The sequence below is a fragment of the Chionomys nivalis genome, chromosome 11, assembly GCF_950005125.1.
Source record: "Chionomys nivalis chromosome 11, mChiNiv1.1, whole genome shotgun sequence".
In the NCBI taxonomy this organism is placed as follows: Eukaryota; Metazoa; Chordata; class Mammalia; order Rodentia; family Cricetidae; genus Chionomys; species Chionomys nivalis.
This window is the reverse complement of record NC_080096.1, coordinates 25,363,178-25,505,527: the sequence shown is the minus strand read 5'-3', so window position 1 is coordinate 25,505,527 and position 142,350 is coordinate 25,363,178. Positions and strand designations below refer to the sequence as shown.

Below are 142,350 nucleotides of genomic sequence, written 5' to 3'. Positions count from 1 at the left end.
ACTCCTGCCATCACGTTCAGAAGAACCTACTGTCGTCTAACTACCTCTCTTCACTTACTCAGAGCCCTTCGTGAGCAAACACCCTCCATCACTGCCCAGGTGGACACATTGGGACATGAGCAGAAGTCAGTAAAATGAACCTCCAACTCATTAGGATAAATAACTCATGCTGGACAATTTCAAATTTTCAAATTTAATTACATTGTACATAAATAAATAGGACAGACAGCAGGTCTGTGGTGTGCAGCCTGGGTTCAAGTTCTGTGATTTGTGCTGTACCATCTTTGTTCCTCGGGGCCTCTCCTGCCCACTCCTCCCTAAGAGCAGGAAGGATCCAAAGAGCCCACTGGGACCTGCTATTCCCCGTTCTCTGGGGCTAGGGGATTCTGAAGTGGGGGTCACTAACTCCTCATTAGCACCTCAAATTTGTTAATGGCGTTCCCCTTAGGGCACCCACTGCTGCCCAAGCATCGCAGTGGGAAGGGTTCTGCCCCCTGAACCAGACTTCCATGACAGTTTCCTGTCAGAGCCTTTCTAGAAACCTTCCCTGACCCAACCAGGCTTCTGGATAAAAGTTCTCTCTGTGGCCTGCATGGAATTCCGCCTGTTAGTCTTTTCAGGGCCCCTGCAGCAGCCAAGGCCTCATCTCAGGCATCGGGAGTCACTTCACTACGGAACAAGAGGTGGTTACTTCCGATGCTTGGCATCCTTCTCTGAAGCCTTGGTTTCTCCGTGCCCGCTGCCCGGGCTGCTTAGAAACATCTTGTCCAGTCCTTTGAGCGACTCCAGCAGGTAGTTCTGGAAGGCCGTGAGGGCAGCACAGATGGCGGGCCCCCCGAAGCCGTGAGTGATGAGACTGAAGTGTGTCAGACAGCTCTGTACCCCAGGGTCCAGGATGAGCGCTGGGCGGCTGTTGCCCAGCGGGGAGCGGTCCTGAGCCATCAAGTCTGCAAACTCCTTGCAGATCTGCCTGTGGGAAGAGCAGTCAGAGGTTAAAGAACAAGGTTCCAAACCCAGTGGAGAGCCTACTTGCTGATCTTTTTGAGGCAGGGATTATCTATGTAGCCCTAGCTGTCCCAGAACACTCTATGTAGATCAGGCTGGCCTCAAACTCACAAAGATCTACCTGTCTCTGCCTTCCAAATGCTGGATTTAGAGACATGGACCACTTCACCCAGCAATTTTACTGCATTTTTTATTTACACTATCCATACAATTTGACCTTCCTGACAAGTAACAATACCATTTTGCAAAAACTGAAACTGACTTTCACAGATGTTAGCTCAGCAGCTCAGTACTGCACACTTGTGAACAACTCATGCTAATACCTGAATTTCTCTCCCTTAGACGTCCTGTCTACCTAATGCATGCAACTCAGCTGCCTATTCTCTTAAACTTTCTGTGGTCCCTTCCACCCAAACAGTGCTTCACAGAAGCTTGTCTGTGAAATTAAGAGAACAACCCAGAATCTGGGTTGCATAATTAAAATAGCAGCAAATATCGATGTACCATATCCACTGTATACGTCATCTTATGTCAGCCAACAAATCTATACCGTCATTCTCATCATATGGTTCCAGACAGATTAGGTGACCTAATCTGTATATGTCATCTTACATCATCCAGCAGCTCTATGCCGTCATTCTCATCATATGGTTCCAGGCAGATGAGTGGCTAAGATTTCTGAAGCCTATGTGTGACTCAGGTCGGAGAATCCATAATCACTCATCCCTGTGTCTGGCCAAGCATCTTAGACAAACCAAGGTCCCCGGAGCACTCAATGCAAAAGCTGACTCATATTCATGAATGAAGCGGGCTCCTTTTGGACAGGCTCCTCTAGCCGCAGGAAGACGCCTTCCAGGACTCTGTAATAAGCAGTCCTATGAGACTGAGTCCTTTGCTGCTGAAAGGGAGAAAGCCCCACATGGAGGGCAGAGTTGTGATTTGAAGACCAAACCCACAAAATCAGCTGGACTAGAAGTTTGAGTGGTCCAGACTGGGGGGTCCTCCAAGGCATCTGGATTTAGCCTGCAGAAGAGGATTCTGAGCTCTGCATCTCTTCTAGCCCTTCCCATCTCTCAATAAGACTGTTGCCTTCCAAATGAATGCCTGTAGCCTTCTGGATTTTATATATTGAAATCTTTCCTGAGATATGGATGAAGATAGAGATTTAGGAGGTGATGAAGTCATGGGGCTAGAACCCTAGAGACCAATGGTTCTCAACCTCCTAACGCTGTGACCCTTTTAATACAGTTCTCATGTTGTGGTACCCCACACACATCATAAAATTATTTCATGATTTTCAGTAATTTGCTACTGTTATGTATCATGTAAATTTCTGATATGCAGGCTCTCTGATATGTGACCCCCAATGGGCTCACAACCCACAGGGTTGAGAACCACTGCCATAGGCGCCATTAATACCTTTGTGCTCCTTTACCATGTGGAGAACACAGCAAGATCAAGTGCTGTTTGTATGTTAGAAAACAGGCCCTCACCATATACAGAAGCCGTGCCCTGGTCCTGAACAGCCTCCAGAACCATGAGAAGTGAGCTGCTACCCAGCTGAGGGTATTTTATTAGAGTAACCCCTGGGGAAGATGAGAAGACCTGAAATAGCAGCATGCGGTCGGTGGTGAGGGAGGTGGCAGTGGGACCTGCAGAAGGCTCAGATATGGCCTGAGGACTTAAGGAGAAAGTCACAGAAGCAGAATAACCCCCGTGGACCCGTGCCAGGGCCTGGGCTGGTCATGCCATGAAATACATGGGCTGCAAGCCTGCATATGACACTGGTTTTAATGTGTGCATATAATAGATGTTCACTTGTGGTGTCTGTGTGTGCCATTGGGAGCTCGTGGGAGTGTTCATCAAAGTCTAAATGCGGCGGGGCGGTGGTGGCGCGCGCCTTTAATCCCAGCACTTGGGAGGCAGAGGCAGGCGGATCTCTGTGAGTTCGAGACCAGCCTGGTCTACAAGAGCTAGTTCCAGGACAGGCTCCAAAACCACAGAGAAACCCTGTCTCGAAAAACCAAAAAAAAAAAAACCAAAAAAAACAAAGTCTTGCCGGGCGGTGGTGGCGCACGCCTTTAATCCCAGCACTCGGGAGGCAGAGGCAGGCGGATCTCTGTGAGTTCGAGACCAGCCTGGTCTACAAAAGCTAGTTCCAGGACAGGCTCCAAAGCCACAGAGAAACCCTGTCTCGAAAAACCAAAAAAAAAAAAAAAAAAAAAAAGTCTAAATGCGATGAACACTGTACGTAAAGATATCTACAAATACTCATGTGTGCCTGTATGGCATGTACAAGTGTTCCCATGTGAACTTCAACAAGGAATCCAGCTGCCATGTATGGTGCTGTATATGCTGTATGAACATGTGTGTAGTCATAAGTCTGACACATGTATCTGCGTTGCATCCACGTTTGCCATGTGCAGTGCCTCCTCACTCACTTGGCAGCCAGCAGCATGCTCTTGCGGCTGTGCAGTTCCCCAGGGTCAGCGTGCTGTCGGCATAGGTACTCAGCAGCTGCCTTGGCTGGAAACTCCGTCTCACAGACATAACCAAAGTCCCGGGCCAGGTGTACAGCTTCTCCTGGGGAAAGAAGGGATGTTACTAGGTGTGCCTCTGAAAACCAGAGACTAGCCTTGAATGTCTTAACCCCTGGCTAAGGAGTGTCCTGCCTCTGGAGATGCCCTCTCTGTTTTTTTTTCTTCTCAGTTCCAGCTTCATGTCTATCACCGTTGGCTCAGAGATGGAGCTGGGACCAATGTATATCCTAGAACCAGAGTCTAGGGTCAGCAACCTCTAGGGAAGAGGGATGCACCCCTCACCTACTTACCATATCCAAATACTGACCACTTGCCCTCCCCTACCACACCCCAAGTAACTCCACTGCATATGCACATATATGCACAGACACATTAACAAAAAGGGTTAGCTCCAGAATTTCCCACAGATACCAAAATAAGTGGGCACTGAAATCCCTACATAAAATGGCATGGTGTTTGCATATAAACCTACTTGCATCCCCCTGTATGTTACAAATTGTCCCTTGGTGGCTTAAAATCCCTAATACTATATAGATACTATGTATATAAAGAGCTACGTGCCTCCTTGGTAATAATGACCAAGAATGTTTGCATGTGTGCAGCACAGGTGCAACTTTTCGAAATATTTCGAACCATGGATTAAGCCTTCAGATGAGTTAACTGCCCATGCGTATCACACATATACTTCTTTATACATGACACACTGAGTACATGTGCCGGTACAGCAATGTTCACGGGCATAGCTAAAGGATACCCTCCTACACTAGATGACATGTCCCCTCCCGTTCATATGCATGGTCTTCGGGCCTTACTCACCTTCCACCAGAGAGGTCAGCAGAGTCACATTAGCTGCCTTCCGACGGCCAGCTGGCAGGTTGAGCCCGATCTTCTCCAGTCGCTCCCGCAGACACCGGCCCCCATTCTTGGACTTGGCCCTTAACATACACAGACAGAGACAGACACACAGCTATGAGATGAGAGAGCCGCCTACAGGCTAAGTGACTCCCAAGGACCTTCCTTGTTCCTATACCAGCCCCTGTTAAGGCTTGGGTGTAGCCATGACCTTGGGGTCTCTGAGCAAATCCCAACCTGTCCTGACTTCCATTGCGCAGTCAGGATTGGATAAGAAGCAGCACCCCACTGTAAGAGCCTTCGCCCCAGGCCTCTCAATAGTAGGGGCAGCCCAGGGTGGGAAGGACAGGGTAGCATCTGAGGCTCCTTCCCCACCTTAGCACATTTGCTGGGGACACACAAAACTGTACAGAGACACACAGGGACAACAAACACAAGGAGGCACAACTATATACAAAGTCAGCCACATATACACAGATGAACCCACCCTCAGTGTCTCCAAGAATGGAGACACATAAGTAACATTAGAGACATACAGACATGAACACCAAGGAACATGCAGAAACACATGTGCACATCAGGATCTCAGAAATGTGCACACAATCCCAGGGACTTAACACAGGTCCATACGGGACATTCGGAGATCAAGAGTAAGAGGACAGCCCTAGCAGCACTAATGTAGCCACACACACAGATAAACACATGTAAACAACTAGTTGCATAGAAAAAAGGAAAGAAAAAATTTGAGAAGAATAAAGAAAGAAAAAAGAAGCAGGGCAGTGGTGGCATGCACCTTTAATCCCAGCACTCTGGAGGCAGAGGCGGGAGGAGCTCTGTGAGTTTATGGCCAGCCTGGTCTACAGAGCTAGTTCTAGGACAGCCAAAGCTACACAGAGAAACCCTGTCTGGAGGGGGGGGGGCAGCAAGCCAATAAACCTGCAGGTGCACATGCAATTGCACATGTATGTGCAGGGAACCCACTGTAGGCCACACATTCCCAACTAATGCAGAACCTCACCCTGGTATAACCCACTCTTGGCCATCATACCACACATACACATGCAGTCCTTAGATCATTACAGCTTATCCCTGAAGCAGATCCCCTGCCGAGACACAAGAACATGCAGAGAGAAAATCTTGGCCCATCATGCGGCTCACTCCAGACTCACACCAATGAGGCCTGTGCTGCCCTGGGGAAGAGCTAAGGGAAGAGCCACTCTTCCCAGAACCAGCCCTGCCCCACCTACTTAGTGCAGGTGTCTTTTTCTTTGTCTTCATTCTCTGGCCCTGCTCAATCTCAGACCCAACAACTCATGGGAGGTGCCAGGACCTCGGCCAGCCACCCCAGACCATGTACCATCCTGAGTCCCTAGGCACTGCTCTATCAGAGAAACTGAGGCGGGGATGATGTTGGGGCCTGGAGTGAGGCTCTGATGCCGTGAGGTCTGGAGAGACTAAAGATTTTGGCTGGGTGCTGTGTAGGGTTGTGGGCTGGCCTTCCTACCTTCGGAGGACACCCCCCAGGAGGGAGGCGTTGAGGCACTCTGGAGGTGAGAGTCGCCGCTGCACCTCCCCCACGGTCACCTTGTACTTGGATGTTGAGCTGAGCAACGACAGCCGGCCAGGCACGGAGCAGAAGACCTCACTGGGATTGCTGATGCCGCCAACCAGGCTGTCTTTGGCCAGGGAGAGGGCGGAGAGGCTGCCGACTTTGGAGGGAATGGGGACTGTGGAGCAGAAGAAGCAAGGGGAGAGAGAGAGGGGACACCGAGTCAGCGACCGACCGCAGGACAGGCGTCGTCAGCTGTGATGCAGGCAGGCTGACGTACCACCAACTGTGGATGTTGAGGGATTCCAACACTTTGCAGAAGGAGGGTTCTAATACCCTTGCTTTACAAAGGGAGAAACTGAGGCACAGTGAGATGGAAGTAACAGACCCAAGTAAGTTGATGGGTGCAAATCTGAACCCTGAGCTGTCTGGCTCTTGCCCTGGCACCCCCTTCCTGAGTCCGCTGGTTCCCTCTTAAAGCTTGGCGTCAGCCAGGTGGTGCTGTCATCAGAGTTTTTCTCTGGACGCGAGGAAAAGGACTCTTAAGATGAGGCGGGATTCCTGAATCCCTGTGACAGGGTTAGGAAATCTCCCAGATTCCCAAGTCCCCTTCTCTACTATGAATCTCACCCTCTCATCCCGGGGGTTTTGGAGTCCCACGTGCTGGAAACAGGAGGTTAGAGCCCCAGGAGCCCTCCAGCTTTCCCCCTCCCTTCCAGGTCCAGAAGACAGGGAATAAGGGTCTGTGTGCCCCACAACACCCTCTCCTAAATGTTCTCTGTGTAGGGCAAGGAGGGGAACCACAGAGAATGTACTAACTCTTGACTCAGAAAGGAAGTTCCCCTGCCAGACAGGGGTGGTGCACGCCTTCAATCCCATCACTAGGGAGGCAGAGGCAGACAGATCTCTGTGAGTTCGAGACCAGCCTGGTCTACAGAGCGAGATTCAGGCCAGCCAGAGCTGTTCCACAGAGAAACCCTGGGTTGAAAAACCAATAAATAAACAAACAAACAAACAAATAAATAAAATAAAGAAAGGAAGTTCTCCATGCATGGACCCCATCTCCCTTAATTGCAGAGGAAGGAAGGGGCCAGGCACGCACTTCTTTGGAGGCCTCTTGGTTTCCTCTTTCAAGGACGTGAGGCCTTGGTGGAGAAGGCCTGAGTGTGGTGGGAGCAGAAATCCATGGGGAGTCTGGGCTGGAATGCTGAGCGCCCCCTGCTGCATGCATTCAGGTTATACCTCACCCCTCGAACCTTTGGGACAGTCCATGATGGGGCTGTTGTTCCCATTGTACGGATGGGGAGACAGAAGCCCAGAAGGTGAGATCATCTAGCTGGCAGACTGAGCTAGCAGCAAACCCAGGACCAGCGTCTCAAAGGCAGGGCTCTAAGCCTTGCTACTACTGAGAAAATACTTGGCCTGCTCCCTCAAGTCAAGAAGTCCTAGACCTCAAGATTACAGAGATTAAAGAGAACCTGATCCCAAGAAGGCACAACCCCAACATTTTCCCTCCAGGGAGAACCAATCCTACCTGGCTTTAGCCAGAAACCTCTGTAATTCTAGTCTTCTCTGCTACACTCCTCACAGGGCCATGTCCTGTGGCTTCCATTCTTACCTGCCTGAGAGGCAGGCTCTCCTCCCATGCACACAGACACTTATCTGCACAGCCCTTGCTCTGCTCCCCCTGCCGTAGTCTAGAGGGTCACTCCATAGCCTGCAACCTGCCTGGCTAGCTCCCTGAGAATCAGATCCTAGCTCATAACCAGATAGGAGGATGCTCTTTGGTTTTGCTTTTTGTTTTTTGACTCTTTATTCTTTTGGCACTTTGCTCTTTGGGGGGCCTGCCATCAGCTCCCAACAATCACACAGAGTCTTATTCTTTCTTATAAATTCCTGGCCCTAGTTAGGCTTGTTTCTAACCCTCTCTCTCTCTCTCTCTCTCTCTCTCTCTCTCTCTCTCTCTCTCTCTTTTTTTTTTTTTTTTTTTTGTAGACTCAGGCTGGCCTTGAACTAGCTCACAGAAGATTCACCTGCCTCTGCCTCCTGAGTGCTGGGATTAAAGGTGTGCGCCACTTTTCTTAATTTAATCATCCCATCTACCTTTTGCCGCTGGGTTTTTGTCTTTCTCTGTTCTATATACCTTCTTTATTTCTTACTCTGGGATTTGCTGTGTGTCTGGGTGGCTGGCCCCTGGCGTCCTCCTCTCCTCCTTTTTCCGCTCCCTCTCTTCTCTTCTATTCATTCTCTCTGCCTGGCAGCCCTGCCCATCCCTCAGCTCTTTTTTAGGCCAATTGGGTGTTTTAGGCAGGCAAAGTAGCACAGCTTCACAGAGTTAAACAAATATGACATAAAAGGATGCAACACAGCAGGTGGTGGTGGCGCACGCCTTTAATCCCAGCACTCGGGAGGCAAAGGCAGGTGGATCTCTGTGAGTTCGAGACCAGCCTGGTCTACGGAGCAAGTTCCAGAATCCAAAAAAAAGCAACACTCTTTGCATCATTAAACAAATGTTCCAGAGCATAAACAAATGTAACACATCTTTAACTGACAGTCCACAACGGTCCTCATTTGTCCTTTAGGCTCTATACTAAAAACTGACCCATAGGAACATAATTTGGGGCACAGCATTAAAAAGTAATGGGCAGAGCAGTGGTGGCACACGATTTTAATCCCAGAATTTGGGAGGCAGAGGCAGGCAAATGGGTTCCTGTGAGTCCTGGGCCAACCAGTAATACAGACTGAGACCCTGTCTCAAAATAAACAAATAAATAGAACAGAGAAATATGAGATTTGTGATAATATATTCAATAGTATATAAGGGCTTATCTATTTTATTTATCCTAATCAGAACTATAGTAATTTCAACATGCAGTCAATATTTAAAAAAATCATTAATGAAGGGGCTGGAGAGATGACTCAGTGGTTAAGAGCACTGGCTGCTCTTCTAGAGGACCTGGGTTCAATTCTTAGCACCCCCATGCTAGCTCACAACTGTCTATAACTCCAGTTCCAGGGTGTCTGACATCTTCACACCAATGCACATAAAATTAAATAGATTGTTTTAAAGTAATAATAGATAAAAATGAGATATATTTCATTTTTTCTTTGTATTTAGTCTTCAAAATCCAATACAGTTTATACATACAGCCTGCCTCCATTCAGGCCGGCCACTTTTCAAATACCCAGTTTTATGCGTTTTGTGGCAAGTGGGCCACCACAGTGGGTGGCACAGGCCTAGACTTCAAAAGTTGAGTTCATACGCTATACCCACGAATAAGGAGAAGTGGGATCAGGACAGTCCCTCGCCTGGAGCAGGCCCCTGCCTGGCCCCTGTGTGGCTCCTGCCATCAGCAGAACTTGCTCCCCGGGACACAGACACAATATTCTTCTTTCAAGCCCCACCTTACTCAGCCTCAGCTTCAGCACCATTTTGTGGGCAGTTTGCTGCCCCACTTCCACCTCAGCCCCTTGTATACCCGACCCCATCCTCACAGCTCTCAATGTCCTTGTCCGTTTCCACAGCTGCCTTCCCACCAGCTAGGAGTCTGTGGGGGGCGGGGCCTCGGCACAGGGAGTCATCAGTGAATGTGGATGAGTGCAGGAGGTTTTGGAACTGAGGGCCACCATGCAAATGTCTTTTCTTCCCCCAGTCCAGAAGATCTAGCCCAGGCCCTCGCAATGCTAAGCAAACCCTTTGCCACTGACCTATATTCCTACTTGCCCATGTATGTGTTTACTTAGAAAACGGTCTTACTAAGTTACTCAGTCTCCTGTGCCACGAAGGCCTGGTGGGTATTTTACATCTTTGTTTATTGTGTGTCTCCACAGCTTGTGTGTGGAGAGCAGAAACCAACTTTCAGGAGATTCTGTCTTTCTTAGGGATCAAACTCAAATCAGCAGGTTTAGAGGCCACCTTTACCTGCTGAGCCCTCTCACTGACTCCTGCTTGTTTGTTTGTTTACTGTAGAGATAGGGTCTCATTATACTGCTCTGGGTGGCCCGGAACTTGATGTGTAGACCAGGCTGGTCTTGAAATTATAGAGACCCACCTGCCTGTGAGTACAGGGACTCAAGGCATGTGCCACTACACCTGCAATCCTCATGTTTGTTTGTTTGTTTTTTAAATATAAAGTCGTATGTAAAAGATGAAAAAGAGAAGCAAAATCCATGATGAACAAGATCTCAGAATTCCAAATAAAGGCAGAGCTGCTTTGTTCCTGCTCTCCCTGATCCCAACCTTGCCCCAGAGTGAGGAACAAGGGTTTTCCAGGGACAGCAAAACTGGACAAGCAAGTAGGTACTGCCTCTCCCCACCTATGTCTCTAGCCCTGTGTGTGTCTCTATGTGTGTGTGTCTGTGTGTGTGTCTGTGTGTGTGTGTGTGTGTGTGTGTGTGTGTGAGAGAGAGAGAGAGAGAGAGAGAGAGAGAGAGAGAGAGAGAGAGTGCAACTGTGCCCATGTCACTCTACCTGTATCTCTGTTCTATCCTGACAGGACCTAGGGTAACAGAGCTTTTCTTTCTTCTTTTTTTTTTTTAATATTTATTTATTTATTATGTGTACAGCATTCCTTCCATGTGTGCCCGCAAGCCAGAAGGAGGCGCTAGGTCTCATTATAGACGGCTGTGAGCCACCATGTGGTTGCTGGGAATTGAACTCAGGTCCTCTGGAAGAGCAGTCAGTGCTCTTAACCACTGAGCCATCTCTCCAGCCCCAACAGAGCTTTTCTGTAGCTTGATTTTTGTGGTCCCATAGCTCCAAACACATTTGTCATAGAAATGGGCATTATATATTCTATACATCAAACTTGACTTTAAAAGATGAAGACTGGCCAGGTGGTGATGGCGCACACCTTTAATCCCATCACTTGAGAAGCAGGGGCAGGTGGATTACTGTGAGTTCAAGGCCAGACTGGTCTACAGAGATAATTCCAGGATAGCCAGAGCTACACAGAGAAACCCTATCTCAAAACAAACAAGCAAACGAACAAAAAAGAAAAGAAAAGAAAAGATAAGAAAGAAAGAAAGAAAGAAAGAAAGAAAGAAAGAAAGAAAGAAAGAAAGAAAACTGTGGACAGGTGAAATGGCTCCGTGGATAAAACTGTTTGCAGCACAAACCTGATATCCTGACTTTGATTCCCAAACTCACATACAGAACTGGATGTAGTGGCATGCATCTGTCACTCAGCGCTCCTATGAATAACTAGAAAGTGAGACAAGGAGAATCACCTGGGAGCTCGCGTACCAGCTAACTTGGAGTTTGAAGAGGCAAAAAACATACCTTTAATCCAAGCACTCAGGAAAGCAGAGGCAAGTGGATCTCCATGAGTTTGTGGCCAGCCTGGTCTACCTAGTGAGTTCCAGAAGCGCAAGAGATAAAAATAGTGAGACCCTGTCATGATAAAAACAAAACAAAAAACAAACAAAGAAAGAAGAAAAGAAACCAGAGAGTCTTGACAAGGTAGAATGTAAGAACTGGCTCCCAAAATTTGTCACGTGACTTCTACACATGTCCCCATGGCATAGATGTGCCAGCATGCGTGTGCACATACACACACAAGTACACACATGTGACTTTCCTCTCTCCATGACGCCTAGCCAGAGGGTGGTGTCAGGAGAACGGGAAGGCCAGAAGTTTTTCTCTTTCACAGAGTTCTTACTAAAGCCTGGTGTCCCCTAAGGCCTGGCCCTGTGAGATGGGAGAAAGACCAAGGCTTTGTGGACCGCTTAGCATATGTTACAAAGCTGTGTGTACAAGAACAGCATTTCCTGCTGGGCATAGGGACACATGCCTTTAATTCCAACCACCATGAGGCAGAATTGTGAGTTCAAGGCCAATGTGAGACCCTACCTCAAATAAAAATAAATAAAACAAAATGAAAAAAAAAAAACAACCAACAATGTTTCCTTACGGTAGGTACAGCAATAAGGGTGAGACACCATGTAACACGCTGTTTGCCCTCATACGCACAGGGCAGACCCCAGCACAGTGACTCCTGAAGCCAAAGTGGTCTGACCCTGGTGTTGCCCATATTTCATGCAGAAGTCATTCACATCTTCTTAAGACACAACAACAACAACACAAGGACTCCTAGTTCCTCTCCAAATCTCAACTCTTTGCCAAGTAGTAGACTCTGTCTACAATGGACAGTTCTAGAAAGTGTGCTAAAGCTGGGCGGTGGTGGCACATGCCATTAATCCCAGCACTTGAGAGGCAGAGGCAAGAGGATCTCTGTGAGTTTGAGGCCAGCCTGGTCTACAGAGCTAGTTCCAGGATGGCTAGGGCTGTTATACAGAGAAACCCTGTCTCGAAAAACCAAAAAAAAAAAAAAAAAAGGAAAAGAAAGAAAATAGACAGAAAGAAAATGTGCTAATGTTCCTTTTAGAAGAAAATATAGGATAAAACTTTCAAGACCTTGAGTTGGACAAAGACAAAGAATTCTCAGTCACGATACCCAAAATACAACAGATAAGAAAAAGCAATTATATGTTGGACATCATTGAAATTCAAAAACTTTTGTATTTCAGAAAATAAAAACACAGCCAGGCCTGGTGGGTGCACACACTGTCATCTCAGCACGTGGAAGAGGTGATAGGATAGAAAGTTTACGGCCAGTCTGGGCAACATAGCAGAAATTCTGCCAAAAAAACTCAGGCTTGGATTGGGAGAGATGACTTAGCAATTAAGAGCACTGGCTGGTCTTCCAGAGGACCAGGGTTCAATTCCCAGCACCCACGTCGCAGGAACAGCCGTCTATAACTCTAATCCAAGAGATTCAATCCCCCCTTGTGGCTGTTATGGACACTGCATGAATGTGGTGCGCAGACCTAATGCAGGCAAAATATCCATATACATTAAAAAATTAAAAACAAAAGAAACCTAGGGCTCCAGGGCTGGAGAGATGGCTCAACAGTTCAACAGTTAAGAGGACACAATGCAAAAATGCACCTGCATTTGTGTGTAGATACACACATATTCACATAACATAATCTTTAAAGAAACAAAGGCTCGGGGCTGGAGATGCAGTTTAGTGGCAGAGCTTTGGCTGAGCACACTAGGCTGTGAACTCCATCTCCAGAATAAAAAAGAGGAGGAAGAAGGGGGAGGAGAAGAATCATAGACAGACAGGAGGAAAATGTCTAAAGACACTTCATTAAAAAGAATAAGATAACTGGCTGGGCGGTGGTGGCGCACGCCTTTAATCCCAGCATTCAGGAGTGGAGGCAGGCGGATCTCTGTGAGTTCGAGGCCAGCCTGATCTACAAGAGCTAGTTCCAGGACAGGCTCCAGAGCTACAAAGAAACCCTGTCTTGGAAAACCAAAAAATAAAAATAAAAAAAATAATAAAGAATAAAATAACTGACCGTTAAACACATGGAAAATACTTAACACCAGTAGTCATTAGGAAAATGCAAATTAAAACAACATGGAGACTGTAGATGGTTTAATAAAAGGATATAGCCGGGCGGTGGTGGTGCACGCCTTTAATCCCAGCACTTGGGAGGCAGAGGCAGGTGGATCTCTGTGAGTTCGAGACCAGCCTGGTCTACAAGAGCTAGTTTCAGGACAGGCTCCAAAAGCACAGAGAAACCCTGTCTCGAAAAACCAAAATAATAATAATAATAATAAATAAAAGGATGATATGAAGTGTGAGGGTGTGGAGAAACTGGAGCACACACACAGTACCGGTAGGGATGTGAAACAATCCAACCACTTTAGGAAGCAGCCAAGCCTTCCTTCCCATCTTTCCTTTTCTCCATCCCCTCCTCTCTCCCTTCTACCCCTCCTCGGATGGATTCCACTTATTAGAAGTTTCTTGACAATTAAACATAAATGGAGCAGGGTCTGGAGAGACGGCTCGGTGGGTAAAAGGCCCTGGTCATGGAAAATAATAGTGACCAGAGTTCAGTGCGCAGTGCCAACACAGCAAAAGGAGAGAACCAGTTTCTGCAAGCTGTCCTCTAACTGTGCATCCATGGCACACATACACCCATGCACACTCCTCTGACTGATAAATAAATAAATAAAATGACCACAGAGAGCAGCAATTCCATCTCTCCATCTCCCAAGAAGGTTAAAATGAAAGTCACTCAGAGAAATAGTACATTACTCAGCAATACAAATCCAAACAACAAAAACAAAATACAAACCCAGTATCTGACATATCTGTAATATGTTACAGTGGAGACAAACCCTGAAAACATTTGCTAAAAGAACCAAGATGCAAACAAACCTAGATGCAAATCCACATATCCATAGGGCATTCCAGAATATGCAAATTTGTGGAGCAAAAGCAGATCAGGCATTGCCCAAGGTTTGAGGCAAGAACATGGAGTAACTATAGACAGGAATAAAGGTGCTTTGAGGGGTGACCGATGTGTCTCAAATGGGTTGTGGTAGTGATTATACAACTCTATACACTTATTCTTTTTTTTTTTTTTTTTTTTTTTTGGTTTTTCGGGACAGGGTTTCTCTGTGATTTTGGTTCCTGTCCTGGAACTAGCTCTGTAGACCAGGCTGGTCTCGAACTCACAGAGATCCGCCTGCCTCTGCCTCCCAAGTGCTGGGATTAAAGGTGTGTGCCACCACCGCCCGGCGTACACTTATTCTTTTTTTGAAAAAAAAAAAAAAACATTAAATTGGATGGTGAGTCGCTTGGTGAGGAAGGGAACTGGCACCAAACCTGATGACCTGGATTTGATCCCTGGCACTCGCAGGATGAAAGGAGAGAACCAATCCCCACAAAACACAAAATAAATGAATAAATATAAAACAATGAAACCACTAAATTGAGCTTGGCGATGTTGGCACACACCTTAAATTCTTATGTACTCTACGGTCCCTACTATCCTCAGGAAAATTTAAAATTATTTCTGTATGTGCAATAATTCTTTCTTGCCTTACAGGGTGAAAGTCTTAGCAGGCAAATGAAGAAGAGCTATGGAAATGCTGGGCTAGATTCTGATTTCATGTAAAAATTGAATAGCTCATCATGCATTTGTTTACATTAGTCTCAATTTTTAAACAATACATTAATGTATTTTTTACGGGGCCAGGGAACTGGCTGTCCAGGCTGAGAACGTGAGTTTGATCCTTGGAACCGGCATAAAGGTGGAAAGAGAGAACCTCCTGTAAACTGATTTTTGACCTACCCACCTGCCTACACACATACACACATAAATGAATAAAAAGGCATACTGGCCAGTCTGTGGTAGCACATTCCTTTAATCCCAGCATTTGTGACACAGAGGCAGACAGATCTTTGTGAGTTCGAGGTCAGTCTGATCTACAGAGTGAGTTCCAGGACAGTCAGGGCTACACAGAGAAATCCTGTCTCGAAAAAACCAAAAGCCAAAATTCAAAACCCAAAGGGGGGGGGAGTGGTTTTAAAAAGAAGCTTCTTGTGGAGGAGGGGCTTATGAGGCACCGATTCAGCCTGAAGAATTTTGGGTTGCTGGGGCAGGGAGTAGCTAACAGGGCGCGCGTGTGCGCGCGCACACACCCCCCCACACCCCCCACACCCCTCCCACACACACGTGCAGGCAGTCATCACTGAAAGAATTGGACAGATTTTTCTGTGCTTTTCTTAGTTATCTTGAAACTCACAGAGATCTGCCTGCCTCTTCCTCTGCCTCCTGGGTGTTTGGGATTAAAGGCGTACGCCACCACACTAGGCTTCCAGGGCGTTTCTGACCTCTCTACACCACTCCATTTTTATTTCCACAACGCCTCCGCTTTTCCGTTTTTTCACAGGAAAAGCGCTTGTGCGGCTGTGCTGTAGCGCCAGGAAGTAACGGTGCCCTTTCTATATCCTCTGTCCCAGCGTGCTCAGACTTCAAAACCAAGCACTCTTACTGAGTAGCCCCACGCCAAGCGCCTTATAAATGCCTGTCCTTTAGGAAGCTTCCCAACTTCTCTCTCCTGTGAGCTCGCAGGACGTCCTGCATAGACACCCCACCCTCTTGGCTGGAAAATACTACGGAGCATCGCCTTCTCCCCTTCAGTCGTCCCTGCAGTGTCTGCGATAGATTGTAAACTGGAGGTGACAGCTGTGCGCAGAAAATGGAGCGCTACTCTTTGCCCTGCGGTTTCTTCAGAGTAATCGACCACCACCAACCCACAAGGTGGCTGCAATGGGCGGACCTAGAAGTCGGGGTTGAGCAGACACCCCTGGCCCCTCCTCTCCAGGACAAGTGCCTGTAGTCCGCAAAGATGCACCTCTCAGATCTGGGCTGTGAGATTGTCCAGGCTCCAGTGCCTTGCAGCACTGGTGAGATGAACACCCGAGGCCTCCCCGCATCCGGAGGAAGAGGACCACTTCTGCCGGGGGTGGGGTGGGGGGGGGAGCAGGAGCTGCAAGGGTTTCGCGTGCTAGACCCCAAACCCTAGCGGTGCAAGCTCCCTCCACCCCAGGACGCTTCAGGGCTCTGAGATTGACTTTCCCTAAGAAAGGGCTTAGGCGCTAGGTGGTCGCTCACAGCACCAAACATCCGATGACGTCGGAAGGGCCCCGAGGACCAACACCGGGTCTAACCCGTCGTCTTTTGCCCTGCAACAGGCAAAGTCGAGTCCCGCGTTGGCCATGAAGAACCCGGCAAAAGCAAAAACAAAACCTGAGTGTTGCAAGGCTCCCCCAGGGAACACGATCTGGCGACAGCACCGCTTGCCTCGCCAAAGCCGGTCTTCTTAGGGTGGACCGTGAGAGCCCGCTGTCCCTTGGCATGGACACCCTTTTCTCTTTCAGTGGCCCGCTGAGCAGCAGACCTCCATGCTGGCTGCGGATCAGGCTTTCTTCCGCAGATTGCCCCCCACCCCCGGCTCTATTCTCTCCCTTCCCACAGTGCCTCAGGCTGTGACTTGAGGCTCCCTCAGTTTGAGTTAGTTTCTGTGGGTAAGCACTGCTGTTTCCCGAATGTGCACTTTCAGATCTGGGTAGCCCCCGCCCCCCCCATAGGCCCCAGGAACCCACAGGGAACACTCAGACCAACAGCAGATTCTTCTATCTGAAAATACCGGAGTCCCTTCTCCAAATAAAGGACTTGGGTGTCTCTAGGGAGTCAGTGAACCGGGATTCCCTGTCCTTGAGTTAGCAGGAGCCAGGATCTGGGGCCTTGCAAAGAGCCCAGGGGCAGGTTAACCACAGAGAAACCCTGTCTCGAAAAACCAAAAAAAAAAAAAAAAAAAAAAAAAGAAATAGAATCCAGACCCAACTTTCCCTTCTACCAGGTCAAAACAAGAGTTGTCCAGGAACCCAATAAAGTGCAGATAGCAAAGCACTGGTGAGGGGGACAATGGGTCCCCAGCATCTTCCCTGTACTCCCAGCTTCTGGTGACAATCCCAGATTCCTGAAGACACCCCTCACCAAGTTCTAGGAGGTGTGATCTCTCACCCCCCTAATTCCATACGTAACTTTAATTCCTGGAAGTCCAGCCCCTTCTATGTCTCCACTCCCACGGCAAGCCTCCTCTGAGAACCTATGCAGGGCAAACAGCTTGGGCTTGAATTCACTTGTTTGAAAAACAGCTCTGGCCAAATCCCGCGGGAGTGCGCCTGCCCTCCGGCACTACAGGCTCCTGTGTGCCTCTGAATTCCTTTGGGCACCCACCCCAAATCCAAGGAGCTTGCCCATGGCCTGGGTCTCTCTGTTTCTGTCTAATTTGCCTCTTTTTCACGATCAGAACTTGGTCTTCAGGCTGAAAAATCCATTCAAGAGGTGTCTCGCACCTCTGCCTTTTACTAATACAAAAAGACACAGATACGGGAGGCAAACAAAACAAAATGAAACCGCCAAGGAGAGGGCCTCACAGCCTTAGAACGCCTCGAATATCAATGACAAATTTCAGGACACATGGCAGGTACACAAGAGAACCCCAAGTGTAAAATATACATCCCAGTACACACAGATACAAATCACAAACACACTCGCAATAACAAACACACACACCAAGAAACACTGCTGCCTAGAAGAGGAACAAACAGTCTGCACAGAACCCTGAGCCCAGAGATGCAGACTTCCCGGGGGACAGCAGGTCTGCCCCAGAGCACACTGCCCAACGCAGTTCCTCCAATCCTAAATGCTTTACGAGGCTTCAACTCCAAGAAAATACCCCAGCCCTGGGAGGTGGGGAGGATGCAAGGCCCGCCGAGATTCTGCTGGGAAAAAAGGAGCAGAAAGTATTTGCCAGGCTCCAAAGTGTTAAAACTCAATAAAATGGAAATCATCGAACAAAATGTGTGGGAACAGCACTCCCATTCCCATTCCTTAGGAAACAGGGAAGTGGTTTAACTCGTTCTACAAATAAACTCCAGATCCACAAAAAAAACGCCCTCCTTTCCCAGAGGAGAGCCAGTGCAGTTGTAGCTTAGAGAGTGCGGCCCACCTCCGGAGACAAACTCCTGAGTAAAATAGTCCAGCTAGCGCCACTAGCCTTCTCCTGGGCTGAGAAGGATACTCCATGGCCACTGAGCCTGGCGACGCACAGGAAACAACGGCCAGGGAGAAGAAAATGGGTCTGTGCGGCCCGGGGCCTGCACCATCACGCCTGGCTCTGCCCTGGAAGTTGCACACCATTCCTTACCTTTCTTGATCACGGATTGGTCCAGGAGGCTCATTCCCGGGTCGTCTATCGCCTGCAAATAGAAGAGGATGACAGTAAGGGCGCTCAAGGACCTAGTCAGCTGTCGCTTCCCAAGCCCGGGTTGCCCCTTAGTCCACATCTGCTCCGCCCTATGCTCACCACCGGCTGCCTGAGGCGGCTACCAGGAGGACGGGCGTGACCAGGAATCGCTTGGGCTCGGCACCATCTGCGCCCAAGCCGCAGTCCTGCCTGGATGATCTCCTTGCCTTAGACAGACAACTACTGAGCCTCTTTAAACCCCAGCCTAGGCTGCTCCAGAAGACTGGGGCTGGGCGTGGATGCCCAACGTGGCTCAGTCCCACAGTGGGGAGAGAAAGAAGTGATTCCAAGAGGGTTGCTGCCGTCCTACTCAGTTTCGAGGCCGCCTTTTTGTCAGACAGCAACTAGCCAAGGACTTCCTGACAGACAGCACCTAGCCAAGGACTTCCTGACAGAGGCATAAATGTAGAAGTTGCAGCTGGGAGAAGAGTCGGGAATCCTGCTTTTGTTTTTTTTTTTTTTTTTCCAGCCAGGATGCTAAATCGCTGCCCATCCCGGTCCATCCCGGGCCCTTCTGGTCTCACCTGCAGTTCCTCCAGGCCGGGGGGCGCCGCTAGCCCGGGAAGACCAAGGGGAGCATCTGCCAGGCCGTGCGCGCCGTCGGCGAGGCTGTGCAGGAGCCGGGGTACCGCGGCAGCGTAGTCTCTGCGCGGGTCGAGGCCCAGAGCGCGGGCGGGTGGCGCCAGCAAGCCGGGCTGCTCTTCGTGGGCGCGGGTGGCAGCGCGGGGCGCGGCCCAGGCAGCCTGCGGCGGCTGAGGCTGTGCCAGGGGTGCTAGACCGCCGTAAGGGTCCGCGGCCAGGTGCGGAAAGGCGGCTGTGGCGTCGGGGCCCTGGCCGTAGGGCAGCGGCGGCTGCGGGTAGGGTGGCGGGAAGTAAGGAGGCTGAAAGTCCGCGGCGGCAGTAGCGGCGGGCGTGTGGCACAGTGGCGGTGCGGGTCCGTAGGCCGCCTGGGGCAGAGATGACAGGCGGGTCCCGCCAGCCGCTGCGGCCAGCCCGTCGGGGCGCTCCTGCAGAAGGAGAGGCGTGTGTTAGGCGAGCCATTAGAGGCTAAAAAGACAGCAGCCCGAGAGGTGCCCCTCAGCTCGCGAGGGTCCTGCTGCTGTCCACGAGTGAATGCCCTGCGGGCAGAACTCCCAGGCTGGGGACCTCGGGCTCCTGCCACCACTTTCTCAGCCTGGCAGAGGTCCTGTGTCACCCTTCCCTCGCGATTTCGTTGGCGCAGGGGGTAGGAGGTTTGGAAGTTCCAGTACCCAGGTTCCTCGATCACCCACTCCCCGCCGAGTGTGCCCGGGACTACTCACCATGGCGGAGTAAGTGTGCACCAGCATGGGGAGGGTAGTGTGGGGCGTGAGGTGTGGCAGCAACACAGCCCTCGTCCGACGGCACTGCAAGAAGAACTCAAGCCTGGAGCCCTCACAGTCCGCGGGGATCACTGTCTGGTAGCTGGGTGGAACCTAGTCGGGAGCCCAGCGGGTGTGGGGTCCTCAGTGGTGGGTGCCTGCAGGTGGGTCCATGGAGGAGGAACGTAAGGGAGCTGATCGCACTTGAAAAAAGTCGGTCAGCGGGTGCCCGGAGCCCGCCCTTCTCCCTCTGAGCTCAGCCCGCTCCATGCACTCTAGTTATAGTGGCGGGGGCGCGCCGGGCCTCTGGGGGCGCGCATTAAAGGGACAAGCTATGGCCTACCTCATCCTTTTCCCCAGCGGCCTCCGAAAGGGAGGCGTGGCTCTGGTGGGAACCGGTGGGGTGAGGAGTAAATGAATTCGAAGCCCTTCTGGTGAAAGCTCTTTCTGGGCTCCAAGATTGCAGCTGCTATCAAATGGAAGGCTGGAATGCAACGCAGGGGCCTAAGCTCGCTCGGGTCTGGGCAATTTTTATCTACTTTTGCTTACTACATTTATTTAGTGTGTATGTGGAGGGGGGGCACGCGTGTGCCACTGTGCACTTGTGGAGCTCAGAGGACAGCTTGCAGGAGTCAGTTCTTTTCTTCCACCCTGTGGGTCCAAAGGTCCTGAGGCTTGGTGGCCAGTGCCTTAACCCAGTAAGCTATCTCACCATCCCCTTCCAATCTTTTTAAGTGAATGCATAAATAAACGCACATGTTCGACTTTGAGCAAAGCGTTCTTCATTTCTGGCATGAGCTTCCTCCCCTGTTAAATGGTAGCCATCTTTTCTGTAACCAACCACCCAATGGCGAAGGTGAAAGACACTGGTGAGCTGCGAACTCGAGCCTATCAGTTCATGTGCACACTTGTGTCAACATGCATGTGTGTAGGAGGTTAGGTTACAGTCTCTCCTTCATGGCTTTGGATCAAAACCACTGGAGGTGTCTGCTTCTCTCTGACTTCCTGAGATGGTAACCCTCAACGCCAAGCCAGAATCCTTGGGTATTATAGACACTACCTATCCAAAAAGAGTCTGAGTCTGGTTTGAGCTCCACCCCAGAAGGGACCAAAGTATTTCTGAAGCCATGGGAACCTGGGCTGCCTGTGAATCTGTGACAGGGAGATGGTTGAGTGTGTAACTGACACTGGGTGGAAGGGGTGCCGTGTTACACTTGTGCACAGTCTGTGTGTGAGTATGTTACCATGGTAGGCAATGTCTGTCTGTCTGTCAAGCATGTCCTAATCTCTACCGTCAACTCATCTTCTTTTTTCCCCAAATTCAACCCTTCTGTCCTGAGAAGCGGAGATGGAGATTAGAGAAAGGCAAGCGGGAGAAACGCTAAGGACAATGAGAATTTGAAAAGCAGAAGGAAGATTTTTTTTTTTTAGGCCACAAACAGGGCGGGGGGAATAGAAATAATCACGTGCACATTCACCACACAATGTGAATACTGGGTTGCCTACCACACCAAGTCCCACTCATCCCCATTTTCAGGTGAGGGACAAGGCACAGAGAGGGTAGATGACTTACTGGCTAAGGTCAAAGGGCTGGCTCAGTGCAATGCTGAGGAGGCCCTTCTCCAGCCTCCTTCCAGGCTCAGGATCATTATTCTTTTCTGTCTCGGATCCAGGACTTTATAGTTTAGTCTCGCTCTTGAGTGGCTGTGTAATTCTGGGCAAGTCTGGCTTCTTCTCCAAACTTGTTTCTGCAGTTGCAACAAACAGGAAGGGAGGGTGGAGAGGAGCCGTTGCTTTCTTATGTTCCTTTCTAGAGAAGGAAAAGGTGGAAGGTCATTGAGAGGTGAGGTCATTGACTGGCCTGATGTATGTTCTAGGTGAGTATCCCAGAATGCACCTGGCTAGTACAGAGCTCAGACTGGGTTTCTTTCAGCCTGGCAGGGGGAGGGGTGGGGAGCAGTGAGGAAAGGATGGAGCCTTGCTGGCAACCAAGAGCTTTCCAGAGGCCAGAGCCAGAAGCTAGGAGGGCAGACAGAGCAGACAGGGCAGCTGTGCAGCCTTCCTCCTCAGGACAGAGCTAAGAACTGGTGTGAGCTTGCATATGTGTTATTCACGTCTGTGAGTCTACGGCAACTTCCTCCGTCTTCTACTCTCTACCTCACTCACGAGACATCTGAAATTAGTCTCTGAGATAGATGTCGGTGCGTAGCTCACAGTTGGTGAACTTCTTGTGGGAAAAGCCAAGAAACCATGAGGATGATGCCTGGCCCCAGCCTGGGGAAGCCGTCTGCTCTTCCAACAGGCTTGGGATAGGCCAGCTGTCTCTGGCTTCCCTCACTCTTTCTTGCCACCTCCTCTTAACTCTGTTTTCCCTTTCATCTTCACCTCCTCTCATCATTCTTTTTCTTCTTTTTCTGTTTTTTTTTTTTTTTTTTTTTTTTTTTTTTTTTTTTTTTTTATCAAGTTTCTCTGCATAGCTCTGGTTGTTGTCCTGGAACTCGCTCTGTAGACCAGGCTAGCCTCAAATTCAAAGAGATCCACCTGCCTCTGCCTCCTGAGTGCCGGCAATCATTCCTACTCTTAATGTCAGTTGTACATGTTCAGAGCAGCTTCTGTCTTTTCTTGTCTTTATTATTTTTAAATTTTATGTATGTGCATGTGCACATGCGTGCACATGTATATATGTGGAGGTCAGAGGACAACTTGAAGGGTTTGGTTCTCTCTTTTTATCATGTGGGTTCTGGGAATTGAACTCAGGTCATCAGACTTGGTATCACGTGGCTTTACCTGTTGAACCATCTCATCAGCCCTCTGTCTACATTCTTCAAAGGCAAGTTCATCCCCCTCCCAGGTCTAATGACCTTTTGCCTCTGTTACCCCCAAATGTGTCCTCCACAGTCTGTCAATTTGGTTAGAAATCCAAAATCACACATGCAGGTGCCAACAGGATGATCCCTTAGGACAGTGGTTCTCAATCTGTGGGTCTTGGCCCTTTTGGGGGGGTTGAACCCTTTCATAGGGGTCTCTTAAAACCATATGAAAACACAGATGTTTACTTTATGACTCATAACAGTAGCAAAATTACAAAATTACAGTTATGAAGTAGCAACAAACATAATTCTATGATAGGGGATCACCACAGCATGAGGAACTGTGTTGAAGGGTCGCAGCATCAGGAAGGTTGCAGTTAACCACGTTCCAAGTTGACGCTGAACACACGTCTCTTCCACCATCCCAGGCTCATCTGCTTGTCCTCCTGGATTCTGCAGCCACATTCTTCAACTTTAAAACTTGCCAGTTTTCTTGAGGCTTTTTGTTTGATTGTTTGTTTTTGTTTTACTTTTGCCTATGAGACAGTGTGTCACTATGTAGCTCAGGCTAGCCTAGAACTCACGACCTTTCTGCAAGTCCTGGATTATAGGCATGAAACACTACACCAAAGCCTGAGTGTTTCTATTCATAATCCATAAATGCTCACCATGAAAGACATTGAGCAGGTAGGTATCTCAAAAAGCACATGACACCCCTTTCTCATCACTAAGTTTTCTTACTATCTTCTTCATAAACATAAGGCTAAAAATAGGGTACCTTGTTCACCAACACTAATGACCTGTATTTGGGGACTTGTTAGAAATGCCAGTTCTCGAACTCCACCTCAAACCCAATGAATCAGCAACTCTGCAGTAAACTCCAGCAATCTTTTTTAATAATCCCTAAAGTGGACGGGCAGTGGTAGCACACGGCTTTAATCCCAGCACTCGGAAGACAGAGGCAGGTGGATCTCTATGAGTTCAAGGCCATCCTGATCTACAGAGTGAGTTCTAGAACAGCCAGGGCTACACTGAGAAACCCTGTCTCGAACAAACAAAAACAGACAAACAAACCCACCTAACGTGACCTGGGTTGCACTGAGCAGGCCCTGGCAACAAACCTCAAACAGGTGACCTGAGTTCCTCACTCTTGTGATCCATTTCCAATTCTGTTGAGTGACTTTACGCCCTGGGCCGTGCCCCTCCCCTACTGAAAACACTTCTGGGATCTATGCGGTTCCTACTCCAGGAACTAAACACACTAGCTAGCTGGCACTCTAGGACTTGCGATTACTTTTCCTTTCCTGCTCTGTGAGTCATGTCCAAGAAGTCTAAAAGAGGGGCCGGAGAGATGGCTCAGAGGCTAAGAGCACTGATTGCTTTTCCAGAGGAGCCAAGTTCCATTCCCAGCATCCACATGGCAGGAACAACACATCTGTAACTCCAATTCTGGGTGAGCTGACACCCTCTTCTGGCCTCCACAGGTACTGCACCCATGTGATGCACAGACATACATGCTGACAAAACACCTACCCACACAAAATAATAAACGAATCTTTAAGAAAAGAAGTCTAAGCTGGGTGGTGGTGGTGCACACTTTTAGTCCCAGCACATGGGAGGCAGAGGCAGGTGGATTGCTGTGAGTTTGAGGCCAGTCTGGCCTACAGAGTGAGTTCCAGGACAGGCTCCAAAGCTTCACAGAGAAACCTTGTCTCGAAAAACCAACAGGAAAAAAAAAAGTTTAAAAAAGTGGAGAGTGTATCTACTATGTTCCTTGGTACATGTCAGGCAGCCAACAAATGCCTATTAAATAAATAAGTGGATGGATAGAAGTTCCCTGGTCTATTAAGGGACTCTTTGGAAGGGCTCCCCCTCCCTGAACATGAATGACCAGGGGTAGCTACCCATAGGAGCTCATCTGACAAGTGATGATTTTGCTTAGTTCTTCTGGGGAGAGGCATGCTCTACAATCTGCTTCTGCTTCTTCGGAGATCAGAAGAGCTGTGTAACACCAGGGTTTCAGGTCGGATGCCTTCTGCTTCAGGGACAAGGGTTCTGCACTTTGTGAAGCATGCAGGTGACGTTTCTTATGGACTGTTTTTTGAGATACATGCACTTGGATGGAGGCTTGGGGTGTACACAGAGATACATACTCAGATACCCCTGGGAAACGGGGGGGGGGACACAACAGGCACAGACACATTTATAAGACATGTACACAGGATATTTATTAATGATTTGCACATAGTATGCATACTCAAATATATACGAACTCTCATTTGACACACTCATTTGACACACTTGACTTATTTCTTTTCCAAGGTCTCTCTCTCTCTGACAGTGTTTCACTGTATATCCCTGGCTGTCTTGGAACTCACAGAGATTTGCCTGTCCCCCCACTTCGAGTGCTGGGATTAAAGGCATGTGCCACCATCACCTGGCTTCTCCTGTTTTTTAAATAAAGAAAACTTTTTGGCCTCCGTTGATGACAGAGCTACGTTCCTCTTAAGGGGTCAGTCTGGGAGTGTTTGTTGGGATGTGAAATCTGGCACAAGATACTGAGGCTCCATCTGGTGGTTGGAGCTTACACTGCAGCTCGGTACTACCGTGCGAGCCCCCCACCCCACCCCACCCCTCGAGCGGGCGGCAGCTTTACAAGTTTCAGCCTTGCCTCCTGCCTACCCTGGATCCCAGAACCCTCTGACCATGCCTCATGGAGGACAGAACTCACTCTGACTTGTGTTTTCAAGCTTTGCTGAATTTGGCACGCAGGAGAGGAACTTGGCAACAAGGATCATGGGCAGAAATCACTTGCCTTGCAGCCCTTCCTTCTCATTTCCCCAGCTGGTCATTCCCATGAGTCTAAAGAACGTCTATATTACTGTCAGCTCTCAAATCTGTTATCCCCTCAGACTTCTTTCTGTGCGAGGGGAGGTGACTACTGTTTGGATGTTCCCTGAACAACACAAACCATTTACCGAACAGCTTCCTTCACAAGTCTGTTCCTCTCCCGTGTTTTCCGTGACAGAGTGGTCCCACAGTTCACACAGTGGTCAGAGTCTCGAATCTTCTGTTTCCAGTTCCTTGGTCCTCTTCACTTACAATTCCTACGTCCTTTCCTAAGTCTTATCTACACCATTCTCATTGTTACTTAGTTCAGATTTAATACCTCCTGTCGAGCTCCCCCTGCCTCCGTGCTTCCTCATCTTTGCTCCCTTCCCCGCCCCCTCTACCTGCTCTTGCCCAAAGTGGCTTCCAGCATCCAGACTGCTGGGGTTAGACATGCACCACATCCAGCCAACTCCAGCAGCTCCATTTGCAGCCAGCCATCTTTCTAAAATACAAACTGGATCCCATTCAATCTGTTCCAAAATCTGCAATCTAGCCCCTCCCTCAGCATGATTTCATATTTAAACTGCTGGGTATCACCTGATGGTGGCGGCACACACCTTTAAACCCAGCACTCTGAAGGCAGATCTCTGTGTTCAAGGCCAGCCTGGTCTACAGTGCCAGTATTCTGTTTTCTGGAGTTGCTCGATCAAGATTGGGGAAGCTCGGGATTCCAGGCACATTTTGTTTTGACCTCCGTAGACGTTATTGTGAATACATTTATATTACATTATCTGTCTTCTGGATATTAACCCATTTGTGCGCAGGTTAGTTTGTCTTTTATTTACCTGAGAATCCAGTTTTTCAGTGGATATTCTTTTTTTTTTAAAATATTTATTTATTATGTATACAATGGTCTATCTGTGTGTATGCCGAAGGCCAGAAGAGGGCACCAGACCTTATTACAGATGGTTGTAAGCCACCATGTGGTTGCTGGGAATTGAACTCAGGACCTTTGGAAGAGCAGGCAATGCTCTTAACCACTGAGCCATCTCTCCAGCCCTTCAGTGGATATTCTTGCTTTGCACAGCCAACCAGACAAGCAACAGGGTGTACTGAGTGAGCCTGCATACAGGGCAGATCTGGGGATCTCCGACTCCAACCTGACAGCTCTGGCTCCAGGTGGGACTGGCAAAGAGTACCTGGTTTCCCTCCTCCCTTTCAGGCCCTTCTTGACTTGGCATGGAGCACAGGTCAACAGCTGATAGCCTGAAAGTCACATCTGGCTTCCGTGCTTTGTTAGGCCAATAGTGACTTAATTGAAAATAAAGTTTTTAATGTTTGAGTTGGACTCCAAATAAAAATTAGGATTTCTGATTTCTTTAGAAGTTGGAACATAGCCTGTGAGATGGTTCTGTGGGTAAAGGGACTTGCCACAGAAGCTTGGCGACTCGACATCTGTCCCCAGAACCCACACCTTCAAGGTCCTTTGACCACCATGAGTGCTATGGGACAGGCATCCCACCCCAACCACACATCCTAGTAACAGTTTTTTTGTTTTTTTTTTTAAATTGGGGGATATGGCAACCCTGGAACTAAGTTGCTGCAAAAAGACGGGGCTTCTGGGCCCGGCCACATCAACATCTGGGTTTATGAACCTGCTGGACGAGGGCAGAGTGTGTCTAAGATTTCCCTGCATGTAAAACCAGAGCTATGGTGCTTTTCTGGGAGATGAATGAGAACATCTACTCAGTGTTCAGGACACGCCCTCAGCAGGTGGCAGTGGGCATCTTAAGTCTGAAGGGCACAGAGTAGGTGTAGGGCAGACCAGAAAGGCGGCTTCTCATCACCAATGAACATTTATTGAGTGTCCACATGTGCACAGCTTTGAACTTGGCGATCACAGAACGCACTGGGGGGAGGGGGAAGCAAGGGGTTGGGTGTATGCGGGTCTCCAAGGGTTTAGAAAGGTAGTTCCTGCTGGAGCCGCCAGGCGCGTCTCCCTGCAGAGAGGAGTCTAAGCAGGGATTAGGGTAGAGGAGCTGAAGCCAGGCACCACGGTGGCAGTGGAGTGCAGTCACTGGGAAAACATGCGGATTCTAGGGCGGTGGAACCTCCTGTTCCCGGCTCCAGCCAGGCCAGATGGCACCAGGGGCACAGGGATCTGATGCTCAGGTGTCCAAGCAGGGATAAGGACAAGCAAAATAAATAACCCCCAACCCCCATCTTCACCCTGCTGCAACATGACACAAAAGCTCAAGAGACCCGGGACCAAGGGCTCTTGGGTCCCCTCAAGGAAGCACAGGTGGAAGGAAGTTCCCCAACCCTCCCCCCACTGGTCTGCCTGCTCCAAACTGCCCTGAAAGGGCAGGGGGCAACTTGGACCTTGGGTCACTGAAGCTGAAAGGAAGAACTGTGAATGTTAATGGCCTGAGCCTGCTCTCTGTCCAAGAGGACCAAAGGCAAGAACCAAATGGCCACTTTAAAGGGCGCGGACCTTGGGGAGCCAGAAGGGGCACCACAGCCTTGGGGAGGCCACGCCCTGGCCGGCAGGGCACACAGGCTGAGGCAGTCAGCGCCTGCCAGCCCGCTCCTACCCTGGAACCTCCCTCCTGTCAGGGAGCCAGACATTGGGTATAATGACACTTAGCTGCCCTCTTTCTGGGGGCTGCTCCAACCTTCCCCGGCCTGGCGGGGCAACCTCTTTTCCAAGCCAATCCCTGCCCCAAGGGGGCTGGGGGCAGGATGCAGTTCCTTATACTTGAGAGGTGGGCATCGTGCCCTAGCCCTCAGAAAAGCCAGAAAGCTGGGGTGTTTGTAGGGGAAGTCTGAAGAAGGGGTCCAGTCTGGGGGCTTCAGGGAAGATGCCTCCTCCCTCCTTCCCTCGCTGCCCGCCCCTGGGTCTATCCCTACTGCATGCCCCTCAGGGCTCTGACAGGCACTGCTCCAAGGCAGCCATGCGGTAATGGCTGGCTGTTTCTTCACCTGCTTGCAGCCTCATGGCCTCCCGGCACAGCCGGTTGGCCCGCGCCAATTCTACCAGCACACCCTGGTAGGCAGCCACCATCTCAGGCTTGACGGAGTTGGGGCTGACACTACCTAGCAGTTGTAGCAATTCCTGCGGCCAGCGGGAGCGCAGGGCGGCAGGGGCCAGCCAGGGCAGCAGTGGCACACAACCTGTGAACGCCTGCATGCCCAGGAACCAGAGCTCTTGCAAGTCAGCCCAGATGCCCTCATAGTCAGGGGACAGGGCCAGCACCGCCTGGTCAGAGCCAGGGGTGGCCCGTGCCACATGGGACTGTGACAGAAAGAGGATGGCAGCTGCGAAGAAACCTCGGGAGGCTGGGGTTCCCTGGAGAGCTGAAAGAACGGAGAGAGCAGTGGCATGACCCAGACAGGCACGGGACCAGTGCCTCCCCTCCCTCCCATGTGGACATGCTCGGAGAACAGAAGCATCACCTGGACTCACTGCCCAGGTTCAAAGCCCACCTTTGACACTTACAGTGTGACACTGAGTGTTTAAATTTTTCTGGGCCTCAGTCTCTTCATTTTAAGGTGGGGTCAGTAGCATGCTAATCTTAGCAATTGGTTGTGAGAATTAAATAATCTAGGTACACTCATCATCAAGATTTCTAAAGGAACAAGAGGGAGGAGTAAGCCTCATGTCAGATGTGAGAAAGAATCTTCCTTGGGGTTTCCGCAGCAGGGACCCAAGCAGCTGGTGGCCCAGAGCCCTCCACCAGGCTGAGAATGAACTAATTTGACATCTGGCCAGAAGAGGGCGCCAAAGGGGATGGTGCGCAGTGACCCAGCTCTGGCCCACCTGCCATTCAGGGGTTCAGAAGCCCCCTCTTCAGATCTCCAGAAAGATGTTCAACTAATGTAGTAGCATTTGTGGGTAAGCCAGCATTGGATCCATAGTATGGTGACTCCCCTTAGGGGCTAAATGCAAGGGGTTCCTAGTTCAGAGATATGTTCCCCCTTCCACGGCAGGGTACCCTGCAGAAAACAGGCAGCTGAGGGTATGGGCACATTACACCCTGTTCCCAGGCATCTGCTCTGTTCCTCCAACCTGACAGATGGGGCACAGGGAACAGGCGGGGACAGAGGGACCCAAGCAGACACCCACGGTCAAAGTGGGAGACACTGAGGGCTGTCAGGGGCTGGAGGGGACGCCCTTCCCCCTGCACACAGCCAGGGGTAGGTAGGGCAGGGAAAGCTGTGCAGAGAGAAGGTAGTGGCGATGCGTATCACTGAGCGGGGTGGGGTGCTAACTGGTAAAAATCTCAATGCAGCAAAACGGGTCTGTGACTCAGGGCCTGGGTGGGGGCAGCCCCACCTTGAAGACACGGGATTCAGAGTTCCCAGGCTGCCAGGGATTCCAGGTGCCTATGCTTGTGCCTCTGAACAGGTTTGTACCAAACACCCACCAGGCCTTGCCTTAAAAGTCTTTAAAAGGAAGAGACTATTATCATTTTGGGAAGGGTGGGGTGGAGGATGGGGAGATACTGTAGAAACTGCCTCTGAATGGGAAAGTCCTGCTAAACCGTGTTCTGAAAGTGAGAGCTTAGGTTTGGAACACAGCGAGTCCACTCACATGTTCTGTCCCCAAGGCTTACCTGGAGAGGTGCTAAGAAGCCGGGCCATCAGGAGACCCAAGGTGGCCACGTTGGCAGCTAGAAGCAGTCTCCCTTGTTGCTGCACTAGGGAGGGCAGCGACGTCATCAGGGTGTTCATAAGAGATGTGAAGCAGGCATCGCGCCTGTGGAGAAAAGGAGTGGAGAGAGGGGCAGGCGGAGGGTTAGCCGCCCTGTCCAGCCCTTCGGAAAACCTGGCACCTGAGGTCTCTAGCTTCACTGGGCCAGAGCTTGCCAGGCCTTCATGCGGCAGAGTGAAGTGTTAACTTTCGACTTGCAACCCTGCCATCTGGGTTGGTCAGATGCCAACTAGCTGCACTGAGCGATGGCTGGAGCAGACAGGCATGCCCTGAGAGATCTGGGGTTCTGGATCCTCGGGTGGTACTGGCTCGGTCTATTCTGAAACCCACTTATACTAACAAAGAGAAACCTACAGCTACAGGGAAACTAAGCAGAAGGTTGAGAATGGGGTGACTGGGCAGTCCTCTCTGGCTTCCTTGGCTCTCCTCCCAGCCTCTCCCAAGCCCCTCACTTGATCAGGCCTGGCGCGGTGACCACCAGGTTGAGGAAGATGTGACAGCATGTCTGCAGGCCGATCTCCACACTGTCTGGAAGCACTGAGGTATCGTGGCCAGGGGACGTGAGTTCCCACTGCTGCAGGAAGTACTTGCACAGAAGCGAGGGGGCCCCTTCCTTGATCAGGATCTCCCGAGGTCCATCCTCAACCGTCAGGTGGCACCAGCCGGGCAGGAGGAGCCTGGGCACGTGGGAACGAATAAAGGTGAGATTGGGAGAGATGAGGAACATTGAAGCTAGGGGAAAGGACCCACGTTCACACACTTCAGAGAAAGCTCAGATGGCAGTCACACAGGCCGGAGCTCACGGGGCTCTGCCACAGGGCACGATTATGGCCTATGTGCTTCTCAACCTCTGAAGCTCATTTCCATCATCCTCCCGAGTGCTGGCATTAAAAGTGAGAGCCACCAACCGTGGCCATTTGTATTTTAAAAAGGTGGCAAAGATTTGTGTCAGATTTGCTATGTGGACCAAATGAAATTGCTCTTGAGAAGTATACAGCAGAACGCCTGGCTTTGTAGCAGGTGCTCAGAAAACCTAAATTCTGTTTCTAACAAAAATCTGGAGATCAGCTGGGCTGATGGAGCTGGTGGTGGAGCATGCCTTTAAATCCCAGCACTTGGGAGGCAGAGGCAGGTAGATTTCTGTGAGTTCCAGGACAGCCAGGGCTACATGATGAGACCCTGGTTTTGTTTTTTGTTTGTTTGTTGTTTTGTTTTTATTATTTAAAAAAAAAAAAGAAATCTGGGAATGACAAGTGGCACATTATAGCTCAGGAGTTCTGTGAGAAGCCCAGAAACGGAAGAGTCAGAACTAAGAAACAATCCCAAGGGAATGCTCATGACCTATCAGGGAGCCCAGTTTAGGGGAAACAGGGTGTCCCTATGTGATCCTTGTCTCTTTCTTCGCTTTCATTTATTTATCTATTTATTTTTTCCTCTTTTTTTGGAACAGGGTTTCGCTCAGGGACTAGCACTTTCTATGCAGCCCAACTAGGCCCTGAAATCTCAGATATTCCTGCCTCAGCCTCCTAAGTGCTGGGATTACAGGCATGTGTCACCACGCCTGAAATCCTTTTCTTTGGAATGGTCAGACTGGATAAGCCACAACTACAAACTCACCGGAGAGCATCCCCTGGCCAGGAGGGTCCTGGGGTAGTGGGGGAGATGGCCAAGTTAGCCACCTGCTGCGAAATGTCACTGGCCTCCTCAGCCTCCTCGTAGAGGGTCTTGGCATAGCGGACAAGGAAGGGCAGCAGTTGGCACACCTCCTTTCGCAGGGATGAGGTTTCCTCAGCCAGCCAGGCACCCAGGATCCGCACGGAGGCAAACACGAAGGGCTCTTTCTGTTTCTCTGGCCCCACCTGTTGTCACAAGACCCGAGTGAAATGAAGTAGAAATTCCCCTCTACCTCCCCAGCCTGCAAAGAACACTAGAGGGGAATCCTGGCCTGCATGCCCATCAAAGATGGGCACTGAGATGGCTCAGTGGGCAAAGGTACTTTACAACCTCAGTGTGAGTCCCAGGAATCACACGGTAAAAGGAGAGAACTGACTTGTCTTCCAGCCTCCACATGTGTGCTGTGGCATGCATGCACTGCCCCTTCACCCCATCTAAGAAACAGATAAATAAATGTAACTTAAAAAAAAAAAAAAAAGTCAGGTGGTGGCGATGTACACTTTTAATCCCAACACTCGGAAGCAGAAGCAAGTGGATTTCTATGAGCACAAGGTCAGCCTGTTCTACAGAATGAGTTCCAGAACGGCCAGGGCTATACAGAAAAAACAAAAACCAAAACCAAACCAACGAACAAAAAATTCTGAACAAAACAAACCTCCCTGCCCACTCCCAAGAAGGGCACCAAGCCTACTTCCACCTGAAACCCAGCACACGGGAGGGGCTCACCCCACAGGGGCTAGTCACCTAGCAGGACCCCAGTGTAGACAACTGAGTCAAGGTGGTCTCAGACAACATGCCTGATGCTGAGACCCAGGTCACACATCCCTAATGCTCTACCTCTAAGGTAACAAGGGAACCAGGGGAAACTCGGGGGTCCATGGCTAAATGGTAGTACTTCAGAGAGGCTCTGAACTGAGGGGCTCGGGGAGAGACTTGCATTAAGGAGTGAGGAGTCACTCCTATTTGGGTTAAATCGGAAAAGGAGACCAACCAGAGCGTAGCATAAGTTACTACGTAGAAGGCTGGTGAGTCCAGAGGCTGAAGCAGGCCACTGAGGAGATCATTCACATCTCAATCCTAACAGAGCAGAAGAGGCGGCCTCTCAAATACACAGAGTGGACAGGATGATGGGGGAAAGAGATTTAGCCGAAACTCTACAGAGGCGGGAAACATGCCATTCCCTGCCCCCCCCACCTTTCTCCTGCATTCCACATGTTTACATGTAAGACACATAAATAAATATGCAGGCATGCTGATATGTAAGACAATGGTGTAGCGTGAGCAGAAGAGACTGCTTCGATTTTGATGTGTAGAGTGTGTGAACCGGGAGTATATGTGAGTGGGAGGTTACTGTGTTGTGTGTGTGTGTGCTGTGATCAGAGCGCACATATGGTGTGTGGTATGGTGCTTGTGTGGAGGCCCACGGCAGGGAGGGAGAGGGAAGGAGGCTCGGCCACACACTACTCCTAGAGTGCCTGCTATAGAATCAGCCAGCGTGTACACGAAGGCATGCCATCTCCCCATTACATTCCTAGCTCCTCTGTAGGCCCGTGGCCCCTTACCTGCAACAGGTAGTGAATGACAGCTCCAATGGCCTCCTTCATAATGCTCACAAGCTGCACTTTCTGCGGCTCCTTCAGCAGGGACTGCTCACAGCGGGTACACTCCTGAATGCCCAACTCCATGAGGGCATAGCAGGCGGTTACCACATCTTCCTTCACCTCTGTGCCCGTCTCCTCCAGAGCCAGCCTCACCTCCACGCATGCCAGATTCACCAGCAGGGCCAGAAACTTGCTCCCAGAGCTGCCCACTGGGATCCAGTCGGAGCCGCAGGCATGAGCCAGGCGGGCTGCCAGCTTCAGTGCAGGGTTGCGCTGCCAGGAGCTCAACTTGCTTCCTAGGATGCGTGCCAGCCCGGCCTGCAGATCCCGGTGGCATTCAGGGGGCACAGTTGTTGGGGGCAGAAAAAGGGGCAGCAGCTGGCAGAGCTCAAACTTGCTGGCATCCTCAGCTCTTTGGAAATCCTCACTGAGGCCTCGCAACACAGCCAGCAGATCGGGCTCCGCCTCCTTCCAGCACTGTGTCTCTGCAGCAGCCAGCAGCCCCACTAGGAGTGCCAGGGCCTGGTCAAAGCCATAGCCATGCCCCAGGTATGCCTGGCACAGGGCAGATACTGTGCCACCAGCAATGAGATGCCGGGGCCCTCGGGGTGTGCCTGCAACAGCTGTCAGGCACTGGTAGGTGTCATCAATCATGGAACGGCGGGCAGCATCATCAGGGTCCCCCCGGGCTGTAAGGAATGTGCTAAGGATGGGGATCTTATTTAGGACCTGGGGATGGCTGGCTAGTTCAGGGTCGCTGCAGAAACAGGCCAGCAGGGCCACACCCAAGGCCCGGAGAACGTGGTCAGGGCAGCCATCAGGCGCCTCCTTAGAAGTCAGGAGCCGATTGGGAAAGGTGAAGCCAACGGCATCAAAGATCCGCCGTCGAGTTTTGGCATCAATGTCACCTGCTTTGACTGCCTTGGTCACCTATGGTGGGTGGGAGGTAATGCACCATCAGCAGGATGAAAAGACACACAGCACAGACTGTCCTTTCCCTGTTCCCTGGGCACTGAGGGCTAGCAGCAACGGGTTATGCAATGGGACCCATCCTGGGGTCACTTCATCCAGATTCTCCTTTCTCCTTGGAGCCAGACAGGTGTGACCGCTGGGATCCCTGTCAGATATGATTATCTTATGGAAGGGGGGTCCAGTGGCCCCTTGACCAGTCATTTGGGCAAATGCTCACCAGGTGTCAAGTCCATTAATCCATATGCCCACAACCTGGGATGCAAGGGGCTTCAGAACCCATGTTTAAAATCCTCGAGGGATGCAGGGTCCTTCCCTAACTACTTGTCTCCAGAGAAGTCTCTGATCCATTTCTGCCACCTTCTCATAGGAAATGGCTCCTGTGTCTCGCTGCTCCGCATGTCAAAACATTTCCCCTTACGTTTCACCTAAACACCTCCTCTGCTGCAGTGTGAGCCCTTGACTCCAGAGCCTTCTCCCTGTTGCCATGGCAAACAAGCAACTGCTGCACTCCCTCCTCCCTTCACCCCCCACACACCAACTCACCCCCCCCCCAGCACTGCAGCTCCTGCTCCGCTGTCCCCAGCTTGGGTTCTTCTAACAGGCTAAGACCCACACCACTGCTTTACTTTCAACACACCTCTGGCCACCCTGGCCGTCTTCTAGAACCTGCCACTAGTTACTTCTAACCCTGCTACTCTTTCAGGTCCAAGAAAAGCCACCCCAGCCCTCAAGTACTCTGCACTAGTTACAACCTGCTGCTGGTACCCTATGAGTCAGCTCCCATCTGCTCTGGGACGCCCCAGAAAGCAAATCCAGGCAGCCTCCTCCATGGTCCCAGTGCCGCAGCCTTATTCACCTCCGCCCCCCTCCCTCCCAAGGGAGAAGAGCACAAAGGTAGAGAGCTCTTGGGCCTTTCTGGTACCTCCAGGTTGCTAACACCACTTAGATATCCCTGGGGACTTGCTGACCCCATTCTCTGGGTGCCCTCCTGTCCAGCCCTCCCACCTTCCAATTATCAGTCAGGTCCTTACTAGCAGCAGGGCTGCAAACTGCTCGCTGTCATTCTTGGCCTCACGGAGGGCTCCCAGGTAGCGCTCCAGGGTGGGGTTTCGGCTCTCTGCCTGGTTCAGAGCTGGCTCACAATCCGAGGCCATGATGCCCGCCTTGCCCAACTGTGAACACAAGAGGGACTGAGCATCCCTCTGCAGAGGAGGGGCGGGGGCGGGGGTGGAAGTGGAGGATGTAGGGAGGGATTAGCACAGAGGGAGGGGAGGGTGGATTTGAAAGGGTGGCTTCCTCATGACTGACCTCCCTTGGGGGGAGCCCCTTTAAGAGGTTGGACCTGCAAATTCTTTAGGATGAAGGGACCCTGGTCCAAGGTCACCTCCAGAAAAGTGGGAAATGAGGACCCTACAAGCTGCTGCTCAGCTGGACAGCTCTCCCCACCATCTAGAAGTGGGAAGGAGCTGGCTCCACTGTTCAGCAGCCCCAGGCCCTAGACACACCGGGTTTTATCTCTCTCCAGGAGGCACATGGGGAGTGAGTGGTGAGGACAGACAGGGAGGGATGAAGACATACATGGGTGAAGTTCGATTATCCGGACTCACACTGACAAGGAAGAAAAGGACATTCTAGGGTTCCTTTCCCCTCCCTTCTTCAGAGAAAGTAGATTGGCTTCAACAGAAGTGAGAAGGCAAGCTCTCCAGAAAGGGCTTTGAAGACTCCCCTGAGGACCCACCCCTCCAGCCAGAACTCATAATCGCCCCCGCAGCCTCCCTGCCTTCTCTCTTCCCTCCCTCGGGCAGAGGCTGCAGAAGCAGGAGCTGCAGCAGCAGCAGCAGCAGCAGCAGCAGCAGCAGCAGCAGCAGCAGCAGCAGCAGCAGCATTAACCCTTTATGCTCCCTGTACTCTCCCTGCCCATCCCGCTACCGGCACTGGCTGGAGAAGGAAGGAGGAGAGGTCAGGTAGCTCTCAGGATAACAGACTCCAAAAGCCGGATAATCGAAGCGGGGCTGCTGTGATGGAGAGATGAGAAGGGGAGAAGGGATCCTGGCGGTCACCACCTGTCCCGCCGCAGCCAGGTCACAACACGACATTGATGAAGTCGAACGACAGAGCAGCGATGAGATCACACTTCACGATGGCGCGGTGATGTCACGGAGAGATCACAGCGAAATCACGACATGAAGGGGGACAGCCCCCAAATATGATAGGGCAAATTTTTAAATTATAGATAGATAAATACTGAAAGGGGCTGTGACAAAATGGAGCCTCGACAGGGCACGAGGATGTCGCGATATGGCGCGATGGAGTCGCGATAGGGTCCCTGGGGAGTCTCGGCATCGATCAGCACCGGCTCGGAGAGGCTCTGGCTGAGATGCAGGGGAGGGCTTGAAGGGGGCTGAGCTCACCAGGCTGCGGCCCCGAGCGGCGAAGTCTTTCTCCGGGCGCGATGCTCTGGGAGCCTGGGGCCGCTGCTCACGCCGCGTTGCCCACTCTTGGCTCCAGACGGCTACAGCTCCACCCCCACCCCCGCATCGCTCTCGACCAATCAGTGCTGTCCTCACTCCTCCCCCCTGGCCAATGGCGCGGCAGGGCGCTAAGCAGTAGGGGGGCGCCTCCGGTGCGGCCATCTTACTTGTGGGCACTGCCCGAGACTGAGGGCTCGGTGCTCGTGCAAAGGAGGCAAGGTGCAGCCCGTCTCGAGACGAAAGGCTGAGGGCCCGGACGTCCTCGCTTGTGCGTAGTCCTCCCCTCAGCACTGCCCCTCCTCCCATCCCGGGCTCGCGGCTGGAATTGCGCTTCCGGAGGGTGGGGGCGGGAGGGCTGGATCGACATGAGGAGTGTGTTTCCGGGTCGAGCCCCGGGAGGTGGGAGGAGGCGGCGTTTCCGGCCGCTGTCGCTGTCCAGGGAGGCTGAGGCAAGAGGGAGCTGTCCGGGTGGGGAGCCAGCACTTTCTTCTTTCTCTTTCTCCTCTGCGTGAGGGGAGAGAAGGTTTGGGGCCCCCGAGCCTATGGACCGGGAAGAGGCGGAGGCCGCCGAGAGCCGGCACCCCTCTATGTGGTCCTGAGCCCCGGTAGGTGGCCGGGGAGGCTGGCTGCCAGGCCGAGGACCATGAGCTCAGGGGAGGGGCAGAGGCGGGATGGGCGATGCCTAGGGGTACGCTGGCCCGGCGTTGGTACCCGGAGGTAGCGCTCCTGAACGGGCCAGGGCAAGTCAGCTGCTTCTGGCCTTGCAGGTACCAGAGTCTCAAGCTGAACCCCCGCTTTGGGGATCAGGCCTGGTCAGGCAGCTCCCTCCATTCCCTGACAGAGTGGCAGACCAGGCGCTGCGGTCTTGACACCCTCGACCTCTGTAGCCTCGCCTCAGTTGCTGTCTCTGGTGTTTGATTATCTCCCCATCGGGATTAAAAGGAAAAAAAAAAAGTTGATACAGGATAAAGGGGGCGGGGTTGGGCACATTGGCGAAACCTGCCTCCGTGAGATTTTTGAAAATTATGTCCCACAGAGGGTCCTGCGGTGGCTGCAGTGAGCACAAAAGCCAAGTGAAGGGAATCAAAGTAGAAAATCTCAGGCGGGGTTTCAGGAGTGGTCTGCCTGCTCGTCACCTCCTGGTGGTTGTGGCCGTCACCTCCTGGTGGTTGTGGCCGACCGACAATAGATGCTATTGAAGCACAGCCGACTCTCCTTGTGCTTTCTTGTGATTAACAGACTGGAAACCAGGAACAAGTTGGAAAGACGACCTCCTGGAACAATCTGTTCATTTTTTCAGCTATTTGGAAAACAGTGTCTGCAAATATAAGCAAAGCTATTCATGGCAGTCTGTTCTGTAACTTTCTCAAATATGTAAGACCTCCCCCCCTTAACGCTTTCTTCTTGATTACTCACACCCGCTGAATAGACGTGTTCTGTCGTTATTCAAACATATCTTATCGCTGTGTACATAAAAGGAGTTCCACGTATGTAGCTGACAGACTGAACTATGATACATTCCCCATCAACCTGAAGTATTAAGTAAACATTGCCCCCTGCTCTGTCAGAACAGCTGCTGCAACAGAGTGCTTTTATTTCGGGTGTGCTTGTAACGCCCTAAATGCCAGAACTACTGGGAGCTTTTCATTTGTCAAGTATTGTGGGGGTGTGTGTTCTCGCTCTGGGTTGTCACGCTTTGATTTGATAACAAACACTTTGGATCTTAGTGGTGTTTTGTTGTTCCTGACTCTGGCCAGCAAGTCTTTGGAAACTGGACCCTAGCAGCGATTTGTGCCCATACACAATTGTAGGTTTCAGCCAAGTCAATGGCAGGGAGTGCGGATGAAATTAGCTCTGCCTTTCTTATGCACTTGTAACCAGTTTGCTAGTCCAACGGTGTTTATTACTCCTGTTTTCAAAAGCCTATTCCTTTCTTTCTTGCTTTTCCCACCCACCTGCCAGGATATTGATGACAGGTGTTGAGTCACACCTTCAGTTTCCAATCCTTTTGTGGTAGGCAGAAATGGGTTGGGTAAGGGCCACACACTCACACTCTCACACACATACACTCCATCCCGGGAGGCTAGAGAAGTTCCTGGGTATACTTTCTTAGGCTTCATTTCACAAACTTTCTGAATGTGTTTGTGGCCACATACTTCTCTTCCTCTCCTTGTACAATTACAGAAAAACTAGAAATAGGAGTGGGTGGGAGAGAATGAGAAAGAAAGTCCTTCAGGTGCCTATGGCACAGCGGAAGACATTGTCTCAATTTGAAGTATTATGTTTGTGTTTCTTCATTTCCTGGCATTGAAATCCATTGTAGGCAATTCTGGTGTTCCTGTATGCTGGCTGGAGGTGAGGGCTAGGGTTATCAACTTGTGTCATTTGCCAGGTGTGGATAATATTTAGAAAGATTTTTAATTTTTTTTTGAAACAGATGTAGCCTTGACTGTCTTAGAACTCACTCTGTAGACCAGGCTGGCCTTGAACTTATAAAGATCCACCTGCCTTTGCCTTCCAAGCACTGGGATTACAGGCATTCACCACTACTACCAGCAGAAGATTTAAATTTTTTTTTTTTTTTGAGACAGTGTCTAGGCTGACCTTGAAGTCCTGGATTTAAGCAATTCTTCTTTAATCTTCCAAGCAGCTAGCACTTTGGTATGAGATACCATGCTTAGCCAACAGATTTTTAATTGCTTTTTCAAAACCCTATCAACTCATATGTTGTCAAGATTTATCCAAGAGGGAAGAAACTTCTGGAAAAATCAGTCTCATTCTCCTCTCCTCTACCCCATATGTCCTACAGCCACTAGATTACAGAGTAGCCAGCACAGTGCAAAATTTACTATGTGGGGAGCCGTGTGCAAGGTTTGAAGATAGGGATTGCAAGTGATCTGGAGCCAGCAGATGATGTAAAAGCGTAAGTCGGGTAGACTTGTAAGATAATGATGGTGGGGCTGGAAGCAAGCTGGATGGTAATTGCTGTGCCTGAAGAGACTCATCTTGAAAATCAGTTAGAGGAAGTCCAACCTCTTTGTAGATAGCAGAGTACTTTGGTCAGAGTCACAGAGCAGTGAGGAGTAGAAGTGGAAAATCAAAGCTGCTTCCTCAGGTTAGTGCTCTCACCCATTCTGTTACAGATTTGCTGTTAGGTTAGACAATAGTGGAATGTAAGTGCTCCTCTCTAACAGCAGATTCATTTTATATCTCTTGCTCTGTTGTTACACTGATAATTACAGGCTCTGCCAAAGCTCGGGCTGAAAACTTACTGGCAGGGATGAACAATTGAAAGACACACTTGAGATTTTCTCCTGATCTGTCGCATTTTCCAGCATTCCACATTTCCAGGAATCAATTATTAATTACTTGGCATATAATTTTATCTCCTTCTGTCTTTCTAGTGTATTGGTTCTGCCTCTCTGGAAGGCCATGGAGAAGAGGCTGGGAGTCAAGCCAAGTTCTGCTTCCTGGATTTTGCCAGGATATTGTTGGCAGACATCAGTGAAGCCGCTGAGAAGCCTGTACCTGCTCTACACTTTCTTCTGCTTCGGCGCTCTGTGGTTGTCAACAGGTATCATTTTTGAGCTTTAAGATTTAACCCCTTCCGCCCTGCCCCCTCTCAAACAATCAACATCCCAGATTCCTGGGTACCGTTTAAAGACCTACCAGAAAGCAGGAAAGTGACCTGCTGACAGGAATGGTCATCATTTTTGGTGGGTGTTTGCTTGTTGGTTTTTTTTTTCGAGACAGGGTTTATCCATAGCTTTTTGGTTCCTGTCCTGGAACTAGCTCTTGTAGACCAGGCTGTCATTTTAAATTTTTTATTTTTATCTGCACTGGTGTTTGACTTGTATGTCTTTGTGAGGGAATCGGATTCACTGGAACTTGAGTTACAGACAGTTGTGAGCTGCCATGTGGGTGCTGGGAATTGAACTCTGGTCCTCTGGAAGAGCAGCCAATGCTCCTAACTGCTGAGCCATCTCTTTAGCCCTCATTTTGACATTTTATAAAGGCAGATTGACCAAAACAAAGCAAACAAACAAAACTTTTCAGAGTTGGGTAGATTGGGGTCCTGGAGCTGGACATTGCCATGTAATGACTGAGGCCTAGGGTTCATTACCTAATGGTTTCTTTTTCTTCTTTTTTTTTTTTTTAATGGATCTCACTTATGTAGACCAGGCTGGCCTTGACATCATGATATTCTTACCTCACTCGATTTACCTTGTTGAAATACAAGATCTGCCTTGTAGCTTGACCTGAGAGAGAACATATAAATCACATGAAGCTCTGTGAACATACGTGCTCAGGGAATGATGTTTTGTTTCCTTTCCTAGAGGGATCCACATTTGGTTTTGGTTTTGAGACAGGGTACCACTGTGTAGCCCTGGCTAGCCTGGACCTGGATATGTAGACCAGGCAGGCTATAAACTCCTAGAGATCCGCCTGCCTCTGTCTCCCAAGTTTAACGTTAAAGGTGTGAGCCTGGTGACATCTCACTTTAATAAGTTGTATTTTTTACTTTTATTTATTTAATTTTTGAAGAGGCTGTATGTACATGCCATAATGGTGTCTGTGTAAGGTTAGAGGACAGCTTTTGTGGAGCCTTCTCTCCTTGTACCTCTTTGTGGATTCTGAGGATCAGAGTCAGGTGGTCAGGCTTGCTAAGCTGAGCAGTCTCACTGGCTCTGCTTGTTGTTCATAGAAAGGAACCATGTTGACAGACTTCAAAGGATATACTTTCCTCCTCAAGACTACCTTAGAGCCTCTTGTCAAGAGTTAGTGTCAAGAAGGCTAAATGTCAAAAGCCAAATTTCAAAATACCCTTGCTTGCCTGGCAGTGGTGGCGCATGCCTTTAATCCCAGCACTTGGGAAGCAGAGGCAGGCGGATCTCTGCGAGGTTGAGACCAGCCTGGTCTACAGAGCGAGTTTCAGTACAGCCTAAGATACACAGAGAAACCCTGTCTCGAAAAACCAAACCCAAACCAAACCAAACAACAGACCACTTTCTGTCCTTACCCTTTCAGTTTTTTTGTTGACATGGTTCCTCGCAAAGTACGAAGTGTGAGAAAACAGCAGCTTGAGAAAGTCTTTGAATGTGCCTTTCCTCTGGGCGGTGACCAGCCTCCTGCTGTAGGGACCGCTGCTATGGCTAACTGTTCAGCTTGCGCTGAATGGCTGTGAAGATTTCTGTTGTCGACATGATCTTGAGAATCAAGTAATTACTGTATTTAGCAATTTTAGTAGCACTGACTGTGGGTTTTGTTTTCTGGCTGTGGTAGCTGATGATTGCATGATTATAGTGGTGGAGACTGAGTTGATAGAAAGCTGACCCAGATATTTTTTTCTGAAAGATGATGCTTTGTTGACTAGTTCTTGGTGTTATTCTATGTAAGGTAATTTGAGTGAAGTAATTAATTTGGTAACATCACATCGGGAGACTCACTTCTTTGGAAGTGTATCTACTCCTGCCAGGCTTCGAGAAACATCACATACCTTCTCATTGAATTTTTATGATAACCCTGAAATAGATAGTTTATGCTCGTTATATTAATAAAGAAATTGAGACCCAAAGAGAGAGAGAGAAGAGCAAAATGACTTACTAGAGTCACATAGCAAGAAGTCACACAGAGAGCAAGATCCTAACTCAGCTTGTTTGCTGATGCTTGTTTTCTTTTTCTCTTCTGCTGGTATGCCTTCCGGCTCCAGGTGGTCCTTGGAGGACCAAATTGTAGTAGTAATTGTTGTTGTTGTTGTTTTTCCCAGAACCATGACAAGAAGCTGAAAGAGTCAGAACGCCAGGGGTGGACAACGTGATTCTGAGACTTTCTGTGTTTTTCACTTACACTTGGGTTCAGAATAGAGTTGTGGGAGAATTTCAGATTTAGATAAGAAATTATTTAACTTAGCCTGATGAAGATTAAAGTGAAAATATCTAGGGGCTTGAGATCTGGGCAGGTGGTAGAACACTTGCCTACTATGCAAAAGATGCTAGGTTCAACTCCACACCGCAAAACAAAGAAATAAATAGTACAGTTAAGAAAGATTGCCAGGCGGTGGTGGCGCACGCCTTTAATCCCAGCACTTGGGAGGCAGAGGCAGGTGGATCTCTGTGAGTTCGAGACCAGCCTGGTCTACAAGAGCTAGTTCCAGGACAGGCTCCAAAACCACAGAGAAACCCTGTCTCGAAAAAGCAAAAAAAAAATAAATAAAAAAATAAAGAAAGATTAGCTGTCCTCAAATAGTGCTAGAAAATTTGAACAGAAAACATTTGGCATAAATATCAGGATATCTAAAAAGTTCATAGCTCTTAACTTAATTCCCCTTTCAAGAGTTTTGGGGTTGGAGAGATGGCTTAGTGGTTAAGAGTATTTGTTGTGCATGGGGCATGGTGGCACACACCTTCAATCCCAGCACTTGGGAGGCAGAAGCAGGTGAATCTCTGTGAGTTTGAGGCCAGCCTGATCTACAAAATGAGTTCCAGGACAGCTAGGGCTGTTACACAGAGAAAGCCTGTTTGGAAAAACAAACAACAACAACAAAGCTTTTGTTGCTCTTCCAGAGGATCTGAGTTTGGTTCCCAGCACCTATATCAGGTGGTTAATAACTTCTGGTCTCTGAGGGCACCTTCATGTATGTATGCATACTGACACACAATCACACTTAAATAAAACTGAGTTTGTCTCAGATACATAGCGAGACCTTTGCTTTAGTGTGTGTGCATGTATTAAAAACTAGGCATGGTGATGCATGACTGTAGCACAGTCCTTTGTTTGTTTTCTGTGCATGTGTGCGTGCGTGCGTGCGTGCGTGCGTGTGTGTGTGTGTTGAGACAGGATCTCTCTATGTAACTTTGGCTGTCCTGTAACCCAGTATGCAGATCAGGCTAGCCTGGAACTCACAGAGATCCAGCTGCCTCTGCCTCCCAAGTACTAGAATTAAAGGCATGTGCTACCATGCCTTAATGTCTGTGTGAAGGTATCAGATTCCCTGGAACTGGAGTTATAGACAGCTGTGAGCTGCCATGTGGGTGCTGGGAAGTGAACCCAGGTCCTCTGGAAGAACAGCCAGTGCTCCTAACTACTGAGCCAACCCTCTTTTAATGTAATCTTTAAAAATTTCTGTGAGTTCCAGGCCATACTGGCCACAAAATAAAGTCTTGTCTCAAAAACAAATAACTGGGCTGGAGAGACAGAGATTTGCTGCAAAGCCTGACAGCACTGGACCTCCATGTGGATGTAGAGGATGGATTTACAAGTGTTCTTTTTTTTTTTTTTTTTTTTTTTTTTTTGGTTTTTCGAGACAGGGTTTCTCTGTGGTTTTGGAGCCTGTCCTGGAACTAGCTCTGTAGACCAGGCTGGTCTCGAACTCACAGAGATCCACCTGCCTCTGCCTCCCAAGTGCTGGGATTAAAGGCGTGCGCCACCACCGCCCGGCTACAAGTGTTCTTTAACCTTTGCACACACACTGTGCCATGTGTACATCCAACATAGGTCCACACAAAATAAATACTAGAAAATATAAACAGTTTACCATAAGCATATCTTTAGATAGTTCTTGTGAATAAGAGCATTCACCAATACTTGTTTATTCTGTACTGTGAAACATTACATTTGCCTGCCCAATAGCACAGCAGTAATGTTTTTTTGCATATTTATGTGATGGATGTTGTTATAGTTACTTTCAGTGGTCAGATTCACAAAACTAGAATCACCTAGGAAGATTGGCCTTTGGGCAGTCAGTGAGGGGTTTTCTTACTTGCTAGTTGATGTAGGAGGGTCCTGTCCACTATGAGGGTTGCCATCCCTAGGCAGGTGGGCCTGGGTTGTATAAGAAAGGTAGCTGAGCCGGGCGGTGGTGGCGCACGCCTTTAATCCCAGCACTCGGGAGGCAGAGGCAGGCGGATCTCTGTGAGTTCGAGACCAGCCTGGTCTACAAGAGCTAGTTCCAGGACAGGCTCCAAAGCCACAGAGAAACCCTGTCTCGAAAAAACAAAACAAAACAAAAAAAAAAAAAAGAAAGGTAGCTGAACAAACCAGTAGGCAGCTCTGCTGCTTGGTGTCTGCTTTGAGTTGCATGATGTGACATGTAAGCTGAGATGAGCCCTCTCCTCCTGAGCTGCTTTTGTGCTTTTGGTCATGGTGTTTATCACAGCAGCAGACAGTGACTAGGACAGATACTATCTAGTGTTCCCTACTTTAGAAGAATGAGTATATGGGGAGACATCCTAAACTAAGTGGTAAAAGCAAGATAAACAACTGCATGTTTGCTATGGTGTCAATGGTATGAAATGAAAAAACAATCACATAATAGAAGTCTAAAATAAGATATATAACTGAACGTTTATATTTTACGATCTCTTCTTATTCTATACTTTCCAGTTATTTTTGGATAACAACAACTTCAACTTCTTCCTCTTCTTTCTCCTCCTTCTTCTCTTTTTGCTTCTTTTTAATAAAGAGATGAAAATCTACCACATAATGTAGCAACAAAATGACATCAGTGAAAACCTATTTAGGTACCTGAGTTGGTATTTATCTGCTTGTGTTTATTCAGCTTCTACCTAAGCATTTAAGTTTTTTCTCTGATAAAAGATGCTTTTTGTTTTTTTTTTCTGTTATCATTTAGCTCATGAATTATATGAATTCTTCCTGACAAAAATAAGGGAATTCTGTAGTTACCACCTATTTCTGGGTACCACTGAGCAGTCCCTCCTTTGGTAGATTTCTAGGTACCCATTGACTTCATTTAGTTGGCTCCTTTTTTTTTTTTTTTGGTTTTTCGAGACAGGGTTTCTCTGTGGCTTTGGAGCCTGTCCTGGAACTAGCTCTGCAGACCAGGCTGGCCTCGAACTCACAGAGATCCGCCTGCCTCTGCCTCCCGAGTGCTGGGATTAAAGGCGTGCGCCACCACCGCCCGGCAAGTTGGCTCCTTTTCATTTCTGCATTGGGCTCAGTAGTGAAGGCCACTGCTAGAAATGAATGATTACGATTTATCTGATAAAAGATACCCTGTTTTCCTTGTGAGCTATTGAGTTAGAGTTTTTCTGTATAATTTTATTGCTATGTGATTTGAGAATAGCATTTTGGACCTTGTAATTGTCATTTGGAAACAAATATCAGATGACCCTACGAACTTGGAAATTCCTTAGTAGTCAGTCAATTTGTTTATTTGTTTTGTTTTGTTTTTTAGACATGTTTTCTCTGGGTAGCTTTGGAGCTTATCCTGGAACTTGCTCTGTAGACCAGGCTGGCTTTGAACTCATGAAGATCTGCGTGTCTCTGCCTCCCAAGTGCTGGGATTAAAGGCGTGTACTACCACCTCCTGGCTTAGTCATATTCTTGAGAGCAGGAATCTGGCCTTTTTGCTTATTGAGATATTATTCTAAGCAAGCATAAAATTTGGCATATAAATGTAACATAAAATTATTTGTTTACTGAATAAGTACATTAGCAATAAGGGGATTATCCTTTGAGAATTAAGCTAAAGCCAACATAAAGTAGAGGGCTACAAAGACAATTTAAAGAGACATAATACCTTTGAAACCAATAGATGGGATTAAAATCTGAACTATATTAACATATCCAAACAAGAATGGGTATATCTGAAAAGTTACGTGTGCATGGGGCACAGACCTAATTGATCTTGGAATCCTAAAACAAGGATATAAGCCTAAAGGTAGCAGTTGATTCTGGAATCTTCCTTATCCGCTTCTGAGAAGGAGATTGCATACCTGGTTAATGATTAGAGAATTTAGTAGGACTCTGGCTCTAATTGAGGCAGTAGGATAACAAGGAGTGCAGCACAGCTCCTGTCCTGGAAAAATAGCAGTTTGATGAGAAACAGACAGACACTAGTATATGCTAAGGGAAAGGATAGAGGGATTCAGGCACTATGCTGTGGAAACCAGAGAAGAAGCATTTTGTGTAGAGGCTGTCTTAGTTGGCGATTCTATTGCTGTGAAGAGACACCATGACCATGGCAGCTCTTACAAAGAAATCATTTAATTTGAGGGGGGGGGTTGCTTACAGTTTCAGCGGTTCACTTCATTATCATCATGATGGGGAACATGGTGGCAGGCAGGCAGATGTGGTGCTGGAGCTGAGAGTGCTACATCTGGCAGGCAACAGGAAGTCAACTGAATGTCACACTGAGGGAAGCTTGAGGGAAAAAAAAAAAAAGACTTCAAAGCCCACCTCCACAATGACACTCTTCCTCCAACAAGGCCATACCTCCTAATAGTGTCCTTCCCTTTGGGGGGCATTTTCTTTCAAACCACCACAGAGGTGAAGGGAGTCCTTTCCAAGAAGCTGACACCTAAGCAGTTTTGAAAACTGAATCTGAATGACTCAGAAGGTATTCGCAGGCAACGGGCACTGGAGAGCAAAGGTATAGGGGGTGTGGATGAACCATGCCCCACTTAGTGCTTCTGGAAGGGCAGTTCCTGAAGGGATCAAGAGTGGCCAGGTGATAAGGAGTCTTGTTTGCCATGCTTAGAAGCCTCAGTTTGAATCTTTTTCAGAGAGGCTGTCTACAGATTATCTCCTCTGTAGCTCCAGTAGTCCTTGACTTTTCCATCCTTATGACTCAGCTTCAGCTTCTAAGTATCCCAGAATTGCAAACCTGTGTCACAAGGCCCAGCTCAAATTCTGTCTTTTCCAGTGTTTTCATTTCCCATTATTTCTGCAGTGCTTGTGCATGTTCGGTAGATTCTCTGTAACTGAGCTAAGTACCCAGCTCTGGCTTGGGGTTTCTTTGAAACACGGTCTAGCTTTTGTAGCCCAGGCTAGCTTGGAACTGACTGAATAACTCAGACTAGCCTTAATGTTGCAGCAGTTGGTATCTCCCAAGCACTGGTATTATAAGCATGAGCCACCACACTTGGTTTCAATTATATTTTTTTAATAATTTATTTTTATTTAATTTTATTTGCCAAAATAGGGTTTCTCTGTAGCTTTGGAGCCTGTCATGGAGTTCTTTCTGTAGACCAGGCTGGCCTTGAACTCACAGAGATCTGCCTGCCTCTGTCTCCCTAGTGCTGGGATTAAAGGCAGGTGTCACCACCGCCCAGCAGAATTTTAATGTTTTTTATTTAATATTTTAGTGTGAAGAATTAGTTTAATACCCTTTTGTACACGTATTTTATCTTGTTTATATTTACTCCCTGTTCTCCCATCTCTCCTTCCCCAGATAATTCCCTTTACACTTTCATATATATATATATATATATATATATATATATATATATATATATATGAAATTTTTAAAAACTTACATATATATGTAATATATATATAGTATATATAAAATCTAGATTCTGCATAAGAAAACAGGCAGTATTTGCTTTTCTGGGTCTGGTGACATAATGCTCTCAGTTCCATCCACTTTCCTGGAAATCATGTAGTTTCACTCTTTATCCCTGAACAAAGCTCTATTGTGTATATGTGCCTCATTATCTTTGTCCATTTGTCTCTTGATAGGCATCTGGCTGGTTCTCTGTGTTCTGCCTTGACCCTCATTATTTACTTCTAGCTATTACTTTTGGATTTAGATTGTTCTTGTTTTTCTAAGAACTTAAATGATTTATTTGAGATGATCTGGTTTTCACATAAGCACTCACGGCTATAAACTTTCGTCTTAGAACTGCCTTGCTGTGTCCCAAACGTTCTGTAAGTTTTGCTTTCATTTTGTTTGCTTCTAGAAACTTCTGAATTTCCTCTCTCACTTCTTTAGTGATCCACTGGTCATCCAAGAGTCTGTTGTTCAATAATTAAATATTCACATAATACATGCAGTTTTCTTGTTAATTATTTCAAGTTTTATTCCACTGTGTTGTGTTGCAATAGAAGTTATTTCTTGGGCTGGAGAGATGGCTCAGCGGTTAAGAGCATTGCCTGTTCTTCCAAAGGTCCTGAGTTCAAATCCCAGCAACCACATGGTGGCTCACAACCATCTATAATGAGGTCTGGTGCCCTCTTCTGGCCTGCAGACAGAATATTGTATACATAATAAATAAATAAATATAAAAATTAAAAAAAAAAAGAAGTTATTTCTTAAGATTTGCTTTATGGAACCATGTGGTGGTGGCACACGCCTTTAATCCTTTAATCCCAGCACTCAGGAGGCTCTCTGAATTCAAGGCCAACCTGTTCTACAGAGTGAGTTCCAGGACTGGCTCCAAAGCAACACAGAGAAACCCTGTCTCAAAACACCAAAAAAAGATTTGCGTTATGACCTGTTTTAGAGGAAGTTCTCCTGGTTGGAGGAGAAGAACTTTACTTTGCTCTTGGGTGGAACATTCAGTAGATGTCTCTTAGATCCTCTTGATGTATTGTGCAGATAAACCCAGAGGTTTCTTTTGTTTTGTTTTATATTTTACATTGAGCTGTTTATAAAAAAGTACTTGAACTCATATTTATTCTTTATGGGGGAAGTAGCAAATGGATTTTGAATAAGAAAAATGATAATTTGTTTTGTTGACAGGTTATCCTGTATCCCAGACTGGTCTCTAACTCGCTATGTAGCTGAGGATGACTCTGAACTTCAGATCCTTTTGCCCCCATCTCTTAAGTGCCGAGATTGCAAAGTGTGTCACAATGTCTGGTTTATGCATGGTTAGGGATCTAAGCCAGGGCCTTGTGCTAGGCAAGCACTCTGCCAACTATGCTGTAACTCAAGTCTTGAACTTTCTCTTCTCTTCTCTTCTCTTCTCTTCTCTTCTCTTCTCTTCTCTTCTCTTCTCTTCTCTCTCTCTCTCTTTTTTTTTTTTTGTTTGTTTTGTTTTGTTTTAGACAGGGTTTCTCTGTGTGTAGCACTGGCTGTCCTAGAACTCATCCTGTAGACCAGGCTGACCTCAGCTCACAGAGATCCACCTGCCTCTGCCTCCCGAGTGCTGGGGTTAAAGGCGTGTGCCACCACCGTCAGGGTTCTTGAAGTTTCTTTACTGATTTTTAGTCAGTATGATCTATTTTTGTTTGCTTGTTGCATTTCTTTATGTTTCTCTGTGTGTGTTTGTGTGTGCGCATGAACACCCCTGTTTATGTAAATGTTAGAGGGTTTACTTTACTACGTGGGTCCCAGGAGTCAAACTGAGGTCATTAGGCTTGGTGGCAAGCTCCTTTATCCATTGAGCCATCTTGCTGGCTCTTGATGTCCTCCTTCTTAGGAGAGTGAGATATTGAAGCCACTTACTGTTACTGTCAAGATCTATCCTTTCATGTCCATTAGTGCTTTGTGTTCTAATTGGGAACCCCAACATTTGTTGTATGTATATTTATATTTTTTGTGTCTTATGTTTTTTTCCTTCTTAATATGTAGTGACATTAGAAAAATCTGTGCAGCTTGGCATCTTTGTCTATTTTCTTGAGACCCTGACTTCTCTTGCCTTAAAAGTACACTGTTTTCTTTGTTCTCCTACTTGCTAGTCTGCACTTTTCAATTACTTTCCTTTTCAACCCCTCCTTAGCTTTTCTTTTAAATTTTTTGTTATTGAGGGTTTTGTTTCAAAGCTCCCCCCCACTCTTTCACGCACTTTAGCAATCTCGCTCATTCCTTCAGTTGATAGCTCTGTGATTACCACTCCCAGATCTGTCACTGCTGCTGAGTACCAAACTGCCTAGCCACCTGGATGTCACACATCTCCAACTAGATGTCTCATAACTACCATTAGCTTAATATGTCAAAACGGAAGCCAGATCTTTTCTTCTCTTTCTTCTCCTTTATTCCCTATAAACATAAAAAGAGCATCTCCACCCATATTCTGAGGTAGAAATCTGAGTCATTCTGTTTCTTCCCTCCTCCATATCAGAAGATCATCATTCATATCATGCTTTTCTGCTCCATCCTGCTGCATGTGTCATTATCATTCTGCCTCGTGGTTTCTGAATCACATAAGCTTCTCTCAGACTCCGAGACTTCTGGTCTGAACTCCTTTGTGCAGTGCTCTGTGTACTCTGCATTCTGTGCTGTAGTGCTAGGCTTTATGAAGAGAACCCAGGCGCAGGTCTTGCCCGTAAAGCAAGTCTTTTTGTGTGCCACTAGCAGATGATGCTTAACACTAGCTGGACTGAGTTCTAACATGCCCCTGCTTCCCTCCTACCCTAAGCACTGCTTGACCCCTAATGATTCTGTTTGCTTTTCAATCCTGCATTGTTCTCCATCTAATAAACACCTGGTGATCTTACTTTACATTGTTTGCAGTCCAGTCCTTAACCTCAGACTGGTTCTCACTGGATTGCTGCCCCACCCCATCTTCTTACAACAACTTCCTCAATTTTTTTTAAATATCTATCTATGTATTTATTTATTTATTTATTTATTTATTTATTTATTTATTTATATGTATGCAATATTCTGTCTGTGTGCAGGCCAGAAGAGGGCAGCAGACTTCATTACAGATGGTTGTGAGCCACCATGTGGTTGCTGGGAATTGAACTCAGGACCTTTGGAAGAGCAGGCAATGCTCCTAACCGTTGAGCCATCTCTCCAGCCCCCCAACTTCCTCAATTTTTAGCCAAATGCAGAACTTTGCTTTGTAGCATCAGGGAGACTTCCCTGTCTTGCTTAGGTTCCAGCTTTTTGTGCTACAGTGGGGAAACCATCTTTTAACAGAAAACTGGGTGTTCGTAGGGGTCATTTCAAGTTTTTCTTTTCTTAGGGCTGCAGCCTTATTGCTGATTGTTGCAAATATTCTGTATGGTAGATGGCAGTTATGGTGGGGTGATGAGGTCTCCATCCTGATTACGGACAGGAGTCTACTATGATGATTTAACTGTGTATCTGTTCCATGAAACTGTCTTGCTTAAAGTTAGCTATCCAGCATGTAGTGTAGAGTAGGTAACAAGTTCTGATGTTAAAGTAACCATAGCACCCCTCTGGACATTTGTATTGTGTTATCTTTTCTGCTCTGTTTTTTCAAGCAGCCTATTATATGGGTTCTTCATGTCCAAGGAAGAAACTGTCGCTATCTTTTCTCTGTCTAGTTCATTTCACAAATGGTGAGGATTTTTCTTTCTGGTTCATGAAGTTAGAAATGAATCCTATTTGTGGAGTGGGCCAGGCTTGAGGACTTCTTGCTCCACCATACTCTGCTGGCCTACTTCTCCCAGGACATCCTGCATTTGCCTCACTGAGTAAATTTAATTCTGTATGGAAAACAGAAGAAATGTTGTGGCTACACATCCCTACCATGTTCTCCAGCCACTGTTATCATTTGTACTATAAAGGTGATATTTTGATCTCCATGTATCTTGTATTTTAATCAGTCCAAGACTCTGCATGGAGAGATTAACAACCTCAGAACCCACAAAGACCACAGATGGGACACAGAGATGGCTCCAGGCTCAGCAAGAGTCTCTTCCTTTCTAGTTGCCATTCTGTTCTTTTGTGCTTGTGTTCATGAGCCCAGATATGTGTCCCTAATGCCAGGAGTGTTCCTGGTACCTGGCACAAGAGCCAAAGCAGTGTTGGTCTTGAGCCCACTGTCTTTCTTATTCCTTTTTTTGTTATACTTTGCGATCTGTAGCCCTCTTATCCCAGTAAGAGCAAGACATATCTTTTTTTCTTTTTAAATAATGTGATATATTTTGGACATGCATGGGTCTTATTTTCAGGGAAAAGCATTTTTGGGAGCCCCTTTAGGTACCTCCATTTATCTTCTGTGTGCTGGGTGCCCAATTTAAGGTGGATGACTAATGGAATATCTCTTCCAGCAATGAGCCTTCAGCAGGAACTTTCTCCTGCCAACTGTCTTATATTCTTAACTACACTGCAGTACAGGAAGGTAATAAATTATTAATCCTCAATCCATCTCCTTAGATTGTAGGGTAATGACTTGAGTGCATGGCGGTCTGGGAAAAGGAGAGTTTTCTGGCTGTTGGCACAGACCATGAAGGCTTTTGATTCTAGAGTTCGGTTAACTGGCATGAGCAAGTCTAAGGGATCTTGTTATATTACCCTAAGTTGATGCAAGTTTGTGAGATTGGTCAGAGTTCCCACAGTTAGCCTCTCTCCCAATGACATGAAATTGTTTTCTGTGGCTTAAACATTCTGAAGTGAGAGATTGTCATCTTCAGTTCCTCAGCTTGGGAAACAGTATTTTTGGTGGGTTTTCTTTGCCCTTTGGAAACACTGTGCAAACATAACAAACTTATTTAATAACCTGTGCAGTAAAGTGAAGAGAGATGAGGAAATGGAGTGATTGGCAGTAAACCTAGCATGATTTAAAAGCATTTGGTTTTTTTTGTTGTTGTTGAGACAGTGTTTCTTTGTGTAACAGCCCACCCTAGCTGTCCTGGAGCTAGGTCTTGTAGACAAGGCTGACCTCAAACTCACAGAGATCCACCTGTCTCTGCCTCCCAAGTGCTGGAATTAAAGGTGTGCACCACCACCACCCGGCCCAATGTAAAAACAATTTTAAATTGATTCTTCTTGGGTTTTTTTTTAGGAGAAGAAATAATAAGATGGCAGTGAGGTCTAAAAAAAAAGCCTTTGGCTTGTTTTGTAGGTTTTATAAAAATCTCAGTGTTTGGATTAGCTGCTAGTTTAAAGCATTGTGTCAGAAGTTGCCAGGAATATACTTAGGAGTGATGTGACCAGTGCCCAGACACCTGTTTTCAGCCAAGCAGTGTCAAGAAGTTTGAGTTAAAATTTATGGCTCTTGATTTATTTTTGTTTATTTAATATGCATGTGTGTATGGGGTCATACTTATGACAAGCATAGTTCTACCACTCTGCCACTGAGCTACAGCCCTAGACCCTAGGATCTACTTGTTTTGTGTGGTGTGTGTGTGAGAGAGAAGGAGGATCTCATAGCTCAGGTGGGCCTTGAACTTGAGTATTGCGATTATAGGTATGTACCACTATTCCTAAGGGTCTCCTTTTTAAGTTGTCTTTCTGATCCTCCACCCAGAGGTTTCCATGATAAGAGTCAGCCCATGTGGTTGAGCTCCCAGAGCTACTGTTGACTGCAGGCAGTACTGGATATGTTTCAGAGAGAAGATGTAAGGATTGGTCTTGCTGGGCATGGTGGCCCACACTTTTAGCCAGCACTTGGGAGGCAGAGGCATGTGGAGCTCTGTGAGCTCAAAGCCAGCCTGTTCTATATAGCAAGTTCCAGGCTGGCTATTGCTACATAGTGAGACCCTGTCTCAAAAAACAATTGGTCTTGACCACCTGCTGGTTCATAAGGTAGCAAGAGGTAGACCTCAGCCAACAGCATGGGCTTGAGAGTCATACGAGCCTGACTGCATCCTGGGCTTCTTATGGACTGTTATTGCTAAACTCCATCGGGTTCTTCATCTGTAAAATGGGGATGAAATTACCTCTTGTAGGGTTATTGTAGGGATTACATGAAATACTTATGCAAAGGGCTCACCCTATTTTTAGATTCTGTCAATAAATGTTAGCAGTATTTATTTTCATATGAAATTCAATTTGGTGAAAGTCTTGTTTAATTTCAGAGTGACCCAGCAGCAGCAAGTTTAGTTCTGTGCTGGCTTACGTCTCTGTCCATTGGGATCAGAGTCTCCATTTCTTTTTTTTTTTTTTTTTTGGTTTTTTCGAGACAGGGTTTCTCTGTGGCTTTGGAGCCTGTCCTGGAACTAGCTCTTGTAGACCAGGCTGGTCTCGAACTCACAGAGATTCACCTGCCTCTGCCTCCCAAGTGCTGGGATCAGAGTCTCCATTTCTAAGTATAATGCAGTCAGTGGCCTTTCTACATTGTCAGAGAAAGTAGGCTCCCATTCATTTCTACACAGGCTAGGAGTGAATGGACTATCAGACACTCTTGATGGTTGTAGTATGTCTCTGAGGGGCACCACAGGCCACCTGTTTACTCTTCTTCCTCCTCTCGAGGAGTGCTGTGTTCTGTTGCCACACCACCATTGTGGCCTCCACCCTGCTTCACTTCCCTCATCGTGATGATGTGTTTGTGCTTCACAGAATCTTGTGCCTGACCATGTTGGCTCTGTCTTTTGGTCAGGATAGTGGTTCTTATTTTCTGAGAGAGAGTATTACTATGCTGCTCAAGCTGGCCTCGGACTTGCCACCGTCTTCCCTCTGCTTACCTCAGCACTGGGATTACAGATGTGTAGCACCACATCTGGCTCGACATATTGTTTTGACTGAAGTTTATTTAGAGTTAGTTTTAGATTTTGTGTTGGAAGCAGATAGCAGAGTTAGTCCCTCCCTCTATTAAAAGTGTAATTTTTATGTTCCAGCTAGCGTAAGCATTAGAAATGGAGTAATGAGCTGGATTGGTTTCTGCCCTCATTGGGCTTCTTTCTATTGATATCTTTCACATCCCTGGGCAATGAGAATTCTCTTTCCAAGGAATACTTGGAGTTTGGTTTTGGAGAGATGGCTCATCAGTTAGGAGCACTGGCTACATTTCTAAGAGGATCTGGGTTTGATTTCCAGCACCCACACAGTGGCTTTGTAACTCCAATTCCAGGAGATCCAACACCCTCCTCTTAGCTTCCTTGGATATTGCATGCGTATGGTGTACAGGCATACATGCAGACAAAACACCCATACACATTAAAAAAAATAGGAGTTTGAGGTTTCTTTATGGTCTTGAGGCAATGTAATGACAATGACAGCACTGTATACCTTGTAGAATTCTAGAAATGTAGGGAACTAGTCTGTTACCATCATCATCATTATTATTATTAAGATAGGATCTGACTTACAGGCCACATTAGAACTTGCCGTGGTGACCAGGCTGACCTCTAACTCACAGAGATCTACCTGCCTCTGCATCCCCAGTGTTGAGATTAAAGGTGTGGATTGACATGCCTGACCTGAAACTAAGCAATTTGATGCTTCAAGTTAGTTTTAGTAAAGTAAAACTCCGTTAAGAATTATGTGGATAGTGCCAGGTGGTGGCACACGCCTTTAATCCCAGCACTTGGGAAGCAGAGGCAGGTGGATCTCAGTGAGTTCAAGGCCCTCCTGGCCTACAAAGCAAGTTCCAGTACAGCCAGGACTGTTACACAGAAAAATCCTGTCTCAAAAAACCAAAAAAAAAAAAAAAAAAAAAAGGATTATGTGGATAAAGGCTTGACATTGTAACATTTGCATGTAATTCCCTTGGAAGGCTGAGGGGATAATGGGAAGTTGGGGCTGGTGTGGAGTTTTAAGAGATCCTGAACCATGTTGTGTGTCTCAAAAAGCAAACAGGTTGGAGATATATCTCAGTGGTGGAGCACTTGCTTTAGCATGCAGGAGGCCCTGGGTTCAATCAATTTGTTTTATACCTCCAGTCAGAATTATGCAGGCATGTCTCCAATTCTCTTACCTTGCTCTTACCTTGAATAACCTACATCCCCTAATCAGCAGTGAGAATATTTATCTGGAGAGATAGGACAAGAACTATACGTATAGTCTTTGCTTCATTTTTAGATGTAGCCAGTCAATACTGGAATGTAGTGGGGAGCTATGGGCTGCGTTCCTGCCACCCAGCTCCTGGCCGCCTGGCTAGCTTATGCCCCGAAATAACAACACACAAACTGTATCCTTTTAAACACTGCCTGGCCCATTATATCTAGCCTCTTCTCGGCTAATTCTCACGTATTAATTTAGCCCATTTCTAATAATCTGCATAGCACCACTAGGTGTGCTTACCGGGAAAGATTCAGCATGTCTGACCTGGCAGCTGGCTGCATCGCATCTGGCCTGGAGATGAGCGGCATGGCATCTAAGCTCACTTCCTCTTCCTCCCAGCATTCTGTTCTGTTTACTCCACCTATGTTCTAACCTATGAGGCCAAGCAGTTTTTTTATTAATTAACCAATGACCTTCCTCCATCACTGGAAGATCTTACCAGCATCAGGATGTTCTTGTCGTTTTGGTTTCAAGTTTGTTACTCAGGTGAAGTCTCCAGCATCCTGAATTGGCCTGTCAGTCACAAAGGGAAGCTAGACAATGCTATAAGATGAGAAGGGATTACCCTTGAGTGGGGAGTTAAACATCACTGATATAGTCTAAAGAGTGTGAAGCAGAGGAATCTTGGCCAAGGCCGGTTTGACTCTCTGGAGACTGTCCCTAAAGATGGTGCTCAGAGTGTCTTGCCCCAGTTCACCTTTGAAAACTCACTCAGCAGACAGGGATTTTTAGGAATGCTCTTCCAAATGGCTTGTCATTATGCTTTGATTCTAATCCAACAACACATTTGAGTTTGAGATAAATGTGTGCTCCTGAATTCTCTCACTTGTAAGTAATAAAGGGAATGACTTGACTGTTCACAGGCTTGGTGAAGAGGAGTGGTGTTTACATTGATTTAGTTTTACTTTGGTAGTCTTCATTTCTAATTAGGTTTTACAGTTTTAAGAGAACTGCCATCTACCTGTTAAAAGTGCCCCCCTCCCCCTGAAAAAAACACAGTGTTTATTGACCGAGTCAGCTGGAGACTATGGAAATGGGCCTGCCGGTGTGAATGAGTCTCAATTAACATAAAGGAAGCTGCCTTGTAGGTAGGCAGTCTGTACCCTGCCAGGTCAGTTGCATGGCAGCAGCCAAGTTTCCCTCTCCCTGTGTGTTCCCTCTACCAGCTTCCACTGCTGGCTTTCAGAGTTGCCCTCCACTGTGCTCCCCAGGGTGTGCTCAGAAGCTGCGTGCTGACATTTCTCACAAGGTACTTTAAAAATAACAAGGTGGATTTTAATGTCATTCCTTCTGTGAAAGGTTAAAGGGTGGGAAGCTTGGCCTTTCAGCACAGAAAACTCGACCTGGAACAGGTTTCTTTACCCAGGATGGCTAAGGCAGAAGCAAAAGTTCTCTTGTCTTTCCCTGGAGTCTTTCTCTGACAAGGGCTCTCTTTCCTTCCCCAAGCTCTTTTGGTTGAGCTGTTTCGCCTCCACCCTTCTGTAAGTATGTGGGAAATACTTGGGAGCATGGCTGCCTCCATCAGTGGGGAAGAAATGATGGAGAGTGAGAGCCCATGTGCCACAGACTTCCAGAGGTTTCCATGTGTTTCTGTGGGGGCCGGGGAGAGGTTGCAGACACATGACACATTTTGGTGCCCTGCCTAGACTTAATCTTGAAGTTAATTTCTTTTGACTCAACACAGCAATGATGCCATGTGTTTAAAGAGAGTTCACTTTAGATAATTAGTGGTCAGGAGCCTTGACCAGTTTATCCAGATTTTTATTTTTGTCAGTAGAATGCATAAATTATGAAATTTGAAAGTGGAGGTATAGGATAAAGAACAATGAATTAAAATATATGTCATAAAGTGAAGTCAATGGCCAGGCGGTGGTAGCACACGCCTTTAATCCCAGCACTCAGGAGGCAGAGACAGGGGATCTCTGTGAGTTCGAGACCAACCTGGTCTACAGAGTGAGTTCCAGGACAGGTTCCAAAGCAACACAGAGAAACACTGTCTCGAAAAACCAAAAAGAAAATTGAAAGCTGCTTATCTATACCAGAAAAGAGGCATAAATGTCAACACTGCATCAAGTTACACTTTTTTAATATTTGTAATATTTGGCTCTTATGAGTGTTTGATATACTTAGAAGCTTGAAATATCCTGATTTTCTTAAGTACTGAGGACTGAATTCAGAGTCTCTAGCATACTAGGCAAGACTCTATCACAGACATGTGATCCTGTGTCCCTGTCAGCTACATTTTTAATAAGTTCTCTAAGGTATTTATTATTTTCAATTTTATTTTTTTGGTGTGGGGTGTGTGTATATGTGCATGTTGGTGCATATGTATGTGTGCTTATGCAGGTAGAGGCCAGAGGTTGATGCCTGGTGTCTTTTTTTTAATGTCTCTAAGTATTTATTTATTTATTCATTTATTTATTTATAGATAAAGTCATCACTATGTAGTCCTGACTGGTCTGAAAAATCACTATGTGGAGCAGGCTGGCCTTAAACTCAACAGAAATCTGCTGTCTGCCTCCTGTGTGCTGGGACTAAAGGCACATGCTACTACCATGCCTGGCCTTACCTATGATTTTTGAGATAGAGCCTCTCACTAAATTGGAGCATCAATTGATTAGACTATAGACTGGCTGGCAAGTGAGCTTCAGGGATCTGCCTGACTCCCCACCAGCACCCCTTCTAGAACTGGGGTTACAGGTCCCGGTCTTCTCATATGGGCTCTGGGGCTGTGAGCTCAGGTCTTCATGCTTGTATAGTAGGCATCTTACCAATTGAGCCATCTTTCCAGACCTTCTCTAAGACATGCCATTCAAATAAAATTAGTGAGAACTAATAACTAGTGTTATTACATACTATAGACACTTTTTAGGTCAACGGACACTATACCAGGCTAAAATAAAACCCAGTTCCTGCCATTAGAGTTCACAGTATGGAAGCAGAGGAGAAGTAGAAAAGACAGAGGCATGAAAATTCCAGGATGTGCTGCAGGAGCACAAAGAATGGGGCAGAGAGGAGCCAAGCCCTTCTATAGCAGGTAGCTGGTGAGGCATGGGCTATTTTGATTCCTTTGAACCTCCCTCTCCTGGATCCATCTGAAGTGGTTTCAGTCTGGCCGGCTCTTTTCAGTTTATCTCAGAGGGAGGGTTGGAGGGAGGGCACTGCAGCTCTGTAGCGTCTAGAGAGTCAGAGCCCTGAGAAAATTATTTTTGTACAGATACAGATTGGTTTTGATTTAATTTAAATAAACTGGCTCTCAGAAGTTCTAAGAATACTGACTACTCCACGGCTCCGCTTTCATTTACACACAGATGAGACGGCATCTGCAGCTCTGCACTTCATTTGCTATAAGCAAAAAGTGGTTTGAGACATTTAAGTTTGGGAGCTCAGTTGTATCGAGTCCTCATATGTCCCAGTTCAGCTTACTGCAGATGTTTTATTTTTTAATTTTTTATGACACTTACATAATGCTGCAAAAAGAGAGGCTTTCAATGGATAAACTGACAAACTTTTTCTCTATTCGCCATACCCACTGAAATAACACTTTATAGCTAGCTATAGTTTTCCTTGTTTCCTTTCATGCTTTTTGCTAATTTATTTAATCTGTATGTCTCTGCTGTAGGCTTCTAAATGACCTTTTCTTTAGAAATAAGAAAACAAACCAGGGATGGGAGAAAAAAATCTTCTCCAAAACAAAGCAGGGCTCTGATTCAAGGTTCTTTGTGTGGGTTTCAGAGGAGGTTGGTGTGATTGTAGTTGAATGCAAATAATTTATCAGCTCATAATAGCTGCAGTCAGAGACAGCAATCAACTGCAACATCTTAACAATGTCATTGTCAGGGGAACTCACGGAAATTGCTAGATCCTAGGCATTATCTAGATGCTTTTGGGTTTTTGTATTTTTTTTTCCTTCATAGAGCCTACCCCTTTTTATACAAACCAAAGCTCATCTGTTATCATTTGATACCTGTGCTTTTTGAAGTACAAAGACAGCATTACATGGAGAGGTGTGGGCTTCCTTCACGCTGTGGCTTGGAGGCGTGCTCTCCTCGCTGACAGCATTCTCTTGAGAGTCTTTTAGTCATAAAGTGGTGGGAGAAGAAGCAAAGCAGGATTCTGAGTACATCATATGCAGCAATGTAACCCCCAGTTACAGTTTGTTTTTTTTTAAGTACATGTTTTAAACTGCCTTTAAGTAGTATAAAGCTCTTGATGACTGGATTGTTTCTGAGCAGGTGACTTTATGGTAAGAGCGCTATTTTCAGCTATACCAGTGATTCTATTAACACTTGGTTGTGAGAAATGTCTCTGGGCTAACCTTTGACAGATGGGCCTTTTGAAACATAATGACAACTATATCCAATTAATGCAAACTTTTCATTTATTAGTAGCAGTCAGAAGCTGAATTAAAATTGAGATAGAATGGTTCCCATGTTTTTGCTTAGGTGGCCAGAACTTTGGGTTGTTTTAAAATCTTCTTTGTCCGTGTCACTCAGACAAAGGTAGTGGACCAGGTGTCAACAGTGGTGGATGACTGTCTGCCTAGGTGAACCAGGAAGCTATTCTCCACTGCTGATTTTGTTCAGTAGTTTCCATGGTGAAAACCTCTCGCATCTAGAAGTGGAGTGGAGTGGAGTGGTTTGAAGTAGATGGCTCAGGGAACTGAAACTTGGCTGGTCCTTTCACAGACACAGAATTGCTCTGTGATGCGAAAGGACTTTCCAGCTTAGGGCTTTGACAAGGAAGCCCATTTCCTAGCTGGTTCATTGCTCAGTGATCTCTTCAGCCACTTAGCATGTCTTTAGGTTTGCGCTACACAACTCATCGTGCTTCTGTGTCCCTCAGTTTCCTCTCCCCTCCTTCCTTCTCTTTCTCTGAGACAGTTTTGCTCAGGTCCTCCTGTCTCAGCTTCCTGAGTGCTGAGATTGTGGGCAGAATCACCACACCTAACTTCAAAACTTATTTCCAAGGAAATTAATCAGCATTAAAACCTGACTCAAACCCAAGTGATCCATACTGGAGGTGACATCTTTTGTTCAGTTTTACCTCTTACAATAACAAATTTATTTATTTAAAGTTCAGTGGCTAACCTTTAAAAGCTAAGGAGAGCCGGGCGGTGGTTGCGCACGCCTTTAATCCCAGCACTCGGGAGGCAGAGGCAGGCGGATCTCTGTGAGTTCGAGACCAGCCTGGTCTACAAGAGCTAGTTCCAGGACAGGCTCCAAAACCACAGAGAAACCCTGTCTCGAAAAAAAACAAAAAATAAAAAATAAAAGCTAAGGAGATTCTATGTATGTCTACTGTCAAGAGTCTGTCAAGCCTGTGAATCCAAAGCTACAAGGTACAAGCTCAGCACTTAGCGAAGGAAGACTTCATGGAATGGATAAAGAGAGGCCATCCAGGAAAGAAATGTAGTTACAGACAGCATGAACTATCAAGAGGGTGCTGGGAATTAAACCTGAGTCTCCTGGAAGAGCAGCCAGTGCTCTTTTTTTGTTTGTTTGTTTGTTTTTTTCTTTTTCAAGACAGGGTTGCCTTGTGTAACCCTGGCTGTCCTAAAACTCACTTCTGTAGACAGGACTGGCCTGGAACTCAGAAATTCACCTGCCTCAGCCTCCCAGGTGTTAAGATTAAAGGAGTGTGCCACCACCACCTAGCTGCAGCCTGTGCTTGTAACCACTGAGCCAGCTCTCCAACTGTGGAAACCTTTTTTTCATTTTACAGATCATCAAAAGTTGATGTAAATAGCAGCAAAGACATATGTGTCGGGCATCTGTGTCCTAGGGAGTTTCTCATAACGGCCTATGGGAACATGGAAGCACTGCAGTCAAGGAAAGGAATCAAAGCCTAGTAACACTTGTTTAGCGGAGAGTTTAGTTTCAGCAAGTTACCTACACCATAACATTTAACAAACTGTGCTCTTAACAATCTAGGCTCACAGCGAAGGCAGCACATAGTAATTATTTTCTTTTCAAAGGACTGCTTTGTGAGGCAGCTGCTACCTTCAGTCTGATGTGTGCAGTTGAGGAAATAAAAGTGTTGGCCCTTTTGAGAAAGAGGAGAGGGGGCAATGGTTATTACTCTGGCCTTTTCCAAACGTCATAATACCTAATTGCACCCTATGAAGGATTTGTTACCCCCTGCCTGGCCTTCTTAGTGTGCTCTATAGAAGAAAACTGGTGTGGGGAGGAATGTGGCACCATTTTTTTTTTTGTATTTGTTTATCAGTAGGTGTGCAGGTGACAGATAACCTGACAGCAAAAGGAAGGTGGGCGTGCCCCTATTTTTTTGAGCAGTTCTCTTAGTGTGCCTGTGTTTCCCAGTTTTCTGTGGTGGCCATCTTGGCTGAGATGCAGCATACCTTTGATGATGACTGCTGGAAGGGAGATGGTATAGAGCCCCAGCTCACAGGTTCAGCACCAAATTTAAGGCTTCTGCCTTACTCCTTAATAATAGTTCATTAATAGGTCCAGGGAAAAACATTCGATGAATTCTATACATTGCTACAGAATCATGAGACTTCATAAAATTTTTAGCTCTGATAATTTTTTGTTGTTGTTGTTGTTTTGTTTTTGAGACAGTGTTTCTATGTGTAACAGCTCTGGCTATTCTGGAACTAGCTCTTGTAGACCAGGCTGGCCATGAACTCACAGAGATCCATCAGCCTCTACCTCCCAAGTGCTGGGGTTAAAGGTGTGCACCACCACTGCCAAGCTAGCTCTGATAAATTTAAACATTCACTGAAATATGCAGATTTTACCTATAAAATGCCCTCATTGTGCTGTTTTCTGTAGAAAAACCCCCACCCCACAGAAGAACTTAGCAGTTGCTCTGGGTTTTTCTTTTCTGAAGAAACTCCAGTCCCTATTTCTATTTCCACCACCACAGCCCTTCCCTTTGGATGCAGTATGATGGATTTGGTTCAATTCCCCGGGTACTTTCTCAATGTGGCTTTTGAGGTAGTGGGTGTTTTGTGCGGCTGCCAGTCAGTGGAGTCTCCAAGTTTGCTCCTGAATTCAGACTTGTTACCTGCCTGAGTTTTAAGAATGCCAGAGGCAATTGCAAGTGCTTCTAAATATTTCTAGAATTGTTCACAGCTTACTGAAAGTATTTAGTGAATTTCCTCCTGGCAATAATTCATTTATTCTGCAGTCTCCACTCTGCTACTTGGAATTGTGAAACCAGGTCTAGATTTTGTGCCAGATTTAATAGAATTCTGCCTTTTGAGGAGTAATGAGAATTAGCATTGCTAGTTCCAGGTCCTCTTGCTTTGGGGATCATCCAGGTAACACACATGGGAGTTCTGTCTTCTTTGCTTTGCCATCATTATAGACAGTGATCAGCTTTGCCTATTGCTCTTACCCTAGCTGAACTTTCTACATGTTTCTACCTACAGTGAGCTCCAGCCATTCGCAAAGAGTTTTCAGTCTCGGGTTCTACCAACTATAAGCCCTTTTTTGTAAGCATTTAATATTGCTTTTGCCTAAGCCCTGGGAGCAGAGCCAGCCTATGGAGGCGTGGGCAGGAAGAGGAACTGATCTAAAATTGGAGTTTATTTTCACCTCACCTTTTATCCACATTACTTCTGGAATCCAATATTGACTCCCCCAGTGCCCCTGCCCCCTCTTCTCACAGACTGTTTTCTAAGAGCAACAGCAATTGAATCTTGGAGAAGTTAAGTTGTCCTTCAGAGGTTAAGCTTTTAGTAACTGGTGTTCAGAGCTGAAGTTAGAACTAGTGTCTGTTTGAGATGGTTAATTATCTTTTCATCACGCAGAAGAGAACTTACTCTCATCTAATGAATGGCTGGAGACGAACTGTTTCCTTGTGTTTCTACTTATTGAATACCCAATGGAACCACCCATGTGATGACTTATTTCTGTGGTCAACTTGATTGGATTAATAAGCACTTAGCATGTTAATGAGACACACATTTGAGTGTATCTGTGAAGGTATTTCCAGAGGGCTTGAATTGAAGACCTACTCTGAATGTGGATGGCATTGCCCTGGGCTCCGGCCCCAGACTGCATAAAAAAGGGGAAAAGGAGAAAGCTTGCTGAGTACCGCTGTTCCCTTCTGGTTGCTGGTCAGCACCACAGACCATGCCTCTCCATGGTGGACTGCACTCTGCCCAACTGGAGACATACAAACTTTTCCTTCCTTGGGTTCCTTTTTCTCAGGTATTTGATCACAACAATGAGAAAAGTAACTAAGCAACATTAAGTAGCATTTAATAATGATAAAATACTGTTTTGTTTGTGTGTTTTATGTAATTAATGGCTAAACTTTCTTTTTTTTTTGTTTTTGTTTTTCGAGACAGGGTTTCTCTAACTTTATTTTCTTTTAAAGATAGGATCTTGCTCTGTAACTCAGACTGGCTTGGAACTCACAGTGATCCCCTGCCTTAGCCTCCCAACTGGTGGGCTTAAAATGTGTACTACCCCTTAGCCAGGTGGTGGTGGCGCACACCTTTAATCCCAGCACTCAGGAGGTAGAGGCAGGTGGATCTCTGAATTTGAGGCTCGCCTGGTCTACAGAACTAGTTCCAGGACAGCTAGGGCTGTACAGAGAAACCCTGTCTTGGAAAAAAGATAAAGGAGGAGGAGGAGGAGGAGGAGGAAGAGGAGGAGGAAGAGGAGGAGGAGGAAAAAAACAGAAACATGCACTAACAAATCCAGCAGGCTCACTTTTTATGATAGAAAACCAATGATTTATGCATCAATAAAACATTGAAGCCGGGCGGTGGTGGCGCACGCCTTTAATCCCAGCACTTGGGAGGCAGAGGCAGGTGGATCTCTGTGAGTTCGAGACCAGCCTGGTCTACAAGAGCTAGTTCCAGGACAGGCTCCAAAACCACAGAGAAACCCTGTCTCGAAAAACCAAAAAAAAAAAAAAAAAAAAAAAAAAAAAAAAAAAAAAATTGAAAAAGAATAATACATTAAGAGCAATTAAGGAAACAAAAAGCAAACAAACAAAAAGACGATAGAGGAAAAAAATCAATGAAAATAAAATGTGGTTTGAGAAATCAATAAATCTAATAAACTAAAACCAATCACAGGAAAAAAGAACGCTGCTACAAAATACCAGGAATGCAAAAAGGTAGGACTAGAGAGATGGCTCAGAGGTTAAGAGCACTTGCTCTGGTCCCAGAATCTGAGTCAGGTGGCTCATAGCTGCCTATAACTTGATTTCAGAGACCTACACTCTTTATGCTCACACACTCAAAATTAAAAATAATAAAAATAAGCATTTTAAAAAGGAAAAGAAGAGCTGGGCAGTGGTGGTGCACGCCTTTAATCCCAGCACTTGGGAGGCAGAGGCAGGCGGATCTCTGTGAGTTTTAGGCCAGTCTGGTCTACAGATTGAGTTTCAACACAGCCAGCAAAGGATGGACTACCCCAAAGGAGTTTCCACATTTACATGGTGATAGGGCTTCTTTCCTATATGTATTATTTGATGACTAATAAAAGTTGAGGTCTTCCTAACGGGTTTCCCTTAAGTTTAACAAAGTACAAGAGATGTTTTTTTTTTTTTTTTTTTTTTTTTTTTTTTTTTTTTTTTTTTTTTTTTTTTTTTTTTGGGTTTTTCGAGACAGGGTTTCTCTGTGGTTTTGGAGCCTGTCCTGGAACTAGCTCTTGTAGACCAGGCTGGTCTCGAACTCACAGAGATCCGCCTGCCTCTGCCTCCCGAGTGCTGGGATTAAAGGCGTGCGCCACCACCGCCCGGCGAGATGTTTTAATTTAGAAAAAAAAATACTCCAAAACTTTGGGTGTCACAATATTTTCCCATTCAGTAATAATAATAATAAAACCTCACAAAAATAGAAAACAAAAGAGAGAATAGTGTGTTTTTGTTTTTTTTCTTCTGATAAGGATTTCCTGAGACATGGAACTTACACACACATAGGCAGGTACCTAATTACATATGGGAACTTTTTACCATATTAAAAGGATTCCCACTCCGACTGTTTAGATGAGTCAGCAAGTAAAGGTGCCTGCTGCCAATCCTGATGACTTGAGTTCCATCTGTAAGAACCACATTGTGGAAGAAGAGAACTGACTCCATCCGTTTGTGAGTGAACACACACATCCACACACTGACACACAACTGAAAAAAACAAACCTTTCCTCGAAACTTCCACACATGCTTACTGGGCGATGGTGGTGCACACCTTTAATCTTAGCACTCCGGTAGTAGAGGCAGGTAGATCTCTGAGTTGGAGGCCAGCCTGAACTACAAGTGAGCTCCAAGACAACCAGGGCTGTTCCATAGAGAAACCCTGTCTCAAGAAACCAAAATACAAACAAACAAACAAACAAATGAAAAAACATACCAGTGTGGCCCAGAGATTTTTTTTTAAAGATTTTATTTTTATTTTTAATTATTATGTGTATATACGTGTGTCTGAATATGGGTTGGTGCTCTTGAATGCAGTGCCTTAGAAGGTCAGAAAGGGGTGTTCAGTCCCCTGGAACTTGAGTTACAGGCAGTTATCAGCCACCTTGTGGGAACCAACTTCTCATCCTTTGCAAGAGCAATACATCGTCTTAGCCACTGAGTCATCTCTTCAACTCCAGAGACCCCACCCTCCACTCCAAGGAACCACAAAAGGAAGTCTGGCACATTGTACAGCCACTCAAGAAAAGTGAAGTCAGTGGTTCAAAATGAGAAACAACTAAAAAGAGATCTATAAGGAACTTAGGAAAACATGCCATAAACCAGAGGGAAGACCTGTTGGTGTGGAGCAGGTCCTTCCAAAAGTACAAGCTGCAGCCTGTGAGCCAGAGTCCGTAGTGAGACTCACCACTAGATGGTCTGTGTAGTCCTAACTACTGTGGAACTCACTCTGTAGACCAGGCTGACCTTGAACTTACAGAGAGCCACCTGCCTCTGCCTCCCAAGTGCTGCGATCAGAGGCATATGCCACCACTGCTTAGCCCTAGACTTCTTTGTACTGATGAATCACTGAGACGTGGTCACAAGTTAGTGATCATTGTTCATGCACATAAGAAGAAATGTCTTCCCAGATTCAAACATTATACCAGTATTTCTTATCTAGGAATCCCCATAGAACCCTAGATCCCAGTCCTAACCTGTCAACAGCCTGAGCCTATGATTGGTTACTTCATAATTGAGGGAATTTTCTTCTTGGAAATGTTGGATCTGTCTGGCCATCCAGTGATGTGCCAGACTTCCTTTTGTGGTTCGTTGCAAATGTTAGTGTTCTTCTCTTTTGAAAATTGGATGTTTTATTTCCAACACAGCCGCTAAACTTGAGTCTACTGCTGTTTCATCTGCTGACTGTGGCTACAGTTACTGGCTCACTTCTCTGGCATTGCCTGGTGGGACTTTTATATCTTGCTGGATCCACCTCCTGCCGTTGCCATTTAACTGAATCTCTACCATTCCATTTACCAATAAATACTTGGGAATCAAAGGCTGGGGTGAAAATCTGTTAGCTCAGAGAGATTGAGGAGCAACTAACTGACCTTCCCTCTTCACCACCTCAGAGAGTGTCTTTTCCATTGCTCTAAACCAAAAGTCCCTCCCTGTTACTTCCTGTATATCTCCCTATCGGTTTTCCCGACACCCTCTGACTTGCTATGATTACTTTCGGTAAACTAGTTGCTAACTCCACCTCCTGACCCAAGGTTGATTTTATTGAACTAACACAAATGCAGACTTGAAGTTCACAGTGTTATGTATCCCACAACAATTGAATGCTGCTTACTCTACTTAATCCTAACCATCTTCTCCTGTTGACAGACGTAGCATATCCACAGTCTGGTTACTCCGATCACCTCGTTCAGATTCAGCTTGAATATTTTCTTGGATATCTTTCTATGTATATCTCACCTATCATAGCTTTCTCCTCTGTTCCTCAGTAGCTCCTTCAGCAGGAGAGTGTCTGTTAGCCTCATGTTTCTAAGAGCTAGGCAGAGAAAACAGAGGGTGGTCTCATCCTTTTCCCAGAAGACTTCTTCATTTCTTTATGTGTTGCTCAGACCTGTTCTTCTGAGCATAGGGATTGTCTGAGGCTGGTTTGTCTGGCAATGGATGCCAGATTCTTTACTCGAATACCAGTTATAATAACTGTGCTAGGACAAGTCCTTGGACTGAAGGCAACAGACAGGAACATGAACCTGATTATAGAGATACTCGTTGCAAAAGTGATACTCAGCTCTGCCTGTCCTGGAACTCCCTCTGTAGACCAGGGTGGCCTCAATCTCAGATATTCATCTGCCTCTGTCTCCCAAGTGCTGGGATTAAAGGTGTGTGCCACTATACCAGCTTTTAGCAAAGTTTATAAATCACTAAGCCACAATTTATTGATCGTAGCAATGACTGTAGGCACAGCTCTTACCAAGACATATGCTGTGGGAAGATGGATAAGGACACTGAGAATATTTTGGTAACTTCCTTCATCTTTGTTTCAGAATTGTTATTTATTCATCTTTTCTTAAGGAAGTTCTTTTTTTTCTCTGGTTTTCTAAATTGCCTTGTCTGGTATTAGGTGCCAGTGTATCTCACATTTTTCAGAGATTAATGGTAGGCTGGCTTTCATACATAGAACTTGTGACTCAGTAGTCTAGAAGACCACCTTTATCTTTTCATTCTGCAGTTGATTAGTGTCCACATTTAGCCTGTTGGATACTTAGTGAAAATTTCGTGGGAGTCAGGTTGGTTTTGGCCAATGAACAGTTGCTTTAGTTAGTGTGTTTTCAGTTCTGTGTATATGCAGATGCATTTTTTCATCAGTGCTTTGATTCTATTGCACGTTTCCTATCTGTATTTCAAGTATACACACATACACACATCTATATATATTTACATTTTCTTTTTTCCATTTTTATATGCTTGCATGTGTTTCTGCAGAAGTATATGTGGAGGTCTGAGGTTGTCAGGAATCATCCTCTATCACTCTTTCAATATATTCATTGTGAGGCAGGTCTCATAATCCAACAGAGCTCATAGTTACAGCTAGCTGGCTTGTTCTGGGCAACTCTTGTCTTTGCCTTTTGAGTCCCACCCACCTGGCATTTAATATGTTTTTTGAATTATAACTTCAGGGACAGGGTTAAACTGATGAAAGAGAGCATCTATTATGGGTCAACCGGAAGTTTAAAGAGGCATGCTGAGTTGGGCATTGTGCATGACTGCAACTCTAGCACCTCAGAGTTGGAGGCAAGAGACTCAGGAGCTCAAGGCTATCCTTGGAAACATAGTAAATTTGAATTAAAACAAGAAGGTCTGTAATCCAGCTCTTAGGGAGACTGAAAGGATTCAAGTTCAGTGTCTGCCTGGTACACAGTGAGTTCAGAGCCACACTGAACCCCTTAGTGAGACTGTATCTCTAAGTAAAAGATTAAAAGTGGATGAAGAGATAGTCCAGTGATAGAGTACTTATATACACGTCTGAGGCCCTGTTTAATCTCTAGCCCTGAGGGGTGGGGTGGAGGGAGGACTTTGTGCTGGCTACTTTTATGTAACATGAGGGCCTGCTTGTTGGGGTTTCTGTCCTGCCAGGTTCTCACAGCCGGTAAGCCCCAAAGAAATTACACAGAGGTCTATATTAATGATAAATTGATTGGCCCATTAGCTCAGGCTTCTTATTAGCTCTTATAACTTATATTAACCCATTATTCTTACCTATACTAGCCACATGGCTCAGTGCCTTTTTCAGCGGGGTAGGTCACATCTTGCTTCTTCAATGTCTGGACAGGACTGGGGAGGAATAGGCTTCCTCCTTCCCAGAATTCTCCTGTTCTCCTTCCCTCACCTATACTTCCTGTCTGGTTGTCCCACCTATACTTCCTGTCTGGCTACTGGCCAATCAGCGTTTATTTAAAACATTGACAGAATACAGAATTGTCCCACACCACTTTTATGTCAACTTGACACAAACTAGTCATCTGAGAGGAGGGAAAACTAATTGAGAAAATGTCTCTGTAAGATTAGCTGTGGAAAGGCAAGCCTGTGGGACATTTTCTTTTCTTTTCTTCTTCTTTTTCTTCTTCTTCTTCTTCTTCTTTTTTTTTTTTTTTTTTGGTTTTTTGAGACAGGGTTTCTCTGTTTAACAGCCTTGGCTGTCCTAGAACTAGCTCTTGGAACAGACCAGGCTGACTACGGAGTCACAGAGATCCCGAGTGCTGGGTTTAAAGGCGTGAGCCACTCTTGCCAGGCTGTGGAACGTTTTCTTAATGAGTGATTGATGGGGGGAGAGCCCAGCCTATTGTAGGTGGAGATACTCCTGGGCTGGTGGCCTATGTTATTGAGCAAGCCATAGGGAGCAAGCCAGTAATCAGCACCCTTCCATGGCCTCTGCATCAGCTCCTGCCTCCAGGTTCCTGCCCTGCTTGAATTCCTGCCCTACCTGCTTTTGATGATAAACTGTTACATGGAAGTGTACATGGAAACAAACTTTTCTCTCAAGTTGCTTCTTTTTTTTTTTTTTTTTCTTCGAGATAGGGTTTCTCTGTGGTTTTGGAGCCTGTCCTGGAACTAGCTCTTGTAGACCAGGCTGGTCTCGAACTCACAGAGATCTGCCTGCCTCTGCCTCCCGAGTGCTGGGATTAAAGGCGTGCACCACCACCGCCCGGCTCAAATTGCTTCTTGTCACAGTGTTCCATCACAGCAACAGAAACCCTGACTAAGACAACAACTTTCATTTAGAACAGAGGCAATGATCAAGAAGATCAGTTTCATGCCTGAAATAGTTCAACTGAGAATCCAGGATCATGTTATTATCTAGATTACGTACAGGAGAACACTATTGCATGTTTTCATTTATTTATTTGGAATGGTATGGCTTGTCATTAAAATAATCCAGCTAGGATATTTCTCCCTTGATTTTGGTAATTTTCATCACTACTTTGGCTGATGAAATGATATGCAAAGTCATGTGACTGGCAAATAGCTGATTAGAAAATACCTGTGTGTGTTACCTTATGCGGTCAGGAGTGCTTAGCTTGTGTTGCTGTTGGTTCAGTAGAGAAAATGTTACAGCTTATTCATCTACCTACACTTCTGGTCCCTTAGCCCATTGTTTCTGACACACCTTGGAGGCAAGTAGAAGGTCAAGTCTGGGGACTCTGGCCAAGCCCTTTCATCAGAACAGTCCTTAAAATTTTGCTTTATATTTTGTTTCATAAGTTATGACTCTTTGTAAAGGCCTTACATGACAGAAATTCACTGAGAATGGAACCTCCTCCATGGATGTGGAACAATTGTCTTATAAACTAAAATATCCTGAGTCATAAAATGTTTTTTCCCTCTGTTCTATTTAATTGACGATTTTCTTATCTTTTAAAAACTTGTCTTCAGCCAAGCATGGCAGTTCACACCTTTAATCCTAGCACTCAGGAGGCAAGGTGAGTTCAAGGCCAGCCTGGTCTAATTAATGGGTTCCATCCAGCTAGGGTACGTAGTGAGATTTTGTCTCAATAAAACAACAAATCTGTCTTCAAAACAGCCCCAAAAGCTGGTGTTCCAGCTCATTAAGGAAGAGTAATCTCATCTGGTTTCATCCTAAAGCGTTTTCATTCTTTGTTTTTAGATGCTAATGAGAGCAGATGCCATCAGGGGAAGACACTCTATGGAGTTGGCTTGAGAACTGGGGGAGAAAATCACCTTTGGCTTCTTAAAGGAAGCCTGTCTTTCCAAGCTTGTTGGGCTGCCTGCTGCCAGGACTCTTCCTGTCATGCTCTTTGGTGGCTGGACAAGATGTGTTTTCAGGCCGACTGCAGCAAGCCCCAAAGCTGCCAGCCTTTTAGGACAGACTCTTCCAATTCCATGGTGATATTTTTTCAAAAATCCCAAACTGCAAATGGCTTGGGCCTTCTACCTGAAGATGATGAGCCACTTCTTCTGAGGCTAGGCTGGGGCAGGACGTCTTGGAGGAGGCAGAGCCTCGCCAGGTCTCCCCTCACCCTTGCTGTGTCCTCTGATGACCATCAGAGTTTAACCAGGGCTCGTCAGAAGAGAGATCATCTCAGTGAAGTGGTGGCTCTACCTGGAGTGGTGCAGCATTCTCAATTGAATGGCTCGGAGGAAGCAGGTGCTGTGAGTCCCAGCGCCTCTGTAGAGGTAAGCAGGTTCCCAGGGAGTAGAACTTAAATCTACTCTTTCACTTCCTGCGTGAGCAATGGAACTGATACTGTGGCCAGTGTTCACAGGCCCAGGGTGTGTGGAAAACTGGGCGGTATTTCTTTATAGTTCCTAAGAATGTTCATTTTATGCAAGTCTGACAGCTGCTTGGTTAAAGCAGAAAAACTGCTCATTATCTATTCTAAGCTGGTTCTTGGCTACAGGTAAGTGCAGCTGTGTGGGTGTGAGTCTCTACCAATAGCTTTGCAGTGTGTTCTGCCAGATAGCAAAACAGCCGATTGATGTAGCTGCAGTCAGTTTTCCTCCTCCATCTCCTGCCTATAAACACATTCCTTATGAGCTGGGTTCTATTCCAGTTTGAATAAACTATACCTGGTACTGTGGACCAAGATCTGACCTGCTGGGCTGGGATGCAGGAAGTCTATCAGCTTAGAAGTGTCTGGGGGAATTCTCACCAAGCTTATATGCTAAGGAACATGCTACCAGTAGAGTTTATTCTGCTGCTTATTATGTTTCTTCGTTGTTGATCTTCCTGCACAAATGATTAAAAGGAATGACTCATTCTATGCTCGGTCTGCCTTGATCACTGTGACTTATTTTTGTATTTGTTTTGTCCTAGCTGTCTCTGTCAAGTTGAAACCTGAGTGGGGAGGCTACTACTTGCCAGGCACTGTGTGTCCTGATCACTGTACCGTGTCATTTTGTTTAGTTTTCATGGCAATATTTCCAAATAGGTATTATTAGCCTTGTTCTACCAGTGAGGAAACTGAGGCCCAAAGAGGTTAAGCAGGTTACCTCATGCAGCGAATGAACAGCAGGCCTGGGATAGGAAGCCAGCTTTACTGTTTAGGAAAACCTTTAACTGAAGCATTAGAGATGACTGCTCTTGGTTTAATGTACCCACGGCCATTTATGGAAGCCTACCGTCAGTGAGAAGTACTTCTCTAAGCACTAGAAGTGTGAAGGTGTGTAAGACATAGTCTGTGTCTTTCTGTAGCGTATGATTATGGCGTTAACAAAACCTAGCCCTATGCATGTTAGGCATGTGCTCTATCACTGAGCAGTGGGAAGTCCTCCAGGACTTTAAGCAGTTTCCCTCATCCCAGGGAAGGATGTTCTCAGGACCTCAGTAGACCCTTGAAATTAGTACCGGTTCTCTGGACAGACTGCTGCCTGACATCACCTAATTTATTTATTTATTTTTTCTGAGATAGAATTTGTCTTTGTAGCTTTGGAACTCACTCTGGAGACCAGGCTGGCCTCAAACTCATAGAGATCCATCTGTCTCTGCCTCCCAAGTGCTGAGATTAAAGGTGTGTGCCACCACTGCCTGGCTTTATTGTTGTTATTTTTTTAAATACTCTTTTATTTGTGTGAGTTTCTGCTTGCATGTATGTGTGTATATCACATCTGTGCCTGGTTCCTACAGAGGTCAGAGCAGAACATCAGATCTCCTGGAACGGGAGTTCTGGACAATTGTGAGCCACTGTGTGGGTGCTGGGAATAAAACCCTGGTCCTTAGCAAGAACAAATACTCTACTGCTGAGCTATCACTCCAACTCCTGCCGTTTTATTCTTTTGTTTGTTTGATGGTTTGTTTGGTTTTTTTTTATTTTTTGGTTTTGTTTTGTTTTTGTTTTTAAGGCAGAGTTTCTTTGTGTAACGCTGGCTGTCCTGGAACTCCCTTTGTGGACCAGGCTGGCCTCAAACTCACAGAGATCCATCTGCTTCTGCCTCCTGACTACTGAGACTAAAGTCATGCACCACCACTGCCTTCCTTGACATTTTATTCTTATTGTAGATTTTATAATAGCACCCTCAGTTTATCTTTCTTTCCTTATTAAATTGAGATCTTTCACATTTTCACGTCAAAGGAAGCACTTGGCTTTTTTTTTTTTTCCCATATCTGGATTCTTAGCATCACTATTTTGCTTTTGCACTGCCACCACCACTGCCACCACCACTGCCACCACCACTGCCACCACCACTGCCACCACCACTGCCACCACCACTGCCACCACCACTGCCACCACCACTGCCACCACCACTGCCACCACCACTGCCACCACCACTGCCACCACCACTGCCACCACCACTGCCAGGCTTTTTAAACTTTGTATCAGTTCTTTGAGGATTTCATCTCATTTGTTTTCACTCATATTCACTCTCTCCCCCCCCACTGCTCCCCAATGCACCCCCACTTTCCTGCTTGCCCAACTTTGTGCCCTTAAAAAGAAACAACATAAAATAAAAACAACATCTATCAAGTCCAACTTGTGTTGCCCAAATATTCTTTCTTTCTTTCTTTCTTTCTTTCTTTCTTTCTTTCTTTCTTTCTTTCTTTCTTTCTTTCTTTCTTTCTTTCTTTCTTTCTTTCTTTCTTTCTTTCTTTCTTTCTTTCTATAGTATCCTGCCTGTAGACCAGAAGAGGGCACTAGATCTCATTACAGATGGTTGTGAGACACCATGTGGTTGCTGGGAATTGAACTCAGGACCTCTGAAAGAGCAGTCAGTGTTCTTAACTGCTGAGTCATCTCTCCAGCCCCCAAGTATTCTTGATGTGTAGCCTTCCACTGGAGCATGGGTGACTTCTCAGGAGTTATACTATTAGAGAAAACTGACCTTTTCTCTCCCAGCAGCTAATAATTGCCAATAGTGCTTGGCTGGGGTGGAACTTAGAGCCTAACTCTCCTCTCCGTGCTGTGGGTTCAGAGATGCAGCTGCCCTGCTGTGTCCAGAAGACACAGTTTCCTTATAGTCATCCACTGCATCTGGCTCATAGCCTTCCTTCCCCTCGTCTCTGAGCCTCTGGAGGACAGGGTAGTGTATATGTTCCACATAAGGCTGAGCATTCTTTTTTTTCCATGATATTTATTGAGCTCTACATTTTTCTCTGTTCCCCTCCCTGCCTCTCCCCTATCCCCTTCAACCCTTCCCCAAGGTCCCCATGCTCCCAATTTACTCAGGAGATCTTGGCTTTTTCTACTTTCTATTTCCCATGTAAATTAGATCTATGTAAGTCTCTCTTAGTGTCCACATTGTTGTCTAAGTTCTCTGGGATTGTGGTTTGTAGGCTGGCTTTCTTTGCTTTATGTTTAAAAACCACCTATGAGTGAGTACATGGGATAATTGTCTTTCTGGGTCTGGGTTACCTCACTCAAAATAATGTTTTCTAGTTCCATCCATTTTCCTGCAAAATTCAAGCTGTCGCTATTTTTTCTGCTGTATAGTACTCCATTGTGTAAATTACCACATTTTTCTTATCCATTCTTCATTCGAGGGGCATTTAGGTTGTTTCCAAGTTCTGGCTATGACAAACAAAGCTGCTATGAACATTGTTGAACACATGTCCTTGTGGCACGATTGAGCATCCTTTGGATGGATATATACCTAAAAGTTGTATTATTGGGTCTTGAGGAAAGTTGTTTCCTAATTTTCTGAGAAATCGCCACATTGACATCCAAAGGGTTTGTACCAGCTTGCATTCCCACCAGCAATGCAGGAGTGTTCCCTTTTCCCCACAACCTCTCCAGCATAAGTTGTCATCAGTGTTTTTGACCTTGGCCATTCTTACAGGTGTAAGATGGAATCTCAGAGTTGTTTGGATTTGCTTTTTTTCTGATGACTAAGGATGTTGAACAATTCCTTAAGTGTCTTTCAGCCATTTTATATTCCTCTGTTGAGAGTTCTCTGTTTAGGTCTGTACTCCATTTTTTTATTGGATTATGTGATCTTTTGGTGTCCAATTTCTTGAGTTCTTTATATATTTTGGAGATCAGACCTCTGTCTGATGTGGGGTTAGTGACGATCTTTTCCCATTCTGTGGACTTGTTTTGTCTTGTTGACTGTGTCCTTTGCTTTACAGAAGCTTTTCAGTTTCAGGAGGTCCCATTTTTTAATTGTTGTTTCTCCAGTGTCTGTGTTGCTGGGGTTCTATTTAGGAAGTGGTTCCCTGTGCCAATGCATTCAAGTGTACTTCCCACTTTCTCTTCTATAAGGTTCAGTTTAGCTGGCCTTATATTGAGGTCTTTGATCCATTTGGACTTGAGTTTTGTGCATGGTGATAGATATGGGTCTATTTTCATTTTTCTACATGTTGATATCCAGTTATGCCAGCACCACTTGTTAAATATGCTTTCTTTTTTCCATTTGATATTTTTGCTTCTTTATCAAATATCAGGTGTTGGAAGATGTATGGATTGATATCCGGGTCTTCTATTTGGTTCCATTGGTCCCCCTGTCTGTTCTTATGCCAGTACCAGGCTGTTTTCAGTATTGTAGCTCTGTAGTAGAGTTTGAAGTCAGGGATTGTGATGCCTCCAGAAGTTCTTTTATTGTACAGGATTGTTTTGGCTATCCTGGGTTTTTTTGCTTTTCCAAATGAAGTTGAGTACCGTTCTTTTGAGGTCTTTGAAGAATTTTGCTGGGCATTGCATTGAAAGGCTGAACATTCTGAACATTCTTGAATATTCTGCAGTTTCTTCCTCTGTGCACCTAGTTGTGAGTCTGAGTTAATCATCACCTACTGCAAATGGAAGCTTCTCTAATGAGAGGTGCACTAATCTATGGGTGTGGGGCTAAGTCATTAGGAGTTAGTTTAACGCTGTGTCCACTTAGCAGGAAAGCAGTAGTAGTTCTCCTCTAGGGCCTATTACCTGGCTTGCTATAGATAGGTTCTTGGGCCAACAGTGGTGCCAGGTGGGTTTTATCTTGTGAAATGTTCCTTTTTTAAAAAAAATATTTATTTATTTATTTATTATGTATACAATATTCTGTCTGTGTGTATGCCTGCTGGCCAGAAAAGGGCACCAGACCTCTTTACAGATGGTTGTGAGCCACCATATGGCTGCTGGGAATTGAACTCAGGACCTTTGGAAGAGCAGGCAATGCTCTTAACCTCTGAGCCATCTCTCCAGCCCCTTTTTTTGGTTTTTTAAGACAGGGTTTCTCTGTGTAGCTTTGGAGCCTGTTCTGGAACTCACTCTGTATATCAGTCTGACCTTGAACTCACAGAGATCTACCTGCTTCTGCCTCCCAGACAAGAGAGATGCTTTACTATCAAAGTAAGTGAAGGATACAGGAAAGAGAGTAACCAAGAATTCCCTTAGGTATGGGATCCCCGGACTTTAGCATCATCAACTTCATTTGAAGGCTATGTTCAAAACAGGTCACTGGGCTCCAACCCAGTGGGGCCCCACTCTAAGATTTGATTTTCTAAGTTTCCAGAGAACACTAGTACTCTGGTCCAGGGACCATACCTTAGAGACTCTGCCTTACAGGATGGGTAGGAGTGGGGGGTTAATATAGAATAATACAGAACATTGGTTTAGTCTTAACCATGGGATTAGCCATAAGTAGGATACCTCCTTCATTGTGATATGGAGGAAGGATTTCATGGATATAACTAAAGTGAATATTGATAGGTTTGCTAAAGGAAGTCTTAAGTCATTCTTTGATTCTTCTGAAGTGTGGTAGATTATGGAAAATGGAAGCAGAAACAGGTAGGGTAGGGGTAGGTGGGCAATAGACAGAAATATCAGGGGTTTAGAGAGAGTGGCAAGGGTCTGAAGTAGCCTTTGTGACAGATAGAAGATGGCAAACTAGGTAAGGAAATAGGAAGCCTTCCTTCTAAGTAGTCTTGAAGATGGAGACTGTACAGTAGTGTGCTGATCTTTCCAGTCATGTGCCTCTTCTCAGTAGCTCCCAGCAACCCTGCCAGGAAAAGGCTGGTAGTTTGACTCATCCAAGTTAGGAGATTTGCTAGGTGGTTTGTGCAAAAGGAAATTGGGGCATGGAAATTAAGGTTTTCAAGGGAGTGGATGACAGAGAATAAAAAAGATACGAAAGGAGGCACAGGTAGGATGGGCTCACTGGTAGAATACAGAAGATTGTCGTTTGGAAGTTTCCATGGTCAAGCAGATAGCCAGGAACAGTGATTATGGGAAGGGCAAGAGGCCATATGCAGAGCATAGGATATTTGAATTTAGGATTTGGGGTTGTAGACGTTCTGGTGGTGACAGGATCTGAAGCACAGCTGTGGAAGATGTTGTTGGAGCATATGGCGAGGTTTAGTGGAGACAAGGGGTTGAAAAACCACAGGAAGCAGCCTCACAGGATGCATCAGTGAGTTGTCTGTTGATCACGCTGTGAACCCGAGTGCATTGTTTACTGGGAACCTGCTTCTAGCTGTGGTGTGGCTCAGTCCTAGCACACACCTTTTATCCAAGAACTGTCTGCTTGAATATTGTAAACAGAAGTAAATAAAGTCAACCATAGTTCTAGAGGCAGAGGGACCAGGCCGTTGACAGGAAGTGAACAAAAAAATTAAGAAAAAAACGTAGAGAGTAAGATGGGCGGATAGAGAGACGCAGAGGGAAGAGAAGTGAGGACACTGAGTTTGAGGAGACTTTTGCCACAGTAGGAGAGAGGAGGAGGAGGAAAGTCAGCTGGTGCTTCCTCTGCTTCTGAACTAACAGGTTTGAGTCTTTATTGATTGAGATTTTGTTAAAAACAATGGTTGTCTATGTGGGAACTGAGATGGCTGTTAATATGATGGTGTTAACAGCAACAGCTAATGTTCACTGATACTTCCTGTGTACCAGGTGCTATTCTGAGCCCTTTACAGACTGTTGTTCTCAAGCCACATAACAAGTCTATGCGGTACTGTTACTATCCCTGTTAGAGAGAAGAAACTCAAGGGAGAAAGAAAGACCAGCCACCCAGCTTGCTCGTCTGACTCGGGCAGTGTGATTTCATCCAGAGTCTGTTCTCGGAACTCTTTTACTCCTTATGCAGGACCTGGGATGATGAGGACTTGAAAGGCAGATGTCAACACCATGTAGAAGGCGTGAGTGATGAGTGAGCGGGATGACAGTTGTGCTAAGAATGAAAGCCCAGCAGGTCGGTAGGAAGATGTGTGTCCAGAAAGGGGCAGAGTGATGGTTTGCAGAGGACACGGGAGGGCAGCCCAGGCTGAGTAGGACCGATGGCATTAGCGATGGGTCAGTAAAGCTGAAGCTACAGTAGATTTATAGCAGACAGTCTTTTGGGAGATAGCGAAAACACAACTCAGGCTTTATTGAATACAGTTGCATGCTGGGAGGCAGACCCTGGATTTGGATCGGCTAGAGACTTCTTTTTCTTGTTTACCTGTATTGGGGAGTGGCTACGAATTGTCATTACTGAACAGAATTTCCAGAGCTCTGTGGTCTGATAGAGTGGGTGGTCGTGGAGAAGGACTTCTGCATACCAACTGGGGAGTAGGAGTGGGTCTTTGCTGCAGGTAGTGCTGCAGACTTTGACTTCACACGAGGACTGCATGCGTGGCTAAAGATAGGGAAATCTGTTAGACCCTCCATGCTCTCTCTGCTTAAGAGCTTACTTAGTGCTTTAGCCTCAAAGCCATGGAAAACTGTGGAAGGTGGTAAGGTTACCTGTACCTTCTAAGTACTTAACTGGTAGGCGTTTCTTTGAGGAGACAGCTTCAGAGTTCAGTTTAATCCACAAGAATACTTGAAGAATGTGTATGCACTGTAGTTCTTATTACCATCACTAATGGTTTCTGGTCTATTCTGTTTTCATCGAGGTAGGTCAAGTAGCTCTGTATCCAAAGTTGGGAGAAATTGTCATGTATTGCTCTGGGTTTTCCTGAAATGCCTGCAGTACTGTAAAGGCATTAGCTTGTCAGGGTGAACTGTTCATCCTTTTGGCTACACATACATTATGATGCCCAAGAGCAGGTGCTATGGACATTTTGTGTTTTTGAAGTGGTAAGGAGTGCCATTTAAAAGAGGAAAAAGTTAGTCTCGCTTGACTTGAGCACTGTACTCGTTCTGTGTCAAGAGCCTCTGAATTGTGGCAGAAGGAGCAAGGAGGATGGTTAATTGGGACCTGGAACAGGCACTGTAGGCGTGGTTCAGCCCTTGGCAATTAGCTGCTGCTGGTCCTGCTTTGTGAAGGAGTTCAGGAAGGAAGGTCCACGTGGACCACAGTTTGACTTTAGGAAGAGTCAGGTGTTCGTTCTCTTTACCATGCTTATTCCCCATTCCAGTCACTGAGCAACGGCTCAGCTTCTGCAAGCCTTTCATCTGCAGCTGTCTGCTGCTTGCTTCTCCTGAGCACTCCTGTGCTGACTCCTGGTGCGGCCTGAGCTTCCCTCTTATCAGAAGAGAAGATAAGGCGTGGATGTGGGCAGCCAAGGAGAACAATTATATAACCAAGGACAGCCTTTCCTCTCCAGCAATCCGCTGTTCTTTTGTTGTTTTTGTCATGCCCCGCCCCAACTCTTCATGGTTTTCTGCTTGCTTGCTTGCTTGCTTTTGGTTTGTATTTTTAAATTTTGTCTACATCCTTTAGGCTGTGAAATTATTGCCAAGAGTTCGTTTATTCTTCTGGTTATTACTCTGACAAATTTGGAATCCCTTGGGGCCTAGATTTTTTTAAAAAAAAAAATTCTAACTTAGTTACCTAACAGATAAGCTAACAAACTTGACTTTTTTCTCTTACAGCCCTAGGTTACTTCCAGGCCTCTGCTTTGGGTAGTTTGTGTGGGTCTTTACTCCAGACTTAGACTCTTCTCGTGTGGTCTCTGCATATATTCCTCTAAGCACCCCCGCTCCCCATTGTAATCCTACACAAATGGCTTATTACATCTTGAGAAGAAATGGGTCGCCTGCTTCCTTGCTATGTATGTATGATAGACGTTCCTGCAGGCCCCACTTCCTTTTGCAGAGCGTTGGTTTCTGACCCACAGCACCTCTCATATTTCCCTATCTCATAACTGCTCCATTCCCATCTGGTGTTCTAAGGGCTTCTTTAATATTCTGCTTTACTTGTATGCAGCCAGTGAAACTGTTAGCTGCCTCTTGTCTTAGTCCATTTGGCTGTTGAAACAACATGCCACAGAGGGTGACTTAGGAACCACAGAAGTTTCTTTCCCACAGTTCTAGAGGCTGTGGAAGTTCAAGATGAAGGCTTTAGCAGATCAGAATTTCGGTGAGGAGCCTGTTCCTCATAGGCCCTTGCTTCTCCTCACATGGTGGGGGAGATAAACAACTCCATGAAGCCTGTTTTAGAAGGGTAGCACTCACCTCCCAGATGCCTCATGCCCTAAATACCAGTTCCTTGAGAGGTTAAGATTTCCAACATATAATTTGGGGTGTGCACAGACATTTATTCCATAGAACTTTTGAATATAATTTGCTCAGAATTTTTTTTAAGATTTATTTTTTATTTCATGTGAATAGATATTTTGCTTACATATGTGGTATGTGTGGTGTGCGTGCGTGTGTGTGTGTGTGTGTGTGTGTGTATATGCGGTGCCTGAGAAGGCCCAAAGAAGGCTTGGATCCTCTAGCACTGGGAGGTACTAACATTTCTTAGCTTCCATAAGAGTGCTGGGATTTGAACCCAGGTCTTCTGTAAGAGCAGCGAGTACTCTTCGTTGCTGAGCCATCTCTCAGGGCTGAGGGGCTACCTCAGAATTGGGTTCTTTTTAAATGACTTCTGTCATCCTACCTTCCTTCTATCATGCACCCTGCCATTCAGTATTTCATAGTTTTTGAAGTAAAATACTTTGCTTCAAGTTTTCCTTCTCATTTCCTTAAAAATAAATACACAAATAAATGATAAGCTGTTTCTTTAAAAATACAATTCTGCCTAACTTTAAAAAGCTCACAGTTTTCTGCTTCTGGGAATCTAATTTGAGCAATGATTTCTAAAGAAAGAGCTTTGTATACAATGTTAGGATGCTATTTATTTTGTATTAATTAATTCTCTCTCTCTCTCTCTCTCTCTCTCTCTCTGTAGTGTCTTGCTATGTGATCCTGTCTTGGAATTCACTATGAGCCAGGCTGACTTTGAATTTACATTGACCCTCCTGTTTCTGCCTCCCAACTACTGGTATTACAAGTAGATGTCACCTTGCCCAGTGGCATCTTCATACATTTGTCAATATACTTTGTTCTTTTCTCACCATATAGCCCTGTTCTGTCTGGAACTTGCTACGTAGATCAGGCTGGCCTCAAGTTCACCAAGACCTGCTTGCCTCGCTAAGATAGGGGTGCACCGAGATATACTTTGTTCTTATTTGACTCCTCCCTCGTTACCTCGAGCTAGTCCTTTCATACATCCAAATCGTCCCTTCTTGGTTTCTTGATACATGGAACCCCCATTTTTTCCTTCTTCCCTTCCTCCTTTTGTTGTTTTCTTTCTTTTTTTCCTCCCTGCCTTCCTTTCTTTTTCTTTCTCTGGCCTTGAATGATTGTAGCTCAGAATGACCTTGAGTTTACAATCTTCTTAATCTACCTCACAGTTCTGGGGTTACAGTTGAACACCACTGTACCTAGTTTATGTGATGCTAGTGATTAAACCTAGAGCCTCATGAATGTTAATCAAGCACTCTAGAAACTGAGCTATATCCCAGCCCCTCAGCAAGCCCCCTTATCTGGAGGGACTGAGAGCCTGGACACTGACCATGCTGAAAAGGATCAAGGACATCTAGGAATCCTCTGACATAATCAGAAGTAAGTAAAGCCAGCGTGAGAGAGAGTTCATCAGTGGTGTCTGGGAGCATCCGAGGGGTTGTGCTTTATTTTCTGAGTCATGAGTTATTTTCATGTGAAATGTCTTACCTTCAGGCAACAAGGTACAGGCAAGTCTTGATGGTTGCTGTAACATGCATGAACCTCACTGTGCCAGGATTTGTTAGCCTCTGCAGTCAGTGAGACTACTTCATGGGGCAGAGTTCATGGGGCAACTTGTGACTAGTGAGTCTTGCTGCCAGCAGATGCTTGTTTTGGGTGATAAAATCATCAGTGACCTGCTTCCTCTGCCCTGGAGCCTAGATTACATCAGCTGGCTTGTCTATATGCTCTTTCAAGAACAGGGGAGTAGGGATGAAGACACTGACCAGTAGGCCTTGTTATCTCTCTACCCCTCTCAAGCTGATAGGTACATTTCCAAGTGATACATAATCTTTGTATGCAAACAGTCATCTTGTATAGCAATAGCTGTCCTTGTCTCTAATGAAAAAGTGGAGACAGTCTGTTAGCAAGGGAAGGTTGGCCTTGTACAGCCATTAACTTCTGGGTGCACAAGTGACCCTCTTGTTACTCCATATAAAGTGAGTGCTTGCTCTTTCTCGACTTCATGCTCCTTATTTATTTATTTATTTATTTATTTATTTATTTATTTACTTTTCAGTGCTGGGAATTAAACAATGTAGTACCTTTACATGCTAATACTAATTGAGTACTCTACCATTGGATTATACTGTCAATGCACTATACTTTTTTAAAATTAAAATCTGTCTGTCTGTCTACTTATTTTTGAGACAGGATCTCTCTACATAGTCCTGACTGGCCTGGAATTTGCTGTGTAGATGAAGCTGGTTTTGAATTCAACAGAGATCCATTTGCCTCTGCTTCCTCCTGAGTCCTGGGATTAAAGGCATTCACTACCATACCCAGCTCTTTATTATTTATTAAGATTATTCTATTTGATTATATTTGTGTTTGTGTGTGAATGTGCATGCTTACATGTATGTGTACACATGTGTAATGCCTGTGGAGGTCCCAAGAAGGTGTCTAATCCCATAGAGGTGGAATTGCAGATGGTTGAGAACCACCTGACATGAGACTAGGAACCAATTCAGGTCCTCTGCAACAGTAACAAGCTCTCTTAACCACTGGGCCATCACTCCAGCCCCCAACCATATTTTTTTGTTAAGATTTATTAACGGGGCAGGTGTGGTGCACACCTTTAATCTCAGCACTTGGCAGGTGGATCTCTGTGAGTTCAGGGTCTGCCTGGTCTATAAAGTGAGTTTCGGGACAGCCAGGGCTGTTACACAGAGAAACCTTGTCTCAGAAAACAAAACAAAACAAAACAAAAACAAAAAAACAAAGGATTTATCTTATTTTATGTGTGTGAGTGTTTGGCCTGCATATATGTGCCATTAGTACTCCTCATGCCTGCAGAGGTCAGAAGAGGGCATCAGATTTCTTGAACTGGAGTTTCAGGAGATTCTGAGTCATCATGTGGGTGCTGGGAATGGAACTAGGGTCTTCTGCAAGAACAACAGATACCCTTAACTGCTGAGCCATCTCTCTAGTCCACTGACCATACTTTTTAAAAAGTAAAATTGCCATAAAATAACAGTGTTTAAGGGGCTGGAGAAATGGTTGTACTTGGGTTCAATTCTCAGCATCCAACGTGGTGACTAATAACCATCCATAACTCTAATTCCAGGGGATTTGAAGCCTTCTTCTGGGCCTTGCAGGCACTGTATGCACCAACTTACATGCAAGCAAAACATTCATACACATTTTTTTAAAGTACATATTTTGGTTACTTTTTCTTTACTTGAGATTTTTTTTTTTTTTTTTTTTTTTTTTTTTTTTTTGCAGAGTTTCTCTGCATAACTGCTCTGGCTGTCCTGGAACTAGCTCTGTAGACCAGGCTGGCCTCGAATTTACAGAGATCCACCTGCCTCCCAAGTGCTAGGATTAAAGACATGGGGTCTGATTTTTGTAACTCACTGGAACTTTCTGTCCTCCTGCTCAGTCTCCCAAATGCTGGGGACTGTAGGCATATACCAGCACACTAGACAAATTTCTTAGTTTGGCATATAAATGCCCACCAAACTACACCAAAAGACAGTGCCTATATCCATCAGTCTCAGAATTCCCCCTGCCCAGCAGTAATTAATCCATTTCTCTCACCTCCTCCCATCAACTGTTCATTGTAGATTTCCTGACACGTTTCTTTTAACAACTGTTCTGAGATTCAGTTTATACCTCAGACAACCTCCTTTACCCTCATCTCTTCATGCCATCCTTATCTCCACCACTTTGATGTTCATTGGTCTGTGCTATCTCTATGACATTTCCTTTTCTGAACAGACATGCTGGGATGTGACTTCAGTTCCAGCATTCAGGAGGTTGAGGAAGGAGGATCTCAGAGTTCCAGGATAGCCAAGTCTACATAGTGAGTCTATTTGTATTCGACAAAATTAAAGAAAATACTCTATTATCTATCCTATCTTTGTGAGTGTAAAGTTTTATATCTAGTTTATTTTTTATCATAACTAAGGAAAACTATAACTACCTAGTCTTCAACTCCATCAAAGACCCCAGAAGGATATAATATTACCTGAGTAAACAGGAAGTGCATTGTAAGCAATTTCCAAAACCCTATAAATGACAGAGACATCTCGCTGCCTGGACAATCACCCAAAGTTCTTCTGTAATGTTAGGGCATCCCTCTTCAGCCTACAGGCCTAGAGTATCTAGTAGAGTATCTAGGGCATGCTTATACCAGTGTATGTGCTGGTCAGAGGACAGCATCATGGAGTTGGTTCTGGGAATTGAACTCAGGTCATCAGGCTTGCACAAGAAGCATTTTACATACCTTGTATCTGCCCAGGATCAGTTTTAATTGAATGAGGTTTTCCCTGTAAGGACTTAATTCCTGCTTTTATCTCCATATCTGGCTATTAATTAGACACTTGCTATTTTACAAATTTTTAGGAGGCTACTGGTGACTTTGTGTTACTGTGGGTGCTCTTGAGCTTTGCTCTGGAATGTATTCAAACTCTTTGAAAAATAGTTTGATCTTTTGTTGTTGTTGGTTTTGGGTTTTCAAGATAAGGTCTCATTTGGTAGCTCTGGCTGTCCTGGAACTTGCTATTAGACCAGGGCAGCCTCGATCTCATAGAAATGCCTGCCTCTCCTTCCTGAGTGCTGGGATTAAAGGCATGCACCATCACACCTGGCCAATTTGATCTTCTTGAATCTTACTTTTGAATTTTGTCACTTGAGCTCAGAGGTACATCTAGTTAAGGGTTAATTTCTCCAACTACTGAAGCAATTCCTTTATTACTAGCTCTCTAACTGATGCCCTGTAAAGTAGAAAGTTCCCTATTCAGTTTTGTGGAGTAAGTGCTGTTCCCAGCCATTCTCAGTACTGCTCCTCTAACCTTTTCTAGATCCTTCCTTGACTTGGGGTGGTTTGCTCCATCCAGGAGAGCTCTGCTCCTCTGTATCCCTCTCCTCTAGACTCCAGCTGCATCTCTTCAGCTCAGTTAGGCTGCTGGTCTTGTTCTTTTGGGACATAGCGTGGAAACTTCTGACAGTCAGATGGGGCAATCACAGGTTAAGGTTTACCTTGTGTGTTTTATCTTGTAGGAATTGCCACTTTCTACGAATGCCATCATTTTATACATTTTATCTGGTTTTAAAAATTTTTAGGCAGAGCCGGGCGGTGGTGGCGCACGCCTTTAATCCCAGCACTCGGGAGGCAGAGGCAGACGGATCTCTGTGAGTTCGAGACCATCCTGGTCTACAAGAGCTAGTTCCAGGACAGGCTCCAAAACCACAGAGAAACCCTGTCTCGAAAAACCAAAAAAAAAAAAAAAAAAAAAAAAAATTTTAGGCAGAGTGTTGAACCTGTTCCTTATCATTAATTTTATCTTTACTATGTATGTCTCCTATGTAGTTTGGGCTGCTGTAAAACTCATGATCCTCCTTCCTCTACTTCCCAAATGCTGTCATTACAGGTGCATGTCACCAAATTTGACTTTTCTCATTTCTTTTTAAAACATTTTGATGACTTGGCATGGTGGTATGGTGGCATCTTCCTTTAATCCCAGCATTTGGGAGTCAGAGACAGGCAGGTCTCGGTGAGTTCAGTGCCACCAGGTCTCAAAATTTTTGTTTTTTTTTTTGGCATTTACAGTAGCAAAGAAATTTCTCATTCTTTGAGAGTCATTCCAGGTTTCCCGACTCATTGTTCAGTTTTCAGGCCACTCAGTAATACCAAATATGTCCTTGATCGTGTCTTCTTGAGTCCTCAGTTTCTATTCCAGTCCACTTCCGTGCTTTTCACACAAATAGGAAGTGGAGTCTATAGCAGCTTACTCTTCTTCGATGACTTTTATTTAACCCCTGGTCCTGTGGAATTTTCTAGTGAAGTCATTCTTGCTGGGGTCATTGGTAAATTTCCAGCTGCCTATTGCAGTGTGTTTCCATCAGCCTGTATTTGATAGGCTGCTGGTCCTTGTCTTGCATGGCTGCACTGTACCTTGATTCTTGTTTGTGTGCACTTTCCTGCTTCATTTCCTTCTTTCTGACAGCATTGTGTCAGTGTTGGGGTCATTTCATGCATTGGCATTCCCAAATTCTGCTTTGAGCCTCTGTTTCCTTTGCTCATATGCTCTTTCATTGTGGTTTGCTGTTTTCTGTGGCTTCAGCTGCAATCTGGGAACATGAACCCCAGCCCAACTCTTTATTGGCATTTCCTAGAGGTGGTGTAGACTTGATATGCCCATTACTTCCCTGTGCTCCGTCTTAGTTCTGACTTTACTGTGCAGCCAGCCGTTCAGTTGGGCTAGAAACACTGGCGCTATTGCATACTTACTTCTCCCCAAGTCCCGGGTCTATTTCAGCTTTACATATATTAGATCTTTAATATTTTGAAATTTATCCCACAGGAGGGATTCCAGTGATGATGGCAGAGTGAAGTGGTCTCCTGAACCTTCACAGATAATAATGATAAAATCTTTTCTCTCTCTCTTTTTTTTTTTTTTTTAAAGAAAAAGTACATAAAGGAACTGGAAAGAACTTAGAAGAATGTAGAAGCTAGAGGAAAGTTTAATTTTGAAAGATGAAGACTGGAGGTGATAAAATGTTCATTTGCAATTTAAAAAGTATTGCCTGGGGTATCCAACAGGCTCCAACAGGGTATCCAACTAGAGAAGCATGCCTAGGGGAAGCCTGACTGTCTCATGGCTGCCAGGACCAGGGTGCACAATAATACTATGTGGACATTTAGCAAGGAGGACCTTTCAAGTAAACAAAATCCTAAACAGTAAACAACAAAGATGAGCCCCAGGAGACTGTAAGCTATAATTCCTGACTGAGCCTCTGTACTGTACCCATGTGGGGAGACTGCAGGAGGCCTGGTGAGGAAGCATGCAGGGATGAAGAAGGCAGAGCTGATTTGTGAAGACAGTTTGTGCCAGGTTGAGCTTAAAGTTTTTGCTCTTTACACCAAGTACATCTTGTAACCATGGGGAAGCAGGTGGTCAAAGTCCGAAGTCTTAGGGTTTGAGATGTCAGAAAATAAAGTCTGTGACTGAAAAGTTAGAGCGGATTCCTTTCTGAGGAAGGAAAACAGTGATTGCTCTCAACAGGACAATTGTATTAACACCTTCAAGACTCAGGGAACGTCTCAGAAGAGGGAGCAGAAAGAGACCAGGGAGAGCGCTGTCAGACTGTCTTCAGGACATAGCGTGACAGTTGTCAAAGACTGGCCTTGTCACCATTCTGTCATGTATGGAGGAGGGGCTACCATTTCCTTTCCTCATCCACTGATAAGTTCCCCATTCTCTAGAAATAACTGCTGAGCCATGATCATGCAATCAAACACAGTGGGAGAAAGACATGAGTAGGAGGGGAACTTGCTGGGAAGAGGGGTTCAGTGGAAGAGAGAGGGGAGGTGGTAGAGGATAATGGGGGATATCGAAAATTCATTATATGAATGTGTAAAAAAAATCAATAATTTTTTTTTTTTTTTCGAGACAGGGTTTCACTGTAGCCATCAAGCCTGTCCTGGAACTAGCTCTGTAGACCAGGCTGGCCTCGAACTCACAGGGATCCGCCTACCTCTGCCTCCCGAGTGTTGGGATTAAAGCCATGTGCCATCACTGCCTGGCCAAAGAATAATTTTTTAAAAAGGAAATCAGAGTGACACCAAGCCCAAACCTGAGTGACTGTAATAAGGGATAAAAGGCTATCAACTGAAACTGACCTCATGTTGATTCAGATGATGGAATTTTTTTTTTTTTTTTTTTTTTTTTTGGTTTTTCGAGACAGGGTTTCTCTGTGGTTTTTGGAGCCTGTCCTGGAACTAGCTCTTGTAGACCAGGCTGGTCTCGAATTCACAGAGATCCGCCTGCCTCTGCCTCCCAAGTGCTGGGATTAAAGGCGTGTGCCACCACTGCCCGGCAAGAACTTTAACTTTTAGTCTGCATATATTTTTAACACATTGTAAATCATTTAAAGGTTTTCTTTGTCTTTGAATCTCTCTTTACTGTATATGTCTTTCTTTTTCTGACCACATGAGCCTTTAAATTGCTGAGCAATATGGATAGGATTAAAGCTGTGGCTTTGGCGGCTGGATCCAGCCCATTCCTTAGCTTTCCAGCATCATGGCGGAGGTACCACTGGAGCCATTTTTATTGCCACAACTCTGTGGCGTTTCAAGGTCCCTGCCAGCAAGCAAGCTTCAGCAGTGTGTGCTTGCAAACCAAACGAACCGCTTGTGTGAAAGAGTCAGAGTTTGCCCTGGCAGGACAGACCAGAACTCCAGCATTTTAAAACAGCACAACTTTTTTCCTGCTATGGCTGAAAACAAACAAGCATTCAGTCAGCTTTTATCAACCCCATTTAAGTGTTTCGTGGCAGGACCTCTTAAGAGAGCTGCAGGGTTTTGCAGCTAAAGCTGAGTCAGGAAGCCTCTCTTAGATGAGAGCACTTGCTTGCCTCTAGCAAGCAGAGCAGACCTGAGAAATTGCTGCTCCCAAGAAGCCATGCTGTTCTCTATTCTTTCCCAAGCTTTCTCAGGCTTTCTGTGGATGCAGTTGTCCACACGCTGGGGGCCATTCTGTTGTGGGAGCTGCGGGCTGTGTTCCTGCCGCCCGGCTCCTGGCTGCCTGGCTAGCTTATACCCCGAAATAACAACACACAAACTGTATTCTTTTAAACACTGCCTGGCCCATTTCTATTAATGTGTGTAGCACCCCAAGGTGCGCTTACCGGGAAGATTCTAGCCTACGTCCATCCTGGGTTGGAGCTTCATCGCGTCTGCCCTGGAGAGCAGAAGCATGGCGTCTTAGCTCACTTCCTCTTCCTCCCAGCATTCTGTTCTGTTTACTCCACCCATCTATGTTCTAACCTATGAAGCCAAGCAGTTTCTTTATTAATTAACCAATGACCTTCCCACATCACAGACCTTCAATGATAATGTCATTTATTCATATTTTTAATTTTGGTCTTTGTTCATTCATAGAAATTTGTCAAAATATTTGCTTTGTGGTTTCTCCTGAATTTTTTGTTCTCTCTTCTATATCTGTTCTGTTATCCAGAGCAGTATGGTTTCTTACAATAAGCATTAAGTTCTTTAATTCAAATTCTTTAATATTCCTTGTTGACCTACATTCATTAGTTCAGTGCCTTCCTTTGCCACACCTTCCACATAATTCAGAAGGGAGGAAGGAACATCTCAGTGGATTATTCTTAGAAAAAACATTGTTTCTAGGAATGCCATGTCTACAATCCCTTTTAAGGTAACCTTGTTTGCCACAATTATAACAGTTGATTTTTTGTTTTTTCCTGGGACCTCTGGAAATCACCTCTCCTATCCAAGCATCATCATGGTCATGAGATTCAATATTAATTGTATCTTGAAATCCATCCCTCCAAAGGTGCTGTCCTTGCTTTTAACATCTTATTATCCTTTTGCATAGAGAATTGGCATTTTCAAAAGCCATAGGTTCAAGTATTATTTGTCTAGCTTCTGAATTTGGTATCATTCTTTTTACTGCTTAAGTCAATCTTTGTGAGAAATCTGTAAAGGCTTCCTTTGGGCCCTGCTTGTATAACTTTAGTAAATGACTCAATTTTCTTTCCTATTTCTCCAATTTTGTCTCAATTATTCAAAGCTGCTGCGTGGCATAGACCCAGGGTGTGGTCATCATATACAGCCTATCTTTCTATAGTAGCATAGTCTTCTTCTCCAAGAATTTGATCTTGGTAGATTTCCATACCTCTAACTTTACTCCACTGTTTAATAGTCTTAGCCTCTTCTTTGAGCCAGGTACTCCATTATAATTGTGGACCAGGCTCTAAAACACCTTCAACCAAATCTATTCAGTCATTAGGGATAATTCTATTGCAAACTGACCACAAGTTTAACATTTGTTTCACAAAAGGTGAAGGAATGCCATATGAGACTGTTGTTTCCTGGAATCTCCTTAAATCTAACATTGGCTTAGGAGTTCAGTTATCTGTAATAGAGCCTCTGACATTTGGCATTTCCTATAAGGTTACTGGATGTGTTAAGGTTGGTTGTCTGAAAACCTTAGGCCATTCCTCTCTATTATTACAATGTAATGTAGAATTTGGCTCTCGAGTAAAGCTCCTCTGTCTGGATTTGAATATTTCTGTGATCTGTTTTATTAGATTTTTCTAAGGCCTGTATCCTAGCACTCAGATTAACTAACTTTTTAAGTGATAAGACAAAAATGATGACAAATGAAAATGACAGAAACTGCTAATATTTACAATTGACATTACAGTTCAGGGAAAGCCTGCAACCCAGGATGGGGACGGGGGGGGGGGGAGGGAAAGAGGGAGAGGGAGAGAGAGAGAGAGAACAAGAGAACAAGAGCACGAGCATTGGCTGTCTGAAAAGTGCACAGAAGATTGTTGTGGGGGGGAGCATGTATGGTAGGGGTGGGGGAGGGGGAAGAGGGAGGAGGATAGGAAAGGGGATGGGGAGAGCTAGTCAAGAGCAAGTGAGTCCTGTTGCTTTTGGAGCCCAGGTGCTTCTGGAGTTTGGGTGGCAGCTGGAGACTGTTTCAGAGAGCTATAACAGGAAAATCCCAAACTCGCTCAGAGGCTTGGATAAAAAAGAAAAGAAAGACTAGCTGGGTGGGGCGGAGCCTCACATGCAGCTCTGGCCTGTCCTGGTGGATAAAAGCCACAGACAAATGGCTTTTTTGTAAATTGTACCCCAGACGGGCATCAATTGTAGCATGAATAATAAAAATCCAGAGACAGATATTGGGGTTCAACCTGAAGATCAAAGAAGTAAAGCAGCTAGCCATTAGAGAGCTCTTACATCTATGAAGTCTTCAGACTGAAAGAGAGAGTTCCTGTCTCATCTATAAAGGCATGCACCACCACTGCCTGGCCTCTATGACTAACTGGTGTGGCTGCTGGGATTAAAGGTGTGTGCCACCACTGCCTGGTCTGTATGGCTGATTAGTGTGACTGTTTTGTGTTCTGGTCTCCAGGCAAGCTTTATTTATTAAAACACAAATAATATACCACTATAATGCTGACCCCACCTTTAGAAATGAATCTAAAACTCGTTCACAGCAAATGTTGGTAAGGTCGTAGGATACCTAGAATGCCCAAATCAACGGGCATGCTACACAGTTTCCTCAGCAACTTTTGAGAACCATTGAAAGTTTGTCCTTTTATTTATTTTGAGGTATGGTCTCACCCTGTAGCCATGCCTGGCCTTGAACTTGCAGTAATCCTCCTGCCTCTGCATCTGTCTCTGCCTCCCAAGTGCTGGTATTAAAGGCATGTGCCACCACACACATTTTTACAAAAGTGTGAAGTGAGCTCAGTGGTAGAACAGTGGGCTAGTCTGTGTGAGGCCTTGGGTCTGAAAACTGAAAACAGAGAAGGGTCAGGGAGAGAAAGGGAAGAGGAGGAGGATAGGTCAAGATTCTTTGACATAGGGTGGCACTCACTAGGCAGGCAGGCGGAGGCAGGAGGATCATAGAGTGGAAGCCAGCCTGGGTTACACAGTGAGACCCTGTCTTCATGTGACATTCTAGAATGGAAAGTGATTGTTAGTGAGTAAGTAGAGGGTGCTGCTTGGTGACTGTAGGTGGGGAGGGGAAGGAAGTGCAATGAATGTGGGGATCTTTGGAAGCTCATTTGAATTGATGATTCCATAGTTGTTCACATCTGTTCAAACCTGACCAAGTATAAGATTAAGTATCTTTTGTGTCAATTATACCTTAAGAAAGCCTTTAAAATGGACAAAGATTTGATTAGACCTCATCTAAGGGAAAAAAAATGGTCAATAGGCACATGAAAATATCTCCAACATCATTAGTGAAGGAAGGAGGCTCCCTGTGGAAGCCACTAGAATGACAAGGAAGTACAGAACAGGAACACCAAGTGTTGGGGAAGCTGTGGCCTGGAGCTCTTGTACTTTGCTGTGGGATTGTAAGCTGACATTAACTATCAACTGTTTAGCTAACCATTCAGAAAGTTAAACATGCTGGCTGTGGTGGCTCACACCTTTAATCCTAGCACTTGGGAGGCAGAGACAGGTGAGTCTCTGTGAGTTCGAAGCTAGCCTGGTGCTCTACAAAGTGAGTTCCAAGATAGCTAAAGCTGTTACACAGAGAAATCCTGTCTCAAAAACAAAACAAAGCAAGCAAAGAAACAAAAAACAAAAAAAAAAAAAAAAAAGAAAGGAAAGTCAAACATTCAGTAAGTATAATCAGCAGTTCTACTCCTAAATATTTATCAGTGAAAACTGGGCCAGATACAAACTTAGCATTCTAGAGGCAAAGGCCAAGGCAGGCAAATCTCTGTGAGTTCAAAACCAACCTGGTTTACATAGCAAGTTCTAGAACAGCCAGGGTTACATAATGAAATGCTGTCTCAAAAACAAAACAAAAAACTTGTTTGTAAAAAAACATATATATCCAAACATTTATGGCAGCTTTCTTTATAACATCTGGGAACCGAAAACAACTTAAATCTCTACCAGTAAATAAATGGAAAATAAATTTTGATATATCTGTAATCAAATAGTGTTCAGTAAAATAAAAAAAAGTACTACCAATACATTCAGTACCATGGGCTAATCTCAAAACCTTGTTGAGTGAACGCAGCTAGAAATAAAGATAGAGTACATACGGTTCCTCTTATAGAAAGTGTAAGAAAACACAAACTCGTCTTTCTGTGACAAAACAAATCAGTGCCTGCCTGAGTCTGGAGGTGGAGGCAGGGACATAATGAAAAGGACATCAGTGAACCCTTAGGGCTGATAGAGATGTTCTGTCTCTAAGTTGTTGTTATGTAGGTGTGTGCATTTGTCAAAACTTGACCTCGTGTTCTGATGTGAATTGTTTCCAGTAAGTTGATTTGTAAGGATCCCTACCCCCACGCTGTCTTCCTCGTTGGGTGAATGAGGTGGTGGTCCTGTTGTCACCGTGCTTCTTTGAACCCCAGCAATGCAGCGTGACTTAGACAAACACTTGATTGTGCCGTTCTCTGCATATGGTCCTTTAGCGTTCATCAGTGTGGCTCTGCTCTCCCTGTCTTCCAGCTCATCCCCATTGCTTCCTGCCTCTTGCTGTGCTTATGGCTTTTAGTCCCCAACTGCTCTATGCTAATTTCATGTCTGTGCCTGTGTTCCTTCTCTACCCCTTTGTGCGGTAAACAGCTGTTCCCCTTATAAAACTCAGCTTAGGACTCTTCTTGCCCAGAATCCTTCAAGAGAGAAAACATGACATATTCTCAGTTACTTCTTTGGTTCATCGTGACTTTTATAGGAATATTTACTATTTGTCCTTATTATGCTTTTAGTTTGTTTTCCCCTGTTAGCTGAGCATAATATTTGATCATTTTTTATGTTTATTTAATTATGTATACAATATTCAGTCTGCATGTATCCCTGCAGGCCAGAAGAGGGCACCAGACCTCATTACAGATGGTTGTGAGCTACCATGTAGTTGCTGGGAATTGAACTCAGGACCTTTGGAAGAGCAGGCAATGCTCTTAACCACTGATCCATCTCTCTAGCCCCCTTGGTCATTTTTAAGTTTAAAAGTTTTTTAATGTATATGGGTGTTTTGCCTGCATGTATGTCTGTACACCATGTGTGTGCCTGGTCCCACAGAGGCTAGAAGAGGGTTTTTGGATTCTTGAAACTGAAATCACCATTGATTGAATTGAGCCCAGGTCTTCTGAAGGAACAGCCAGCACTCTGAACTGCTGAGTCATTGCTTGAACTCCCTGGGTTTTTTTGGTTTTTTTTTTTTTTTTTTTTTTTGTGTGTGTGTGTGTGTTTTGTTTTGTTTTTTGAGACAGGTTCTTACTCCATAGCCCAAGCTAGTCTCAGATTCTGGTCAAAAACTCTTTGCCTCAGCTTCCTGAGTGCCAGAAATTTAGGTGAGAGTCTCCATGCTCAGCTTATTTTATTTTTTGTCTGTAATTTATGGTCTGAGGATCAAACCCAGGGCTTTCACATATCTGGCAGGCATCCTGTCAATGAGTCTTTAGCTCCAAATTTTAACACTATTTGACTTTGGGTGGTAAGATTAATTTCTTCAATGTTTTTGATTCCATTTCATGAGCCCACCCCAATGATTCTGTAACTTGCTCATTGAAGTTAATCTTTCATATTTCTTTAGGTCCACGAAGTCGTCACAGTTTCCAGTCCCATCACCACTGACCATACTACACAGACTCCTGATTGGCCAAAGAATGTGTCCGTCCATCCTGAACCATCAGAGCATTCCAGTCCTACATCCGGTACTCAGCAAGTAAAAAGCACTGAGCACAGCCCAACCGACCCCCCTCTTCCAGTGGTCCCCTCCTACAGCTATTCTACCCCTACGCCCCAGGCCTCTTCCCAGAGCACCTCAGCACCATATCCAGGTGAGGCTCACTGTTCCTGTCCTTGGAGGTGAGAGGAGAAAGTAGAGACTTTGATTCAAGTCTTCCCATTTATAGATAACAGAGGAGGCACACCTGACTGTTGTACATGACCCTGTCTGTGCCCCTGAAAGTGTGAGTTTGGAGCCCCAGGTCCCTATCTCAGCAGCTGCCTACCTGGGAGAGTTGGTGGAATCCATTTTCTCAGAGCCACTGTGACCTGAAGGCACAAGCTGTGTTGGGGATGCTGTGTACACCTGTTATCTGGGGGTGAAGGCAGGAGAACCAGGAAGTCAAAATCACCCTTGACTGTGTGTGAGCTTGAGACAAGCTTGAGCTATGTGAGACCATCTCAAACAATAAGCAAAAACCAAACTAACTAACTAAATGGGGCGGTATGATGGGTGGTACTAAGAATGAAGAAACAGATGTGCAGGGAGGCAATGTTGATGTGCCCCTCTGCCTCCCAGACGCCTGGCTATGGGTCAGGCGTTTGCCACCTGATTCTCAGGACAGCATGGGAAGGGGTTTAGACCTGGAGCTTTGCCGTACCAGTTCTGCCTGAGGGACCAAGTAGACATAGTCCATCAGCAAGGCAAAACCAGTGAACACGTCTTCCTCCTCCTCCTCCTCCTCCTCCTCCTCCTCTTCTCCTCCTCCTCCTCCTCTTTCTCCTCCTCCTCCCCCTCCTCCCCACTCCTCCTCCTCCCGACTCCCCCTCCTCCTCCTCCCCACTCCTCCTCCTTCTTCTTTTGCCTCCTTTGTTTTTCTGGGGTCTCCTTTGCTTTTAATGAAACATGACACTGTTCCAGTCCTGAAGCACATGTGATTTCTGTGTTCAGAAAGCCTGTGGAGTGTCTATGAAACTGAAGTGTTTGGCTTTTGCTATATTGACTAGCCAGATTTGGTCAGTTATACTGAGTATAATGACTCCCCCCTGCCCCGAAAGTTCCATCAGAGAGGATTCCGTCTCCTGGGGCAGCTGCAGGTTACAGTTTCCATAAAGGTTATGGCTTCATTTCTCTCTAAGTGCAATGTTCCTGAGCAGAGGCAGATTAACCTCAAGTTCCTTATTTGTTCAGGAATCCCTTTTCACCCCAGCCTTAGAATACAAGCTGACCAGTCTGCTGTTTCCTGCAAGGCCTCCAGTAAACAACTATTGCCGGAGGACTGAATCAGTGGTTTTAAGTGGGTGCAAACCATCTGCTTTCCCCAGCCCCCCAACAATTGTTTGATGCAAAATATCAATAATGGCAAAGTTGAGAAACAGACACACAGGAGATAGGTGGCAATAGTGTGAGCAGCGCACTGCTCTGTGCTGATTTGGGAGTAGAATACAGGAAAGGTGAACATCCCACTTGAGCCAACAGCTGCAGCAGCCTCCATGTGCTTCCCAGAGGCTCCACGGCTTCTGTGATGCTGAGAGGGAAGGCAGGGCTGGGTTGGAAAGGTGAGTCCATGTGGTTCTCCTATACCAGCTTAGGCCTTTGTGTGGGAGGCAAGAGATTGATGGACATGTCATAGCAAGACCGGATGGGCTGGGTAAGGTGGGACACAAGTGGGGAAGGAATTAATCTTGGAATAATCTTAACCTGTGAACAATGAGTCGGTAGTCACAGAAACTGGAAAAGGTGGGCCTTCTGACTGACCTTATCCTTTGTTATTTATGTGCTTTAAGAAAAGGTATTCACCTGATAAAAGTGGTCATTGAAGCAGAATTTGGACTCTTGGGAAAGTAGTATATAAAGCAGATGTGGAGACAGACATTAGTGCAGTACAGAAGAAATCAGAGCCCTGAGCTCTGTCTGGTGTTGTGAGCGCTTTAATGTGGAGGCAGTCAGCAGAAATGAGTACCACCAACCTGAGGTAGGGAGTAAATCTAAGAAGCAGCTTTCTGATAACCTCGAGAGACCCTTTCCAATGGAAAAGTGGATACTGAGTCAAACTTGAGGGGATTAGAGAGTAGACAAGTAGATGAAGATGGTGGCTAAGGATGACTGGAGAGAGCGGTCTGGGTGTGCTTCTGCTCACAGTGCTGTCACTTGGTTCCAGCTGTAAAGGAACTGGTGGTGTCTGCTGGGAAGAGTGTCCAGATCACCCTGCCTAAGAATGAAGTTCAGCTAAATGCCTACGTTCTCCCAGAACCAGAACAAGGTAAGGTTTTGGGAAACACAATTGTGTTTGCATTGGTAGCTACAAGCTTCAGTGCATTTGCTTTTGGAACAACCCTGTGAAGACAGGATGTGGCATGTGGGCATACAAATCTGCAGGCAGCACAGGAGGTGTTCTGTACAGCTGGAGAGCAGAGACTCTGCTTTCTTTAGCATGCTGGGTCTCACATATGCTACATAAGTGCTTTGTCATAGAACTGCTCTCCAGCCTGGTCCTGTAGGCTTCGATGTCATTCAAGTATTTTGAGCAAATTACTCCTTGGTTTTTATTTCTCAGTAAAACTAGGAACAATAATCCCTGTTTTACAATATGACCTGAAAGGACCAAATGTGATGGTATGTAAGTGACCTCTCCAGTGCCTAGCCGACGCTCTTTATTGTGAGTCTTTATATAAAATTGTGTTGTGTCCATAGAGGGACAACCAGGCTGAAGTATAACTCAGTGGTAGAATACTTGGTAGGGGGAGAAAGAAAGGAACAAAGACTCAGATATACCATTTATTTTGGCTAAACAATTAGTAAATAACAGGTGCAGACCTTGAAATTATTCAAGATGATTGCTAATATAGATTGTTACTTGAGAAAGTCAAGACTGGCAAGATGGTTCAGTGTGTAAAGGTGTCGTGGCCCCCCTCGTCCAGCAAGGATGACGCGACCACCGGAGCTCTTCTCACTGCAGTTTTATTCAGGACCTTTTGACAATTGTAAAATCTCTCTCCCTCTCTCTCCGGGCAAACCTCTCCCAGCCCTTAAGTAGGCATGGGCAACCAACCCCGGATTGCCAGGTGGGCACTGCCCATAGGTCCATGCATATGCAAGCAGCTGACAATCATTGCATGATAATAGCATAAGTCAGGCCTAGTTGATATTAGTTATCACAGAGAGCACTCGCTTTCGGGATCGCAGAGGGCGGGAGCCAGCACCATCAGGTGCGACTCCACGCAGCTCTCTACATTGCCATCAGGTGTGGCTTCACGCAGCTCGCAGTTCCCCCTTTTTGTTTTGTAAAGCTACAGGCAAGAGTAGAGGTCTGATCTGTTAAAAATGGAACATGTGCTAGTGTCCGTCCAGGTGTCATTCACCCAGAGAACACTAGACCTGTCTGGTGTCTTTTTACAGAGGTGGGAGTTAGACACCAACCCACATGCAATCAGACTTGCTCTTCTTGAGGTTGATGTATGCTTACCTCAAGTGCAGTGCGCAAGCCTCGCATCCTGTGCTCGCTTCTATCTCTTTTAAGATAGCCAAACTTGGGGAGACTGTCCTGCTTCAATGACCGTGAAGGCCTGAATGATCATAACTGCATTGCAATGCTGTGAAACCCTTACGTGACAGACGCACCACAGGCATACCAGGGAGGCAAGCACCATTAAGCCTGTTAGGGCTCCTACTCCCGCCCACTCCTTCAGATGATCCATGGAGTGATCCAGGAGGATAGTCCTTCTGCCAGGCTGGTATCCATGCGTGTGGAATCTGCAGTCGCAATCGTCATCCGCAGCTTTTCCAGTTGTTTTTGAATTCACCAGACCAATTACCTAAAAGATATCTAGACAATTCTTTAGACAGATTAGCTGCATGGGTTAATGTTTCATACTGAATGCTGGTCACACACAGCCCTGGATGGATAGAAATGTCTGACAGACTAGGGTATGGACTTGCCTCTCTTAACATACCCCAGCTGCCATACCCCTGTGGCACATTCATTCTTGTCAGCTGAGTGCATGGAAGACACCTTCTCCTCGTGCACCTCTTTGGCTTCCCTAGCAGCTCAGCTGATCCTGCTTCTGCTAAATGACCATATGCTGTATTCTCATGGGTTGTGTGATCTTACACAGGATTTAAAGATAAATGCCCATGACAACAGGCATTGAGATTGCCAGCAGTAGGGTTCCCAATCACCACTAGACCCAACCTCCCATTTGGGCTATGGTATTCTACCAACCCTTTGGCTAAAACAGTACACACAGGTACCTGCTCTTACAATAGGGCAGTCTCTTGATTTAAATTCGCTCTGTCGCAGACTCTTCAGCAGCGTGCAGAGCCTAAAACTGCCATTACCTTTTCTCCTTGCCCTGCAGCTACGCTGTGTTCTCGGGCAGCCCTGTGGGGTCTGTGCTCCAGCTTGTCTCAGCTCTAGCACTTGTTGCGTTTGCTGATACTCTTAGCACTGCTGTGGCATCCGCCAGGCTAGGTACCGACTGGGCTGAGGCAATGTGCCTTCCACCACAGCCACCTAGCAAAACTCTGCTCCAGCTCTGCTCCAGCTGCCTTTCTGCCCTAGCTGCATTCGTTCTGGGTCCAGACTGGTGCATGGAGTGGAGCAGAACTCAGGGAAGCAGGCTTGCTGCTCTGCAACCATTGAAGGGTCCTCACTTACACGTTTTAGGGAATTTGGGCGTTGTCAGTCTGTCTGGCTACTTCCTGCTGAGCGGGGACGTTGCATTCTTACTGCCATTTTCAGCTGCGCTTGGACACAGGTCGCGGCAGCGACTGGAGAGAGGAGGGGACTCTACCTCCCCACCGAGCTGGAAGGTGGAGGTGTGGCAGTGCAGAACAGCCCTGGTTGGCTGCCCTTCTCTGCCCTGAGGCACACGCTGGGAGTGGCCTAGCGTTCTGGCCTTGTGGGTCCTCAAGGCAGGTCCTGGGTGTTTGCAGCTTCGCAGACCCTCAGCCCTGCTTGGCCTTGGAGCCGCAGCTGCTCACTCTCCACTGCAAACTCAGGAGGTCTCGGTAATTCAAACCACATGAATCTAACTCCCTTCCTTAGCGTACCTTGTTCTGCAGCAAAATTCAGATCTCTACCAAGCTTGTCCCAGGATGACACATTAAGATTGCCAGAGACGGCAAACCAAGGAGCAATTGTGTCACATTCAGTCAAAAACCTTTCCAATGCGCTCCTTAACAGCTCGTTAAGAGCCAGAAAAATCAGGTGTGATGTTGAAGCACCCATTCTAAAATCCCATTCTTTTATTTTCATTTTAAACCGTCCACTTTGGTCGTGGCTCTCACTTTGATCCGTCTGCTATAGTCGCAGCTCTCATTACCCCCACTCTCCCTTCTACTGGCGAGAGCGGAAAACCCGCTTTTTTCGCGGATCCCCAGTCTTTACCTGAGGATTATCCGGTGCACCCCCTGACTGCAGCAAGTTCTGGGCTCCACGGAGAGAGGTTTGGAGGATCCCCGTACGCGGCACCACTTGTCTTGTCCCCGTACGGGCCACCAACTGTCGCGGCCCCCCTCGTCCAGCAAGGATGACGCGACCACCGGAGCTCTTCTCACTGCAGTTTTATTCAGGACCTTTTGACAATTGTAAAATCTCTCTCTCCGGGCAAACTTCTCCCAGCCCTTAAGTAGGCATGGGCAACCAACCCTGGATTGCCAGGTGGGCACTGCCCATAGGTCCATGCATATGCAAGCAGCTGACAATCATTGCGTGATAATAGCATAAGTCAGGCCTAGTTGATATTAGTTATCACAGAGAGCACTCGCTTTCGGGATCGCGGAGGGCGGGAGCCAGCACCATCAGGTGCGACTCCACGCAGCTCTCTACATTGCCATCAGGTGTGGCTTCACACAGCTCGCTACATAAAGGCTCTTACCACCAAACCTGATGGTCCAAGTTCAAGTCCCAGAACCCACATGATGAAAGGAGAGAACTGACTCTTACAGATTGTCCTGTGACCTACGTGTGCCTGTACACACACACACACACACACACACACACAGGAGGTGGGGAGGTAAGTTTAACAAAAAGATTTTAAAGAAAAAGAAAGCACAAGCTTAAAAATGGCAAATAAAATTTATAAGTCATATAAGAGAGTTGGTGACCACTAGGCATGGTAGTACACACCTTTAATCTCAGCACTCAGGAGGCAGAGGCAGGCAGATCTCTGTGAGTTCAAGGCCAGCCTGGTCTACAGGCGAGTTACAGGACAGCCAGGGCTACCCAGAGAAACCTGTCTCGAGAAACTTAAAAACAATTATATATATGTATACACACACACATATATACATACATATACATACACATATATAATGACATTTGATTTTAAAAAATAAGAGAGTTGGTGATAAATTCATTGTTTCAAATCTTGTAATATGAACATCCATTTCATCTTTTAAGTGTGTGTTAATATACCAAATTTGACTCATAAACAGCCATAATCTCAGCTGGGTGGTGGTGGTGCATGCCTCACACCTTTCATCCCAGCACTCGGGAGGCAGAGGCAGGCGGATCTCTGTGAGTTCGAAGCCAGCCTGGTCTACAAGAGCTAGTTCCAGGACAACAAGGAATACACAGAAGATCTTTTATGATCTCCTGTGACAGGAAGGGTTTGGCTTATGTCTTACATTAAAAGGCTGACCAAGTGAAATGCTCTTCCTCTTTCTGGACGAGCCCTTCCAGTTTATGTTTGTGTGCTTCTGATTCTCTTATTTTTTGTTGTTGGGTCTAGAGAAACTGCTCAGTGGTTAAGATCATGTTCTGTTCATCCAGAGGAAGTGAGTTCAGTTCCCAGCACCTACATTGGGTGAATCATAATCACGTTTAACTCCAGCTCCATCGGATCTGATACCTCTGGCCTGTAGGGCACCTGCACTCATGTGCACATACCCCCACACAGATACATACTGTACATAATTTAAAAATAATGAAAATAAAATCTTTTTAGAATGCGTTCTTCGTTGTTTTTGAGACAGTCTCATTGTGTAGTTCTGGTTGGTTTTGAACTCATAGAGAATCACCTTCCTTTGCTTCCCAAGTACTGGGATCAAAGGTGTGCGTGTGGTTGAATTCAATATTCTCAATGTGGGAGTCTAATACTAAGTAGTATATGCATGCCGAATATACTTTCCCTTTTTGAAGTAACATTTCCTTATTAGGTCACTCCACTTTTTTTTTTTAATTGAAATAATTTTTCATGTAATATATTTTGATCATGTTTTTCCTCTCTTCCAATTTCTCCCAGATCTCCCTTATTATATATATTTATACTCTTATTTTCCTCCCTCTTTCAAGAACAAAATCAGACAAAAAACAGAAACAAACAAGAAACAACAAATTTGAGAACAGCTTCGTCTACAGAACTAGTTCCAGGACAGCCAAGATGACACAGAGAAACCTTGTTGCAAAAAAACAGGGCTGGAGGGCTGGAAGGCTGGAGAGTTGGTTCAGAAGTTAAGAGCACTGGCTGCTCTTCCAGAGGTCCTGAGTTCAATTCCCAGCAACCACATGGTAGCTCACAACCATCTGTGATGGGATCTGATGCCCTCTTCTGGCATGCAGGCATACATACAGTTGGAACAATCATACACATAAAATAAATAAATATTTAAAAAAATAAGGTTGGAGAGATGACTCAGTAGTTAAGAACATTTAAGAGCTCTTCCAGAGGTCCTGAGCTCAATTCCCAGCAACTACCTGGTGGCTCACAGCCATCTGTAATGGGATCACATTCCTTCTTCTGATGTGCATGAAGGCAGAGCACCCATATACACAGAGTATATGAATAAATAGATAAAAGAAAAGGAAAAAAGAAACAACCACCAAACAAAAAAATAAACACATGCTGGGTGGTGGTAGTGCACACCTTTAATCCCAGCACTCGGGAGGCAGAGGCAGGCGGATTTCTGTGAGTTCGAGGCCAGCCTGGTCTACAAGAGCTAGTTCCGGGATGGGCACCAAAGCTATAGAGAAACCTTGTCTCAAAAAACAACAAGCCGGGCGGTGGTGGCGCACGCCTTTAATCCCAGCACTTGGGAGGCAGAGGCAGGCGGATCTCTGTGAGTTCGAGACCAGCCTGGTCTACAAGAGCTAGTGCCAGGACAGGCTCCAAAACCACAGAGAAACCTGTCTCGAAAAACAAAAAACAAAAAACAACAACAACAACAACAACAACAACAAAAACCTACATAAAAAGACCAATAAGACAAAAAAAAAATGCCCCAAACAAAGCAAAATGAAATGAAGTCCATTAAAAATGCCATTGAGTTTGTTTTGCTGGGTGTGCCCTTAGTGTGGTTGATATACCTAGGGGACTCCGCTGGAGGAAACTGGTTGTCCCTTTGCCAGGAGTATCAATTGCAGATGGCTTCTTGGTTAAGGGTGGGTCCCAGCGTCAACTTCCCTCTTTCAGTGCCTGGACCCCATCTGGCTTGAACCTGTGCAGGTTTGTCTATACTGACACAATCTCTGTGAGTTTGCACATGCATCTGTCCTGTTTTAGCTGTAGTAATGTTTCTTTTATGATTGGTGTATAAAATTATGTTTGGTGTATAAATGTTTAGAACCTCAGTATCCTCTTGGATTTTTTCCTTTAATGATTATGCTATATTCTTCCCTAGGTCTTCTGTTTAGATTCTATCATTTGTTTTTTGTTTTGTTTTTGTGGTCTCATATTAAAACAACTCTACCTGCTGGCATCTTAGGATACCTTCTTATGTCCTTTTACCCTGCCATGGTAACTATACTCGATGGCAAGGTGTGTTTTCTTAGATGCAGCAGAAAGATGAATCCTGTTTTCTAACCCAGTCGTATGGTCTGTGTTATGATCGCAGTATTGGGGTTTTCAGTGAGCAGTGTTTATTGGGTGTTGTTAGTCTGTAGTTACAGTGTGGTTGTCATCCCCTTAATGTACTGTTCTGGGAGTGCGTCTTCCTGTGTCTTCTTGAGTGCGGTTAACCTCTTCAGATTGGAGTTTTTCTTCTAATGCCCTTGTAGAGATGAACTAGTAAATAGAAATTGCTTAAGTTTGGTTTTATTTTGAAATGTTTTCTTTATTTATTGATTTTAATCAATGGCTCTGCTGGGTATAGCAGTCCAAGCTGGCATCTCAGAGTTAGTAGCACATCTGTCCAGGCCCTTCGTCGAGAAGTTGGGTGTTGTTCTAATGGCCTACGTTTATGTAGGAGTTGGTCTTCTTTTCTTTGCAAGCTTTTAATTTTCTGTCTTTGTTCGTACATTTAGTGTTTTCATTATTACGCATTATTGGGAATTTCTTTTCTGGTCTAATCTATTGGTGTTCCATATTCTTCTTGTACCTTGATAGATTGGGGAAATTTTCTTGTACGATTTTTAAAAAATATTTTCTGTGGAGACTGGAGAGATGACTCCAAGGTTAATAGCACTGGCTACTCTTCCAGAAGTCCTGAGTTCAATTCCCAGAACCCACATAGTGGCTCACAACCATCTATAATGAGATCTGATGCCTTCTTCTGGCATGTAGGCATACATGCAGATATATGTGTGTGTGTGTGTGTGTGTGTGTGTGTGTGTGTGTATATATATATATATATATATATATATCTTTAAGAAATGTTTTCTGGGGGCTGGAGAGATGGCTCAGTGGTTAAGAGCATTGCCTGCTCTTCCAAAGGTCCTGAGTTCAATTCCCAGCAACCATATGGTGGCTCACAACCATCCGTAATGAGATCTGGTGCCCTCTTCTGGCCTGCAGGCATACACGCAGACAGGATATTGTATACGTAATAAATATTTAAAAAAAAAAAAGAAAAAAAAAAGAAAAAAAAAAAAGAAATGTTTTCTGTACATTTGACCTGGGTTTCTTTTCCTTCCTCTTTTCCTATTATTTATAGACTCGTTCTTTCATAGTGTCCCAGATTTCCTGAACATTTTGTCTCTGGATTTTGGTTTTTCTTTTTTAGAGTTAACTTTTTGTTGTTGTTGTTTTATTTTTTGAATGAGCTGTCCATTTCTTCTGCCTTGTCCTTAAGACATGATTTCTCTCTTCCATGTTTTGTAATCCGTTGATGAGGCTTACCTCTGAGGTTTTTTTTTTAATTTATTTATGCATTATTTATTTATTTATTTATTTTTGTTTTTTCTAGGCAGGGTTTCTCTGTGTATCTTTAGGTGTCCTGGAACTCACTTTGTAGCCAGGCTGGCCTCAAACTCAGAGATCTGCCTGCTTCTGCCTCCTGAGTGCTGGGATTAAAGGCCTGTGTCATTACCTCCAGGTACCGCCTGGCACCTCTGAGGTTTTTGTTTGACATCTTCAGTTCTTCATTTCCAGTTTTATTTCATTTTGGGTTTTGTTTACTTTTTAGTGATACTATTTCTACATCCATGTGTTGAACCGTTTTCATTATTTCATTCACTTGTATTTCCACAGTCTTCATTAAGGCATTCATTCCACTTTAAGGTTCTTGAATATATTTAGACTTGCAATTTTGAAGTCTTGTCCTTTGCTTCAGCTAAATTCTCAAGGCCTATTGCAATTACTGGCTTCTGAAGAGGCTTGTTGTCTTGGTTATTCATATTTGTGTGTTTGTATTGGGATGTAAGTATCTGGAGTCATGGTTAAGGTGTTTCTTGGTATCTTGTCGTTGTTAGAATGGCGCTTCATTCTTTGGTTGCTGTTGCCCTCTCAGGATCCTAGGCAAGCATGGTGGCTGTGGGGGTCCCTGATAAAGGGGCTTCTGTGAGTCGGTAGGTGGCACAAAGGAATGGAGATGTGCTAGGAAGGAAGGCAGAGAGAGTCCTCAAGAAAGAGCTGATGGAGCTGGGTCCTCAGGGAGTGGAGGTGGAGTGGGAGGAGATGCTCCCAAAGTCAGAGTAAGACAAGAATGAAAGGGCTCAACTGCTGTCTTCAGAGAGGCTCTCTCCTTTCCTCCTTGGGTGCTAGGTTCAAGGTGAAGGAATTTAGTCATCCTTGAGGAAGGAGGAGAGGAAAACACTTCCTTAGTAGTGGTTGCTCCACTTCTGCTCTTTTGTGGAAGTTATGCCCAACTCTGCGGTACTTTTTTTCTAACTTATATTTGCACACATATTTTTGAATTATTATCATATTGCAGATCAACATTACAAAGCACACATTTCTTTTCTTTTTTTTTTTTTTTTTTTTTGGTTTTTTCGAGACAGGGTTTCTCTGTGGTTTTGGAGCCTGTCCTGGAACTAGCTCTTGTAGACCAGGCTGGCCTCGAACTCACAGAGATCCACCTGCCTCTGCCTCCCGAGTGCTGGGATTAAAGGCGTGCGCCACCAACGCCCGGCCCAAAGCACACATTTATCTTAAATTCCCCTACTCTCCTCTGTCCAAGTTCTTTGGTTCTCTGAGATAGATGATTTCATTTTAAAAGATGGGGCCACTGAGGCAGGATCCCCTCTGCACTGTGGCAGCCCACACGGATGTCTGTAAGGTTGGAAGGTCTGGTTTTAAAGCAGTGCCCTGGACCGACAGTCAGCGTTCTGTCTACAGCCTCTATGTGCACACTCCCACCCGTGGGAGAACTTCTGTTTCTAGTGCACAACCCACCCCACGAGCACCTCTGGCCTAGGAATAGCATCCTGTTTTGAAGTCTGTTTTTAGCTTTTGATATATGAAATTGTCAGTTCCCAAGCTATTGTGAATATGTTTTCTGTGTGGGAAATTTTTTTTAATTACAGTTTGAAGAATTATCTCTTAGCATGAGTCCTAGCTGTTGCTGCTCCCCTGCCTCTTCCGATTTGATGTCTGTGTGTGCATATGTGAGAACAGCTAGAGATGACCACAGGCACACCACCATGCTAGTTTGGTGGAGGAACACTTACAAAGTAAAATTTGCTTCTCAGGTTTTGGAGGATTAGGCGTTGTGTTCAACATTTGAGCTCCTCAGGTAATAAGCGTGGCCATGCTTTGCTGAGCACTGTGGACTGTTCTCTCTCTCTCCTGTCACACCCACCTTTCCTGGTGCATCTGACCCCAGCTGAAGATTACTTTCCGGGGGGGGGGCAGATGGTCCCTCATAGATTATAGGATTCTACCCTCATGCTATGCAATAATACAGTCTAAGCTGTAAACGAGGACCATTTACTGCTTCATTTGATCTTAATTAATTTCAGTGGGGCCTGTTTTAAATGGGCCATGCCTTGCCATCTTCTGCAGGGTGTTATTTAGCTCAGCAGGAATGAAGTAGCTCTTTTAACTCACCAGGGTGTGGTGACCTCAGCTAGACTAGCATTGGTAGCACTCTGTAAAATGCTATTTTTGAACCATGTTATTTAGAAGTCATTGCTGTTCTTTGTTGGGAAAGAAGTTTTGTAAGAAAATGACCTTTGTTCCCAATTAGTTCATCTGTAGTGGTTGGTAGGGCATGTATCTTCAGTGAGAGAAACACCATGAACAACCTGATTTTTTTAAAAGGGAGGATTGGCTGGAGGGTGGGTGTGGGGCAGAATGAGCACTATTGAGAGAATGAAAGAGACCCTGTCTGTGGCTGAGTCAACAAGAGCCCTTTCAGGAAATGATTGGCTTCCCTACAGCTTTAGGGCAGCATGTTAAAGCCACAGTTTTATCAGGATTTAAAAAAGGTTTCTTATTGGCAGGCTGTAGAAGCGATTTGTTATTGGCAGCTTTTTGTGTGTAGGTGCATGTTTTCATGGTTTTCCTAACTGCCCTGCTATAGGAGAAACCTACACCTACAACTGGCAGCTGATTACTCATCCCAGAGACTACAGTGGGGAGATGGAAAGGAGACACTCCCAGGTCCTCCGACTGTCCAAGGTGAGTTTGCCTCCTTCCACCTGCAGGGCGAGGGGAGAGCCCCTGACTTTCTGAAACAGGGAATACAGAGTTTCTGGCCACACTGAAGCTGAGAACAATCTTTTAGTGGTGAATCCTTCAAAAGTCTCCATGGCGAACAGCCAGTGTTTGTTTAGTGTATGATTCTCAAATTTTCATTGCTGGTGAGAAGACTACAGCATGCTAGAGATGGCTGAAAATATACACTCAACAGCTCTGTGAGGTGACATAAGCACTTCAGAGTTCCAGAGATAAGCGAGGTTATTTGTGTCCACATGACTGAATCTTCAGAGTAGTTACGGGCAATAAGATGTTCATGTCCCTTGGCCCAGCAGCTCCTGCATTCAATGACAGTTCCCTGCATACTATGGCAGCCACTTGGGATTACCCAATGATTAATCATAATCTTTTTTTTTTTTTTTTTTTCCTGGAGACACAGTCTCTCTATGTAGATCAGACTGGTCTCAAACTCAGAGATCCATCTGCCTTTGCCTCTGAAGTGCTGGGATTAAAGGCGTGCGCCACCACATCCAGTCAAAATCATAATCTTATGTAGACAGAAGCTGCTCTTTCATTTTCCGGCCACCCAGACCCAAAATAATCGCACAGAAATTATATTGATTAAAACACTGCTTGGCCTATTAGCTTATGCATATTTCTAGCTGGCTCTTACATCTTAAATTAACCCATCTCTATTCATTTGTACATCACCATAAGGTTGTGGCCTACTGGCAAAGTTCCAGTGGACTCCAGTGGGCATTCTTCTCCCTTGGCCGCTAAATGGCATCTCTCTCATTCTGCCTCCTTTTTCCCAGCATTCAGTTTAGTTTTTCTGCCTAGTTTTATTTTGCCCTGCTGGTAAACCAAAGCAGCTTTATTCATTAACCAATGGTTCACAGCATACAGAGGGGAATCCCACATCAATCTTAATATTTAGAAATAATAGAGTTTAGGCAGCATAAGAAGCAAGTAATTACAGCAAAGGGTTTATGGGCCGTAATGGGCCACTGATGGTTATCAGGGGGTCACTGAAGTCCTGGGGCTTACTGTGGGTTTCTTAGAGTTAACCTACTTGGGTCATGAAGGGCCCTCTTTACTGGGTAAAGGGTGTATGGAAAGAGGAAATTCTAGCAACAGAAGCCCTGGGCTAGAAATCTCTCAGAGGCAGGACCTGTGGTGGAAGGAACGTCACATGTTCAGCCTGTGAAGAGCACCTGTCGGGGAAGGAGGAGGTCTGGTGATAGGACTTTGAGTGCCTTTGGCTCTTTAGTTTTCTTTGTGTGTGGCTGTCAGGCCCAGCATCAAGTGCCGTTACCTGCTGAGCCATCTTGGTGGCTTTACCTTGAGTATTTTCTGTAGAGCAGAGAGCCTGTGAGAGGTAGGTTCAGATTCTCAGTTTAGAAATCCGGCCTTCCACAGATTGGCGGAGATAAGACACAAAGGGGGAAGATGAATAAGGAGTCTATTGACACATTTGGGTAGGAAATGATATGATTCTGAGATTCTGAGTAAAAACACCAAAGTACAATTAAAACAAGAAGCCATCTATTGAGTTCAGACCATATAGCAGAGATGTTGCTAATTCTTTTATTTGATTATTTTTATTGTCATAAAACTTCAAGATATCAGGTATTAAGATCTGTTTTACAAATGAAAAAATAAAAAAAAATATTTAAAAAGGGAATGGTTTGGCCAGATTTCACAAAGCCATTAAATGGTGGGTTGTTTCTAGAACGTTCCATCCCAAAGCCCACACTCTGATTCCTAACTGCTGTGATGAGTGGATGAAGAACAAGGCAGAGGGGGTGTGGGTGGGGATTATCAGATGAGTTTGAGATACTGGATCGGGATACTGGGGGAAAGAAGTCCGGGCTGAGTCTAGCTTTTAGACTTGGAATAGAGGAAATGAGGACAGAAAAACCAAATTTGAAGGAGATTTACAGATAGGTGATTGAGTCATTTGGAGTATATGACTGAGGTGCATATGGGACATTTGGGTGGAGTGGATCCATTGGCAGCTGGAAGAAAGGACTAGAGACCAGGAGATGAGTCTGGATCGAGAGATAAATTTGCAGATCTGCTTAAAATCAAAGGTGTAGTCACAGCTCAGGGCAGCCAGTGGGAGAGTGTAGGGTGAGGCAGAGGACATGCGGGGAGCAAGGTGGAAGCCAGGGACAAAAGTATTTTGAGGAGAGATTGGCTGAATGGTATTCACCCAAAAAAGAAGAAAATAAGGAAAAATCTTTATTTTCTTCTATGATGTTCATTTTAATCATAACAAAAACTTGGAAACCGCTCAAGTATCTAACAATGTGGAATTCTTGTGTGAATTATCATACATATATTCCTGCAGTGTTTTATAGTCACTAGAATTAATGAATGTTAAAGAGACTATATCTTAATTAGGGACATTACTTATGCTAACTGAACAAAATTAAAAACAATAAAAAGTTTTTTGGTTTTTTTTTTTGATTTTTCGAGATAGGGTTTCTCCGTAGCTTTTGGTTCCTGTCCTGGAACTACCTCTTGTAGACCAGGCTGGCCTCGAACTCACAGAGATCCGCCTACCTCTGCCTCCCGAGTGCTGGGATTAAAGGCGTGCGCCACCACCGCCCGGCTAATAAAAAGTTTGATACCTTGATTTTTAGCTAGGTCCCAATACCTCTGAAATTTGGCCTGGGATAATACAGGTAATGTTTGGCTATGAAGAAATGAGTTGAAGCCAAGCATGGTGGTGATCACCTTTAATTCCATCACTCGGGAGGCAGAGGTAGGGGGTATCTCTGTGAGTTCAAGACTAGCCTGGTCTACAGAGCAAGTTTCAAGATAGCCAGGGCTGCAAAGAGAACACCCTGACTCAAAAAAACAAAAACCAAACAAACAAACAAACAAACAAACAAAAAAACAAAAGAAAGGAAAAGAAAAAAGATAAAAAATGAAATGAGCTTGAATAAGACTATTTTTTTTTAATGTGGTCAAGGATTAGAGGGCTTGCTGGATAGTGGGATAATGGTGGTCTCACTGTGCTTCCTCTCTGGTGGTATGTATACACTGGGTGGAAATCGGAAGGGAAAATCAGATATTTAAGCATGATTTGATTTTTTTATTTGTTTTTTTTTTTTTTTTTTTGGGGGGGGGGTTGATTTGTTTTTTCTGAGACAGGGTTTCTCAGTGTAATAGCCCTGACTGTCCTGGAACTCACTTTGTAGACCAGACCAGCCTTGATCTCAGAGATTTGTCTGTCTCTGTCTCCCAAGTGATGGGATTAAAGGTGTATGCCACCAGTGCCCTGTTTTTTTTTAATTAAATTAGCTTTTGTATATATGGGTGATTTTCCTGCATGCATATCTCTCTACCATTTGTATGCCTGTTGCCCAAGGAGACCAGAAGAAGGTGTCAGATCCCCTGGGACTTTAGTTAACAGATGATTGTGAGATGCCATGGGGGTGTTGGGAATTGAACCCAGGTCTTCTGGAAGAACAGCCAGTACTCTTAACCACTGAGCCCTTTCTCCAGTTACCCATTTGTTGTTTTTATTTTTAATAAGATGTTTTTCTTAGAAGTCTTGATTTTTTTAATTTCATAAGTGGGATGGTTGGGTCTTCAGTGTTCCTCTGAGAAAAAAATTGGAGTATAGAGAGATTGAAACATTTCTTTTGTTCCAAATACAGCCAGTAATAAGAGTCACATTAAAAGATGTGTTTCTTATTAATTTGACCCATCTTTAATCCCTTTAGCTACTTTACTTTTTCCACTTTGAGAACAGGACCCAAAAAGAGTGCAGGATTCAGGCCAAGAAAGCTCAAGTGCTCTGTTGTCTAAAACAAAGCTTCTGCTCCTTGCAGTCATCTAAAGGGTCTTGTCTTCCTTTGTCAGCTGACTCCAGGCCTGTACGAATTCAAGGTGATTGTGGAAGGTCAGAATGCCCACGGAGAAGGCTACGTGAACGTGACAGTGAAGCCAGGTATGCGTCCATCTCAGGGCTCCCTCTGCAGGACTCCTAAGAGGGAGATTTGGCCTCAGGCTTTGAGATTCCTATTCATTGGGGTGGGGGTGGGGTCATCATATTCTATTTATTGGGCAATTCCTAGTCCAGTGTAGTAATTGTAGCAAAGTGTACTGGACATGGGAATGGCCCAAGCAATGACTTTCTGCCAGACTCCAAGTGACCAGGCCCTAGAGATGACCCAGTGTGTAATTAAGAAACGAAGGGAGGCCGGGCGGTGGTGGCGCACGCCTTTAATCCCAGCACTTGGGAGGCAGAGGCAGGCGGATCTCTGTGAGTTCGAGCCCAGCCTGGTCTACAAGAGCTAGTTCCAGAACAGGCTCCAAAACCACAGAGAAACCCTGTCTCAAAAAACCAAAAAAAGCCGGGCGGTGGTGGTGCACGCCTTTAATCCCAGCACTCGGGAGGCAGAGGCAGGCGGATCTCTGTGAGTTCGAGACCAGCCTGGTCTACAAGAGCTAGTTCCAGGACAGGCTCCAAAGCCACAGAGAAACCCTGTCTCGAAAAACCAAAAAAAAAAAAAAAAAAAAAAAAAAGAAGAAGGAAACGAAGGGAACTTGAAGCCCTGGAGAAGCCAAGTGACCAACCAGGTGACCTCTTTTAAACACTACCAGTTTTCTCCCATTGGAAACTCAGTCCTGAATCCATACTGCCATTCTCTTAAAATGAGCCATGTTGGTAGACTGCAGAACAACAGTAAGGATTCGTAGTTTGCATTTGGACAGACATTTGCAGGGAGCTGGAGAGGCATAGGTCAGTGCCACCTTCTTCTATTGGCAACAGAGATTATTCCTTGGGCTCTGAACCCAAAGTAGACTTTTCACCAGACATTGAATGTGTGACCCGCAGACTAGATCTGTAGCTCATGGTGAGTCATGTAGCTTGACTAGCATGAGTGGAGCTGTGTGCTAATCCAGAAGTAGCGATTGGTAGCCATGTACTTTCCGAAGCTTGACACACTGAAAGAGTGCACAGGGCCATGGAGTGATGCATGTTTCAGTCTAGCTCTCAGGTTTGTGAGTTGAAGGTCAGTCAAGACTACACGGCCAACAGGCTCCGTGTTGGCATGGTCTTGGGAACAGTCAGGCTTGGAACAGGCCTGAGCAGGTGTCTCCCATTAGAATGGCAGCCTGGTCTTGATAATTTCCTGTCTGGTACTACTTCATTCATCAGCCTTCCATTGAAAAGGATTTGTAATCAACATAGATAGGCTCCACCCTCCTACAGTTTTAAATTTTTCTCTCCCATTTCTTTTTGGCTCACTCTCTTGCAGAACCCCGTAAGAATCGGCCTCCTGTTGCTATTGTGTCCCCCCAGTTCCAGGAGATCTCGTTGCCAACCACTTCAACCATTATCGATGGCAGCCGTGAGTATTTGTCTAAGTGTTATAGAATGGAAGTCACTGTGAACTCTAGGGCCAGTTGTGTCCATATTCTGCTTAGGTCAGTCTTTTTAAGCATGTTACAGGAAGGTCAACCATCCCAAGCAACTGACTGGGAAGTTATCAGTCAGGCCAGTTAAAATCTGTTTGAAGTAACATTTCTACTCAGAGAAAATAGGATTGTACATACAGTTAGAATTACCTTAGTTGAAGGCCGGGCGGTGGTGGCGCACACCTTTAATCCCAGCACTTGGGAGGCAGAGGCAGGCGGATCTCTGTGAGTTCGAGACCAGCCTGGTCTACAGAGCTAGTTCCAGGACAGGCTCCAAAACCACAGAGAAACCCTGTCTCGAAAAACCAAAAAAAAAAAAAAAAAAAAAAAAAAAGAATTACCTTAGTTGAAACTGACTGGTTTACATATTTGCTTAGATGCTGTTTCCTTTCTTGGTTGTTGGAATCAAGTTCTTGGCTATATCAATAGCCAAAAGGGCTGCCCTAGGAGTGTGCTCAGCAGACATCACTGCCTCTCCTGGAGAGGCTCACTGTGCGCCTGGCCCGGGTCTATGTTCCTTTTTTGTTTTGTTTTAATGATTTTTGAAGATTTATTGTTGTTATTTTAATTATGTGTAGGGGTATGTATGTGCATGTACCCAAGGTATCCCAGAGGCCAGAGACAGTCTGCTCCCTGGATGGAGTTGAGTTGCAGATGGTTGTGATCTACCTGGTATGGATTCTGGTCCTCTGGCAGAGCAGCATGTGCTCTGGAGCCATCATCTTTATTCACTGTGACTGTGGACCGAGGTTTCTGGACCTGTGGATGTGGCTCAGTGGTGCAGGGTTTATATAGCATGCACAGGAGCTGGACTGGGAAAACAGAAGAAAAACCAAGCCCCAACCCAAAGTGCTCAGATAGTTTCAGTCCTGTGCTTTGATCTGCTCCATCCCCATCACTCTGCCTGTGTTGGCACACGGACACACTTTTTGACCAGGGCAGCCCCTGCTCTAGCAGAGCACACTTAAAAAGGGCTCAGCATTAGATGTCGATGGCTCTGTTAAGAGGAAGGGCCCAGAAAGAAGCGGGTGTCAGAGGAAGGGTAGAAGGGTTCCAACACCACTTGTTGCTTCATAGTTTGGAAGGTCAAAGTTGAATACTATGCAAAGACAGCATGAGGAGAGTGTACCCCAGTCCTCCAGACAGCAGTGACTGCAGTTGTTGTCTGTGTCTTTGCAGAGGGCTTTTCTGCATATCTGGAAACTGCACATGCGGTGGCATCTTTGCTCTGACCCACACGGCCACATGTCACATACACTGTCATTTGTGATGGAGCTCGGCTCCGTGTGGAGGATTTGTCTGATCAGTGCATGAAATGCTTATCCCACTTTCAAAGATGACTTCTGCTGAGTATGGAGAGTCAGTGTGCTTGTTTACAGTATCTGTTGGTGACCGTTTAGGTTACTTGAATTCATTTCTGTGATGAGCAGTGCTACCACAAATAATATTGTCAACATGATGTTTAACATACATGAAAGTATATCTGTAAGGTAAATTTCTAGAATTATTACACTAATTAGTAGTAAAGATACATGTTACCATGTAGAGCAATAAACTGTTTTAGTTCAGCTAATATGAGGGCCCTTTTCTACATACATTTACCATGCTGTGAAACAAAAAAAATTTATTGCGTTTTCCTGCTGTATGTGCTAGGGGAGGGTGGTGGAAATAAGAGGACAGCTTGTGACCAGTTCTCTCCTTCCGGAACACGGGGCCTGGGGACTGAACTCAGTCTTTACTGCTGAGCCATCTCGATGGTCTGAAACTTTTGTTTTTTAAATCAGTGTGATAGGTTAAAAACTAGTATATGAAAGAGTATTTTTAATTTTCATTTCTTTTAAGTGAGGGTTCAGTATTATTTTCATGCATTTAAGAATTGTTTTTCCTTTTTCACACAATAGCATTTTAATGAGATTTCCTATGTTAGAGTCCTTGGGAAATGACACAGGAACACTCCTAAGGGACCAACTGACCCAGTATTCCCAGGGAAAAACTGCTTTGGAGAGAGAATCTAATTTTACGTTTTTCTAGCTTGAGTTCCCTATGTGGCTGCTTGGTTTGTGTAGATTGGGTAAGTACTGAGGCCCAACATTATTGTCTCCTAACTGATGTTCTTTGTGGTCCAGAGAGCACCGATGACGATAAAATTGTCCAGTACCACTGGGAGGAGCTCAAGGGGCCTCTGAGAGAAGTGAAGATCTCTGAAGACACAGCCATACTAAAACTAAGTAAGCTCATCCCCGGGAACTACACTTTCAGGTAAATCAGGATTCAGTTCACGTCAACCTTGTAGGAGCGACTCTGAAAATGTCTGTTCACTCTGGGGTTGGTGGAGGGTTCAGCCGCGTGGTGACTGGTCACGGTGATGGTGACTTCTTGTGTGTTTGTTGAGGCAGGGTTTCTCTGTGTATTGCTACCTGGGGGGCCAGCCTCCAGGCAGCTCTGGGCTCGAAAGGAATCCACAGTATTGGCATAAGCTAAGACTTTTCTTTCTGAGGGGGTTAGGGGAAAAAGACACTCATACGTTTTTTTGATGGTTTCTTTCTTTAATTTTCTGTACTCATGTCTTTACTCTTGAAGTTTCCCGTCTAGTTCTCTCATTTTTGATGTTTTCCTTCTAGCCCGTGTTAACTCCTTCTCTCTCCTTCCCCTTACAACTTCTACACCCCAACACAGTCCTCCAGACAATACAGCAGAAGTCACAACGGGCTACGTCCATTTCTCAGTGAATGATTGTAGGGAAAAGATTAAAAGCAGAGTCGTCCAGACAGCTCACATGCACTATGCCTAAGTAACTTGTCATAGAGCAAGGAAGGAGCATTTTTTTTTCTTGGTCAGCTCTTTCATTGACACGCTGAAAACTGTGGTAGCTCACTTTCTTATCTTTAGAGGTAGTCTTACCAGGAATTTTAAAGGAGTCATAAACCTAAACTAATGAGGAGTCTAAGAGATTAAGAAAACTGTACCTATAACCTATACTTCTGAGTGTAGTTAGGACTGATGGCCATTTTGTCCTTTTGCCCTGCATTCTCCCAGGCAGGGGAAGGCAATTTAAACTAACCCACAGCTATATAAACATTTTGAATTAACACCCTGTAATCAGGAGTAAATTTCAGTTTTCTCAGGACCCAGGGGTGCCCAGATACACCCGAAATGTCATAAATCCTCTAATTCGGACTCAAGTCAACATTCCTGAGATACCGTAAATCTCTTAGCTTCTGCACTCCCAAGACACTGTGATACCATAGCGCTTTTAATCTCAAAGTGTACTTTCTGCCCTGTGTGTAACTCTTGACCACAAAAAGAAAATTGTAGCACTTCTCAGAGCTAGAGTGAAATTATTTTCTGTAGCCCTGACTAGATAGAATTCCTGGCTAGTCAGGTGTTTCCGTTTCTAGACCTCATCTGTACAATTCTACTCCCTGTCATCTGTACAATTCCAGGACCCCACACTTTTATACATAAAATACAATCAAGTGGCTGAACTTTGAGCCTCAGGGTATATACCAATATCAGAAAACTGAGGTCAGGAATCTGTGCAGAATTAGCCATTGCCCTAGGTTATCAACCAGACCTAGCATGGAAAGTGTGAGAAGCAATGGGGCTGCTTTGCACTTTCAACCCTGGCCAACAAATTAGACAGCTCAGAGCTTAGCTATGTATCCTTGTAAACTTTAGATTGTTTTTCTGAGGATGTTTATTTTAAAAACCATTAGCAAGGCATCTGGTCTAAGCTAAACTTATATTGAAGGTTTGTTTTAGCTAATGGTGCACACTGAAATCTGCAACTGCATCAGTATCAAGAAAATTAGATCCAACCTGGCTCATTGACTGAGATGCTTTCCTTAATTATTAACCTGAACTCTGATCTAAAGAAGTTCCTTAAGTGGAACTCACAGGCCCTGGCTGTGAAACATATCCTTGTATTTATTTTTATTCATCAAAACTCTGTAAAGCTGTCATCATTATTATCATCAATTAGACAGTACAGTTTAGGGAGGGCCATCTTCTCGACAATCCACAGGTAAAAATTGCCCAGTAGATTGGGATGTGTCCATGAGATAAAGGCACTACATTATGGGCAGCGGAGGGTCTCCCTACATCCGCTTGCACTATACCAGATGCCAGAGAGAAGTTGCAGGAGCAAATATGTAAAGGCACAACAGAAGCAAAAGACATTCTGGGGTCTATAGTTTCATAGCCTTTCTTAAAATGCGATTCATGCAATCAGTTTCCTCCTGCTGGGCTGACACCTTGAACTTCAGTTGCCATCTGCTACTCCCCTGACATGATCACCGGCATCTGTGTAACCCTGCTGTCCTGGAACTTGATCTGTAGACCAGGCTGGGCTTGAACTCACAGAGATCCACCTGCCTCTGCCTTCTGAGGGCTGGGATTAAAGGTGTGCGCCACTGCTGCCTGGCCAGCAACTTTACTTTTCACTAGCAGTCTGAAGATGATTTTTGGAATCTTTCTTTATTGGGACTTTTTAGAAAATTTAATTTAATTCATAGAAAGTCCTTTGAAGAATTAGCATAGACATTTAGAATGTGCTTCATAAGGCTTTAGGCTGACTCTAGTGCATTTCTTGTATTTGCATAATTTATGTTACAATATACTTGTAATGAGTACCATGAATCATAATTTATGTTACAATATACTTTTTTTTTTTTTAAGATTTATTTATTATGTACACAGTGTTCAGCCTCCATGTATGCCCTCAGGCCAGAAGAGGGCACCAGATCTCAGTACAGATGGTTGTGAGCCATCATGTGGTTGCTGGGAATCGAACTCAGGACCTCCAGAAGAGCAGTCAGTGCTCTTAACCTCTGAGCCATCTCTCCAGCCCCCTATGTTACAATATACTTGTAATGAGTACCATGCATCTTATGCAGACGATAGGGGAAGGTGTAGTTGTTTGTATTTAGTAACTCCTCTGAGATTACACAGCTAGAAGTCAAAAGCAGTTTTCTAATCCTCCAGTCAGGGCTCATCCCACTTCATCCTTGGACTTGATACACACACACACACACACTCACACACACAATTCTCTCACACACACACATACACACAGAATCTTCAAATAATATATTCTATTCTTTGAGTCCCCTTCTCATCTGTAGGAGTGCTAGCTAATTTACAGACCTGAGGTTCCCATGAGGTCCTATAATCTGTCCAGAGGAGAGAGTATAGCTCGTCCTCCCTCTTGTGATCAGTTTCTCACTAGCACCTCTCATTGTGTGCCTCATGCCTGGGTGCCTGTCCTCCATGGGTCTAAGATATATTGAGTTCTAGACATTGTTGGTAGCATGGAGTTCATGGGGATTCCTTTGCAGGTTTTACAGCAGACAGGAAAAAATAAAATCAACGAAGAGATAAGAATGAACTCCGCTCAGCCGGATTTTATTGTAACCAGTGCTGGATCAGGACTTGTAGAGTCTGGCCCAGATCATTTTACTTTAGCTATATTTAAGCACAGCACAATTTTTGAAAAAAGTATTCAGTTAACAATTAATTCAGTCCCAAGTACACAACAATTTAAGACATGTTTACATTGAGATTCCTTACAAAGTACACCTGACTTCTTTGCAAGAGTGGGTATTTTTGACTCAGAGATTGTGCCCAAGGATTAGGATCTAGGCAGGTTGACTGAGGTAAACATAGTGGCTGTGGGAGTCTGGACTGGCCTGGCCCTAAGATAGCACAGAAGTCACGTGGGCTGCTGTAAAGCACAAGTGACATGATCACTCACAACATGGGTTTTATGGTCTAAAAACAATGCTCAAGATGTAGAGGTAAAGGTCTTAGATAGGTAACAGTACAAATTCTGGGAGATGCCACAGAGCCTATCTCATCAGACAGCAAAGGATCACCAGGTGGTAAAACTGCATCATTCCTAGTGTTCCAGGAAGAACAGCTGTGCACCTCATTTCCCTGAAGAAGTACAGTATGTGTTTAACTTTCCTGGCTTCGCCAGGGCCTATCCATGTGCACTAGGCCTTTATGCCCTCTACAGGAGTTGATATCCTAGCGTAGCCCTTATTGTGACTTAGTGACACTCACTGCCTATTAAGAGGAAGGGACAGTGGTCCCCAGTGCAGCCTGGAGCTATCTCATTGGCTTAGAGGGGAAATTTGAGTTGGTTCTTGCCTTCAGTTTCTCATATGGCATTTAATACAGAATTAACCTGGGGCTAGGTTGATCCTTTGTAAAAATAATGACAAAATTGGACATAGTGGCACATACCTGTAACCCCAGCGCTTGGGGGACTGAGGCAGTGACCTCATACGGAGCTAAATAGCAAGACTATCTCAAAAAACAGTTATTATACTATTTCTGGAATACATACTGTATGCAAAGTGTTTTTCTGATCCCCTACCACACAGTATCTCATTTAATCCTTTAAACAAGAAGTCTGCTTATTCTTATTTACAGATTAGGAAATTTTGGCACAAGGAGGGTTAAGTGATTTACCCAAGGTCACATAGTAATCTGACTTCAGAGTGTAGCAGGCTTTCTTTTGGGCCACCAACCAGTTCCTAAATCATGATATGGAGACTTTTTATTAGTTATGAATGCTCGGCCTTATCTAATGCTTGTCTCACTAGCTCTTATAACTTAAATTAACCTGTTTCTCTTTATCTGTGTTTTGTCTCAGGGCTTTTAATCTTTCATTCTCTATGTCTGGCTAACTGGTGGCTACTTGGCTGGTTCTGGATATCTACTTCATTTTCTCCCTTGTTCGCCTGGTTCTCCCGAGCCTAGATTTGTCCTACCACTAATTCTCTCTGCCTGCCAGCCCTGCCTATCCCTCTACTGCCCAGCTATTGACCATTCAGCTTTTTATTAAACCAATCAGGTGCCTTAGGCAGGCAAGGTAAAACAGCAACACATCTTTACATAGTTAAACAAACGCAACACAAACAAATGTAACATACTTTTACAAAGTTAAACAAATGTAACACATCTTTACATCATTAAAGTAATATTCCATAGCATTTTCCCCTTTTGTCTAAATAAAAAGTTTTAAGCTTAACACAGTAAGACTATATACAATAAGAACAATCATCAAGTAAGAATTGCATTTACAGTATCCAGACCATTTGTATTTGGCGAATTCAGAGGAAATATTCCATTATTTATTCTATCTTGATTCAGTACCTAATTTACCTTCTATCATAACTGAGGAAAACTGTAACTATATCTATTCTTCAACTCCATCAAAGACCCAAGAAGGATATAATATTACCTGAGTAAACAGGAAGTGCAGAGCAAGCAACTTCCAAAACTATAGAAGCAGAGACATCTGGCTGCTTGGACAGTCACCCAAAGTTCCTCTGCAACACTGGGGCATCTAATTTTGGCCTACAGGCCTAGAATATCTGGAATACTTTTCTGTGAAGCAGGAATTTTGAAGGACTGTTCACCTTGTTTTGGCAAAGTTCCACAGTCTTTCCCTTTGTGTTCAGCTTGTCCAGTTTGTACAGCGTACTGCCAGCAGTCAAGGCAAAAGCAGTTTCTTGCTCAAAGGGCTAGCATTGCCACAATGAAAGCAAATTCCAAATGGAGGTTCTTGAATGCCAATCATCTTTTCTGAAGTAGAGTGGTGCTGCCAGGAGCAGACACATGTCTCACTGTCATGAAAAACCTTAGATTATTAAACATCTTAAATACCATATTCTGTAGGCCTTTAAAGTGTTTGAAGACTATCTATCTAAAATATATCTATTTAACCTTGAAAACATACCTAACATGACTACAAGTTTGATTATTGTAGATGACTAACTACTAACCTGCATTTCTTAATTTTTAATTAAGTTATATAATGAGCTATATAAGCACAATATCCCAAACAAGAGTAGAAACATACTTAAGGTATACAAAAATAACTTTAAATTTGTATCAATATACCAAAATTCATACCAATGTAAAATATTTGAGGTTAATAGTTGTCTTTTTACCCTATATTCCTATATCCTCCATAAATGATGACAAAAATCTATAACCAACCAAATGACCAAAAGCCACCCACCTCACCGCTTAGGAATGTGGACACTGTATTCTCTAGACAGCTTCCTGAGGAAATGGAGACAATGGCCTGGTCCTGGGAACACGAGTTGTCACATTGTTGTCCAGTCTCAGAGCTGTCCCCATGCAGAGGGATCCGTATAAGTCACCTGTCTTGTAGTCTTTCCCAGTTTACTTCTGTGTATCTGTAGCCAGGATTTTCAGGAGGTTCTTCATCCCCCTTCCCAATCAAACCCCATCCATCTCTCTCTTTTTTTTTTTAATTTATTTATTATGTATACAATATTCTGTCTGTGTGTATGTCTGCAGGCCAGAAGAGGGCACCAGACCTCATTACAGATGGTTGTGAGCCACCATGTGGTTGTCAGGAATTGAACTCAGGACCATTAGAAGAGCAGGCAATGCTCTTAACCTCTGAGCCATCTCTCCAGTTCCCCATCCATCTCTCTTAACCTTGAAGGAATCCATGGCCTTTTGTTTCCTGAGGAAATAAAAGCATAACCTCTTCCCCAATACATTTTCTGACTTCCATTTTAAAGTTAAAGCATTCCTAGGGTATGTAGACTGGTTTAATTCAGCAGTTCCTCTTACAATCCCATGTCTCTCAGCAGCTGTTGTTCATTCATAAGCATTCAAAAAATTCAAAGTCATCACAACACCATACAGGATCCAGACTCCCTGTGTATTTTCCATCTTTTTTTAAAAAATGGTTTATTTATTTTTATTTTATATGGTCTTTTTCCTGCACGTATGTCTGTATGAGGGTGTTGGATCCCCTGGAGCTAGAGTTACTGATAGTTGTGAGCTGCCATGTGGGTGCTGGGAATTGAACCCAGGTCCTCTGGAAGAGCAGTCAGTGCTCTTAACCACAAAGACATCTCTCCAGTCCCATATTTCCCCTTTTTTTTTTTTTTTTGGTTTTTCGAGACAGGGTTTCTCTGTGGCTTTGGAGCCTGTCCTGGAACTAGCTCTTGTAGCCCAGGCTGGCCTCGAACTCACAGAGATCCACCTGCCTCTGCCTCCTGAGTGCTGGGATTAAAGGCATGTGCCACCACCGCCTAGCTCAGAGCCTGAGCTTTTTTTTTTTTTTTTTTTGGTTTTTTTGGTTTTTCGAGACAGGGTTTCTCTGTAGCTTTGGAGCCTGTTCTGGAACTAGCTCTGTAGACCAGGCTGGGCTCGAACTCACAGAGATCCGCCTGCCTCTGCCTCCCGAGTGCTGGGATTAAAGGCGTGCGCCACCATCGCCCGGCTAGAGCCTGAGCTTTTAACCACACTGATAACCTACAATTTGGGGGTAAATGGGTATAGGGAATATGCTTTCTTTTTTTTTTTTTTAATCTGTGATATGAGAGTGGCCCTGATTAGCATTTTGCTTTTGTTTGATTGCTTATTTGTCTTCTCCTGCTTTTACATGGTATTAGCTTGCCCCCACCCTGTAGCCAGGTGCCATCTGAGTCTAAGACTCTGAAGGCCAGCCAGGGACCCTTCCAGATGAGTCAGAACAAAGGACCACAGCCTTTATGTCTGTAATTGCTCCTGTAATCCTCTTGACAGAAGTCAGGGGACCAGGGGAAGAAGCGAACACCATGACCGCCCTTTTCCAATACTTGGTCTTGTGTGTGTCTAAGTTTCTGTGCCTCTTTGGAAAGGCTGCAGCGCTCAGGGTCTTTGCAGCTCAGGTGAAAGATAAGGCTGGTAGGGAGCCCCGCGGATGGCTGGGATGTCTGAGGCTGCTGGTGAGAGCTAAACAAACAGCATGTCTTTTCAGAGCTTTTCCTCCTTCCGTCCGCAAATGGAAGGATCCCAAACTCTCCGCTCGCTTACACTCACATTCTGAGGTGGTGTGAGAAGCTTTAGGCTGTTCAGCTGGAAGGCATCGTTTAGGTGGAAGCCTGCTCTTATAAAAGAACATTTCCCCTCTCAAATTCTGCTTCTCACTGCACATACTGTGGGCATGTTGCGTAGGAGCATTCATTCCCATCTCAAGCTCCTGCCTTGCTGGAGCCAACCTTCTTGGTCTGTCCCAGAGCTCTGTGTCCAGGATGTTCACATCCATTTTTGTGATGTGCCCATGGCTGAAGCAGAACGATGGTGGACAGCCTGCCACAGACCGAGGTGTGCTGTCTGTGAGCTCTGCAGGAGTGGAGGTCAGGGATTATTCCTTCTTAAGAATGGGTTTCTGAGCCGGGCGGTGGTGGCGCACGCCTTTAATCCCAGCACTCGGGAGGCAGAGACAGGCGGATCTTTGTGAGTTCGAGGCCAGCCTGGTCTACAAGAGCTAGTTCCAGGACAGGCTCCAAAGCTACAGAGAAACCCTGTATCAAAAAACCAAAAAAAAAAAAAAAAAAAAAAAAAAGAATGGGTTTCTGAGCCAGGTGTGCTGGGTGCCTGTAATCCTGGCACTCCAGAGATAGGAGAGAGGCAGACAGATCTCTGTGTATTCAAGGGCAGCTAGGGTTTCTCTGCAACACTTACAGGGTCTTAGCACACGGGCACACCTAGGCAGCAGAGCAGTCTGCTGCTGCTGACATATAGGGCCTGGATTACAAATTCTGAGGCCACTGCTGTCAAGCTGCACAACTGTGGGCAACTTGGTTTTTCTCTCAGTCTCTTTATATGGGTGTGGAGACGCAAGGTTAGACTTTACAGAGCTTGTGTCTGTGTTCAGTAGATACAAAGCATTAGGAACTTCACCCTGTGCAAGGAAACCCTCAGTTAGTTTCAGATGTCTCTAATATCACCCTGCTTTTCCAACAGGATGGGGAGGAGTGGAAACTCTGCCACCGTGGCATTGCCCAGTACTGACACTCAGTCCTCCAGGTCTGTTCCTTTTACCTTAGCCTCCCTGTGGAACTCTTCTCTCCCATAGCCTGACTGTCGTCGACTCTGACGGGGCCACGAACTCCACCACCGCAAGCCTGACAGTGAACAAAGCTGTGGATTACCCTCCTGTGGCCAATGCCGGCCCCAACCAAGTGATCACCCTGCCTCAGAACTCCATCACCCTCTTTGGAAACCAGAGTACTGATGACCATGGCATCACTAGCTACGAGTGGTCCCTCAGCCCAAGCAGCAAAGGGAAGGTGGTGGAGATGCAGGTAGGAGAGCATGCTCATGTCTTCTCTCACTCAGGTGGCAGGAAGTTTCTGAGTTGGGGTCTCCCACTTAAGGTTTATTTCTGTTCTATTTTAGTTAACAAAGTCAGTTTTGTGCATTTAGATTTTTTTTTTTAAATCTCCAAACTAATTCAGAAAGTTTTAGGTTCTCTGACTAGCACATTATCTGAAACCTTCATATTAGGAGGCTAGGTAAGAAATGTGTCTGTTATGGGTGACCCAACCTAGAGAGTCAAATTACACAGATGCAACCAAGGCGTAAATCTTCATAAACTCATTGGAGTAGATCGTCTGGCTAAAGGATATCTTCCCTAGAAGTATTGCAGAATAGACAGGGCATTTAAATAAGTAGAGTAATCCGGATGGGACTGTGCTGGAGGACCCTTTGCTTCCTCAGTCTGATGGCTGCTGTTACATGGAGATAGGGCCCTAGTCCAGACATAAATGAGACTCTTGGGTGGAATTTTCCAACTATTCAGCACTACAGGCCAAACAAAATACCTACAAGCTGGACTCAGCCCTAGGTTGCCAGGTTTTGCATTATTCTATAGGAAGCACCTGTGTTGGAGGTTTGCCTCTTTACAATGTTCCTTCTGGTGTGCAGGAAGGATTCTGTATCTCTGGGTTTCTAGACATGACCCAAGGCATGCTTGACCCATTGTAGTTGATGTGTTCTGACAGGTCTCTCTGAGGTCACAGAATCTATAGAAATTCTTCTTCTTCTTCTTTTTTTTTTTTTTAATATTTATTTATTTATTATGTATACAACATTCTGTCTGTGTGTATGCCTGCAGGCCAGAAGAGGGCACCAGACCCCATTACAGATGGTTATGAGCCACCATGTAGTTGCTGGGAATTGAACTCAGGACCTTTGGAAGAGCAGGCAATGCTCTTAACCTCTGAGCCATCTCTCCAGCCCCCTATAGAAATTCTTATTAGTTCAATGTCTCATGCTGAACTTTCAGCGGTCATTCACTATGCTGAGCTGGGAGGTGATAACCAAGTTAGGGTTAAAGACCTGACTGAACCATTTCTGTCAAGTGAGCATTGTGTGCAGTGCTGTGATCCTGGGAGTCATTGCTCATTCCTGAATTTCCGCATGTAGGGAGTTAGAACGCCAACCCTGCAGCTGTCTGCAATGCAAGAAGGAGACTATACCTACCAGCTCACAGTGACAGACACAATAGGCCAGCAGGCGACCGCTCAAGTGACTGTGATTGTGCAGCCTGGTAAGTTGCTTCCTCAGGAGTCTGGGAGAGAAGGGGTTGAGTTCTGAGCTGAAGGAGCAGAGAGGTAGAAGGCATCACCCACAGAGAACCACATCTGTTGCCCCCTTGCCCTCTCTCGTAGCTAGAGGAGGCTTCTCAGCTTCAGTGTGTGCCCCTCCCTTGCTAGTTACAGTATGTTGACGTGGCCTGGGAGGGGGAGCCACAACTGTCAAGTGTCACGTGATTTTAAAGGAGTGGTGTGAAGCCCACTTCATCTAGAAAGCTGTCTCCTGCTTCCTACCCTCTTGCATTAGATTGCAGAGCTAAAACTTCACTGTTTTCAGAATCGCTTGACATGAATCAGTCTTATTCTTCTTGTGAGTCCCCTGATGGCATCCATCTCTCTCCCACATACTTTGTAAAGCTCTGGGCTAAGAGGCAGAGTTCCCATGGCTACCAGAACAGATGCCCCAAGGGTCCTTTCCTCTACCACCTGGAGTGTTGCTTTTGATGGCTGCATTTCTTTGTCCTAGAGAACAACAAGCCTCCTCAGGCAGATGCAGGCCCAGACAAAGAGCTGACCTTGCCAGTGGACAGCACAACCCTGGATGGCAGCAAGAGCACGGATGACCAGAGAATTGTCTCCTATCTTTGGGAGAAGACCCAGTGAGTGTTCTGTGCAGAGGTTCCTGGCCTTGGAAGAGCATGGTTTTACTTGTTTTTCAGGCTTGACTCACTCCTACTGGCTTATTCAGGAGAGGATAAAGTAATGTTTATAATTCTAAATTTCAGCTCTTTAGAAAGATTTTCTGATTTTTTTTTTTTTTAAAGAAGAATGTGCATCATCAGTCGCCCCAGGTAGTGTGGTCCTGGGGTTTTTGCAGGTCCAATCCATCTGCTAATGCATAGTTGAATTACATTTGAGAGGCAGGCTGGAGAGGTAATGGAGCAGAAAAATACCATTGTTCAAAACTAACTGGTAAGGTTAGCTGAGGATGAGCAAGCAGCTACTAAGAGGAATTGAAAATTTATCTATAAAACAAAAGCATGACTATGTTATGTTCTTGGGAGACATTATTTCTCAGTTAAGTTAGCCAAAGATCAAAGACTGTAGCCAAGATACTTTTTAAATTGAAATTACCTATTTGAGCCATTTTTGTTTGCAGTTTCTTTCAGCACTTATGAACCATAACAAATGGAACTTAAATTGTATACAGGATCCTGCAGGAAGTGAAGGGATTCTAGGGAAGTTGAAAAATTCTTTATTTCCAAAAACAGCAGCTACAGGACAGGTGGGGTTCTTAGTCTTAACATATATGCTCACTCACACACACACACACACACACACACATATATACATACAGACACTTTGTTATAGCATTGGAGATGGGTAGAGAAGGCTTTAGTTTCTACTTAGGCAGTCTGTGTCAGGCACCAGACATCTTTCTTCAGCTGCTTTGGAGATCTGGGTCTCCCTTAGCTCGGTGTGTTGTTGCTGTAGCTGTTTATAGAAGGCAGACCTCAGGAACCCTCAGGCAGAATGTCAGTGGTGCCTGCAGTCAGAGATAGTGCTTCCTGGATGAGACAGACTCAGGAGAGGCCACTCTGGTCAGAGGTAATAAGTTTCAAAAGCAGAGCTGGGAGCTGGCAGCTTTCTCTGGTTGTCCTTAGTTGGAGGGATGCGTGGGTGTGCAGGGCTCTGGCTGTGTGAGCCCTTGCCTGTGTGCTGGCCGGAAGCCTGCTGAAGGCTACTGTGCCATGAGACACAGTGGGAAGGAGGCAGGCAGGATGTGGTGTCGCAGTGTTTTGTGGCACTGGCCATGATCTGGAAGAGACTCAGTTATAGAGCAGGGAGAAGACAGTTTTGTCCCAAGAGGCCCTCTGCAGCCCTGGCCTGCATCCTTCCCCCAACTTCTCCTCAGGAGGACTCGGGAGTGTGGATAAGAAGTGTTTTTTGCATCTTTGCAGGCAAGGGAAAACCAGCTAATGGGCCAGAAAAGCTTCTCAGAAACCTCGTCTCTGGGTCATCTTGTTAAGCAGAGCTGCTCAGAGGACTATTTCTTATATAAACTAGAATAATGAAGAGTTTGAATGTTCTAGAAGCTCATATAAAAGATAAGCCTATATTTGTTTAAGAGCTGATGAGTGAAATTTTCTGACCAGAAGACGACTGTGTTTTGGGGCCAAGTGATACTTTCTCCTAACAGAGTATTTTTAAACATTTTCTGTCGAGGTTTGGGAAACAATTGTTCCTGTCTTAGTTGAGGCAATAATTGCACTTCCTGCTGCTAGAAGAGCAGCAGGCAGGTACGACTCCGCCTTCTGATTGCTGTCTTGTCTAGGGGGCCTGACGGGGTGCAGCTGGAGAACTCCAACAGCAGCGTCGCCACTGTGACTGGGCTGCAGGTGGGGACCTATGTGTTCACCTTGACTGTCAAAGATGAGAGGAACCTGCAGAGCCAGAGCTCCGTGAATGTCATTGTCAAAGAAGGTGTGTCTTGCTGTGTCTGTGCAGCAGCCTCTGTGGTCTGATGGCCCAGGAAGCCACCTTGTTCTGTTCGGGGGCAGAATTGATTAAAAGGGAGACAGGGAAGCAGACTGGCGAGGGCAGCTGTAATGTTGTAAACAATCTTTGAGAGTAACTGTAAGTAACAGATTTTAAACCCCTTTCTCTCTGCACTCCCTACCCCATCCCCTGCTTCCTTCCTGATTTTTCTTCTCAAATGAATAGTGGAGGTATTAAGCAATTTGTTTTCTTTGCATTTTTAATTTGCCCCATGCTAAGATCTGGGGTTTCTGTGACTCCCCGGTAGCAACAGTGACCCCTGCTGCCAGGGGCTGGAATGACTGTTGCACTGGAGTTGTCCTGGGTTATCTGTCTGGCTTGTCCCTCAGTCTTGTTGTGTTGGCCTCACGGAACTGGGGCGGATTGGGAGAGCCCATGAGCTCGTAGTAGAAAAACCACCCTATCAATGGATGACATCCAAGCAGTGTGCTGACCAAACTGTGTAACCCCCGGCCAGCCGAGCTTCTGTGCCATAGATCACACTCTTCCTTTTCCTGCGAGGTGAAGGGGGTGGGAGGGAACGGACCCTAGGGGGCACCCTGAGAGCAGCATTTGAAAGGAGAGGTCCTGGTGTTAACTGGCAAAACCAGAGTCTTGGGCTGTAAGCGTCCCTGGCCTTCATCTCCAGTCTCTAAATTTGAAGTAGAGAGCTGAAAGCACACTGTCCCCTCCATGTGCAACAAACGGGAGAGCCTGGGAGCCTCTGCTCTAGTGGCTTTTGCGCTACACCTTGGACGAGCACTGAACAGCTCTCCTTTAAGGCTCTTCAGTATTAGCTCCTCATCGGCATCACAAGCAGCATCTTGCTTTTTCAGAATGTCACATTGTTTCAATGATGTCTCCTTGGTTAGAAATAAACAAGCCGCCAGTAGCCAAGATCACCGGGAATGTGGTGGTTACCCTGCCCACAAGCACAGCAGAGCTGGATGGCTCCAGGTCCTCGGATGACAAGGGGATAGTCAGCTACCTGTGGACTCGAGACGAGGCGAGCCCAGCTGCAGGGGTGAGTGGGCCGGAGTGGGAGTGCTGGGTAAAGTCAGGGTGGGGGTAGGTGAAGAGGGGGATCCTACCCTCCCGTATCTGTTTTAACCACAACATCCCTGTATCAAACCTAGATTGTGCTCTGGAATCGGGGAGTCAAATGCCTTCCTGTGAGTCACCCTGGAAATTGGTGCACACAGCATCTTCTAGCCCCTGACCCTAGGGGCCGTAAAGGGCAATGCTGTGACTGGCCCACGAGCAGAGCTGTGTGGCTCAAGCAGCAGCTTATTCCAAGGTGGCATTCTGTCCCACAACATCCTTGCTGTTCACCCCCACAGGAGGTGCTGAATCAGTCTGACCATCACCCTGTCCTCTTCCTCTCTAACCTGGTTGAGGGAACCTATACGTTTCATCTGAAAGTGACCGATGCGAAGGGGGAGAGTGACACAGACCGGACCACCGTAGAAGTGAAACCCGGTGAGCTCACTTCCTGTACCCTCCCACCTAGCCAGTAACAGACCTCCCTGAGCCTCAGAGAGAGTGCTTGTGCCCTGTCAGACCTTGTGTCCCAACTCAGTCCCTTCTCCTCTGCACATGTCTGCAAGCAGGCTCGGGTACCATGGGATCTGAGCACAGGAACGGCTTGAGTCTTGATGTCTCATCAGCACCCAAATGCACAAAACAACTTATTTTTGTAAGTTGAGCCTCAGGCTTTATCTGACAATCCAGGGAAGTAAAGTGATGTCCTGCACACTTCTCAGGTTTTCAGAAATTAATGCCCTTAAATAGAAGCTTGCTTTTGTGATGCTGGTGGCTGCATTGGTGATAGGGAGGATGGCGGTGGGCAGGGCTGATGGCCCCTAGTAGAGATGTTAGCTCTTTACTCTTGGCCAGCTTCAGGCATGGCTCTGCCTTGGGAAGGGTTTTAGTCCTTGTCATGCCTCTAGGAAAAACAGTGGCTGAAACAAACAGGGTCTCATGTGTGTTGAAAATCAGGCTACAGCCCTGGCTCTTCCATCCAAGTCTGTAGGCAAGGTTTTCTGGGCAATCCATGGTTGCTTCAGCTGTGCCTAGCAAGTGTAACCACATCTCAGTTCTAGAGGTCAATAGTGTGGCACTGAGGTCATTTCTTGGCTTCCTGGACTTTCCCTGTGTTGGTTGCATCCACACCACTGTTAGGACAGTCGGAGGTGTATTCTCTCTCCCGTGTTTATGAACAAAGTACAGCATATCTCTGCAAGTGTGGTGGGGTCTGGGGAGACCACTGACATGGTTAACTGGAGAGCTCAGCAGTGCCTGTCAGACAGGTCTCACCTCCTCTGTCCCTCCCCATGAAGCCTGGTGCCTTACGGTTTGTACCTCACCCTGGGATTTGGGTGGCAGGGGTGATGGGAAGCTTTCCAAGCCTGCTCTTGATAGCTTTACCAAGAGTTCGCTCCTCTTCTTTCCCACTTGAAGAATGTCTAACTTCTGTCACCTCTTCCCCTCCTGTGCCAAAGCAAAACACAGTGACAGTCCTATTTTAACCATTCACTTCTGAAGCCATGACTGATCCTTGTGCCTTCCAGATCCCAGGAAAAACAACCTGGTGGAGATCATCTTGGATGTTAATGTGAGCCAGCTGACGGAGAGGCTGAAAGGGATGTTCATTCGCCAGATTGGGGTTCTCCTGGGGGTGCTGGATTCCGACATCATTGTGCAAAAGATTCAGCCGTACACGGAGCAGAGGTAGCTGGACAATGAATGTGGAGAGAAAAGGAAATCACAAGGCTTCCCAGCTGAACAGCAGTGGGGCTAGGTGGAGAAGGGTGGGTACTTTGCCAGTCAGGCCTCAGGCCCTGTGGTAAAAAGTCAAACAGGCTCTGGGAGCAAGGTCAGAAGAGACCCGTTATGTTCACAAAGCTACAGTCTGAAAGGGAGATGACTGTGTTGGTTCTCACTGCACAGCTGGGGGCACATTGTTTGGCCTTTGCTATGGCCGATCAGCTCTTTATTAGACCATCAGGTGTTTTAACACAGCTTCACAGAGTTAAACAAGTGCAACAGGAAAGAATGCAACACGTCTTTGCATCACTAAACAAATGTTCCGCAGCATATGAATGGAACACATCTTCAACTAATATTCCACAGCAGTTTTGTTTGTTTGCTTTTAATTTTGAGACAGGGTCTCACTGTGTAGACCTTGCTGACCTGTAACATGCTATATAGACTAGAACTCACAGGGGTCCACCTGCCTCTGCCTTGAGTGGTAGGTTTAAAGGTACGTGTCACCACCCTGGCTGTTAGTACCACAAGTTTATTTTGAGACACGCTGAATTGAGGCGGAGACCTGGGCTCTATAATCTCAGCAAGTTTCTGCTGATACAGATTAGTCACTATTTGTCCTGTGCAAATGGAGATAAAGATGTGAGGGTTATTGGTAGAGACAAAAATAAAAGCTGTACACATGGATTACAGGAGGAATGGTTTATGGTAAAGATTGTATCAGGTCTGGAATTTGCAGGGCCCCACTGTTAGCTTCACTTTGTAGTAAGTCGCTTTTAGTCAGTCAGAAGTAGGACAGTTCAGCCCAAATTATATGTCATGTCACATGTGGACAATGCTGCAGTACTTTAGGGTAGCTTGTCCTGGAATCAGCTGGGCCAGGGCGTTTGGGATACTTAGGGCCCCTCAGCCACCCTATTATGCTAAGGGGTCAATATCTTGGGCAAACCTATAAGTCCACATGGCCCACTGATTAGGAAGGTTTGCTTTGTGATGCTAAGGAAGAGGCCATCAGAGTTCAGATGACAGGCAGAAAGCAAACAGATTCTGGGCTTGGAGTGGCGTCACTTCAGCCCAGCAACCCTACTGTGCGGAGTCTGTCTTTTTGCTTCACAGTAATAGTTGTTTGGCGTATGGGCAATCTTTCCAGCAGTTTACATTTATGAAGTGCTGTGGCGTGCTCTATTAGTAACCCAAGCACCGACCCAGCTACATAGCTAGCGAAGACTGGAAGCAGGGATAGGGCCACAACCAACCCTGCTTTTCTCGCTCTCCTGCTAGCTGTGTGGACCACAGTTGCTGGTAGTCAGGGTATTTGTAAAAGGGTAAACTTTAGGGTCCTGTGTAACAGGGTGGGGCTCTGGCGCTGCTGTGACTGTGTGACCCTGGGTGAGTTAGCTCCTCTGGGCCCCCATTTTGTCCTCTTGTAAAATGAAGGTGGGGAAGAAAGCAACTTTCTCGCTGGGCTGCTGCGGCAGTGCGTGTCACCACAGGATACAGGGTGCTTAGTGGATGAGGTTATGGCAGCCACTCTGGACCACTCCAGCACACTCACTGTTGTCTGTCTCTACAGCACCAAGATGTTATTTTTTGTTCAGAATGAGCCTCCCCACCAGCTCTTCAAAGGCCATGAGGTGGCAGCCATGCTCAAGAGTGAACTGCGGAAGCAGAAGGCTGACTTTCTGATATTCAGAGCCCTGGAAATCAACACTGTCAGTGAGTCACGGGAAGCTGGGAGCAAAGCCCTAAGGCAAACAACCTTTCACCCAGAGGGAGATTCTTACCCCAGGGCCCACAGGCCCTGACAGTGCTCAAGGAACTGTGAGCCTGAGGAAGAAAATACTTGTATCTTTATTTTATCCAGCCTTGCCTCCAGATTCACCATCACCCTCAGTTTTGAAGGCAGGCAGCACTAACGGAGCTGGTGACTCTGGGGCCAAAGAACTGACATGGTTGGCAGCACACTGTGGGCAACAGCATTCACACAGCGCTGCTTCAGAATTAGCTGTTGTCAGACCCACTGCAGACCTCTTCCTTAGTGCTTTAATAGATACTCGTCTACTTTTAAAACTTTGGGTTCTTAAAGTTTATAGTATTCTATGTATTGTTTCTGGGACTACATTGCTCTGAAGAGGAGGCATGCCGGATGGACAGTCACTAGTGCAGACAGCAAGAGGAGACTCAGGGGAGCTGTTTGACCGGGGTCTGGCACCTGCTTATCAACATGAAGCTAACATGAAACAAGGGACTTCAATTTCCATCAGCTCTGAAGCTTTTGTTTGCCTTGCTCTTTCTCACGCTTACCTCTTTCCTGCCACCTTCAGCATGTCAGCTGAACTGTTCTGACCACGGCCACTGTGACTCATTCACCAAGCGCTGTATCTGTGACCCATTTTGGATGGAGAATTTCATCAAGGTGCAGCTGAGGGACGGAGACAGCAACTGTGGTGAGTGAGTGCGTGGCTTCATGCCAGCCAGCTTGGCTGCAGAATGGCGCTGTGCTGCGGGGGTAGGTGTTGGTGTTCAAGGTGGATGAGCAGGCAGAACTCTGTATTTTCTGTTTGCAGAGGACGCTTTGGTCCTTTCCTCCACACTTTCTGAATGCCAGCAGAGGGTTCTGCAGCAGTCAGAGCAGCTGCGTGCTGTGACCTGAATCCCATGTGCTTCCAGGCGACCCCTTGTCTTTTTGGAGTGCCTGCATGCTGTGACCTCATGGGAACCCACATTCCCATCTTAGAGTTGTGCCCCTGCACAATGGGCAGTGCCCAGAGCATTGCTGGAGTGGCCTGGGACACACGGGCATTTTAGACGCTTACAAGCATCCACTCACCCTCCCCAGGGAGCCAAGCACATTCTTACCCTTTGTGATTTCTTTGCAGAATGGAGCGTGCTGTATGTTATTATTGCAACCTTTGTCATTGTTGTTGCCTTGGGAATCCTGTCTTGGACTACTATCTGTTGCTGCAAGAGGTAAGGTGAAGGGTGCTGACAAGTATGTGTTGGAGTCTGTATGGCTCCAGTCATAGAACCTTTCCATGAGGAGGTACCTGGCACCTTCCTTACAGGCAACCAGTCACTGAGATGGGATTTGACCGCCTAAGGCCTGTGGCAGAAAAATCCTCATTTCCCACTCCTGAAGGCAGAAGCACTGCCCTCATTTAAGGGGTGTCACTGCAGATATTTGCGAGGTGGGGACCCTGGTGGAGGTGTGGCTGGGTACATGTACTCTGCAGTGTTGTGAGCCATCCTCACACCTAGACATAGACTTAGACTTGAGTTCATGATTGCATGTTCTAGTTTGTTTTTACTTGAGACAGCCTAGCTAGCTGTATTAATTATTTTATGGTTACATTGATTGTATTATTTTTCACTGTTAAGCATGATTTCAAGCTACAGGCATAACTCCGTGGTAGAACACTCGTCTGGCATGTGCAAGACTTTTGCTTGTGGTGCTGACACCTGAACCAAAAGTTTTGAGTTTTGTGTGTCATGGTAATATTCAGAAGGCAGTATCTTTTTTTTTTTTTTTAAAGACTTATTTATTTATTATGTTTACAACATTTTGCCTTCATGTATCCCTGCAGGCCAGAAGAGGGCACCAGATCTCAGTACAGATGGTTGTGAGCCACCATATGGTTGCTGGGAATTGAACTCAGGACCTCTGGAAGAGCAGCCAGTGCTCTTAACCTCTGAGCCATCTCTCCAACCCCCAGTATCTTTTTTTTTATATTCCCCAACAGCCTTCTCCCAACCCACAGATAAGGAAACCCAGGCTTAAATGCTCAACTGAGAGCAGTTTGAGAGAGTTGGGACTAAATCTTATATTGCCTTATTTAAAACTTAGAAAGGTATGGTTTTTGAAAAGCCCCACCAGCCAGATAACCCATCAGCAGGGTGCACTGCTTCTTTCGCTGTCTGCTGTGCTTTCTAGCCATCCCATCCCACAGCGGCGACAACTCCCTTGTCTCAGGTTGCCACCTGCTTTGGCTAAGTAAGGAGAGGTACTGTCCACCGGGCAGCCTCGGCATTTCAGGCCTCACAGACCTCATTCCTGAGCAGAGATGGGGGTTGTGTTTTTTAGGCAAAAAGGAAAACCCAAGAGGAGAAGCAGGTACAAGATCCTGGATGCCACTGATCAGGAGAGCCTGGAGCTGAAGCCAAGCGCCCGAGCAGGTAGGACTCTGGGAGCTGGTGCTGAGGGCTGGACTGAGTGTTCAGTCCCCATGTTCCTTTCACCTCGTGCTCCTCTGCCTGCTCATCCCAGGTCTGCTTCTTGCTCAGTGACCCTGTGGTCACTGTCAGGGGCCTCAGTCTCTTGAACCTGAGCAGTCTGTCCCTTCCAGGCAGAGACCAGATCGTAACCTGCTTTTCTCTGACCTTCTCTGACCCCACCCTCTCCATCACTAAGCAGATCCCAGCTGCCTTCAGTCTTAGGGCAGCTGCTTTCCTGATGTCTGTGGGTGCTGGGGGCCAGGTGTCTCCCACTATGACTCCTGCTAAACAGCCCTTCCTAAACTGGTCAATAGCTGAGGTTCCCTCATGAGGGCCCCAGGACAGGTCATCTGTCTGTGGGAGTCGCTCTCCACGAAAGCTGTTTTAAAATGCTTTTACAGAAAGCGTTTATTAGCTGGGCGGTGGTGGCGCACGCCTTTAATCCCAGCACTCGGGAGGCAGAGGCAGGTGGATCTCTGTGAGTTCAAGGCCAGCCTGGTCTACAAGAGCTAGTTCCAGGACAGGCTCCAAAGCTACAGAGAAATCCTGTCTCAGAAAAAAAAAAAAAGTGTTTATTAAACACCCTTCTGCTTAAAGCTGTTGAAGAGGCTGTGGTGGAGACAGGCCTAAGATCCTCTGCCCCAGAGAAGACAGAGCTACAGAGAATGAGTGTTCATAAGCAACTGGGATTTGCACCCAGGCAGTTTCATTGTGAGTCACGAGTCTGAAGTGGGCCTAGTTACCAAAGCAGCAGTCGGAGCACTCCCCCAGATACTGTGTGCAGCTAGCTTCCAGAGTGGCCAGCGAGGCCCCTATGGCTTTACTCCTGACCATGTTTCCTTCATAATGCTTTTCTTGGCTTGGTTTCATGGCCTCTGTATCTGTTTACTTTCCCTCTTGTTTATCTCCAATCTGTTCAGCTGCTTCATGTTCAGACAGTTTATTTCTCATCCCTGTTTGGCCTCCCAAAACCACACTCACAGCTATACAGAATGATAGTAAAAGGTCTTAATAAAGAGTACACCATGGGAGGGAGGCCTGAGAGAGGCTCGGCAGGTAAAGTGTTGCCACCAGTTTTGACACCCTGCATTCAAGCTCCAGGAGCCACAAACCGGAAGAAGTGTGCATAATCTCACACACTCAAACTGGAAGAAGTGTGCATAATCTCACACACTCAAACTGGAAGAAGTGTGCATAATCTCACACACTCACAGCAGGGAAGGAGGGAAGCAGAAAGGCTAGAAAGGAGAGATAGTTTAAAAACTAAAGAAGCAGCAGTGAAGCTGAGTGTGAAGGATAAGTAACATCAGATCGGTCAACAGCATTGCAGACAGGAGGGTGAGGGTGAGGTCTCACTGCTTGGAGGGGCAGAGGGCATTTGGGGATGTGGACAAAAGCTATTTACACTGGCAACGTGAGCCAGAGTGAGTGACCCAAGGCTGGATACTGATGAACAGGTCTTTGCTGAGGTTCCCCCTAAGAGTAGTGGGGTGTCTTACGTGGGGTTAGGGCTGAGCATCTGTCTGGGTGGTACCACAATGTGGTGTTTCGAACATGCTCAGTGACTCTAGTGACGACATGTAGCAGGCTAAAGGGAGAACTGCAGATAGGGAGCCTGGTCTGAGGAGGCGGTGACAGTGCAGAGGAGCAGACAGGGTCAGAGCTGATTCCTATCCAGATGTTGACAGAATCGGGACAGTTGTTACCAGTACTGTTAGAGAAGAATTAAACTGAGCCCAGAAGAATGGTCGGTCAGGACTGAAAGATGGGATTCTTTGCCAGTTAGGATCAGCACCTCAAAAGTAGGTCACAGCCCTAAAAAGACCCAGGCAGCCAAGATTGGCTGCACAGGGGAAGCGTTGTCATAAAAGTCCTGACTCCGGGGATCCTAGCAGCCGCCTACATGGCTGGCTGGCAGAGTGGAGGACTGTAGAGGTTAGGGGTAGGGAACCATATGCCCTATGGATTTTGAAGCCTTTTTCAAAGAAGGGGGACAGAGGGCCAGGACTCATGACCAGATTGCATGCAGGGCAGGGCTGGTGGTGGAGCTCCTAGAGTAGGAGTGTCATGATGGGAGCTGCACAGACCCCTCTGAGGCAGAGCAGGGCTGAGGTGCTACACTGGGCAGGATAGAGCCCAGAGTCTGACAGCAGCAGCTTTAGATCTGCTTTTATTTGTTCCTTCTATTATTGTAGGTGGAACCAAATCAAATTAATTTTTTTTTTTTGAGACAGGGTTTTTTTTTTCCCTATTTGTCCTGGAACTTGATCTATAGACCAGGCTGGCCTCAAACTCAGACCTGCCTGCCTCTGCATCTTGAGTGCTGGGATTCAAAGCATGCACCATCACCACCTGGCCAAAATCACTTTTTTACCACTCACAAAAGTGGCAATTCTGTTTGCCAGAATATTGGAAATACAGCAGGTGGAGTTGTCACAAGGGAAATCAGCCCCTGCCCCCCTTTGTGCTACCGTCCAGTGCCCAAGTTAATAGTATCTTGGAGTCAGATTGCAAATGGTACCACGTGCTGGGCAGCTTTCACCCTCATTCCTTACAGCAGGCTCGCACCTAGTGATCTACTGACAGGTATATATTTACTGACCAGTTATACTGCTCATCCCCGTGTCTTTTAGAGGACACACACACGGAGCTCTATTGAGTGTAGACTCGGAGAACTGTTGAGTTCCAGTGATGTGTGTATATAGTTTTCACTGATTTTCCACCAACTTTGTCATTTTTAGTGGGTGAGCAGGAGCTGTGGTAGACAGGTGCTGGGTGAGAGATGGGGCTGCACAACCAGGGAGGGATCTCCTTAAAGGCCCTTGTCCTTTGCTGTGGGGAAGAGAGGAGGGTGCGGGTACTAGGCAGGAAGTGAATGCTCTTTTAAGGTCTCCAGTGGAGGGGCTGTGGGAGAAGGAACAGCATTTAAGGGAAAAAGAAGCACCTTTTCCTGGACCTTCCATTGCCACTGTTTCCACCACATTGGAGAGGCCCATGGTGCCAGTGCTTTTCTGTGGCTCTGCTGCACTGAGGCTCTGAATGTGACTGCAGGCATATCCCAGGATTATACCCCCTGTAATGGTGGCCCTTAGCCCACACTGCATGGCCAAAACAGATGTGGATGAGGTCCACCGCAGGGTGTGATCCTTGAGTGGGATGGGAGTAGTCAGGTCTGAAGCCAGCCTTGGGAGACCAGAGAGCACCCAGAGCTGTCAGGCTGCCCACCAGTCTTTTCAGGTGCCACTGATGTTTACACGGATGGATGGCGATGTTGTGGACTGCCTGAATGAAATACAACTCACCTGATAGCCACCACTTTTAACAAGTGGAGAGCTAGCTCCTGTGGTTGGGCAGTGCCAGTATAGAACACTGCTGGAGTGATCGATCTTGTTAGCTATTCCTACTTGCAGTCATCTCTCTGGGAATGGGATCTACCCTAAAGCTGTTGACAAATAGTTCATCCCTGTGTCTCTACAGTGAGGGAAAACCTGTGAAGGTGACTGCTGTGGCCTTTAGAGTTTCGGTTTTATGGATTTTTAAAAGATTCTTATGTGTAGTTGTGCTATCTGCATAAGTGTATGTCCACATGAACCACAGAGGTGTTGGGATCCCCTGGAGATGTAGTTACAGAAGCCATGTGTTGTGGGTGCTAGAAATAAGACTTAGGCCCTTTGGAGGAGTAGCAGCTACTGCTCTTAACTGCTGAGCAATCCAGTCCCAGATGCCTCTTACAGAACATGGTATGTGCCAGGCGGTGGTGGCGCACTCCTTTAATCCCAGCACTCAGGAGTCACAAGAGGCAGGCAGATCTCTGTGAATTCAAGGCCTGGTCTACAAGAGCTAGTTCCAGGACAGGCTACAAAGCTACAGAGAAACCCTGTCTCAAAAAACAAAATAATAAACAAACAAACAGAACCTGGTGTGTTCTGATAACATGGCTGCTTGGGACTGTACCTGAATGAGAATCCACCCATTTTAAAATCTTACTTTTTGGGTGTGTGTGTGTGTTGAGAAGGGTCTCACTATGTAGCTCTGTCCAGGGATGTGATGGAGAACAGACCACCACTTGGTCACACCAACCGAAACGCAGGAGTATAGCAGAGTCCAGGTCTCAGCTCCAGGCTTTGCCCTCTGTGTTCTTCTAGGCAGCCCAGCCCTCCTTCCACCTGTTCTTCCTGTAAGATGCGTGGTCTTCTTCCTTGTCTCCTTTCCAGGCAGAGATGAGGATGGTGTTTCCTGACACTGGGCTTTTTTTGGCAGGCAGCAAACAGAAAGGCCCCATGCTGAGCAGCAGCTTGATGCACTCAGAGTCGGAGCTGGACAGCGATGATGCCATCTTCACATGGCCAGACCGGGAGAAAAGCAAACTCCTGCATGGTCAGAATGGATCTGTGCCGAATGGGCAAACACCTTTGAAGACCAGGAGCCCACGGGAGGAGATCTTATAACTCCTTGGTCTGTCTCATCAAATTGAGCCCCAGTGCCAGGGGCCAGAGCACGTCTAGGCTGGTTCCTGACCTCCTGGGTCTGAGGGCAGCTGCTCTCCCAGCATGTGCTGGTCACTCCATCCCAACAGCCCTCTTCAGAACTGCTGGTACTTGAACCCACACTTTATAGGAACCCCTGAATGAAGCTGTGAATGAAGGTTTCCTCTATGAACCTATGTGGTAGGCCCCCCCAATATCCTCATCTCAGGGCCTCACTTTGCACACATGTTCCTGCCCCCTGCCCGAGAGCAGACACAGCCAGCCCCTTAGCCTCCTCTCTGCTGTTAGAACAGTGCAGCTGAGCCCAGAGCCGAGTGCCACCAGCCTAGCCCTCGGCATAGTCTTTGTTAGCTTCTCTGGGACAGTGTGCCCTGCCTTTCCTAGGCCAAGAGAAATCCTTGCCCACTAACTGCTGCCTGGCCCCTCATCTTAAGAGCTGGCTTGTGTACTGACCGTATCAGGGACGTAGGGGGCTTGCTGGGGATGACCAGCTCCTGCTTCCAGGCTCAGGCCACCCCTCATTCTCCCAGAGTAGATAGCCACAGATCGACTGGAACTCTGTGGCATTCGTGTGCATGTGTGTGACTGCCCCACTGTGGTCCCTTCCTTGTCCCTCCATCCATGTCTTTTCTGTGTCCTTTGCACGCGTGAGTGCTTGAGTGTATGGGTACCTGTTCCTTATAGGTCTCTTGGCTGCTCTCAAGGCAGCTCTAACTTGGAGACTTTCAGCTCCTTGGAAGACTATTAATCCCTCTGGCCCTGTCACCAGTTCCTCAGCCATGGTGTCGGGAGTTTCAGGGAAAGTGACTTTTTAAACAAAGGACTTACAATTTCTACTGCTGCACTATCTGTTGTGAGATAATTAAACATGCTATTTAATTGTGTGCCTGACTACTACTAGGTGGTGCTTCTCATACTACATCCATGACCTGCAGGGCCTGAGACTGCTGCAGACCCGTGAGGTCACCATCCTAAATCCTGCACACTGGTGGTCCAGGGCTCCCGCCTGCCATGGTAGGTGAGCTTGTGCCACAGGAATGCTGGCTGCCCTAGATGCTCTTTGATTTTGACTTTTTGTTACATAAAAATGACTTCTGTCCACCTATGACCATGCTGAGGGGCACAATAAGAACTTTAGGGTAATATTGTTGCTTTTTGAGTTCCCAATATTTCAAGAATACCAAAAGGAATATATTCATTGTCACATATCCCAGTCCTACCACAGAGGCCGGGATGCAGTCTCAGTGTATCACAACTGACAGTGACACTAGGCAGTACCATCTGAGAACAGCTGGCAGGGCTAAGGCACAAGAGGCTAGCTGACAAGCTGACAGCTGAGTGTGAAGAGGAGAAGGTGTCAGCAAATAAAATAATCCCTTCTGTATAGAATCTAAAGTACTGGCTAAGAGGTAAGTGTGATTACGTAAGATCATTCTACAGAATGATCATACCTTTTTAGAGTTTAACTCAGGTTGTTCCATGTTGTAAATATTTTGAGAAAATCCTTAAAATGTCAGGACAAGAATCTATAGAAACTTATAAACCAGCCAAGGGAATATTATTTCAACCAACCCATCAGAAAGCAGGAATAGAACCAGTTGTAGTGGTGCTATGCCTATAATTCCAGCATTTAGAGAGCCAAGGTAAGAAAGATGCCATGACTTTGAGACCAGGCTGGGACACACAGAGAGATCTTGCTTCAAAAGGAAATGAACTGGAAAAGATGGTTCAGTATTACGAGGATTTGCTGCTCCTCCAGAGGACTGGAGTTTGGATCCTAGCATGCATACTGGGTAGCTTTAACTATGGCTCCAACTTCAAAGGTATCTTCTGGTACACACACACACACCTTTAAAA

The 142,350-nt window shown here is 45.8% G+C and overlaps 3 protein-coding genes across 6 annotated transcripts; 1 reads left to right on the top strand and 2 right to left on the bottom strand.

Moving 5' to 3' along the window:
• Positions 1-687: 687 nt before the first annotated feature.
• Positions 688-19,953, bottom strand: Tfap2e (transcription factor AP-2 epsilon). The gene is made up of 7 exons (XM_057784985.1): positions 19,927-19,953; positions 19,150-19,632; positions 18,527-18,578; positions 5,902-6,124; positions 4,362-4,480; positions 3,447-3,588; positions 688-970 (listed from the first exon to the last, which is right to left on the bottom strand). Exons 1-7 carry the CDS (start codon positions 19,951-19,953, stop codon positions 688-690), a joined length of 1,329 nt encoding a protein of 442 aa, XP_057640968.1.
• Positions 19,954-27,444: 7,491 nt separating this feature from the next.
• Ncdn (neurochondrin) lies at positions 27,445-37,134 on the bottom strand. Of its 3 annotated transcripts, none has more exons than XM_057783474.1 (7): positions 36,980-37,134; positions 35,600-35,740; positions 33,558-34,526; positions 31,939-32,180; positions 30,774-30,998; positions 30,224-30,366; positions 27,445-28,964 (listed from the first exon to the last, which is right to left on the bottom strand). In XM_057783474.1, the coding sequence occupies exons 2-7, from the start codon at positions 35,720-35,722 to the stop codon at positions 28,528-28,530; spliced, it is 2,139 nt and encodes a 712-aa protein (XP_057639457.1). In that variant the 5' UTR covers positions 35,723-35,740; positions 36,980-37,134; the 3' UTR covers positions 27,445-28,527. The 3 variants fall into 3 exon arrangements, with proteins under 3 accessions (XP_057639457.1, XP_057639456.1, XP_057639458.1); XM_057783473.1 differs by lacking the exon at positions 36,980-37,134 and adding an exon at positions 36,632-36,973; XM_057783475.1 differs by lacking the exon at positions 36,980-37,134 and adding an exon at positions 36,176-36,297.
• A 56-nt stretch (positions 37,135-37,190) lies between these two features.
• Positions 37,191-141,373, top strand: Kiaa0319l (KIAA0319 like). 2 transcript variants are annotated; one of them, XM_057783472.1, is made up of 21 exons: positions 37,191-37,307; positions 40,444-40,613; positions 71,980-72,509; positions 95,761-96,007; positions 98,057-98,158; positions 108,577-108,674; positions 112,569-112,656; positions 113,972-114,064; positions 116,258-116,390; positions 125,029-125,257; positions 126,381-126,504; positions 127,017-127,149; positions 128,826-128,974; positions 129,901-130,052; positions 130,369-130,507; positions 131,599-131,758; positions 133,368-133,510; positions 134,119-134,241; positions 134,674-134,764; positions 135,876-135,967; positions 140,267-141,373. In XM_057783472.1, exons 2-21 carry the CDS (start codon positions 40,472-40,474, stop codon positions 140,452-140,454), a joined length of 3,156 nt encoding a protein of 1,051 aa, XP_057639455.1. In that variant the 5' UTR covers positions 37,191-37,307; positions 40,444-40,471; the 3' UTR covers positions 140,455-141,373. The 2 variants fall into 2 exon arrangements, with proteins under 2 accessions (XP_057639455.1, XP_057639454.1); XM_057783471.1 differs by lacking the exon at positions 37,191-37,307 and adding an exon at positions 37,451-37,644.
• The last annotated feature ends 977 nt before the right edge of the window (positions 141,374-142,350 follow it).

What these genes read in the sequence shown, in the direction of transcription:
- Tfap2e (XM_057784985.1), bottom strand. Translation starts at nt 19,953, where the DNA reads ATGCTGGTGCACACTTACTCCGCCATG. An exon ending in CTGGGGGGTGTCCTCCGAAG is followed by an intron (nt 4,481 to 5,901) that starts GTAGGAAGGCCA and finishes GTGTATGTTAAG; the next exon opens with GGCCAAGTCCAAGAATGGGG. An exon ending in AGCATGCTGCTGGCTGCCAA is followed by an intron (nt 971 to 3,446) that starts GTGAGTGAGGAG and finishes CTCTTCCCACAG; the next exon opens with GCAGATCTGCAAGGAGTTTG.
- Ncdn (XM_057783473.1), bottom strand. Translation starts at nt 36,664, where the DNA reads ATGTCGTGTTGTGACCTGGCTGCGGCGGGACAG. An exon ending in TCATTCACTACCTGTTGCAG is followed by an intron (nt 32,181 to 33,557) that starts GTAAGGGGCCAC and finishes TTGTGACAACAG; the next exon opens with GTGGGGCCAGAGAAACAGAA. An exon ending in GCTTCTTAGCACCTCTCCAG is followed by an intron (nt 28,965 to 30,223) that starts GTAAGCCTTGGG and finishes CCGTTCTTTCAG; the next exon opens with CTCTCCAGGGAACCCCAGCC.
- Kiaa0319l (XM_057783472.1), top strand. Translation starts at nt 40,472, where the DNA reads ATGGAGAAGAGGCTGGGAGTCAAGCCAAGTTCTGCTTCCTGGATTTTG. An exon ending in AGGTCCTCCGACTGTCCAAG is followed by an intron (nt 108,675 to 112,568) that starts GTGAGTTTGCCT and finishes TTCCTTTGTCAG; the next exon opens with CTGACTCCAGGCCTGTACGA. An exon ending in TATCTTTGGGAGAAGACCCA is followed by an intron (nt 127,150 to 128,825) that starts GTGAGTGTTCTG and finishes TGTCTTGTCTAG; the next exon opens with GGGGCCTGACGGGGTGCAGC.